This window comes from Phaethon aethereus, assembly GCF_964289735.1.
Source record: "Phaethon aethereus genome assembly, chromosome: 10".
In the NCBI taxonomy this organism is placed as follows: Eukaryota; Metazoa; Chordata; class Aves; order Phaethontiformes; family Phaethontidae; genus Phaethon; species Phaethon aethereus.
In genome coordinates, this window is record NC_138586.1 from 13,744,209 (window position 1) to 13,888,387 (window position 144,179).

General features: G+C 43.2%; 6 protein-coding genes across 11 annotated transcripts in view; all 6 read right to left on the reverse strand.

The window, feature by feature from the left end:
• Positions 1-22,405: 22,405 nt before the first annotated feature.
• On the reverse strand, positions 22,406-36,810 carry GCNA (germ cell nuclear acidic peptidase; the record flags this gene model as incomplete). Its single annotated transcript, XM_082003997.1, has 9 exons — positions 36,786-36,810; positions 34,840-34,891; positions 34,395-34,468; positions 33,146-33,592; positions 31,613-31,784; positions 30,616-30,760; positions 28,601-28,739; positions 24,712-24,916; positions 22,406-22,658 (listed from the first exon to the last, which is right to left on the reverse strand). Exons 1-9 carry the CDS (start codon positions 36,787-36,789, stop codon positions 22,406-22,408), a joined length of 1,491 nt encoding a protein of 496 aa, XP_081860123.1. The 5' UTR covers positions 36,790-36,810.
• A 2,949-nt stretch (positions 36,811-39,759) lies between these two features.
• Positions 39,760-69,477, reverse strand: OGT (O-linked N-acetylglucosamine (GlcNAc) transferase; the record flags this gene model as incomplete). Of its 2 annotated transcripts, none has more annotated exons than XM_082003954.1 (22): positions 69,172-69,477; positions 65,234-65,384; positions 64,022-64,265; positions 59,568-59,636; positions 56,475-56,591; positions 55,012-55,091; positions 53,380-53,582; positions 53,021-53,154; positions 52,708-52,808; positions 52,362-52,515; positions 52,159-52,260; positions 51,719-51,898; positions 49,365-49,523; positions 47,624-47,713; positions 45,518-45,643; positions 44,593-44,763; positions 44,357-44,473; positions 44,110-44,277; positions 41,845-41,997; positions 40,875-41,127; positions 40,573-40,696; positions 39,760-39,934 (listed from the first exon to the last, which is right to left on the reverse strand). In XM_082003954.1, the coding sequence occupies exons 1-22, from the start codon at positions 69,206-69,208 to the stop codon at positions 39,760-39,762; spliced, it is 3,108 nt and encodes a 1,035-aa protein (XP_081860080.1). In that variant the 5' UTR covers positions 69,209-69,477. The 2 variants fall into 2 exon arrangements, with proteins under 2 accessions (XP_081860080.1, XP_081860079.1); XM_082003953.1 differs by having other exon boundaries at positions 65,234-65,414.
• A 1,005-nt stretch (positions 69,478-70,482) lies between these two features.
• On the reverse strand, positions 70,483-104,267 carry TAF1 (TATA-box binding protein associated factor 1; the record flags this gene model as incomplete). Of its 2 annotated transcripts, none has more annotated exons than XM_082004247.1 (38): positions 103,073-104,267; positions 102,686-102,803; positions 101,950-102,084; positions 100,876-100,995; positions 100,189-100,430; positions 97,886-98,104; positions 97,228-97,449; positions 96,815-97,040; positions 95,119-95,286; positions 93,405-93,532; positions 93,193-93,300; positions 92,156-92,329; positions 91,878-92,051; positions 91,689-91,793; positions 90,082-90,282; positions 89,065-89,206; positions 88,173-88,303; positions 87,527-87,607; positions 86,963-87,112; positions 86,682-86,801; positions 86,328-86,503; positions 85,402-85,589; positions 83,863-84,076; positions 83,433-83,598; positions 83,064-83,275; positions 82,690-82,798; positions 82,388-82,486; positions 81,498-81,675; positions 80,047-80,114; positions 79,536-79,658; positions 78,348-78,440; positions 78,189-78,273; positions 77,597-77,664; positions 77,399-77,515; positions 74,435-74,560; positions 72,595-72,745; positions 71,745-71,922; positions 70,483-70,699 (listed from the first exon to the last, which is right to left on the reverse strand). In XM_082004247.1, exons 1-38 carry the CDS (start codon positions 103,196-103,198, stop codon positions 70,483-70,485), a joined length of 5,658 nt encoding a protein of 1,885 aa, XP_081860373.1. In that variant the 5' UTR covers positions 103,199-104,267. The 2 variants fall into 2 exon arrangements, with proteins under 2 accessions (XP_081860373.1, XP_081860374.1); XM_082004248.1 differs by having other exon boundaries at positions 100,189-100,366; positions 100,872-100,995.
• Positions 104,268-106,588: 2,321 nt separating this feature from the next.
• Positions 106,589-107,860, reverse strand: LOC309408319 (rho-related GTP-binding protein RhoG-like; the record flags this gene model as incomplete). Its single annotated transcript, XM_082004123.1, has 1 exon — positions 106,589-107,860. The coding sequence occupies one exon, from the start codon at positions 107,858-107,860 to the stop codon at positions 107,285-107,287; it is 576 nt and encodes a 191-aa protein (XP_081860249.1). The 3' UTR covers positions 106,589-107,284.
• A 9,829-nt stretch (positions 107,861-117,689) lies between these two features.
• Positions 117,690-123,859, reverse strand: ITGB1BP2 (integrin subunit beta 1 binding protein 2; the record flags this gene model as incomplete). The annotated part of the gene is made up of 11 exons (XM_082004188.1): positions 117,690-117,938; positions 119,283-119,345; positions 119,792-119,911; positions 121,097-121,199; positions 121,443-121,513; positions 122,097-122,155; positions 122,421-122,533; positions 122,676-122,824; positions 123,362-123,418; positions 123,517-123,566; positions 123,796-123,859. The coding sequence occupies 11 exons, from the start codon at positions 123,857-123,859 to the stop codon at positions 117,690-117,692; spliced, it is 1,098 nt and encodes a 365-aa protein (XP_081860314.1).
• A 6,307-nt stretch (positions 123,860-130,166) lies between these two features.
• NONO (non-POU domain containing octamer binding) overlaps positions 130,167-144,179 on the reverse strand; it is a gene marked incomplete at its 5' end in the record, with an annotated part of 15,302 nt that continues 1,289 nt past the window's right edge. For 2 of the 4 annotated variants that reach the window (XM_082004041.1, XM_082004044.1), the window contains 9 exons: positions 130,167-131,468; positions 133,783-133,892; positions 134,549-134,591; positions 135,977-136,079; positions 137,227-137,311; positions 137,586-137,782; positions 138,847-138,942; positions 141,089-141,390; positions 142,446-142,666. In XM_082004041.1, coding sequence (XP_081860167.1) covers positions 131,331-131,468; positions 133,783-133,892; positions 134,549-134,591; positions 135,977-136,079; positions 137,227-137,311; positions 137,586-137,782; positions 138,847-138,942; positions 141,089-141,390; positions 142,446-142,666 — 1,295 coding nt within the window. In that variant the 3' untranslated portion in view covers positions 130,167-131,330. The remainder of the gene's footprint in view (positions 131,469-133,782; positions 133,893-134,548; positions 134,592-135,976; positions 136,080-137,226; positions 137,312-137,585; positions 137,783-138,846; positions 138,943-141,088; positions 141,391-142,445; positions 142,667-144,179) is intronic. The other 2 variants (XM_082004043.1, XM_082004042.1) reach the window with 1 other exon arrangement.

The window sequence follows — 144,179 nt, forward strand, 5'->3', positions numbered from 1 at the left end:
GAATAGGCACCACGCTGCTGCAAATGCCTTCTCCACTAATTGGACATGCACAAACCTGCTTCACAGCCTGAATATGCAAAACCTTGCTGCACTGAGTGGATATGCTCAAACCTGCTGCAGAAACATGCTTTGTGACAGATGCACTTGACTCCTTAACCAAACTATCAGTAGTTTAGTACAGGCTCCAAAGGAGGTAAAGGCCAAGAACTTCTCTAGTTCCAATGTGTGTTCTGAAAACCCACAAATGAACAGAGTGACACACTGAGCATCGATGCATATGAGCCTGGAACACCAATCATGCGATTAACACATGAATAGCAGGTGGCTTTTCCAAGACTCATTTATCAAGGAACAAAGGTGTGGGTACAAGAAGTCCCATGTATACCTTTTCCATCGCGTGTAATTTGGCTAGAAGCCAACCACTTTATTCCATAAATATGACAGCCTAAGTGAGCCTTCTTTGAGCAGTCCCTGCTAAGCAGCTTGTCTGCATGGTGGTGGTCTCCCCTTGAGCTGGGACAACTCTCAAGGGTGCTCCTCAAGGCAGAGACCTTTCACCAATGGCAGATCTTTGGTAAGAGACTGATATCGCACATAAATTTGTGTCTTGGTAACTTTGATGTTTGTCTTGGTAGTTTTGAATCATTGTTATAACCTTTGTGCAGTACAGTAATAGAGTGAACCTTGCCATCAAACTTTGTTAAGTCACACTTTTACAACATCGTATTTCAATAAAACTACTTTTGCTGATACCTATGACAGTGGTCCTTTAAGTGATCTAAGTTGCCCATTCATGACAGTATCTCAGTGACCCTGATGCTCAACTCCCACTGCACAGCCAAAAATCCTGTATCAGTCTATGCCATGTCCTGTATCTCACCATCTCTGGCCTTGTTGCTCTTCAGGTCCCTTTGTATCTGGCATGCCTCCATGTCCTTTGACTTCTTTTTGATCTGTGACACTGATATGGAAACAATGGTTGCCTGAAGTGGCTTTCTGAAAAAAATATTGCCCAGCTCCAAAGGAGGTGAGCAGGAAAAGATTGACCACAGAAAGATGCCCAAAACACAACCCCCAACTTGAAAGAGCTGAAGTATAGCCTAACAGAACTGTTGGCTCTTCTGCTTTTGCCATTTCTGTTATCTGACAACAGAAAAGCCTCTGATGGGCAGAGCTATGTCCTGTGTAGCAGCCAGGGTAAGTGAAAAGCACTGCCGTGTTGGATTTTTTTCTTGGTCTCCCCAGGTGCTGCCGGTGCACGTGTTTGTTGACTCTAGAGAAATGCCTGAAGCAGGGGCACTGGAGATTCGCAGGAGGCTGGGGATAATGCATCACTAGGTAAGCTCTGTGTTGCTCAGATTTTGCAGAGGGTACTCAATTTGAAGGGACTCACCTCAGCTGGAGCTTTTTGTTCTGGACAAAGACTAAAACTCACCTCACTGAACTAGGAAACAGTCCAGGGAGCAGATGCATCAATGTCTTTCTGTGGAGACCTAAAAATTGTACAGAGATATTTTACTTGGCCTTTTGAACTCAGGAGTTAGTTATACTGTGCTGGTTTTCCTTAGGCTGAAAGCAGTCCCGTTTGCACGTTACGGTAAGCAGCTGTCACTTGTTCCATTGGCCAGCAAAATCCCCTCAGAGAATAACAAGACTTTGAGTCTTTGGTCTGATGCTGCATTTAGAAAATACCAGAATTTCTCTCCTTGGAACGTAAGCTTTCCATGAGGCTTTAGAAGTACAGGTAACAGTAATATAAATACTCTGAGCAACTTTGTAACTACTCTCTTTGCAGTTGTGCTGGCACCAATATTCAGCATGAAAACCCAAATGCAGCAGAGGAAACCAGAAACCAGTGCTGGTTAGCTGTGTTCAGCTCTGCCTCAAATGAGGGCAGAGTGTTACACTTAGATCAGCCCATTGCTGACACTCTCTGCCCATCTTTTATATAACAACTATTGCACAGAATGTAGTTGTACAGTTGTGGGTCAACCAAGGGAGTTACTCTGGATGGATAATGAATCAGCCTGGAAGAGCCTAAAAACAGGAAGGTGCCAACATCTGGAGCTGGTTTGCTACCTATCGCTTTACAAGGTATGTGAATTCTGGAAGTTACTTTTTTCCCTTCATGATGAGTCACTTGTGAACCGAAAGGTAGATCAAGATGGCAAAAAGGATGAGCAGCAAAATAATTGTCACTGCGAAGAGCATAGAGTTGTTCTGAAATCCAGGATTATCCTGTTCATAATTACTCAAGGACACCCCTGCAAAATACTGAATAGGTCTTAGTTTGCGTAAAAAGTGCATCATGTTCTAAAATGTAAGAGTAGCAGGACTGGATTATGGAGAACCCAAGCATAGTGGTGTGTGCATTTCTGACATGGGGAAATGGTGTTCCAGCCTCTCTGGGATGCCATTGAAAAGATACTTACATTGTTGTATTCTGTGCTCTAATGCTTTAGGAAGAGTCGCTCCTCCTCTCATCCCCGCATTTTCCTGCACCAGGAAGAAGTGGAACAGAAGTTTATTCTCAGCAGCAAAACTCAGAATTCCTGGGGCTATGCTTGGCACGTGATTTCCAGTCTGCCATGACAACAGGATTGGAGACTGAGCATACCACTTTCCAGACCCACATTTCTCCTGAAGATCTCCTTTTAATATATTCTTTGCTTTGAAATGGACTCATATAAATGGACTCACAGCATTTTTCTGCAAGGTGCTGCTTCCAGGCACCCATAGAAGCATGTTATCTCCTTGGAAAGTCATAATTAGAAAATATTAGTATGGGAGAAAATATTAATATGGGAGAGAAGTTTTTAAGCTACAGTATGTACCTACTCTTGCCTCAGGTGTGGCGAAACCATGCACAACAGAACTAAGCAAAAGAAATGTCAAGCCTCAGCTGGCAAGCCATGCTTCCCTGTATTCTTTCCCAAAGCCTGCCTGCACAAGTGATGCCCATCCAGCACCCACAGGACTCACATCAGTCTCATGGTGCTGGGACATCACTGGCACATGTAAATACCTTTGAGGATGTAATGAAATTCTCATAATGGGAACCTGGATGAGGGTGTGACCTGCTAGCTCACTCCAGCTCACACTTAACAGATCTTCCCTCCATGTTACCAACAGGTGTTTTTCTACTGTGCTTTGCCACATTTCATGGCGAGATCATTTTTCAAAGACTGTGTGGATGGACTTATGAAGAGAATTAAGAAAACCAGGGAGGATGTGCAGATTGAGGCTTGAAGAGTATTTGGCTCCACACATTTAATCACAGTAAAAAGGTTAAGTGTACCACCACGTAAGGGAGTGTTTACATTGGTGCATCTGCATTATTTTACCTTGTGCTAGCCAAACCCATTATTTTCACCCAAGAAATAGAGGCAGTTATCACCTTCGGTTACTTCTAGGGCTGACACGATGCCTTGGCAAGGCAGCAAAACCCCTGTCTCAGCAAGGATCCAGCTGTAAAAGAGGAATGAAAATAAACTTATCTGGAATTTCCTAAATTGTGAAAGAGCTTGTAGGCTTTGAGTTTGGATTCAGTAGTAGCTGAATTAGCTCATGCATCTTTTAGGAAGGAATCATCCTTCTTAAAGCACCTTGCCCTAAAAAAGAGCTTCTGACTTAGGGCTCTGATGTGGAACTTGTCTCTTGTAAGGACATCATCTGAAGCTGGTTTAGTGCGTCTGGAATCTCCTATCTGTGAGGTGAGAAGCCTTACACAGGCGATAAGCTGACTGAGGGGAAAAACACTTTCATTGCAGACTGTGAGCATAGGTCTTGGGTATTTAAAAGAAGCTCTTGGGTAGTGAGAAGAGAGACCGTTACAACTGCTCCATTTCAAAAGCGCCTTGTTTGAGGACCCACTGCTGAAAGAAAGAATGTGCAGAGATTCTGCAGCAGAACTACCTGCAGAGGCTGACCTGGAGCAGGTTGGTCCATGGAGTATTTAGGTTGGAAGGGATGTCTGGAGGTCACTTATCCAACAGCCTGCACAAAGCAGGTCTAGTTCTGGCAGGTGGCTCAAGACCTTGTGCCATTGAATTTACAGCTGCCTCATGTTTTGAAATGTTGGAGTTCTTTCTTCAGGCCTTTGTGGTCACTGGGCTGTGTGGAGACTAGTGGGTTTCTTGTGTGATGCTTGGGCTATGTGATGGCATGGAGACCTCCTGCATGGAGAAATGAAACCGTGACTTCCCTGTGGAGAAGCCACAGAGGAGCTGACGGGCAGCACAGTCCCCCCCCCCGCTTTCTCTCGACCGGGCTGGATTCCTGGGGGGGTCTGTGTTAGCCCATGTGAGAGGTGAGACCCTTTCCACCAGCAGATCCAGAGGCAGGCACCTTCCCTGTTTGCAGCAGGTATTTTGAAAGTCCTTTGCAATGATCTTTGGTTCTTCTGCCATCGTGTGGCTGACAGAAGGATGCAGGGCTGGTTATGCACTGTGGGTGGGAGCTTGTTTCCGTTAGTAGTGAATTAATGAATAAAAGGTCTTCTAATAAGGATTGGCTCTGTCCTTTCTCCCTTGCCTCAACCCTCTATCAGGAAAAGGGGGATTTACAACACTCAGGCAGCTCTCCACTCCCTGCCAGAGCACGAGAGTACAGGGAATGACGCAGAAGTCTCGGACACGACGCATACGACCAATATGATTAGGTCAATGCCGTTTATTGTCTTGTCTGACTCCAATATATATCATAATTTTCGCTTAGTCACTGTGCACACACTCATGATTGGTTACAGCTTGTTACACACATTATTGCAATTGGCTATATACAAAATATCACGCGCTGTCCATGCGCCTCTCACACAGTCAGGATTCGCTGCCTGCAGGTGTTGCTGTATTCCTTGCTTCTCTTAGTTGTTTACCATAGTTCCTTCTCCTCAAGGCCGAGCCATGCAGATCAATGCCACAGCTCCTTCTCCTTAAGGTCGAGCCATGCAGGGTGATCCCAACAAGGGAAAGGCTCCTCAGCTTGGGGTGGAGGAGTTTGGGATCCCTGTCCCAGCAGAGACTGGAGGGCAGGACATGGACAGCCTCTAGCTGCTGAGCTTTGCAGGGTGTTGTTGCGTGGGGCTGGTGGGGAAGAGCACATGCTTCCTTCAGCCACCCTGGAGACACAGCAGTATTCCAGCTGTGCCCTCCGTGGCTCCTGCAAAGGGGAGCCGAGTCCCGCCCCACTGGGTGTTGGAATGCCAGCTAGCGCAGCCCACTTGCCACTGGTCACCCACCAGTGGCAAGGGCTGGTGTGAGGTGTTTGGTGCTCAGTTTGTGGCATCTTGAAAAAGCAGGAGTTGTAAATAGATGGTAATGCTGAAGGATGGGGCTTTCTAAGGTACCAGTAAATACAGAGGAGGCAGCTGCTCCTCCCTGGTGCAGTGCTCTGCAGGGGGGCTCAAGCTCTCTTTCCAGTGCCTTAATGGGGAAACAAGCTCCAGGGATGTCTCTGTCCCAAATTACCTGTGTCTCTTCTGCACAAGGGCATGGAGAGGTGTATGCGCTCATCTGTCCAGGCACTGAAGGACTATCTTGGAGGGCTGTGCTGCTAGTGGCCCTAAAAGTAATCATAGAATGGTTTAGGTTGGAAGGGACCTTTAAAAGCCATCGAGTCCAACCCCCCTGCAGTGAGCAGGGACATCTTCAACTAGATCAGGTTGCTCAGAGCCCTGTCCAACCTGACCTGGAAAGTTGCCAGGGATGGGGCATCTACTACCTCTCTGGGCAACCTGTGCCAGTGTTTCACCACCCTCATTGTCAAAAAGTTCTTCTTTCTATCTAGTCTAAATCTACCCTCTTAGTTTAAAACCATTACCCCTTGTCCTATCACTCTAGGCCCTACTAAAAAGTTTGTCTCCATATTTCTTATAATTATAGAACCATAGAATCATTAAGGTTGTAAAAGACCTTTAAGATCATCAAGTCCAACCATCAACCCAACACCACCATGCCCACTAAACCATGTCCCGAAGTGCCACGTCTACACGTTTTTTGAACACCTCCAGTGATGGTGACTCCACCACCTCCCTGGGCAGCCTGTTCCAATGCTTGACTACTCTTTCAGGAATGAAATTTTTCCTAATATACAATCTAAACTTCCCCTGGCACAACTTGAGGCCATTTCCTCTCATCCTATAAGCACCATTTAAGTACTGAAAGGCCTCAGTAAGGTCTCCCCAGAATCTTCTCTTCTCCAGGCTGAACAACCCCAACTCTCTCAGCCTGTCCTCATAGGAGAGGTGTTCCATCCCTTTGATCATTTTTGTGGCCTCCTCTGGACCCACTCAAACAGTTCCATGTCTTTCTTCTACTGAGGACTCCAGAGCTGGACGCAGTACTCCAGGTGGGGTCTCACCAGAGCAGAGTAGAAGGACAGAACCTCCCTCAACCTGCTGGCACAGGCTTTCTGTAGACCTTGAGTAAACTACTTTATTACTTACTTGATGTGTCATTTGCCTCTATGTAAAGTGAAGGTTTTTATCTTGTATCCACTCTTTCCTTGTTGATAGACACTGTAAATCTGAGGAGATGGGCATGTGTCTGTGTGATTGTACAGGAGGACATTTCTGCCATGAAACACATTAGTGGTCATGGTAATGTAGACGATGAAGACAACTCACATGTTGTGCTATATCCTGCTAATGCACAGTGATAAAAGTGGCACTGGTTCATCTTGTGCTGCTTTCCATGTCTGAATTGTGAATGACTTCCCCACCCCGTTAAATCTGCATTATTGAGTCAGGTTTGGAGAATCCAGAGCACAGCCATGGAGCTTAATGTACCAGGGAACTCCACAAGGAAACTGGATGTGGAGAAGAGGGAGCTCATCCATGCACGTGCTCTTACAAGTGGTGTGTAACTTGCTATTAATTTTCGTTCTTTCCAACACTTACAGCACAGACCTTCTATTCTGATCTCTTTCAGTGGAAATACATCGTTTGCTGCTGAATAAACCAAGAAGCTTTGTAAGCCCAGAAGTCGCTCATAACCTTGCCTTTACTGAAGTTAAAATTTGCATGAAAAGAACTTCTTTCAGTTCCACTTTATTGATATCAAAAACAAACAAGCAAGCAAACAAAAAATAACAGCACAAGCTTGATTTCTTTAAGTTACTTTCCAGATCATTTTGTTCTAAAGCATCCCAGCAAGTCTCCCTTTCTCATCGCCAGTGACAGAGCTTCGTTATTTCAGAGCTGCACCCTCACCTGCAGGCTTTGCTGGGCGGTGGGGATCTCCCAGAGCTCAGTAGCATGGCTGCTATAGCAGCGTGGCTCCTGCAGCACTGAGTTCAGTGCAGGCTAATTGCTGAAGTATTTCCTTTGCTTTTGGTGAGGTTTTGCTTCAGTGATTGCAAATTAAAGTGACACTGCAATTCAAGTCAGCACAATGAAATGATGCTCTCGCTGCTTTGACCTTGGTCCTTAGATCAACTAACTCCTTAAAAATAAAACAACTGCTGACTAATTTGGTACCAAGCATCAGTCAGAGATCAAAACTGTCAGTGTAGAGGCTGCTTACATGTGTGATGATAACATGTGTTGGTAAAGGCAGGTAAAAATTGCCTGATTCTCCCACAGCAAAGTCTGTTCCACTTTGCAAGCTGAAGAGCTACGTTTCAACTTTCATTTCAGATGGTTGTTTTAGAAACACCAGCCAGAGCTGGGCCTGAGAGAAATAGCAGTGCAGCACAGTCCAAACCACCCACGTGAGCCTAGTGGCAGCAAAACAATTTTGAGATTATTTGAGGGGAAAAAATCACAGATGTAGGATGCCAGCTCTGTTGCAGCAAAGCAAGAAGCTGAGCATGTGAACAGCAACAGTTTCATTGGTGTTAACTTTCTCTCAGTTTGGACTGGCAGAGCACCTTCAGGCAGATTTTGAGCTTCCTACCAAAGTATGTGACAGAAGCAAATTCACACTGGCATTGGCTTGTCTCAGAAATTTCTTACAGTGTGTGATCAAATGATCATGTTGTCTGATACCTGAGGTTTTCTTAATTTGCTTTCAAGACTAGATGAGGGGATTATTCAGTATATCAGAACACAGAAAAGCTTAGCAGTTTCAAGTCAAGCTTAATCTACAACAGATTCCTACTAATGTCAATAGTAAAAATTCTCTAGCTTCAAGTGTAGGACCAAGTCATTAAATTGGAAGTTTGCAGCAATTCTCATGTTCGCTTCTGTGAATGTCGCTGTCAAGTAGCAGCTTTTGTTTCCTTCTCAAGGATGAGTCAGATCCAACATACCTTGAAGATTCAGTGTTTAATACAGTTCATTAAAGACAGGTGTGACCTTTGCTGGGACAGGGCAACAGTGCAAAATCAATAATTATCTGGGTAGCATCAGGCTTTGCTTTCCTTCTTGACCTCAATCTTAGCTTTTAAATTCTTGTGGCCATAAACGCCATGGATGAATCTTGTAGGCAAATATTTCCCTGAAGCCAGCACTTCACCAAAGCTTTTAGAGAGACACCCCTTTGCCTTGAGCAGGGGTTTAAATAGGCAATCTGCAAAAAACACTGATGTCCCTGACCTCTCTGTCTTGATTATCTGCACAAGAAGTCAGGTTCTGGCAGTCCTGGCTAAACAGTCCTCTGAATCAAGCTTTGTTGTCCTGAACTTAAACACCTTAGGAGAAGTTTAAATCTATGCTATGCTCAGGAAAAGGTGGTCTAGATATAACACATCTCACTGAAGGTATCTGCTATCACTGAATAATAAATAAAAAAAACATAGGCTACCTCTTCAAAAGACCTGTCTACTTGTTTCTTATATAAGCAACCTCCTGCACACGTGCAGGTGATTCAATAGAAATGCCAGTCCAGGTATCTGCAGGGTATTCAACCCCCTGTACTGGAAGATGGGGATGGAGAGCACAATAACCCGCCCATAATCCAGGAGGAAGCAGCTAAGGACATGTTAAACCACCTGGACACCCACAAGTCTATGGGGCCTGATGGGATCCACCCGAGAGTACTGAGAGAGCTGGTGAAGGAGCTTGCCAAGCCACTCTCCATCATTTATCAGCAGTCCTGGTTAACAGGGGAGGTCCCAGAAGACTGGAGGCTTGCCAATGTGACACCCATCTACAGGAAAGGCCGGAAGGAGGATCCTGGGAACTACAGGCCTGTCAGCCTGACCTTGGTACCAGGGAAGATCATGGAGCGGTTCATCTTGAGAGTGCTCACAGGGCCTGTGCAGGACAACCAAGGGATCAGGCCCAGCCAGCATGGGTTCATGAAAGGCAGGTCCTGCTTGACCAACCTGATCTCCTTCTATGACCAGGTGACCCGCCTAGTGGATGAGGGAAAGACTGTGGACGTTGTCTACCTGGACTTTAGTAAAGCCTTTGACAGCATCTCCCACAGCATTCTCCTGGCGGCTCGTGGCTTGGACGGGTTTACCCTTCTCTCAGTGAGGAACTGGCTGGATGGCCGAGCCCAGAGAGTCATGGTGAATGGCGTTAAATCCGGCTGGTGGCTGGTCACAAGCAATGTTCCTCAGGGCTTGGTTCTGGGGCCAGCCTTATTCAATATCTTTATTGATGATCTGGATGAGGGGATCGAGTGCTCCCTCAGTAAGTTTGCAGATGACACCAAGCTGGGAGGGAGTCTTGATCTGCTGGAGGGTAGGAGGGCTCTGCAGAGGGATCTGGACAGGCTGGATCGATGGGCAGAGGTCAACTGTATGAGGTTTAATAAGGCCAAGTGCAGGGTCCTGCACTTTGGCCACAACAAGCCCATGCAACACTACAGGCTTGGGGAGGAGTGGCTGGAGAGCTGCCCGGCAGAAAAGGACCTGAGGGTGCTGGTTGACAGCCGGCTGAACATGAGCCAGCAGTGTGCCCAGGTGGCCAAGAAGGCCAACAGTATCCTGGCTTGTATCAGAAATAGTGTGGCCAGCAGGAGTAGGGAAGTGATTGTACCCCTGTACTCAGCACTGGTGAGGCCGCACCTTGAATCCTGTGTTCAGTTTTGGGCCCCTCACTACAAGAAGGATGTTGAGGTGCTGGAGCATGTCCAAAGAAGGGCAACAAAGCTGATGAGGGGTCTGGAGCACAAGTCTTATGGGAAGCGGCTGAGGGAACTGGGGTTGTTCAGCCTGGAGAAGAGGAGGCTGAGGGGAGACCTTATTGCTCTCTACAACTACCTAAAAGGGGGTGATGGCGATGTGGGTGTTGGTCTCTTCTCCCAAGTAACCAGTGATAGGACGAGAGGAAATGGCCTCAAGTTACGCCGGGGGAGGTTTAGATTGGATATTAGGAAAAATTTCTTCACCGAGAGGGTGATCAAGCATTGGAACAGGCTGCCCAGGGAAGTGGTGGAGTTGCCATCTCTGGAAATGTTCAAAAAACGTGTGGATGTGGCGCTTCAGGACATGGTTTAGGGGACATGGTGGCGCTGGATTAATAGTTGGACTTGATGATCTTGAAGGTCCTTTCCAACCTTAGTGATTCTGTGATTCCGTGCTTGTGTTTAAAGGCAACACTAAGATGAGCTTAACGCATCTGAAGTCAATTTGCAGTAAGGAAACTGGAACTGAACGATGAAAGTGATTCATTAGCCATATATTCAGCTCCAGCACAGTGTTGCAGACATCATCATATGCTAGAGCTCATTAGTGATAAACGGTGTGTATTAATATAATTCAGACAAGAACTGAAGATTAAGGTGGAAATCAGTTTGCTGTGATGGTCATTAGTCAATTCAGAGCTGTTGAACGATGCTTGAGAATGTAATTTGAATTGGGAGGGTCAATATTTCATCAGGCAGATCCTCTTATCTTCCTGTGAAAAGTTCTTTATCTAAAAGAAGTTTCTTAATGAAAAGTGCATGCTTGAAAAGGACACATACCAACTACTGCCCTATTGGTCTCCTCAACAGTTTAAATTATAAAGAGTGGGTAAGGCCAATTTTGGGTCTGATAGAAGCATGCCCAGTTTAGGAGGATTGTGATGGCTGTCTCAGTGTTAAATTTGACCCAGTGTTGCTAACTTAAAATGTTTTCAGCTGTAGAGAGTTCTCAGCTTCAGTGCCATTTCTGGCTCCGGGCAGGTCACTTGTTTTTTTGTAAGCGACTATACACTGGGGTTTCTCCAGGCATGACTGACTGAGAGCACAATTTGTTATTCCATGTTCTTAGTTCATACTAGGGAGATCCCACAAATGGCTCAGCACCAGAGGTATGAACATGAAATGTGCCAGTGGCACAAGTAGTCTTCTTCACACTCAGAAGCAGCTGTAGATTTAAGTTCACCTGCTCTCTCCGCACACACCATTTCTTCTCCCCATCTCCCTGAGTGACAACAAATGTCCATTTCTCTTTATAACTTTGCTTTGAATGTCTTTTTCCTTAGGATATAAAGACACGCATTGCCGGCAGCCTGTGTGCTCTGAGGAACAAACATGGTGCGGGTGACACAAAGACACAAGCAGCAGCTTCAGTCCTGCAGTGGGGCTGCTGTCCCCAGGTCTGGAGAGGTAAGTCACATCGGTCCATCTGGTGTTTGTTCTCCCAAGTAAAGGGATGAAGTAAAGGGAGGGAGCATATCAAGTAAAGGGGAGGGATGGAGTCCTGAGTATTTGAAAAGGAGTCCAGTTCAGGTGTACAAATTTGTAGGAGGATCTGGAACATCTTGAGGGAGTTCAAAGGAACTTGAAAAAAGGAACTTAAAGTCTCTAAGGTTAAATTTGAGAAACTGCCTCTTTTTATTTTATTTAAAAAAATAGTAGAGAGGCAGTTTGACTACTGAGTTACATATGAAACAGGAGATCTGGAAAGGAGGCCTTTCTATGTGTGTCCATAAAAGGCCTAGCAAGGTTTAACAGCTAGAAGCAGAAATTTGCTACCTCCAGTGAAGGTTCTATTTCTTAACAATAAAGTACATTGAAAGGTCTTTCTTGGGTGAATTCATAAAGTGACATTGTTTGGAATACAGTTCCAAGACATACTTTATTCAACTTCTGGGAAAAATTTTGTAACTGGTATATGCAGGAGGTCAGATTGGATGACCCTAATGCTTCCCATCGTAGCTCTCAGAACCCAAACTTCTGTGATAGTTGGAAAAGTGTGAGAAAATGAGCTGGATGTATTTGTATGAAATTGCATGTGATTTCTCTTGACAAGTTTCACATATGAATTGCCTGTCCCTCACCGTATGAAGCCCAATTTCTCCTACATTTTTTTGATTGCTATCTGTGATGCGGTTCATCTAAAGAAATTACTCCAGCCCACACCCAAGGAAGTCAGCATAAAGGTTTCTGTTATCAGAGATCACCTATTCCTGATGCTGAATGTCTGCAGCAGTCTTTAGAGTGATAATTGCTAATGTCAGCACAACGATCCCATGTTTACACTTATTTCTTATTTATTCTCCAGTGCATTAATTTCTTTCCCTTTCCAGCAGAATTAAGAGGGCATTTCAGTTTACAGGAGGCAGTACAGCTGCTCCGTGTGGCTGCATTTGCCAAACCCCTGGACTTCTCCTATCACAAAACACCTGAAGTTATCCTTCTCACTTCTCACTTCATTCTCCAAATGCACAAACCAGCTCTTTGTCGCTGTTGTCTTCCCACTCATTCTCCTTGGCCAAGGCCCCTTGGCTCATCCAGTGGCACTTGCAGGACTGCAGACCCCATACTTGTGGGGAAAACCCTTTGTGTCCCATTGCCAACCCGCCAGTCCTCTTGCCCCTAGAGAAGGGCAGGCAGGCTCTCTTACATCCAGAGCTGCCTTTGCCAACCTACTCACCCCATTGCTCTCAGGCCACTTCATCTGCTCATCTGGCTTGATCTTTTGTTTGCAGCGAGTGATCACACACTCAGTTGCACACCTCCACTCACTCCTGTCACTGGCCCACAGACACACGGGCCGTGTCTGGCCTCCCCATTGGGAGGGCATGTGCTCTCAGCCAGGCCTCCCACAGAGTGTCTCCAGACATGGAAACTAGCACGGGGGTCCTGGAAGAGCTCCACGACCAAGGGTTTGACCCAGATGTTGAAGATGTTAAAGTCTTCTTCCTCTGGCAGCAGTTCATCGCTGTTGTCTTCCCACTTGTCCTCAGCCAACGTCTCTGACTCGTCCTCCGGCACTCACAGGACTGCCCCCTCTGCTGCCCACTCCCACTGCTTCCTGGGGGCATGGGCTCCAGCACGTCCTACTTGCTCCTGGAGTCCTTCAGGAGCTCCACACATGTCAGCATCGGCTGCCACAAGTTGAAAAATGAGTTCACTCTGCAGATCTGAAAGGAGAGAGGGGGATTTGTAAAGGCAGCCTGCCTCCCACCGCCAAATGTTTGCTGGGGCCTGCCAGCAACGACTGCTGAGACAGGGACGCAGGGTATGATCTGGCCTCAGTGGTGCTGCCCCAGGCAGAAGGCGTGCTCACCGCCCTGTCCTGTCCCATCCTTGGCACTCGCCTGCCTGGGTATGACACTGAGCTGCCCCAATTGCACAGCAGTGAAATGCTGCCCCTCACCCTCCTGCTGTTGGAGCTTGCTCTCCTCTGGGCCATCCTGCTGCCCCTGCAGAGTGGCTTGCCTGAGCTGGGCCAGGCTGCACCCAGTGTGGGCCAGGCAGCTCCTCCCCAGCTCCTCCAGAGGCTCTGTCTTGATGGGTAGGATGGCCAGATGCTCCGCAACACCTTCGTGGCACACCCGCAGTGACTTGCCATTGAGGTGACTGCCAGCGTTGCTGGGTCACGCTCTGCTGCTTGTCCCCAGGGCTCTGGCCTTGTGTCCCTGCCTGGGTAAGCAGATGCAGGTGCCCTGCTGGCAGCACCGGTGCCCCCACGTGCATGGGGATCGGGCGCGGGCTGAGCTGCAGGGGTCAGCCGCCGGGACCTCAGCTGTTCTTGCTGCCTTCAACGCACCTGTGCTGCGTGCCCGGTCCCGCCATGCCACCAGCTGCTGGCTGGGACCCCGGGTTGCACTTACAGCCTGGCCCAGGACCTCCCTCACAAGGCACCAGGTTGTGACCTGTAGAGCTGTGGCATGGGCCGCGAGGCCATGGGTGGCAGGCCTCTGGCTCTCCACCCTCGCAGCTGTACCACAGTCACCATGGATACCCTGAGCAGGTGGGACAAGCTGCCGGTGGCCGCTGGCTGTGGTGCCGATGGCTGTTTCCCTGCCCCTGGCAGAAGATGCAGAGGGTGGTACTGCCAGAGGAGGCAGCTCCCACACCTCCACATCCTGGGTGGAAGAGCTCCTGTGGCCAGGCTGCCCTGCCGGCCCCCAGGGCAGTGCTCAGCCACTCAGGTGGCTGCCGCCCTGCTCCCAGAGCCAGCTGGGGAGTGGCTTAGTTGCCCGGTGGCCCACAGTGACTCCCGGGAGCACCCCCAGCATACCTGGACAGCCTGCCAGGCACAGCACGTGGGGCTTAGCTTGCTATGGGGGCTGGGCCTGCCTGTCCCCTCGTGCACCTCCCGCCTGCCTGTCAGCATCTCCTGGGCTCAGAAAGATGTTCGGCCCTGTGTCCCTCGGGCTTCCTACCTGAGTGTGGTGGCTCCCAGCAGCCTGCAAGCACTCTGGGCAGGGGAGCTATGACAACCCTACCCCCATGGAGGGACGAGGCCTCGCTCTTACTGCCCTGCAGTGCTGCCTGCAGCTGCCTGTGGCCCACCTGTGGGCAGGAGGAGGAGGCATGGGATGTGCCTCCCATGAGTGGATGTAAGCACCTGCTGGTAACCATGGACCAACTCTCAGGATGGGTAGAAGCTTTTCCCACCAGGAAGGCTGATACTGCTGGAGCAGTCAAAGCACTTCTTGGGAAATCATTTCCAGATACGGAATACCTGAAACCACAGAATTGGACTGGGGTTCTCATTTTTCAGTGGGAGTACTAAACAACATTTATAAAAGTTTGGCAATACAGTGACAACTACATGTTCCATATCATCTGCAGTTGTCAGGACAGGTGGAAAGAATGAATAGGACTTAAAAACACAATTGCTCAAACTTGTAGTCAAGGGGGTTTGAAATCACCTGAAGTTTTAGGAATAGTGCTATGGAATAACAGAGATACCCCTCACCAACCTCTAGGGTTTGTCACCAGCTTTTGCTGGTGTTTGGCAGGCATTTAGCTGTACCTGTGACCTTTGTCCCCACTAGGAACAGCCTCTTAGATGGAGGTGAAAGAGCTACCAGGTTTGTATTGAGAATACAAAAACATCTACAAGAAAATAGGGTGCAATACTAATGATTTCAACCAGTATCAGCAGGAATGCAAGTACGTGATATCCGGTCTGGAGATACAGTAATGATAAAAGCCCACTCTCGCAAAACAAAGTTGGACCCTAACTGGGCGAGTCTGTATAGTATGTTATCAACTTCTTTCTTTACTGTGAAGGTTGCAGAAAAGGATAACTGGATTCACCACTCTCATGTTAAACAATGACTGCCAAAAGAACATCAGTTAGATGAACCACCATCAACCCTCCGGGACTCTGTCAATCCTACCTTGAAGATTTAAACCAGGACTGTTTGAGTTTACAAAGGCTGAAAATCCCAGAACCATGTCATTTTCATTATCTTTCTAGAGCCACCTGGACCAGAGGGTCACCCGTTGCTTGGCCAAGTGGACCATCAGAGACCATAAATCAAGGACAGTGTCCTGTTCAGTGTATTCACCATCCTTATAGAGTGGCAACCGCTCCAGGCTCAGTTCCAAGAGGGGAAGGTTTGAGATGGCATCAGCACAGCTGACTTTAGTGATCCTGCAATAATTGTGGCCCATGTCATCCCAGGTGGTGTATTAATAACTGTTATATATGTTGAGGCTGGGGAAATATAACCAGAAAAGGTGCAGCTAGATACATAAACTGGTGCTGTGCATGTAGGTGGCACCAACTGTGAAGGCAAGTTAGGCAACTCAGTGTTTTATTACTGGGTTAGGAGTGGTTACACTCATTCTGGTACTAATCCCCTTTTGTCTAGGTGTTTTGGTTCTTTTTCTTTTGTCCATTTGATTGAAAAGAATGGGCAAGCCATCGCCAAAATGGGCTCAACTATGCATTGACAAACCCATTATGTGAAAGCTATTCTTTACTGCTTTTACAAATACCCACCACTCTTAGTTATAAGGAACACAATTCCTTTGTGTTGTAGGCCCACTACATGGCCAACCTAATTAACCAAACAGATTGTTGGGTATGCGCCCATAGCCCGTTAACCCCCAGTGGTTATAAGATATAGATATACCCTTTATCATGATTCCTTTGACCTTATTTGAATTGAAAGTGACAGAGGACTATACTTACAACAGCCTCTCCAATTCACCTTTCTGGAATAAGACTCTCTTAACTCAGACCAAATATCTTATTATTAACTCCTGATGTTATGTTCTACTGTCTCATTTATTCTTTTTCTTATTTATTCTTATGTTGTCTTATTTATTCTTATGCTATGTTCTACTGTCTTATGTTGCTGTAAAAGTTACAGGGAAAGAGAATGGGATTCATCACTCACATGTTAAACGAATTCCTAAGGAACATCAGTTAAACGGACAACCGTCAGCCATGCAGAACCCTACCAACCCTGCCACAGAGATTAAAGCAGAGTCCTTCAAGTTCCCTAAGGAGGAAGAAATTCTGGAACCTTACAGCTTTTGTTTCCTTTCTAGAGCTACCTGTAACAGAGAGGCTCCTGCAGCATAGCGAAGAGGACCATTGGACACTGTTAAAAGAGGTCAGTGTCCTGTTTTGTGTATTCATCATCCACATAGAGATGTATACACCCAAGAAATACCCCAAGAGGAGCACTTGCGTTTGATCAGCACCGTTGGCTTTGGTTATCCTGTAACAATTGTGGTCCATGTCATCCTAGAAGGTGTACTAACGTTGTTTTAATGGTCATTGGGAATGTTGTTGACATGGTTGGAGTCAGGGAAGTATAAGTAGGGAAGGTGCCTCTGGACATATAAACTGGTGCTGTGCATGCAAGCTACACCAGCCACTAACAGAAGAGCTTTGCAACAATACAGGGTACTGATAATTTGGGAATAATATCCATATTAATTATACATATCCGTAGTGCTCAGGCCGTTTAGCTCCAATCATATAGCCTTTATATTGATTGTATGTGTGAATTTGTGATATTGATATTCTTGAAACTCCTTGGATTCTTTTTGTAATAATTTGTGTATATCTACATTCATCAACAATGAAAACAATCATTCCAAAATGAGTGCCGACCCTAGTAGGTCAACCCCAAGAACGATATATTCTCTGGGCTTCTTCTGTTATTTAATGCTTTTTATTAATAATATAGCAGCTAACACTAATCTAGCTATTGCTTCCATACAAGCAATAGCCAAGAAACTAAATTTTTCCTCCCCTAACGCCTCTGTTTGCTGGTTTTATCACCACATCCTCCACGCAATCGGGGCTGGAGCCCATGCATGGTGGAAGAGGTTATCAGTGCATACATCAGAAATTAATAACAATTTTTTCATTAGTCCTGGACTGATTTGTATGAACCCTCACACTTCTCCTGCATTCTGATCTGTTTTGCCCTTGTTAGAATCTGGTCAGCTTCTTGGTTTTGTGTCTGTTTACCAGATCATACTCTTCTGCCCCATAATTTAGACCCAACTCCAGTTGGGGTAATTATACAGGTTGTACTCCTAACAACACATAAATTATCCCTCTGGGAAAGTCAGACCACCGCTAACAACGAAAGTATAAATTGTGTGACTCAGTACTACTGGTTGGACCACTTTGCATTGGGTATTGTGTGATCTACGATTCCAGTTAATATGTACTACTAATCTCACAGCTCAAATCAGTCTGTAGGGTACCGGTCTGCCAGTAAAGGCATGTGGATGCATTCTCTTAAATAAATCCAGCTTTAATACTTATGGGGGTGGTTGGGATTGGTCCATGTTTCTCCAAAAACTTGGTTTATACTGGCTATGTGGTAATGGGGCCTGGAAATTTTACTGGGACATTGGACAAGTACCTGTATCATAGGTAGGGTGTTTCCAGCAGTATGTAGTTTTACAACTCTGTCTGGATTTGCAATGTGCAACCATTTTCCATAATAGCAAAAAAAAGACAAAGGGGCTTCTCTCCCCATCGATGGAATTGGTTTGGTCGTTTCGTGTTTCCTGGTTAGGCAGCTGTCCCAAAACTGTGACTCTGTGCTTGCTCTACCTCCTAATTCTCACGGTCATCCACTCCCTCATGCTTGAAAGAACCCAGCTCTAAAACAGGCACCCTATCGCTCTCACACAGAAGTGGCCAGAACTGAAAGCGATTGGTGGCTGTCTCCTTCCCTTCACAGCCCCTTCAACATGCATGCTCTTCACTTGCTCTAACACCTAATCCTCACCCTCGCCAGGACTCAGCTCCAAAATGGTCACTTACCACCTAAGGCTTGCACAAAGAAGTAACCAGGACTGAAAGGAGTTGTTGCCATCACCTTTCCTTGGCACCCCTTTCATAGTCCAACCAACACTGAGGCTTTTTGCTTGCAATACAACCTAAGGCTCACCCTCGCCAGAGCCAAGCTCCAAAATTGGCATCTACCGCCTAGGGCTCCCAGACACAAGTAGCCAGGACTGAGCGCTGTATGTGGCCCTCATCTTCCCTTTGCAGCCCCCTCACAGCCCAACGCACTGGTGATCTGCCCTTGCCCTCCCACTTAATTCTCATCCTCGATGGAACCCAGCTCCAAAACATACAGTGGTGGCCTCTGTTCGAGCTTGGTTGAGCATTACGTTGTATAGTAAGCAAAGAGCCTGACTGTTGGTGGGGCTCTGGAGGGCAAACAGCTTTCAGTCCTGGCCACCTTTGTGTTGAATTTCTAAGAGGTCAATGTCCATCTTGGAGATGGGCTCTGTTGAGCTTGAGGGGGTAGGTGAGAGTGAGGGTTAGGAGATAGAGCAAGAACAGAGCATCGGTGTTGGTAGGGCATTAATGGAGCTGCCAAAGGAAGGTGAGTGTCACCAACAGCTTTCAGACCTGGCCACTTCTCTGAGCGAGTCTTCTGGGGTGCTTGTCCATTTTGGAGATGGGTTCCATCAAGAGAGAGGTAAACATTACAGCAAGGGCAGATACCAGTGCTGGTGCAGGAGGGGAACAAGCAGGCCCAGCCTCTGTAGCAAGCTGTGCTGTGCCTGACAGGTTGTCCAGGTATGCTGGGGGTGCTCGAAGCAGTCGCCGTGGGCCACGGCGGAGCAGATCTCTCCTCAGCTGGCTCTGGGAGCAGGATGGCAGCCACCTGCAGGTCTGAGGGCTGCCCTGGGGCCTGGCAGGGGAACCTGCCTGCAGGAGCTCTTCCACCTGGGATGTGGAAGTGTGAGAGCAAGGACCAGTCACAGGGCCTGTCTCCTCGTTTGCTAAATGTTTATTCCAGTTTGAATGTCCCAGCACCCATTGGTCTCAGTGTAGTCTTCAACAGTCTATTGTATCGTTCAGTTTTCCGAGAGGTTGGTGCATGATAGGGGATGTGCTGTACCCGCTCACTGCCATGCTCTTTGGCCCAGGTGTCTATGAGGTTGGTTTGGAAATGAGTCCCATCGTCTGACTCAATTCTTTTGGGGGTACCATGTCACCATAAGATTTCCCTTTCAAGGCCCAGGATAGTGTTCCAGGTGGTGGCATGGGGCACAGGATATGTTTCCAGCCATCCAGTGGTTGCTTCCACCATTGCAAGCACATAGCGCTTGCCTTGGTGTGTTTGTGGGAGTGTGATACAGTCAATTTGCCAGGCCTCCCCGTATTTATATTTCAACCATCGTCCTCCATACCAAAGAGACTTTAACCACTTGGCTTGATTGCAGCGCACATTTCACATTCATGGATAACCTGTGCAATAGCATCCATGGTCACCCATTGACCACGAGCCCATCAATATGTTGCATCTCTTCCCTAATGGTCTGAGGTGTCATGGGCCCATTGAGCTATAAATAATTCATCCTTATGTTGCCAGTCCAGATCCACCTGAGCCACTTCAATCTTAGGAGCCTGATCCACCTGCTGGTCTTTTTGATGTTCTTCAGTGGCCCGACCCTTGGGAACATGAGCATCTACGTGGCGTACTTTTACAACCAAGTTCTCTAAGATATCTTGCCATAATTCACCAGCCCAGATAGGTTTACCCCTGTGCTACCAGTTGCTCTGCTTCCATTGCTGTAGCTACCCCATAGAGCATTTGCCACCATCCAAGAGTCAGTACAGAGATAAAATAGTGGCCATTTTTCTCATTCAGCAATATCTAAAGCCAGCTGGATGGTTTTCACCTCTGCAAACTGACTCGATTCACTTTGTCCTTCAGCAGCTTCTGCAACTCATCATATAGGGCTCCATATGGCTTTCACTTCTGCAAACTGACTCGATTCACCTTTTCCTTCAGCAGTTTCAGCGACTTGCATAGGACCCCACACAGAAGCTTTCCACCTCCAGAGTCTTTCCACAACAGGGCTAGCTGCTTTTCATTTACTGGTAATTTATTTTAGAGTGGGACCTCTTCAGCATAAGTCACCTTCCCTGGCTACACTCCAAAGTTTCAGCCCTCTGGCCAGTCCATGATCACTTCCAAGATTTATGGGCAGCCGGGGTTTCCCATTTGAACCCATTGCGTTATCAGTACAACCTGCTTACTCCACATAGCATCAGTTGCATGATGCGCAGAGAGGACCCTCCCTTTGAACATCCAGCTCAGCACAGGCAATTGAGGTGCCAAGAGGAGCTTCACTTCAGTACCAACTATTTCTGAACCGGCTCAAACTCCTTCATATGCTGCTATTATTTCTTTTTTCAGATGGAGTGTAATGGGATTGATAAAGGCAGGGCAGGAAGTGGGGAGCAGGGAGAGGTATTCTTGACAACAAGCAGGGTGACCTGCTGTACATGAAACTCAAAACTGCTGTCCCAAATATGGGTTCTTCTACCTAGTGTGCAGAGAGCCGAAAAACACACAGAGATAAGATATTTGCTTTTATTCCAAATCTGTGCAGAGTTGGGTGTTAGGTGGTAAGCCACAAAGCTAGCACGCCTCAGTTAACACACAGAAAATATTTATACACTTCGAGCAACAGTTATCAGTATTTTTTACAAGTTGGCTCCGTTACCCTTGTTCCCCTTGGTTCTCACAAGCCTCGTCTCCACTTAAAGTCACAGCGTCCTCCTTTTTTTCTAGACATGCTCCGCGAGGAAGGGGCTTTCCCCACCCAGGGACAGGCTTCTATTATGCATATTATATGTTAATCAGATGTTAATTAGGATAGGTCACTCAAGGTTGAGTAGCTGTGTCTCTTTTGTAATTATCTTGTTCCTTCCCTCAAGGATGCACCTTGTTAACTGCTCACAGAGACTAAACAATACCCCCAGCGCCATTCCTTGCATGCCTTCAACAAAACTAGCTAGGAGAAATCAGAAACTTTCATTTACTATACCTACACAGACACAGTTAAATTGAAACAAAGAAGCCTGGTTCATTGCCACGGTTGGTATAAAATTGGCATATATTAATTATTCAAAATTACTAATCCCCTTAGCAATTTGTTCACAGCAAACACAAACACTGTAACACACATTCAGTCATGTTCTAGATTAAAAATTTAAGTCATCTGACTAGACCTTCTCATTCTATGGTGGAAACTGAATGTGCTTTCGGCAACCTGATCTTTTGCATTTATTTTAGTTTCTATGAAACCTCAGTGACAGAAGCACAACTGCAATCAATATTTAATCAGAAAGAGCTCTGATCTCACCAAGGGCCAGAGAGTTTTGCAGAAATTCACGCTTTATCTAACAGGTTTGAGACATCATCTACCTACCACTTACTTTTAACAAAACCAGCCAAGAATTACTCAAGAAACTCTTCTGGGGAGAATGCCTGAACCCACGCTGAAGTCTTTCTCAGGTCTGCCCCTTTTTCTGCCTGTAAGTCATCCAGGCAGAATGAGAAGGCTTTGACTCATGGGCCTGGATTTTTCTTGCAATCTGGTAATCCCAGACAGATGTATACCTAGCAGCTCTTCAGCACACATACAGGGTCATGGCATATCAGCTACCCAGATGAAAAAGAATCCATTGCTCACTGGAGTCAGTGAAGACACGCTATGAAGCACCATGTATAAATATCGTTCAGAAAATTCCAGACAAACATAGTGAGTCAGTCCCATGAAGGGCCTAGAACTGCATCTTCCCAGGCACAGGTGTTTATCTGAAGTCTAAGAAGGATACCCTGACTGACTTGTGCATCACCATGGACTTTCTATCATCATTTCTTCTTGCTCACTCTTGTCCGTTTTAGAAATGGCCTTAAGGTCTTCTTTATTAGAAGTACTTAATGCTAAAATATTAGAATTTTCTGGAATCCTCTGAAATGCATTCTTAAACTCAGATTCATTTACTACTATGTAAAAAATTTAAGTGGAGTCAAGAAAGGAAGTGTATCGAGGTATTACAAGGAATCTTGAAGCCTAGTTTTTGAAGCAAAGTCAGCACTGAGTTTCCGCATGACTTCTGCATGGCTTAGACCATGCTGCTCTCTTTTAGTAAGTCCATAGTTTTCTTTCACATACTTTGCAAAGGGCGTTAGATGTGTCCTAGCAGGAGTGCCGTCCTTCCGAGTGGCCTGACTCAGGACCAGCTGCCCCCCGCAGAACGCACACATGAAGCGCTCTGTGTCCAGAGATTTGGAATGACGTCCAATTCTGAAATGGAAAAAAAGGACATTGATTTCACACTTGCGGTAGACAGTTCTTGTGGGAAAGGGCGCCCTTCTTCTGCCAGGCTACTTAGGTCAGATTTCTAAGCAAGCATTTTAGAACATTTAGAAGCAGACTACATACTTCACACAGTGGAACAATCAAATCTGTATTACACATTTCTCTACCCTAGAACATTTTGCACTGCCTTTTCAGCTTTGATCTTTCTCGTCTCTTTTACTCTCAGCCTACTAGTATGAAGTGCTACAACATCTTGAAACACCTCCACGACCCCTGTATCAACTACCCCTTGGACTTTCTCCTCAAAGCCATCACACCATCAAATCTTCTCAATGCTCTGTTGCATCTAAGCAACTAATGCATTACACAGTCATATTAAACACTTCAGGAAGATATTTTCATATGTGAAATACTGTTTCCTTCCAGTGCTTCTGGAAGCAGCACATATGATCCTAATAAAAAAAATCCCATGCATGCTTTCTGAGCATGTGTTTAGCCTGTAAAGTTGGTGGAGGGGATAATTTTTTTTTTTAATTAAAAAAAAAATAATTAAAAAAAATTTTAAAAATTACACCATTGTCAGCCACTTTCCTGAGCTATGCAGAACTGAAGTCACTAACCATCATGGTCTCCCACTGAGACTGAGGTCATTACATACAGAAGCCTGCAGTCAGCTATGATTTTCCAGAAAAGGCAACACCTTCTATACCCATGAAAGGTATGAAACCTGTGAATTTACTATAGCAACTATTTCTTCTGCTTGATCTCAGCAATACATATCGTTCTTATTTCACAAATACAGTAAGGAAGATAGAAGTCTGATGTTGCAACAATCAATGTTGCAATCTGTCAGTAGATCTGTGTCCTAGCTTCAATCCTTCACATCACAGTGCTGCTAACATCTGTGTGGTTACAGACATCTATTCTTCCTTTAATACATACACAAGCTGAAAGACTGCATGAGGTAAAAGATCAACTAGAAAACTGACTATAGCTTTTATAGAGTTTTAAACTAATAGAAATCATTATATAGTTGATCTCTACATTTTACTTAGCATTACCATAACATTAGATTAGTCAAAATGTTTAGTCTTAATTCAAAGTCATCAAGATACAAAACCGAGAAAGCTTCCTCTGATACTATGCTCTAATATCTAAATACTGTCACACATTTTGTGCCCGGTTTTTATGGGAACTTGTTCTGCTTTTGAATTCCAGTTACTACTGACTTCTTTCAGCATCAGATGGTCCTCAGTATCTTTACAAGGATGAGCATATAAAAAGTAACTCAGTCCACCATGCCAAGTCTAGCACTTCCTTGTGGACTGTTTTTCCTTAGATCAAATCTAGATTGTTGTCATGGCACAGAGATGTTACTTTGTAAAATGTGGATAGATTTCAAAAATTTGAAATGCTTTCTTTCTGCAACACATGCTAGCACTTTGCTTACATGCATTCTACAGGGATGTGCCAGATCCAGTCATTGCTCTCTCTGTCTAGGTTCACGGAAGTATTACTCCTGATGCAGGCAGTTAGTTAAGACCGGAAATACCACCCCCTACCAAAAAGCCTATCAAAGGATCAGTGTTGATCATGAAATCAGAGATAAGCAAAAACTTTTACAGGTTCACTCAATATTAACTACTGTAGAAGGTGAATCCAAATTTACATAATTTGAGCAATGTTTGAAAAGTAAGAGCACCCACGTGGGGTGTGACCTTCCCCTGCTACATCCTTCAAAGCTGAGGCATGTATTCTGATATCTTACTGCTTCCCAAAAGCCTTCCAACATCATCAGTGGTCCTCAGAAGACATTTCTGCCTGTCCTGACCTCTGAACTGGAACTGAAACTACCTGGAAACAAATATGTGGAATCATGTAGTGAGGTTCTGTGGACTCAGGAAACGTGAAGTGACAACTCGGAGAGTATCCCAATTGCTCCACAGTTTGAGACACCCGTGATTTCTAGACACAGGAGACTGCCAAGTTAGAGACAAAGTTAATACATAGTCATATGCAAAATCAAAACATTACTCACATAGCTTTGCACAGAACACACTCATAGATGAATTTGTAATTAATTTCATAGTTGTGGCATCGTGTTACTACTGGCAGTTCCGGATGAATCACAGCTGATTTATTGGCATAGAATCTCCAGAATCGTCCATGTCCATCGCGAACACCATTGATCAGCCAGGTGGCTGCATGGCAAACCTCATGAATTAGCGTGTCTCGAAGACGATCTTGGGGTAAGGCAAACAAAAAGCATTAAGATCAGTCAGATATGGGGAAGTACAAATTTCTATCCTTGGTCGCTGCTTCAAACCTTTGACGTTCTTTCTTTATTAAGATGCAAGAGTTATTTTGGATGCTGAAATTACCAATGTTTTGATAAGATAAAATGCCCCAAAACAAGGTTTTACTCAGTGCATTTTCAGTTTTGTGATTAGCCCTAATTCTACATTCTAGTTACTTCCCGGCACACCTAATCTGTTTGAGTTTTCTGTTTGGGTTTTTTTTGAGACCTGAAACACCTTTATTTAGATCAAGATTAATTGATTGGTTTTCTAACATTGATATTTTTCATCCTGAAACAACTAGAGCAGAGCACTGGATTTTCTCCACAATTAGAATAGAATATTTCAGTTGGAAGGACCTACAATGATCATCTAGTGCAACGGCCTGACAAAAAGTTAAAGCACATTATTAAGGGCATCGTCCAAATGCCTCATAAACACAGACAGGCATGGGGCATCAGCCACCTCTCTAGGAAACCTGTCCTGGTGTTTGACCACCCTCTCAGTAAAGAAATGCTTCCTAATGCCCAGTCTGAACCTCCCCTGGTGCAGCTTTGAACCATTCACAGAATCACTAGGTTGGAAAGGACCTTCAAGATCATCAAGTCCAACCATTAATCCAGCGCCACCATGTCCCCTAAACCATGTCCTGAAGTGCCACATCCACATGTTTTTTGAACACTTCCAGAGATGGCAACTCCACCACCTCCCTGGGCAGCCTGTTCCAATGCCTGACCACTCTCTCAGTGAAGAAATTTTTCCTAATATCCAATCTAAACCTCCCCCGGCGCAACTTGAGGCCATTTCCTCTTGTCCTATCACTAGTTACTTGGGAGAAGAGACCAACATCCTCGTCGCCACAACCCCCCTTCAGGTAGTTGTAGAGAGCGATAAGGTCTCCTCTCAGCCTCCTCTTCTCCAGACTAAACAACCCCAGTTCCCTCAGCCGCTCCTCATAAGACTTGTGCTCCAGACCCCTCACCAGCTTCGTTGCCCTTCTCTGGACACACTCCAGCACCTCAACATCCTTCTTGTAGTGAGGGGCCCAAAACTGAACACAGTATTCAAGGTGCGGCCTCGCCAGTGCTGAGTACAGGGGCACTATCACTTCCCTTCTCCTGCTGGCCACACTATTTCTGATACAGGCCAGGACGCTGTTGGCCTTCTTGGCCACCTGGGCACACTGCCGGCTCATGTTCAACCGGCTGTCAACCAGCACCCCCAGGTCCCTTTCCGCTGGGCTGCTCTCTAGCCACTCCTCCCATCACTGGATACCGGGGAGAAGAGATGAGCACCTCCCTCTCTACTTCATCTCCTCAGGAAGCTGCGGAGAGCAATGAGGTCACCCCTTCAGCCTCCTTTTCTCCAAACTAAACAAAAACCCAAAGTCCTTAGCCACTCCTCATAAGACATTCCTTCCAGCCCTTTCACCAGCTTGGTTGACCTCCTCTGGATGCTTTCAAGGACCTTCACATCCTCCTTAAATTGTGGGGCCTGGAACTGCACACAGTATTCAACTTGAGGCCACACCAATGATGAATACAGCAGGATAATCACCTCCTAACCAGTTGGTTAGGCTGTGTTTGATGCACCCCAGGATGCAGTTTGCCCTCTCGGCTGCCAGGGCACGTTGCTGACTGATATTGAGCCTGCTGCCAACCAGCACCCCCAGATCCCCTTCTGCACGGCTGCTCTGCAGCCACTTCTCTCCCAATTTATTCTTGTGTCTGGCATTACTCCACCCCAGGTGCAGAATTCTGGCATTCGGACTTGTTAAATTTCATCCCATTGATCATTGCCCAATGCTCCAATCTATCTAGATCCCTCTGCAAGGCATCTTGTCCCTCAAGAGTCAACAGCACCTTTCAATTTGGTATCATCAGCAAACTTGCTAATGGTGCATTCAACTCCTGTATACAGATTGTTGATAAATATATTGAATAGGACTGGCCCTAGAGTTGAACCCTGAGGAACACCACTGGTGACTGGTCACCAGCCAGATGTAGCCCTATTCACTGCAACACTCTAAGTTCTGCCATTCAGCCAGTTCTTCACCCAGCACACCATGAACTTGCTCGTCCCACAGTTGGACAACTTGTCCAGAAGGATGCTGTGAGGGTCAGTATCAAAAGCCTTACTAAAATCCAGAAAAACTACATCCAATGCCTTCCCTCCATCCACTAGGTGGGTGACCCTATCATAGAAGGATTATTAGCCTAGTTAAACAGGACTTTCCCTTTGTGAACCCATGTTAACTGTGCCTGATGATCGCATTATTCTTTAAATGCCTTTCAGTAGTACCCAGTACAATCTTCTCCATAATTTTTCCAGGACCTGAGGTGAGACTAACAGGTCTGTAGTTCTTGGGTCTTCCCTCACACCCTTCTTGTAAATTGGAATAACACTGGCTAGCTTCCAGTCAGCAGGGACCTCCCCAGACTCCCAAGACCTTTGGTAGATGATCGACAGGGGTCCTGCCATAACATTCACCAGCTCCTTCAGTACTCTGGGTTGAATCCCATCAGGTCCCAAGGACTTGTGAGCATTCAGCTGATACAGCTGGTCCCTTACAATTTCAGTGTCCACAAATGGAAAGTCACTGTTCCCACACTCGTAGTCCTCCAACTCAGGGGACTGGGCGGCTCAAGGTCTATCAGTATTATTAAAGACTGAGGCAAAAAAAAAGCACTGAATGTCTCTGCTTTTTCCTTATCCCTATTAGTCAAATGACCATCATCAACAAGCATTGGTCCAACGTTTTCTTTAGACCTCCTCTTGCTATTAATGTACTTAAAAAAGCCCTTCTTGCTGTCTGACACAACACTGGCCAGTTTCAAGTCTAATTGAGCTTTGACCTTTCATGTCTTCTCCCTGCATATACGAACTACAGCTCTGTAATCTTCCTGCAATGCCTGACCTCACTTACAGAGACCATACAATTTCTTTTTCCTCTTGAGCTCCATAAGGAGTTCCCTGTTCAGCCAAGCCGGTCTTCTGCCCTGCTTGCTTGACTTCTGACACAATGGGCTCCTGTGCTTCTAAAAAACGGACCAGCACTCATGGACTCTTAAGCCCTCAAAAGCAGATTCCCAGGGTACTCTGTTGTATGTCTCAAATCAAATTTATTAAGCTTATTTCAAAATATTCTATTCATTACAGAACTGGTTCTCCTACAGTAACTGCAACACTCATTTCCCCAGCTTGGGAGGGGAAAATGGAGAAAAGTTACAGTACTCACCACATAACAGAACTTAATTTGACACTGACCTGTCTTTATTCCAGCTTTAAATACTACCAACAAGGTGGCTAGCTATGATGGAAGAAGTCAGATTTTAGATTGCCATTACAGTGCATATAGAATTAGAGCATAGGTCTTCAAATCAATAAGAAATATAAACAAAACACTGCAGTTAGCATGAATACATCTCTGTTCTCACATTTTGTAAATTTGCACAGCCTCTTAGAAGGGCTGTGAGGACAAGTACTACCATTAATGGATTTCTTTATTCAAGGTAATATGAAATTTCAAAACAGGGTCCAGTTCCAGATCTCTTAGGCCTCAGATTCACATTTTTATCTCTAGAACTCGCTTTCTCAAAGAACAATCAACATATCGTTTCTTTTACCTACCTGCAGAGTCGCAGACTTTCTCTGAAAGTTCTATGCGAGCGTAACGCTTTGCTTCAGGACCTTCTGTCTGTCCAGTTACACAATATCCAGCTGTTTTTCTCATTTTCTTATTCCAGATTATTACCATTTTCTCTGGTAACTGAAAAACAGAACAGTACACATAATCTGCCCTCTCCTACCTCTCTTCTCCTGGCCCTCTGGCCTCCCCTTATATTTACTGCAAAGCCAGTACAGAATGTCTCTGTTAGTGCCCTTAACAGTGTAGTCACTTAAGATGCAAACCTAACCTCCATGGCTTCTTATTCCCATCATCAGTTTTTCTGTAACCAACACTGGGAGTTACACAATGCAGGATGAGACAAAAAGTCCCTTAGTTCCCTCTATTCTGCCTCCAACAGTGGCTAACACATGCTGCTTAAGAGGAAATACAAGGCCAGGCCAGGCGTAAAACAGAACTTCCTCTTCAAAAAAAAGTACTCTTTCCAACTACTAGTCATTTGCAAGACAACACCTCACTGAGCCACAGGTGGTTCCTTTGTCTTAAATAGTCCTCAGAGTTGTTTTCTGGTGTTTTGGGGAGAGAGTGTGTGAATGTGTTTAGGGGAGAGAGCGTGTACGCGAGTTCAAGAATACATATGCATCGTTAGCATCCCCAATAGTCTATGATCAGAAGTTCTACAGCTTAATAATTTACAGGTCAAGTACCATCTGTTTTGGTTGTTCTGAACTTGCAACTTGCCATTTTAATTTGATGCACCTTCACACTGTGAGAGGGTGAATAATCACCCCTTGCTTATCCTTTGTGCCGCTCCTGATTTTATAAGCCCTCATCATATCTATCTTGGTTAGCCCTGTTCTTTTTCTTTTACTAACAGTTTTCTGTCATCTAAATGAGTTAATGAGCTTAAGTAAATGGTCCAACAGTAGTAAGTGCCAGCATAGGTACAGGGCTGAAGCACTGGGGAGTGAGATATTTTGCCTTCAGCAACAGTGAGCCTGTTCAGCTCAGCTTCATGTGAAATCATGACCTCAGCCTGTCCTTGGTTAGTTCAACAGTATTTTCTCAGCTGCACAGAAACTTTTCCTTCCTGAAGGAAATTCCATTGTAATTACTGAGGGCAGTGTCCTTCCTTTCTCACCAGAGGAGGGTCTCCAATATCCCAGAAGATGTAAAGGTCAAGACAGTGGTTCCCTGAAATTGAATCTTCAATTTGAAACACAACTTATAGCTTTAGGTTCACCCAAAACTGTTATTCAAAGGATAAGCAGCTTTTTAATCTATTCCAGCATGGCAGACATGAACATGTAATAGGAATGAATAAAGACTGCGTGTAGCATGACTAAGCATGAAACAACAGGCCCTAACAACAAAGGGAAGTGTTTTTATCCACCAGCTCCCTGCTCCCCAGCATACGTTCCTGCCACTTGGCTTTTGTCAGCTGCAGGCAAGAAAAGTTGTGCTACAACTAGCTATTAGGCTGTGGTAATGCTTCACAGTTCACTAGTACATGTTACTTCAGTAAAAGCTGAATAAGCAATGGTGGTAGGCAACCTTGAGCTTCTTTCAGCAGCAGAAAGCCATAGCTGCTTTTGCTGGGGTCTACTACCACAGAGGCAGCAACAGAAACATTCCCGGGCTGCTGAGTTGATGACCATGCAGGTACTAGAAAATACACGAAGATGAATATCAGTCACCTCTTCAAAGACAAAACTGATCCAAGGCCCCTCATGTAGCAGTTTCTCTCATCAAGGACTCTTGGAGACCATCCATCCAGACTGCTCACTTAAGGATGGTACACCATTACAGCTGGGAAAGCAAGCCAAGCTGAAAGCCACTGCATCACAGTGGCGATAAACCCCTTCCAAAGAAATTGCTTGAACTAATTCAAGCATAAGCCATTGCTATAAAGCTTCACTTCTACTTACTGAAGAGGATAAAGACCATCACATCAAGAAGTGAGGCACAACATATTAATCAGCATTTCAGAATTGTAGCTTTTTGTTTTGAAGCTAACCTTCTGCTCAAAGATGGTGCTATTGTACAGACAGTAGAGCTTCTGTGCCAGATCCTCTTTATTTTTCTTGAAATACTTCACATAGTGGGAAGCTGGATTTGAGAGATCTTGCAAGAAACAGCCAGGCACTGAGCACACCCTGAGCCTGCAAAAAAAGCCATAAAGCAGTTTACTGAAGTACAGAGATATCACATTGAAAAATAACATCCACTTTATAGCCAATAAAGATCCCTGGGATGCCGCCTCTCCCAACTTTTCACCAGCTTGCCCTCACAAGGCCAGTGGGGCACACATGCTTATACTGTCTTCTTCACCCTTCAGGGGCATGAAGAGGCAGAGCTGTTGCAGTAGTTCTGCAGTTATTTCATTAAATCACAAAACTAGATTGAGGACTCCTAAGTAGGAAAAGAGGGTGGCTCAGATCTTTGTGAAACAGCGAACCACAATTATACCAAAACTTGATCAATATATGAACAGCCCTAACATGATCAACAACAATAAAGGTATATTTTTAGAAACATAGCCAAAGATGTTCTGGGAAACCTCAGGAATCCATACAGAGGAAGTAGATACTCCACTAGGATGACTAGCTCAAATACGGCAGCAAAGACATCATTTAATGGTTTTGTAGTGGTATACACAATTATAAAATGACTAAAAGAAACATAACATGGCTAAAAGACAGAATAAAGGCAGCTATTGGAAATGGAAAAGACATTCTTCTGAAAAGCTTAAGGTGTATCCACGTATAGAAAAAGAAACATGAATTCTGCAAGTTATAAGGATACAGGTCAAAAATATCAAGATAAGCTTGTTAAAAGGCATGAATTACTGAACACTTTGATTTCCAGCTACTTAACCATTAACAACTGCTGAACTGGTAGCAGAAGTTTCTAGGTATCAGAAAAATCAGAATGTCATACTAGGCAAAATGCTCAGCATCTCTTTGTCCATCTGTAATGGTCCTAGAACGTAGTAAAGATGGAGAAACACTTACCTTTTCTCTGTCTTTGCTGATTGTGAGCAACTGACCAATTCATTCCTAGGAGTTCTTGCAGAAGCAGTTGTCCTGGAAGGTGTTTCTTGAAGTGAAATGGAGTTTGGCCTTGGCATTTTGACTCCCTCCCCTCTCAAGGGCTGGGCATCTTCACAGGGTGTCTTTATGTTTTCTAGTTCAACAGAAAGAGTCACAGGATTACATGATGCCATCAAAGATTTGGGAGCACAGGCATCAGCAACCAGGTAACAGATAACGGTGAAAAAAGTGCAATATTCTACCTCAGCATACACACGCTTACTGTGCATACTTAAAGCAAAGGCTTTTACAATTGATGGAAAAGTAATTTACTGTTATATACTACAATAATTATCATTCAATGAAGGAGTGGCAGACTCCAAATTTTCAAACATTTCAATGGAGGGAAAAGCATCTGTGACATCACTCAAGCATTTCTGTGACATTTCACCAATTCAAAATACATCACCAGCACACTGGGAGCAGTAATGCAGGGACACCATTTGAACAAAAAAATCATTCTAACCTTCTGTTATGTACCATAAGTCACGTCATTTGTTTCACAGGCAAGTACTGATCAGATAGCTGCCTATTTCCCCAGTCCACAACTGGACAAACACATAAAATGACTGACCCTCACACCAGAAATCAAGGACTGCTTCCAGTTTTGCAGTTTCAGTAGACGTTCTCTCTGCTGGCTTTTCTATAATTCTTCCCCTACTTGGGCCACTTGTCTCCTTTTCACTATTCAATCATATACAGAGAAGCCAATGCAGCTGCCAGCTCACTTCTAGAATATGTTTTCTACACCATGTTGACATATTGCAATTAAAAAAAAAAAGTGCTCTTTCCCAGGGCATATTTCTATGCTGTCAGCCATCCTCTTTCATAGGTCTCCTTTGCCCTGAATGAGTCCCTGTTAGTGAGGAAGGCACCTTGCGTTAACTCTTCTAGAAAGATCTGTTTTCGCCTGCTTTTACTCAGCAATAGCCCTTTTCCCCCTTTATAATCTTTCAGCTGGAGCTCACTTCAGTTAGTCAAAGGAGAGAAGCAGCCACTGATTTAAGGAAATTCTCATTATAAACTGTATTTTAAATAAAATCAATTATAAATCCAAATACTAAATTAATAGCATCTAAACTGCTCAAAATTTCAGTCTTACCAAAATGATAACTTCACACTAATTAATTTTCTTTAAGTAGCATAGCAGTTAACATAATTCAAACCCACCAGTTAGATTTGTTTTCAGAACAACTTTAAAAACTAAAAATGCCTACAATTATAGGAATTATAAAAACAAGCAATAGTGAAAAACTTAAACCTTGATACCACAAGACTAGTAGAATCACTTTTCAGAATGCTCAAAGGAATAATTCCTGATTCCATCAAATTCAGTTGCAAGATGGTGGGTTGCACTTCTAAAACATATGCCACGCAAATGAAAAGAATAAGGCAATTAGCACTAACATTGCTGCCAGCAGGGAGCTAGCAAGTTAGCTAAGAACATTTGCTTACCTACTGTGCTTGGCTGGTAAACAGTTTTACTTGTGCTTAAGATTGTTTTTTGGGGTATACTTCGTTTCCTTATGCGGTCTATTAATGATTCAAATTCGTCATCTGAGCTATCTGATTCTACCTCTGTCCTTTGTCGCAGTGCCACAGTTGGCACTTTACTTTCTGTACTCTTTTCACAGCTTCTTTCTTTCCTTCTAGCAAGCAAGTCTGGACTGCCTCTGGAGATTGACTCTCTCAGATTCTGTGGAGGTGGGAGTTTTATGCACTTCCAACTCTCTTTCAAGTCTTTCACTCCCTCTTTTTGGTAGTCATGCCATGAACTTTCTACAAAGACAGAATCTTCAGTGTCTTCTTCACTTGAAGCCTCTGGATGCTGCCAAGAACTGCAGTAAGCGTTTTTCTTTCCAGAAGTCATCAACTTCTTCGGGGTCTGATGATCCTTCTGTGCTGCAATTCAAGAGAAACAGATTAAAGTTTTGGTAATTTCATTTAGGAGACTTGCCTTTGTCTTAATACAAAACAATCCCTTGAAAGATAGGAAAACACAAAGAACAGAAATACATCTTTGCATTTTCTTTATTACACCCTGCTCATTTACCGTCATACTAAATGGAAAGTCACTGAAAGATGTATAAAAAAAATAGCTTAAACCCCATGTACATATACATCAGCCATCAGGTCTAACAATCCTGAAAATGTAGCTAGCACTGGCATAATCTTCATTCCCAGTAATAAAAGTTATGTCAATGTAACAGTGAGGCTGAACATTTAATATTAAAGTTTTATAAAACCACAAGGTGAAGGGTGACTTAAAAAATGCTCAGCCTTAGCTGACTAGACCATAGCCTACAGCACAAAGCACACACTTGCCAACAAACAAGGCTTCTGACATCTCAGATTTGACTTATCAAGACCAAGGGATCATCATGTCAGATCTATTAGTGACTTTTTTTTAATCATGCTTCTGGTCCACCTTGCTTCCCCCATTGCCGTTCCCTCCTTGCTTTTCCCCAAAACCATTCCATTAGCTTTTTACAGTCTGCAGCTGGCATACATGTTTCAGGGTTGACATTCACCTCAGCTGCAAGGGATCCCACCCTTCTTGATCAGAGATCATTTCGTAGAATCATAGAATCATTAATGTTTATGTTTAACAAGCTCTCTCAGAAATTTATGAGGTCAGCAATGAAAGCTATCTTTCCATCCATTAAAATTCCTGCTTCATATTTGCTGTTGGACAATTACTTGCCATTCTTTGTTGCGCTCTTTCTCACTTTAAAGTCCAAGAAGAAATCATCTGAGTCATCAATTAAGTCCTTCAAACTGTAAAACAAGCAAATAATGTGGGAAAAGGTAGGCATAAGCAGGAAGATAAAGTGAGTTTGCCTTACTAAAAAAGCAAACTAAAAAAGCCACCCAATATAACATTATCAGTTGCTCACAGCAAATGTTACCAACTATATCCATTAATAGCAATGGCAATAGAGCATGTACACCTCCAAACATCTCAGTTCACATTTGTCCTGAACATACAGATTGAACACATAACAGTTCTTCTGTCTGCAGTCACGCCTATACACGTATCCACCCATGAATCACTAAAGCTTTTGAACATTTTTCTGTATTCTGAATAGTAGATATGATACAGAAAACTAATATATAAACACTGAAAAATCATTAATTACAGCACCCACCTTGCATCTGCCTTTTTAGAAACAGATTTGGGAGTTTTCATCCTAGCTAAAACTGAAACAGTAAGACATTAATTATGAACAAGGTTCTGGTTTTGTTATGCTTTTCTTTAAGAGAAAAGTTTGCAACTAGTAAAAATCCAGTCTAAAGTCTTAAAAAAACCCAAACAACATAAGAATCCTTTACATGTAATTCCAACTCTTAATTCCTCAAAGCTGACAGCAGCTGTCTAGCATTTACTTCAATATTCAATCGTCGCCCAGCACCAGACTCTGGTACCAAGAAGAGCAGCTGAGCTTGCTACCCTGAAAGCACACTGTAAGTTAAAAAAGCATGGAATGGTACTGAATGTTGTCCTCTTTGAAGAGGTGCACAAGGTGGGGGGAAAAAAAGAATTCAAGACCTTGAAGCTCAAAAAGTATTTGGAGAAATAAGTTATTTTCAGTTTTAGCACCCAGTAGTCTTCACCACTACTTTCATTACAAAAGAAGTAAACAGAGCATCTGCTGCCTTCCAAGCTGCCACATCAGGGTGGCTCATTGAAGCACAAATGGCCAGCAGCTTTCCTAGATGATCATAACCGCAGTATTCCTAGACCATGAAGCAGCGTCAAACTAAGACGGCTGGTAGCTGGTCACAGGAAACCAAAAGCTTACAGAAAAATATGACTTGCTACTTAATAAATCAATTCTCTTCAGTTCCCTGTCTCTTGACACATATTTTCATTTCACTCTCTCCTACAACTGTCATTGTAGTGATAGTACGACAATAGAATAGCTCTGAAAATATTCTGCTCCAAGACCCAACTGGTTATTCTCAGCTGCCTTCCATACCAGAACTGACACATGACTTTGGACTAAGCAGCCTCACGGATGGAGGAGGCAAAAAGAAAGCAGCAAAAAAAAAAAAAGCAGACTGAAAAATATTTAAGTTTCAAAAATTACAGGAACGTGAACAATGACCTAATCAATGAACAGTATTGGAGTAGTTATCAGATTTAAAAGCCCAGAGGTAGAGCAGGAACTATACACAGCACATTTGAATTCAACTGGACATAAGTAGTAAGGCTCGACAATGCTTAAGATCATTCACATGGCACTGAGCTGGAGTGCAGCATAAACTCTAAAATAACGAGAAATCTGCTTTAAAAGCTGCTGGACTAACACAACAGTGATATGCAAAAGGCAAAGTAAACAGATATGACTTGTTGCCTTACCATTTCTACGATCTCTGTTCAAATGTTGAATACGTAAAAAGGAACACATTGCAAGATTTACTTACCAGTCTGAAACCCACTTGAGATGTGGTAGAGCCATGATTAGTCCATCTAAGGAATGAGCTAAATAGAACTCTTGCAACAGGAAAAAAACAGTGCATACTCAACTACCTTAGCACAAAATGATAGTCATAATGGCTATTATCAAAAAGAAAAATACAAATATCAGGTTTTGTACCTATAGGCTAAACATAGGAAGTTATGCACAGCAGAAGCCATCATGTAAAATTTACTATTTGATTCCATCTTACCAAGGCCTTGAGCCACTATGAAAAGCCAAAAACATCCCTCCGACTGGCTAAGACTCATGCAGCAAAAGCCGTGACACAAGAGGGAATTCTGAGTGTTTAGAACAGTAACTGCTTAGAGAAAGCGTTTGTTCAAAGATGCTCCATAGACTAAGAAGGAAGTGAGTGAGTGACAGGGAACAGACAAAGCTGAGGCAACAAGAAAAAATAACGCAAGGCAAAAAGCATCCAAGATTGAGACACAAGCTTCAAGAACATTCACTGTGGCATATAGCTAGCAACACTGCACTGCAAGGAGAAAATGTACTTTGCAGCAGGAGCAACAAAAGAAAATAATGCATAAAAACTATTTTGCTATAACGAGACAGAAATGTGTCCTTTTCATACTCCTTCAGACAACAAACTAACATGTGCTACTACTTACACATTTCAAATTCATCATCACTGCTGGAAGAGAAGTACAGGGCATGGCTGCAAAAAATAAAATGCAGACTAGTATCAAGAATATTAGGTCAACAGCAAGTAGATCTGCATCTCTACTGGTCTGAAATAGCTGTGAACACTGAGAACGAAATATACACTGAAAAGACACTGAACATCTCAGATAGGCTCAACTGTTTTAAATTACTTATAATAGAAATATTAGAACTTGTATACTATAAATTTATAGCAACCATATACATGCAATATTCAAGCAGTATCAGTTGCTGTCAAAATTTGAAAGAGTGAACCGTTCGGAGACACAGGCTTAGGACATTACATTGGTTTAAGTTCAAATCAGGTATCAGAAGTCAGAAGGGATAGAAAGCTTGTTTCTCATCTTACATGTGGTATATAATCAGGAAGACAATGCTGTGTTGTATTAAGTCTGAAACCTCAAAACATAAAACATTGAGAAACAAGCTGCTTTTGTACAAAGTGCATTTCAATAGGATTGCTGCGAATATTTAGCAAACTGCAGTAGCTTTCATAAAGATATTTTAAGGTGCAGAATGCATGCGTTACCACTCGGACTGCAACTCTCATGCAAATATAGAGGTAAGCCATAATACTCTTACCAAATTATTTCTTTCACTTTTTGACAAAAAACAGACATTTACAACTTGAAAAATACACTATGTAATTGCATAAAAATATGAATACCGCTTCTTTCAATTACATTGAAGTCACCCAAACCTCAAAGACTGTAATTCCGAAACATGCTAACACCTACCAATTATCATAAAACAATTGAGTGCGTGATCTAAAATTGTATTTAGATATGATCAATAAAAGTTGAGGACGCATGGGATGGGGCTGTCGCCCCACCGAGCGCCACCTCACCTGCCGCCCCGCCGGCCCCGGCTCCCTGCGGCCACTCTCCCTGGGCTGCGCCCACCTGAAGCCAAACCGCGGTGAGAGCCGCCATCGCACGAGTCTGAGGGCCCGTCGCTGGAACGTCCTCCAGCCCCGCTCGCTGCCCGCCCCCGGCACTGACCGCGTCTGGGGGTGGCGGCGGCCGGACGCTCCCCGCGGCCCTCACCACCCCGGGGGGCTTGCGGGCGCCTCTGCTGCGGCGGGGCCCCGTCCCGTGCCTCCTCGAGCTGCGAACGAAAGACAGCGTGAGCGGCCCGCCGGGCCCCGGCGCGGGACGGGGAGAGAAGGGGCCGGCGGCCCCCGACGCACCGCTGCGCGCTCCATCCCGCTTCAAACGGCCCGCGCCCCGCGGCAGCGCTTCCGGGGCACTGGGCCAGGCCGCATGCGCGCTGTGCCGCGCCTGCGCACGAACGGCGGGTTCGCCGCTCTTGGCGACGGGGCAACGGGCCGCGGCCCCCGGCCGGACGGCGGCTTCAGCCCTCGGCAAACACGGACGTAGGTCGTAGAAAGGCTGTTGTTAACCCCCTTCGCGGCAGCATAACAAGAGAGAGTGTAACTACAGCAAGGCTTCCGCCCCCTCCCCGGGGTGTGCAGGCAGGACGGGGGCGCTCATCTGACGGGTCGCTCCCGGCCGCAGCAGGGGCCGGGGGCCCTGCTGCACCAAGCAGCGGCGCCGGGCAGAAACCAGGGGCTCAAGTTAAGCACAACCTGGAAACAAACGCGCCTGCTGCACATCAGCAACAGCCCTAGCACCATCAGCAAGGTTGACACTCACTTGAAATTGCAGCCCTTGACCCACCACAGAGATTTAGGGGGTGGGAAATGCTGCTGTTGCTTATTCAAAAGAAAAATATTAATTTACACATAGGCCATAGCCTTCAAAGTACAACAGAGTGTGCCTTGAGGTGACAGCACTACAAAGGCCAGAGGAAACAAGCTGCTGTGAGGCCCTAAAAAGCTTCTGAATTAAGCATGCCTGCCCACCCACCAGAGCTTTCACGTTTAGGTGAGCGTAGTCTAACCTAGTGGATATGGAAACACCTATGTGTAAGATCTACACTTACCTGGGATTATTTCTGCTGAAATAAATAGTGTTATTTAAAACAAAATTACAGAAAGGAAGATGAAAAGCCAGCAGTTCAGAATACTTTTCTGAGCGCAGCAGAAAACACGAAACGCTGGTCAAGTCAGTCAAACTGGCAAACCAAAGCTTTATTTTTTGTTTAAAGTCTTTGCTACAGTACCTAGGACTACGCCTCTATACATAATTAACAATCATTCCTGAAAGATCTGTATTTGGCACCAGTTTGTGTTTACCTCAAACACTTGTGGGGAGCATTAATTTCAAATCAAATTTGGTTTTTCAACAGAAAAGCCAATTAGCCGAGTTATTGGAGAAGCTTAAAAACAAAACAAAAAAAACCCCGAAGTCCTTATCTAAACCAACACATTACAGAGAGCTCCAAAACAGGTCAAACATTAAAAGGCTGATATAGGCTCAAGTGGTTTATAAAACCTATAAAAAAAGACTACACCAGCAAATACACCCTTTCAGTCCACACAGTTTAGAAATTAATGCAGGGAGCAACGCTCACTAGCTGGAAATCTTGTCATGGGAGAACCACACATATACCAACAGGAGTACCCAAAATCAAATGTTAAAATGCTCCAATTCCCAATCCACATAAAAGGAGAGAGATTCATAGCAAGATTAAATCAATTCATGAAATCATAATTGGTTGGGCAGTTGAAACTTCCCCCAGCAACCACTACATCACTCATACACACAGGCTCACATGTACATGGCTCAATCCCATTCAAATTCCTCATGGAATAAAAGGATCCCAGGCTCTACTGAGTCTTTCCCTATCATGCAAGAAATAAGTCTGGCTGTGCTTTAATCACCATCATGTATTACTTCAGCCACAGAGTACCAGGCAGATTAAGTAGAAATGCACAGTTTTTAGCTCATCATCTCTGCAGAAGTGTTTGAGAGGCTCAGTTCCTGGAGAGTTCTGTGGGGGCACACAGACAGTCTCTCTTCATGCAGACTCACTGGCCTCTACTGGCTTAATCATGTGGTCCGGTTTGTTGCCAGCAGCATAGTGATCCCACATCTGAAGATAAAGCCGCTCCAGGTCCATTGTGTACTGTTTCGTGTTGAACAAAGGACTGGATATTCTCTGCTTCCAGACTTTGCCACGTATTTTTTTCAGGCTACAAAAAGAGTTAATTTGAAGCAGTCATGAGAGGTTCCAAACACTTCATAATACTGTTTACTTTTGATATCCACTATTTTCAGCTAACCCAGAACTGCCAGCACAACTGTTTCAAAAGTATCTGTTCCCTCACTGCCACCAAATTCATATTACTGTTTCACCCCCTCATCATTTCTGATAAAGACCAGCATGACCACTTCAACTCTGAAGAGCTGCGACACTAGCACATTAACTTGCTGCATTATCTGTACTGCAGTAACTTTTTACAGCACGATTTTAAAGTGCAGGAAGTGACAAACTGCTTAATCTTAAACTTAAAAACAAACTGTTTAACCCTCAATTTAAAAAGAACAAAAGGTGAACTATATTGCACTTTTTACCAGGTAAGAGCCTGCACATGAGCAATTTCTTCAGAACAGGCAGCACTGTTATTCAGTTGGGTGCACTGTTAAGTTTACTGTAAAAGCAGAAGCTGAGTTAACTGCAAGACGAAAGACCTCTAGAAGAGGCTTGTCTAGCTATTTTAAATATTACAATATCTGCAAGATTAAAACTACTGATAAGTCTCAGCACTGTGCCCAATACAGCACTTTACATTCTTGATGTTACCGCATGACACAATACAAGTTTGCTTACTATTCCAGATCAGTTCCCAGTTTCACAGCAATATCCTCATATTCCTGTCTACTTTTTGCAATGAGTTCAAGACAACCCAGACAAGTAAGCTGGGAGGCAGCAACTCGTGATGCCAGAGTCTCGCCTGTAAGAAAAAAAACAACAACAACAAAATTTGGTAACAGGAGTAAGCTTATCAAGTAACATACTGCAGAGTATGAGTTACCTTCCCTCTGCCTCTACAAGAGGCAGCTAAGGCTGTTGGGCTTGCTGTTTGTAATATCCAAACCCATCTCTTCTAGGTAGGTTCCCCGCTGTATTACCTGGCATAGTGACCATTGGAGTCCCAGCCCAGAGTACATCCATCCCAGTTGTGTGCCCATTGCAAAGCGGAGTGTCTAGACAAACATCAGCCAATTGCCCTCTCCTCACATGTTCTTCTTTGGGGGCAACAGGAGAAAAGATGATTCGGTTTTGGGAAAGACCCAAGTTTTGTGCATATTGCTGAATATTGGGTTCTCCTACAGCTGGGAAACGTAGCAGCCACAGCACGCTGTTCGGAACTCTTTTTAGGATCTGTAACACAAATAAAGAAGCAAACACAGAAAGTTCAGTCACAAACATTTCCTTTTCTGAACAAATTACCACATACCAAAATGAAGCAAAAGGCATAACCATTCAATACTTTAATCTTCTGACGTATAAAGCGGGGGGGGGGGCGGGGGGGGGGGAATCACCATTCCAGGTGGAATTTCTAATCCCACTGAAAGAGACAGCAACTCTGAGCAATAGTTCATACAGCAGTACTTAGACACTAAGTCTTGAAATTTATGATCTCATTTATTTATAGGCCCATGCTATGGAATATAAAAAAAAATTACCCTTCAAGTAACTCTCAGCAATACACTATAAACTAGACCTCGATACAGATGCTCAGTACTCAGATCTATCAATCAACCAACTGCCAAGGACAGTTATGACTTAATTGTGCAGACTAGGGAAGACCAAACTTACTTCATAATGCAGTACCAGCATACTTAAGCTAAGATGTAATTTTTCACTTTTTCACTGTCTAGAAGCACAGATGTGATTTGAAATCAATCTAAAAGATTCTGTATTCTATTAACACTAAGTCCTTCAACACGAGCATTGTAAAGATTCAAATAGCTCAAGGTCAACGTTTTCCACAGAACAGTTACAGTTATAACTCGCATGAAGTTTCTGCTAACTTGAATAGAACAGGTATTTTCCAGAATTCTGACCTTAGATTTCATATCAGATACAGATACTCACATTAGCCCACATCTGTAAAGTGGAAGGATCAATCTTATACAGCTGATTAAAGTTACAGTATACAACAGCATCCTCTGGTAAGCCATACTGAGAACGGGTAGTAACAATTATAGTTCGTGGAACTTCTTCACCAGTTGCTGCTTTGTTGTTAATCTAAAGAAAAAAAAAAAACTATTGCAGCACTGAAATTCCAGGAAACAAGACTGTGCCCTGTGGAATTGTCCTTAGACACACTGCAACATTTGTTAGCATCCTAAGTTACTGTAACCATATCTGGGGGGCGGGGGGGTAGGAGGGGGAGGCTGGGGGTGGTTATTATAGGAAACCCTAACAATGTAACCAGTATGCATACAAGGCTTGTGGATGCCACAATGTTGCAACCATCAAGGTACAAAGCACTGGGCATTTTCATGCCCTTGCTGTATCTCCTTGAAATTCCAGGTAACTGGAATGACTGCAAAGATTTATCGTATGAACAGGCATTACACATGGACTCCTCCCCTCCTTAAGGTCACTTCATTTCCTTGAGACCAAAAATGAAATTAAGACTTCAAGGAAGACTAAAAAAGCATTTAGGAAGCAACAGGGTTTTTATGTTTGGTTGTTTTTTTGGGGTTTTACTTTTAAGATAAAAGACAACAGGCACAGAACACATAGTCCAGACTGAAGACGCAAACTGATAGACTGTAAGGAACTAGCAGACAATGAAATAATGGGAAGAGCTCAAAATTAGACTAGAGGACTTTGAAGAAAGAATGGATCTTACAGCCTTCACAAAGAATAGGAATATGGTAATAAAAAACAGCAGAGGATGAAGTTGGGATACTCAGAATACCATGCAAGAGTCTTGAGGCGGAAGCATGATTTTTAATTTTTTTTTAAATAATGCCAGAAGTACGATTTTTTTTTTTTTTTTAATAATGCCAAGCAATGGTGGGATCAAAAACAGATAAAAACATAAGTACAGATAGGGCAAAACAGGTACTTTGAGCCTTTTTATTTATATATGTTTTATCTAAATATATATACACATTATAAATATTATATAATAAATATTAGAATATTAATATCTGATTATACTTGTTAAATGCACTCTGTATTTTTATATTTTACATACATATATATTTAAAATTTATCTCAGTGCCAGTGCAGCCAGCCAAAATAAGCACACTGTTGACAAACATGACATGAATGACAATGGATCACTGTCACTGACTCCGTTAGAAGATGCACAAGATAGTTTAGTTCAACAAAAGTTGGTAGAAGTGCTACTTATCCAGGTCACCGAGACCTCAAAAAATACCATGCACAGTTCTCATTGACCTATGCCCAAAAGTAGCCAATATCAAATTAGAACAAGCACAGAGAAGGGTTATATTAGTGCGATCAGAAGTTAGAAATCCTGTTTAAAAGTGCACCAACAGAACTTAAATTGTTTCATCTTGGTGGTGGAGTACTAAGACAAGAATTCTCTATTACTCCCAGGGGCCAACAGTTCAGAAAAAAAAGCTAGTAAGTTTACTGATCTAAGACATAAGCTATTACCAACTTAAAGTCTCATTTGTGAACAAAAGAACATTTTCATAAAAAGAAACAAAGACATGAGATTATGGATAGAGCAGTGATAATAAAAGGTCTCAAAATGATGCAAAAGTCTCCTGAAGGACTGTAAACTGAATAAAATTCACAAGTTAAAGAGTTATGCCAATGTCAAAACATGGTATTTTTAAAAAAGAACTGTTCTGCAAAGGAAGAAGTATTAAACAAAACCAGGAACAATCACTATCACTAAAAATCCCATGAACTGTTAAGCACTGAGAGATGGTGGTATAGTGCATAGTTCATAAAGAAGTAAGGAGATGAATAAACATTGTTGAGATACAGAGGAATGACTTCGCCTGTATCACCCAGCAATTTTTTTGTAAAGGAGAACCACAACTGAAACTGGGTAGCAGCTCACAAATCCTCTGTAGGCTGGAGGCAATGAGCAAATCTTGCCTTCAAATTCTGAACAAAGTGTATTCTTTATGCAACAATATTAAATTTGTTTGGACTTTATGATACCTCTTGATATATTCCCTCTATCGGGGGGGGGGGGGGGGGTGGGAAATCATCTTTCCAGTACATCTGTGGCTCATAACCCATTTGTGAGTCTCCTTCAGTATATCAACATGAGACAGAAGACATTTGCCTGGAGGTCTTTCTTCCTTAAAACATACAGATATAACATAAAACTCAAGAGAACAGTATCTTGAAGTGCCTCACCTGAGTAGTTGCTAACCCATTACTGATATTGAATCCATTGATAGTTATCTGAATTTGCCCACGATTAATCATCTCAATCACAGCTTCTGCAATTGTGTTCATAGGAATGACTGGCATACTGAGGGCGGCATTGCCATCTGCGTTGTCACAACTGTCAGGACACTTCATCTAAGATAAATCACATAAGCATCAGAGAAGTACTAGCTTCAGTCCCTAAGACTGAACATACAAAGTAAGTAGCTCTCACCTTAACAATCTTGACATCAGGGAGGCTGTCAAGGAAAGCCTTCAAGTCAATGCCATTCAAAACAATTCTGTTATCATAAATATGACCATTGGACTTGAAATCAATGACTGCTTTTTTCTGTTAAAAAAAAGTTTTAAAAAAGTTACAAGATCCCTCACAAAGTACGGTACTAAATGCCATTTTATGAAAACAGCTATGGAAAACACCTACTTTTGTTGCCCTGTCTTCCTACGTACCTTCAGATGGGGGAACATGTTGGCATGGTCTCCAATGAAGAAAGTGTTTGGCATGTAAGCTAATTTCTCTGAATACTGCTCAGCCACTTCAACTGGGGAAGTTTCTTTATCTGTGATGATATAATCCATGAACAATGCCCCACTGGTTCCAGGATACCCTAGCCACATTGCCTAAAAAAAAAAAAGAAAGCAAGGCTCCAGTCCCAGGTGCATTGCAAAAATAAAGGAAGTTAAAAATCAATGCATCTTAAGTTAAATTTTCCACCTACAGGTTCAAGTTCCTTCTTGTCCTTTATCAACTGAAGAGTAACCAGTAACCCCCAATTTTCATTACTAAGACAGTGAACAGTTAAAGGATGTTCTAAAATTGATACCTCAGCAAAAGGCCAAAGTATCCAACTACGTGCAGCTACAGCCTGAATACTAATCATCAGTGATTACAGCTTCTCTTAGCTGAGACTAGAGTGACTCTGATTCAGGTTTTTCCCATTCTCTTTCCATAGGCATTTTAGAAAATCCTTAGTCAGAAAGTAACTCTTGACATTGATTCTGACTTACTCTAATTAGAATTTCACTAAGCCTAAAGAGATTAAAATGCAACATCTCATTTCTACAATTGCTTTAAATGCCCTTTCTTTGTTCTTACTAATGCAAGAAAGCCAGTGGTGTACAGGAACCTCATAAAATTAAGTAGTTCTCTTTCAGGACAGAGGTCAACTGCCCATAAAGCACACAAAAAACCCAAACTACTACTCTTCAACAGAATGATCCCAATTGCCTCACATATGCCAAAACCTAAAAAGTCTCTCTCACTTACTGATCAACATGAGCCTTCAATGTTTTTTCATTCTGACAGAAGAAAGAGAGAAACTCTTCCTACTCACAAGTGTTTTTTTGGAGATGTCGAGCCCTCTAACTTAGTTACCTGAATAGGTGCTGGTCTCAGGGCAAATAATTCATTTCGAGCTCCTTTGGTGTAACCATTCATATTAATAAGAATGTGTATCCCATCCTGATGGATGCGGTCTGCTGCTTTTCCATTACATGGTATCTGAAGAATAAATAAGGTTATTTTTGTTTTCAGTCTTTCAGTAATAGATGTGATTAGTCATCAGTGTACCAATGGATAAATGTCAGCTGCATAATTTAATTTAGGCGAGACTTAAATCTCATTACTGCTGGTTTTGCAGAGGTGTAAGTCCTCAAATCGATGAAAAACAACCCTTGTTGAAGCCAAGAAAAATATGTTTGCTAGACACAGCTGAAGCAGTTGATGACAGAAACTGTAACTGTGGTAGCTGACGATTGCATCTGCACATTCAAATCAAAGGAGTGATACCTAGCGTTGCCAAGCTCAGCAAGTCATGCAGAAAGATATTACAAACAGGCCACAGAAGAAACCTCAAGCAACACTGACACTGCTTCTGTTTTTCATTTAGCCAAGAACTAAGAAGAGCGGAACTTCACACAAGGTATTACCAATGACTTTCAAGAAGAACAGCAAAGCCTTGGAAATTACAATGTATCTCTTCCTGTCTAATACTGAAAGGTAAACAGTTTTAAATCCCTACAAGAATTAATTATATAATCGGTCATTACCTACAAGCAGATAAAAGAAAGTATTTGATAGATGCATCTAGTTCAGCAGCAGTAAAATAAAAGCCAAAGGCTAGAAACTGAGGCTATACAAACCAGAACAGCCCCGTCACCATTGCTCCTGTAAGGCTAATTAGTGATCAAAGCTCATGTATGGCAAATGGTAGATTTCCAAACTAAGAATACAGAGAAATTATTTTAAACTGAATATCAAAAGTAAGCCAATTAACTACTCTGCAGCTACTGCTAATGCTGACTCACTCTGCAATTAATATGCACCATGAAAGTACTTCATTTTTGTAAAAAGGGGAAAGCTACTTCGCATTTTATAGCAGGGTAAATGCATGCACACAGGTGGTTATATCTCTACAAGGACAACAATCTGAGTTCCCATCTTAGTTTAACTTTCAGTAAGCTACACCGCTAATGCAATAGATCAGAGCAAACCGTTTCTACCTGTTTGACCCTCCTGCACAAATCTCTAAGAGTTGCATTGTAATTTAAAAATACAAGTTTGATGCCTCAAGAATTTTAAGTACGAAAACTCAATGTACCACTCCAGACAAAGGGAAGAATTTTTCTTAAATAGCTGTTAAGTGCAATAACAAATATGAAATTTCTACCCTGTTTTCTATGAATCAGGAGTTTCAACATGCACAGCTGCAAAAGCAGGAGGAGACACAGACAGCTTTCCACAAGCATAACTGAAGCTCATTATTCTAAAAGAACATTTTTGAAAATCAGCTTTGCAAAACCCATCCCAAAGAGCAATTCTGCTGACATCAATTTAGCTTTTTTACTTATGTGAGCAGGTTCTGAACAACACCATGAATTTAAAAAATATATGCAAATTTTATCTGTCACCTAATCTGGGACTGTCCAGGTGCCAATCCAGTTCCATTATTAGTGTACACTGATTATCCCATGTTGCTTTAGGATTTTGCCAGTTATCTTGAGATAGTTTAATAACCCCTTGGCTTCTGTGTATACTGAAATCCTCATCAGTTTTCACATGGAACTTAAAAAAAACCAAAGCTACCTGTAAATGTTATCAAAACAGCCTTCTGATAGAGGGGCAAAATCCCCCCATTAATCATTAAGCCTCTGTCCTGCTTCACTGGAGTAAAGCAAGCTTAGATATATTTACAGTTGTGGCATCTTGACTTATCCATGACATTTAGATCTATTATCTCACAACTTAATGGAACAGTTATTCAATATTGCTATACATTACCTTTTAATAGTCATAGTGAGGTCACACAGTAACCACTACATGCCAGGTAAGGCATAACACCAATACATCTACAAACTCCAAAATTCTCAAGGCTAACATTAGCCTAATTCAAGAAATTATTGCAACTAAAAAACCAAACTACAGGCTGATCTCTTTCTTCATTTAGGTTTGCTAAAAGGTCAATGCATCAAAAAAGCTCACCTGAGATAAGTCAATGAAATGATTTGCTTCAGCCATTACTTTTACACGGAAGTTTGTACCATCATCAGGACTCAGGGCATAACAGAATACCTAGAATATGAGGCACCAAAAATTGAGTATCTGCAACAGCTTGCCAACAAAACAACTTTGCTGTAAAACATACGGTATCGCAATTTTAAATTACATTAGCAAAATTACATCTAATTTCATACAAATTATATTATATTTATTTGTGTGGCATTTACCAGTTGAGAAAGAAGTCCAAAGGAAAAAAGGGGCATAGGGCATTTAACACATTTGCACCAGGCCCCAGTTCTGGTGCTAGAGTATGGCACAGCATCTTGCCTAGATATACATATACAATGTTCTCATCAGTGCAAGGTAAAGTAACTTTAACAAATGGATTTGCATAAGCATTAAATTCTCTAAGAACACCTTTTACAGACACCTTTGGATTTGTAATTAGTGAGAATCATAATTATGACTGAGGTTGAACAGACAAGCTAAACCTTGGGGAAGCTTTTTAACAAATTCTTTAAACAGTGACTAGTTCTCTCTAATTAAGAAACTGCAAATGTATCTGAGAAACTCAAGGTTGACAGGTTATGTAAACAGGCATCTTTAGCTAACCTAGCACATATAGATATGTATGAACAAATAGAACCAATATGCAGAGAATTTATTATCTCGCAGGACAAAAGCACGATTTTAGTAAAACAACAGATAACTTCTATTTAGTATTTAAATTAAGCTCTGTAGAGCTTTATAAACCCAGAACAAGAAAGACTGCACTTTGTCCTGAACTGATTCAAGGTTAAATGATATATTCTCCCCACACCCCATGTACCAATTTAACTGTGCCATGAAAAAACCTGCCTCATAGTCACACTTGGGATAAGAATTCAAGGATGCAGCTTTGACACAAGGATTTCAGACTACAAAGACTTCACGACCAAGAAAAAAGCAAGAAGGTAGGGGAAAAAAGCTCAAAAACAAACCAAACAAACCAAAACAAAGAAAGATTAATAAAAAACACTTTTGCAAGAAGGAAAAACTTACAACCCTTTACAAAGATAAGCAAGTTCTAATGTCTTGGAAAACAGGAGCTCAAAACCCAGACAATTTAAACAGTCATGGAGCAAACAACGTAACTGGGAATTAGTTCTATTTACAGCCTCAACCCCTTAACATGACACCAAATAAATACAGACCTGACTGTCTTTAGCACTGCTAAATTGTATACGCTCCTTCTGGAGTACATGTAGTATCATTTCCTTTTGAAAAAGCAGTAGCCAGACCAATCTGAGGTTTATGTTTCTGCTTGAGGTACCCCAGAGAAAAATAAATGTAAAAAAACAGCAGCAGAGAGTGAGCAAAAAACTGTAAATCAGAAGTAACCAGGCAGTAGTAGCTTGATGATGAAACAAATCTACTCAAAGAACAGCAGCTGAAGCTTAAAAGAAGTCTTCCATGGGCCACAAATCCCACCTACAGTAATTCTAAGGACGGGTATCTAATTCTTCTGCCTTCTAAATAACACTTCACATTGGTAAAGGAGGATGTCTCAGGCTGAAGAACTCTTCAACTCATAAAAAACGCCCACTAACAAAAAACAAACCCCAAAACACACAAAACCTCAAAACAAGAACTTCCCTTTCCCTATTTTACCTGCCTGCACCAAGAAAAAGTGACACTTAAAACCATATTTAAAGCTTTATAAGCACACCATTTATATTTTTACCTCAAATTTGTCTGGGTTATGCATGCCTGGGATTGACTGCATTAGGTGTGAGGTCGGATGGTTTCCAAAATCAGAGCTCACATAGCCAATACGAAGTCGACCTTCACTGGCCTTCAAATCCTTGGGATGCTCATATGGTGGCTTATGAAGAACATTAATCTGACAAGAAAACATACACAACTGTTTATAAACTCAGGAAAAAAAAACAAATGCTAAACAGAAGGACAACCCCCCCCCCGCCCAATGAGTTTGTAGAATTAGCCTTATCCCACATTCAAGTAAGCAGTCTCTGGGTATGTGTCATTTCAAACATGCATTATATGTATTCCATTGGAGCCAAGTGTAATGTCCACAAACTGTGCTACAAGATGTCACATACCCACACTCAGCCAAATACAGACATCGCTACTGCAAGCTGACATTTCTGCTTTTCTAACAGTTTAAGTATTACACCCCTGATTATTAAATATACTGATACCACACCACTACAACCAGGAAGTTCTGAAACTACAAGCCACTTGTGACCAGAACAGTGTTCCTGTGAAGCACCACAGCATGCTTTCTTATGCTCACCATCTTTCCCAGACATCAGCTGAAAGGATTATTTATTATTATTAAAACAAGCCAGTTCGAAAGCTAAGTGTTCCCTTCTGAAGTTTGAGGTCTTTACATTAGCTAACCAGACCCTTCCACTGGCTGACAACCTATTTTCAATTATGTTGGCAACCTGCTCAAGTAGTCTGTCTCAACATTCACAGACGCCAACAGCTATGACTCTAGTTGAAGAGAACTAAAATTTGATGCAACTTCTTTTTAAATAATTTGCCATCGACTGCAACTGCACTCTTGAGGTCATAGAATCATAGAATAGTTTGGGTTGGAAGGGACCTCTAAAGGTCATCAAGTCCAACCCCTCTGCAGTGAGCAGGGACATCTTCAACTAGATCAGGTTGCTCACAGCCACATCCAACCTGACCTGGAATGTTGCCAAAGATGGGGCATCTACCACCTCTCTGGCAACATGTGCCAGTGTTTCACCACCCTCACTGTCAAAAATTTCCTCTTTCTATCTAGTCTAAATCTACCCTTCTAGTTTAAAAACATTACACCTCGTCCTATCACAAGAGGCCCTACTAAAAAGTCTGTCCCCATCTCTCCTATAAGCCCCTTCTAAGCACTGGCAGGCTGCAATAAGGTCTCCCCAGAGCCTCCTTTCTTCCAGGCTGAACAACCGCAACTCTCTCAGCCTGTCCTCACAGGAGAGGCGTTCCGGTCCTCTGATCCTTTCTTTGGCCTCCTCTGGACCCTCTCCAACAGATCTATGTCTGTCTTCTACTGAGGACTCCAGAACTGGATGCTGTACTCCAGGTGGGATCTCACCAGAGCAGAGCAGAGGGACAGAATCGTCTCCCTCGACCTGCTGCGCATGCTTCTCTTGATGCAGCCCAGGATACGGGTGGCCTTCTGGGCTGCAAGTGCACATTGCCAGCTCATGTCCAGTTTTTCATCCACCAATACCCCCAAGTCCTTCTCAGCAGGGCTGCTCTCAATCCCTTTAGCCCCCAGCCTGTCTTGATACCAGAGGTTGTCCCAACCTAGGTGCAGGACCCTGTACTTGGCCTTGAACCTCAAGAAGTTCACACTGGCTCATTCCTCGAGTTTGTCCAGGTCCCTCTGGATGGTATTCCATCCCTCAGGCATGTGAACCACCCCACTCAGCTTGGTGTCATCCGCAAACTTGCTGAGGGTGCACTCGATCCCACTATGTCACTGATGAAGATATTAAAGATATGCACAGAGGTTCTGTGCAGTCTCATGGAAATGGCATACAGTTAAGTAATTACAGCAAGAGAAGATATGTTTTTGGAAGAATCTGTTCTACTGCACACAAAGTACTCCAAAGCAGAATCATAATGAATACTGAAGTACTTCCTACTGTGATGCATTCCCCCAGTAACATTGCTGCCATCACCACTAAAGCAAGTGCATTTGGAAATCCCAGAGCCAATCAAATACAAAGAGACTCACACATTCCAGCAAGGATTCACTAAAGGCAGTGTCAGGTTCCAAGCGCTACGGATGCTGGAAAGGACCAGATTTTGATAAATCTGCCTGGATCTGTTCGCACAGCTGCCTGGATTTACTGTCAGGAAAGAATAATGTACTCACTCTGCTTTTCCAAAACACACTTGTACTTTGCAAAACTATGAGTAACCCCATGTCCCATCTCTCTACAGGTCAGCGACCCAGAAACCTTACAAAAGGTAGTACTGACTATGTGAGTATTAGTTTTTCCAGTAGGAACAGGCAAAACCACAGAGTACTTCACAACTGGCCTATATAAAACTTCGTACCTTATCCAAACACAGATTTCCATGTCTCTCAGCAATAGCCTTTCTAAAACTGTGAGAAAGGGGATACAGCATGCTATGATGTGGGTGAACAGAAGGCAGTCTGTTTTTCTCCAGCTGATCAGCTACAATGCTAACCAGCTTCTTCATTCTTTCATCATACTCTGTCCAATCACAGACGATCTAGGAAAAGGAAAAATTAAAAGACTATTAGGACAAGAGTTTCCTTTGATCTACATCAGATATTTTACAAGTTGAGACTAATGTTTCTTCCAAAAAAGGAAGCAAGAACTTCAGTATTTACTGTTGATGACTGCATAATCTTACCTTCTGATTTAAGACTACTCTTTTACATTTAAATTAGTGATTGGTTGAGGTGATCAAACTTAGCATTTGCTACAGAGGAATCTTAAGAATTACAATCAAAGCCTTGTCTTCCTCACCTGCAAACAGTGAGCCAGGTTGCAGTAGGCATCTGGGAAATCAGGTTTCAGTTTTAGAGCAGTGCGGTAAGAGGCAATGGCTTCTGGTATATTCCCTGAATCCTATAAAGACACAGAAATGAGTCAGCAGATAAAAATACACTAAGGGTAAGTACTCACAGTGCCCCACCATACTCTAGGAGTGAATCATTCGCATGTGCTACCTTGTGAATAGAGGCCAGGTTGCTATGGGCATCAGCAAAAGCTGGGTTTATCTGAATGGCACGGGTGTAGCACTGTAGAGCTCCTTGAACATCCTGCATCTCCTTCAAAGTATTTCCCATATTAGAATAAGCATCTGCAAATGTGGGGCTGATTCTGAGAATAAAGATAATATATATATATATGTCATGAACAATACAAGCTCCTCCTTCAATGAGAAATCATACCCATACCCAGACTTTTTTGTTTGCAAAGCAAATATCTGAATTAAAATACACTACTGTGTACAGATCTATGGCACTTTGCTCTTATGAAAGGCTGGGACTATTACAGATAGTATCCATTTACCTAATAGCCTCTTTGTAATGCATCAGAGCTTCCTGTAACTTTCCCTGCTGTTGCAGAACACTTGCTAAATTTGAATGCGCAGCAGCAAACTCTGGAAACACCTTGAAGAAAAAAAAAAAGTAGAATCTGTCTCTCACATGGCCCAAGTAGATCATATTAAAAAAAAATACTTGTGCACTTCTTAATCTTCTTTTTATATGACTCTCAGTTCTTCCAATTACAACGAAAGAGGGGAAAAAAAAAAAAAATCTGTGTTATATTACACATTCCCAACTTTAACTCTCCACCTCTCCCTCACCACATTCAACTGTACCTCAAGAGCCTTCCTATAAAGACGAACCGCTTCCTCAATATTCCCCTGTTCCCGTTTGATGTTTGCTAGATTGTTGAGAGAATCTGCATGAGTGGGACAAAGTCGAAGAGCTGTATTGTAGCATTCTTCTGCTTCTACCACCTTCAAAGAAAGGGATACTGTTAACATGGTAATATTTGTTGTAACAACACTGTTTATGAGAAGTCATTATACAATCATTTTTAATAGGTTCAAGGTGGAGATATCCTGAATTATTCTTCCTTATGACTAACTAAATCTTAATAAAGTTGGTTACACCTAGTGTCTAAAATAAACATTCACTGTACTTTTAAAAATTTAAAAAGGAAAAAAAAGAGTACTCCTTACACTGCCTTTCTCCTTCAAGGCGTTGGCCAAGTTACAATAGGCATCAGGGAAGTGGGGTTGTAGTTCTATAGCCCTCCTGTAGGTGTCTATTGCTAGGTCTATTAGTCCTTGCTCATAATACACACAGGCAAGGTTGCCATGCACAACTGCATGATTTGGACTCAAACTCAAGGCTCGTAGATAAGCTGCTACAGCTCTGTAACAAGAAAAAGAAGGTAAACAATCATCCACAGAACAGCCATTTACCTTGGTCATAAAAACAACCTACATAAGAAAATCCCCAAACTTCAAGGGATATGTATTATTAACACACATAAATCTGTCCTGCAAGATGTTACTGAAAACACAGAAGAGTACTACCTGAATTAAAAGCTAAATCAAGGGATGAATTATTATTATTATTCAAGTAATTTTAAAGCTATGCTCCATTCTGTAATAACTAGCAGACTAAAAGAATTATTTCTTAAAACAGGAATGTCTTCCTCCCACCTGATACTGTATAGTGATCAACATAAATCGTCTGGAAAAAAAGTAAAGCTTTCATCTACTTTTTTAAAAACACTCCTCATTACTAGGATAAGCATGAGACCTTTGCTACACTTTTTTCCCCGGTTTACTATTAAATTGTATATTATTACATGGCTTTATTCTCTCTGCTAACCTAACACATGTATCACGCTTTACTTATACTTCAAACCTCACTTCGTTCGAAAGTGAAATCTTTAATTATATGCTCCTATAGCACTATATATATGACTGATGTATTCAAATGCGATTTCTAGAAAAATCCCAACAATATACGTTCTGTTGTAAATTCTCAAAAAGGTGATGTAAAGTCTAAAATGATGACGAAACATGCCCATGTTTGTCCCATTAATTTGTGGTTAAAACAGTGTAAATCATTCAGTGATTTCTGTGTGCAACGCAACTAGTTAGAATAATTAACCTATTCCTTGCAAACTTTTATTAAATTTGGAGCCACAAACCACAGCTACCAGAAATCATAATCCAATTAACAGATGCAGTATGGTACACTGCATATAAATAACGCATCCTGGATCTTCTTCCAGAAACAAATGTAAGATTCAGGTTATCAGATCAGATGTCTCAAAACAAGTTAGTTCAAAAAGAGCGCAACAGTACTGCAACCCCATGCAGTAAGATGATGCTGACACACAACAAATACAAAATATTCAATCAGATGCTTAGCTGAATTTCAGCATTTCAGCTTGTCCTACATAGAAGGAAAATTCTAAGAAGAGACATGCTTGTAGATCATGTCCTGAATCACATAACAAAAACAGAGAACTTGAAGGTTCATGCCTTTTCAGACATCTTATCCTACCTGTCCCCAATCTTAACTTCAAATCTGTTTTCATCAATACCTTCACCAACTCTTATTTTTAACATTTTATTAAGTACAGGAAAGTAACATAGAGGAATATATTCCACAGAATTTTTTTTTTTATTCCAGTAACCTGCTCTGTACGCATTTCCAAGACATGTGTTTGCTTAGTGTACAAGTCTTTGCTATACTGTCCAAAGATATTTTACATCAGGAACCTAATTTGTATCTTGATACATCTGACAGGCCACTGACAGAGCGACAGTAGTTATCTGCTTACCTGTCAAATATCCTTGCCTCCTTCAGGACATTTCCCAGATTGATGTAAGCATCCAAGAAATTTGGGTCAAGTGTTACAGCCTGAAAATATTTTTGAAGTAACAGTTTTGAGCATTAACACAAAAACATTCTCTATGAAACCTAGTTGGGGGTTTTTGTTCATTTGGTGTATTTTTTTTTTTTTTAATTTGGCAAACCCACTCTGTAAACATCTAAGATTTTATCAATAACTTAGTGAGGAAGGAAAACTTAAGTTATACAAATCAATCACAGAGCATTAAAGTTATTTATCTGTAGAAACTACAGCATACACTACCTTCAAATTTATTCTTTGTTTACCTAGTCAGTTGCAACTACTGCAGAATAAAGTGTTAAACATTTATTTCATGTTAGGCTGATCATACTTAACACTCCTGCCTACCCATGCTATGCTGCCTTGTATTTGTTTTTAGCGGAGAAAATCCTAAAAATCTGATCCATATCCTTTACCTACTGCAAAATAAGACAGCATTTTAAAACTTGAGCAGCCCAGGAAAAGAGAGACAATTTCACAAAAGCAAAAAAAGAGCAAATGCATCATGTGTGTAGGGAGGGAAAATTCAGTAGCCATGTAACTAAAACAAAACACTTCCACTTGTTCCTTCAGAACTAGTAAAATGCCAAAAGCTTAAGAACCAATGAAGTTACAGAAGATGCAGGAATAAGCTATATGTCAGTATTTGACAGGCCACACTCCTAGAGTCATGGGAACTATTACTTCCAAATTAAAATACTTTATAGTCTACCACTAACTGGACACAGATCCAAAAAAAAATCCTGAGCAGTTAAAATTATTTTTGTAGCTCTTAAGCCATAAATATCAGGAAGAAACTGTTCACATTTTCAATTTTAGGTCACCTTAGAAACGTAAAAGATGAGTACAAACTGAATTAAGATGCTAACTAGATACTAGCTAGAAGGTATCAGACAACTAGTTAATGATACCAGTCTAGAGCAGTCTGAAACAACAGTGGTGAAAAATAATCCTGGAGAAGAGTGTGTCACTTAAAATTGTTCTACTCAGTTACTCAAAGGATAGTAATACCTGAAAAAAAAATCAGTGAAAAATAATTTTAAGCAGAAAGTTGTTTCTCCCTCTCATACACAAAACACACAAAGCATTATTCCCATCAAATTAGATTTTTAAAAAGTTTATTCTGGAAAAGGACTGTAAAACAACTTAATGAATCTTCTTATATTTGACATGTGTGTAGAGTCCTTCGGGCAATGCTAAACATATCTCTCTAGTAGCATACAGGCAGTCTGAAACATCAGGAAGTAAAAAAAAATCCAATTAATATAGGATGTTAACTAACAACATCATAAGAAGTTCTACTGCTGATCAAAATATTTCTATCATCTATAAGCAGACAACTGCACGTACATTAAAATCTAGCAGTGAAGCTGACTGGCTTAGACAGTTACCTTTTCAAAGTGATGAATTGCAAGCCAAATTTCTCCTTGGGCATTGAAAACACAGCCAAGATTACTCCAAGCCACTGCAAAGTTTGGTTGAGTCTCAATTGCTTTTAAGTAACAGGCCTTGGAACAGTTAAAGAAGAGAGATACAAGGGAAGGGGAATATTTGTAAAAAGAAAAAAATGAGAAAAAATAATTGTTAGTATGCCTTCTCTAACCAGCCAAAAGTGACCCTGCAGTATAGGCTAGCTTGCGCCAAAACTAATGCGCTGCAAACTGTTGTTGATCCTGCGCCAGCGCAAACCAAAACCCAGGTGCAAGCCCACCATTTTTCAGTTATGCTGATAACAAATTAACACGCCTTTAGACACCAGGTCACCACAGAAATCATCTTAGAAATAATTCAAGTAGTTCAGCGGAAATATCTGCCACCCTGAAGTGCATTAAAAAAAAATTTACTGCATAAAAACAACTTTGCTGTGAAATAAAATGAAATTGTGAAATATTCTAAAACAGATAGAAATTACTTTAAAAAATTAGAAAAACTACTGAAAAAGATAAAGCTATTATTCAGTTTTAATTCTCCTTGTCAAGTGAGCCGACACACCCAATCTGTATCTCGTTTCCCCATTTCTTCAAATACATTCAATCATCTGCAGCTTCAAAACCTCAAATGACAGGATTGCATGAAGGTTTAGGTCCCTGTAATGCAAGCGCAAGAAATCGCTGCGCATCCTAAACAGCACGGCGCCACGCTATCGCTGCGAACTGCTTTGCTATATTGATTGCCCCTAGGTCCAGTGAACGGCCAACCAGAATCATTAATCTACCAGACAGGCCCATACAGAAACTCACATATTAAATTTGATGTCTGGACTCTAAATGCGTTACAACCCAATTTCATCCAAAAGGCTACAGCCTGGAGCTTGGGCAGTCACCCAATCAGAGATTAATCATCTAGTCAACCGTTCACGAGGGCTTAATCGCACGCAATGCGCGTTACCGCTGCGCAGCCTTTGCGCTACTGCAGGATCACAGCGCATCATCAGAAGAGCAGAACGCTGCAATCCAAACAAAGAAGAAAAAAGGAAAAAAATGAACAACCAGAAGAGTTAGAAGCTTTTACTATTAACTATCTCCAATTATTTCTTAAAAAAAATATTTTAATTTACTTTTACTTTATTTCTTTGAAAGAATTTGTGGCTACTAGTATAAAATATTCTTACATTACTTGCTTGTAATTAAATATTTTAAGCTGTTTCTGAAGCCACAAGACAGAAGATTCAGGCATGGAGGCAAATGGTTTTGCTGTGGCAGTTACAAACCCGTTACCATATTTCTCATCATGTGACTTTTCGGTGCGTTCCTTGCTGGAAGAGGAGGAGGTGTGTGTCTGCCCTAGATCCAGGCCTCGAGCTCCCTTCAGCGAGGCACCTTACGCATGGAATAGGAGGTTTCACCCACCTGAAACCTTCTAAATACAATATCAGTGGTGAAAAACCAAAAACAAGAGAGAAAATAAAACAAGATCATTAGTAAGAGTTCAACAAAGCAATTGCATTTTTTTGGATATGTCTTAACACATGGGAATAAGGACAATCTGTAACAAGGGAGACATGCAGAAGGGAGAGGGTTAATCAGGGCAATTGCATACAGCAGGGACTTTTTTTTTTTTTGGAAGAAAGGCTCTGAAATATCTACAAAGAAATTAAATTTTAGTTCAAACTGCAAGGAATCTGCTGGCTTGATCTTTCAAATGGACTGATAACCAAAGAAACACATTGCAATTTACTCAAGATGTTTTTCCTCGTTTATTAAGTTCTCACAAAACGGAATAACACTTTCAAACTAGGTGTCTCCAGAGCTCTGAAACAAAGAAGTCAGCAACCTAAGGCAGGCGCAGTGTCTTGGCCTATACCAGTCACACTAAAGCTGCAGTGAAGTGCAATTCATGTTAGCTGTCCGCTTGGTGGGCTGAGAACCAAGTGTCTCAAAGACTGCTCAAACTCTAAATGCTGCTACAAAATATTTTCAACCTGGATCTGACCAAATCAATTAGGCTGCCCTAGGACGGTACACACATCCAAGTTGTTAAGAGAAATCAAAAAAAAAATAATGAACTTTGAACCTGCACTCCCATTACCCCATAAAGATCATAACCCTCCCCAAATGGTGCTGCAGCCAAACAGACAGCTACGCTGTTCATACACTCCACTTTTTAGCATGCGCGTGGGGCTTGGAGTGACAGACGTGGAGTCCAGAGTGTTTCCGATTTCTCCACACTCCTCACCCCTGCAGCGCGGACGCGTAAGGTGGCTTGTAACAAGACAATTTCTTTGTGCAATCCAAGTTTTAACATGCCAAGAATTTTAAACTCATCTTGGTGCTCGAATTCTCAGTTTAGGAAACACAAGACTGCTAGAAGCCACCTTTCCACTACAGCAAGTTTTCTTTCGATCAGTTCATTTCCCAAACAAACCAGCTTTGTCCTTCTGATTTCTTTATTTTGGGGGAGGGGAGAGGGAAGACATGAAGAAAAGATATTTGGGGCAGGGGTCGCATACTGCAGCTATTGATCATTTACTAGCCTTTCTTCCACTATCAAGGGAAGGGAAAAGTTAAAAGAATAAAAATCTTTAAAAGCCAATATTACAAGGTAACATTTGGATAAGTTTCTTCTCCACTTACAAGCCACAAAGGACTTTAGAAGAGCAGCATTTTCAATAGCACCTGCATCGTACAGGGATCTCGAGCTAACCACAGGCTCTCTGCTTGGCACCAGCAGGCAAGCCTCAGATTTGAAGGACTGTTACTTATTTCCAGGTAAGAGCATGATGGAGCCCCTGCCCAACACTTCAGAATGGTATCAGATAGTCTAGTTCAGCAGAAAGGCTTGGTAATGTTCCATTTCTTGACTTAAACCAACTTTTAAACATGGACATGCCATATCTTGCCCTGCAACTACTCTGGGGTGTTTCAGTGCCTTCAGTTTTCAGCAGTTTCTCAGACTGTCTGTAGATCAACGTAGATTTGAAGACTTGGTGCAAAGTTCAAGTTTTCAAAACACTGACGTTTACATTTATTCTACCCAACACCTACCTTGGCTTCTTCCAAGCGACCCAGGGCTTTGAGCAGGTTCCCCAGGTCACTACGAACACAGTACAAGTCCTGAAAAATCAAAGTCACACTATCAGCTTCAAGACTTCAAACACCCCAGAAGTCTTCACACAGAACTTGCAAAGGAACACCCCAGTCCTCTACAGCTTATTTTAAATTCTTAATAAATACATCACAAATGTAAATTATTTTTCTTGAGCTAAAATTATAGCCAACAATCTTAGTGATTTTAGTAATGTAAAAATACAACTGTAAAGAAGTAGAAAGAAGAAAGTAGTATTTCATGCAATTCTTCTTTATACAGAAATATAAAAGAAAACTAAAACCAAACGCCTCCCCCAGCAGCTTAATTTTTTTTGGCATACATAAATATTTGAAGGCACTCCCCTCCTTTTTTAAAGCATGACTGCAAACCTGTATTCTTAAGTTACACCACTGCCATTAAGGCTCTTAAGTAGATTATATAAAGTGATTTTGCTTCCTGTATCCCCAAACCAGTTTTTCCTCCCTGTTCTTCCCACTAATGCATTCATTTTCAACAGCCTTGCCACATGTTCTTGTTCTTTCATTTGTAACTACTGCATAGGCTGCACCTGCATTATCTAGCGGTAAAGATTACAAAGAATGGGGACATTTTTGTCAACACTAGCCAACAAAGTTTCTAACCTAAACAAAACTCAACTCCTGTAAGGAAAGACCATCTTCCAGTATTTCTAAACAATGTATAAACTCCACTAGCACAGTAAGTTAGACAAGTACACCTAGGCTGAAAAACACAGCAAAACAAGATCCTGAGCTCTTCATGGACTGGGTTTACCTTTCCTTTTCAAAGGGAAAAAGGATATATGCACACCAGACCAATGCTGCATTAAGCATTTTTTGACAAAATGTATGAACAAATAGCAAGCAGATCCCTTCTGAGTAGTACTATAGAAATTATTTGAGTACAATGCAAAATAAACAGAAGATAGTAAACAGTGTATGAGACTGCTAAAAATGTCAATTCAAAACAGTTACAACCAAAAATCCAAACAGAAGACCTATTTTACAGACCTGTCACTTATAGTCAGATACTCAGTTTCAGCCTATACAGCATAAAAATGATGCTTCTGTAGACCAGTCCAGAGTGGAAATATAACCAAGGCAACTCTCATCACCATGAAATTTATGACTTCATGATCACACAATACTTTGGGTTAAAAGGGACCTTTAAAGGTCATCAAGTCCAACCCCTCTGCAGTCAGCAGGGACATCTTCAACTAGATCAGGTTGCTCACAGCCACATCCAACCTGACCTGGAATGTTGCCAAAGATGGGGCATCTACCACCTCTCTGGCAACATGTGCCAGTGTTTCACCACCCTCACTGTCAAAAATTTCCTCTTTCTATCTAGTCTAAATCTACCCTTCTAGTTTAAAAACATTACACCTCGTCCTATCACAAGAGGCCCTACTAAAAAGTCTGTCCCCATCTCTCCTATAAGCCCCTTCTAAGCACTGGCAGGCTGCAATAAGGTCTCCCCAGAGCCTCCTTTCTTCCAGGCTGAACAACCGCAACTCTCTCAGCCTGTCCTCACAGGAGAGGCGTTCCGGTCCTCTGATCCTTTCTTTGGCCTCCTCTGGACCCTCTCCAACAGATCTATGTCTGTCTTCTACTGAGGACTCCAGAACTGGATGCTGTACTCCAGGTGGGATCTCACCAGAGCAGAGCAGAGGGACAGAATCGTCTCCCTCGACCTGCTGCGCATGCTTCTCTTGATGCAGCCCAGGATACGGGTGGCCTTCTGGGCTGCAAGTGCACATTGCCAGCTCATGTCCAGTTTTTCATCCACCAATACCCCCAAGTCCTTCTCAGCAGGGCTGCTCTCAATCCCTTTAGCCCCCAGCCTGTCTTGATACCAGAGGTTGCCCCAACCTAGGTGCAGGACCCTGCACTTGGCCTTGAACCTCAAGAAGTTCACACTGGCTCATTCCTCGAGTTTGTCCAGGTCCCTCTGGATGGCATCCCATCCCTCAGGCATGTCAACCATCCCACTCAGCTTGGTGTCATCCGCAAACTTGCTGAGGGTGCACTCAATCCCACTGTCTATGTCAGTGATGAAGATATTAAACAATGTTGGTACCCCTGAAGGACACCGCTCGTTATCAATCTCCATCTGGACATTCAGCCATTGACCACTACCCTCTGGATGCGACCATCCAACCAATTCCTCATCCACTGAACAGTCCATCCACCAAATCCATACCTCTCCAATTTAGAGAGAAGGATGTTACGGGGGGACCGTGTCAAAGGCCTTACAGAAGCCCAGATAGACAACACTGGTAGCTCTCCCCTTGTCCACTGATGTAGTCACTCCATCACAGAAGGCCACTAGGTTGTTCAGGCAGGACTTGCCCTTGGTGAAGCTATGCTGGCTGTCTCGAATCACCTTCCTGTCCTCCATGTGCCTTAGCATATCTTCCAGGAGGTTCTGTTCCACGATCTTCCCAGGTACAGAGATTATGCTGACAGGTCAGTAGTTCACATGGTCCTCCTTCTTGCTACCTTTTTTAAAAATGTATGCAATGTTTCCCTTTTTCCAGTCACCAGGGACTTCACCTGACTGCCAGGACTTTTCAAATATCATGGAGAATGGCTTAGCAACTACATCAGCCAGTTCCCTCAGGACTCTGGGATGCATCTCGTCAGGTACCAAAGACTTGTGTATATGGTCAGGTTCCTCAGGTGGTCTTGAACTTCCATCTACTCCTACAGTGGAAGGGACTTTGCTCCTCCAGTCCCCGTCTTGCAGTCCATCCAGTCGAGAGGTGTGGGAAGAGAGACCGCCAGTGAAGGCACACAAAGAAGTTGTTGAGTACCTCAGCATTCTCCTAATCTGTTGTTAACAGTCTGCCAGTCTTGGTCATCAATTCAGGGTATGCTTTCTTTGACCTTCCTTTTCTGGGTGACATATCTATAGAATCCCTTCTTACTATTCTTTGCATCCCATGCCAAGTTCAGCTCTAGCTGCACCTTGGCCTTCCTGACCCCATCCCTACACAGGCAGTGTCCCTGTACTCTCCCTAGGATACCTGTCCCTGCTTCCACTGCCTATGCATTTCCTTCTTGCCCTTTATTTTGCCCAGTGGGTCCCAACTCAGCTATGCTGGTCTCTTGCCTTCCTTTCCTGATTTCTTACACCTGGGGATCAAGAGATCTTGCACTTTGTGGAAAGTGTCCTTAAAGATCTGGTAGCTCCACTGCACTCCCTTGTCCCCAAAGGCAGTTCCCCAGGGGGTCCTATTGACTAACTCTTTGAAGAGCTGGAAGTTTGCTTTCCTGTAACTCAGGAATTCACTTTACTCTTTGCCTGCCCCTTACCCCTGCGAACTCTACCAGTGCACAATCACTGCAGCCGAGGCTGCCTCCCATCTTGACACCATCAATTAGTTTTTGGTGACCAACAGGTCCGGTATAGCATCCCCTCTGGTAGGCCTATTACCTGACTTAAGAAGTTATCCTCCATGCACTCCAGGAGTCTCCTGGATTGCCTACAGCTCACCATTGTACTTTTCCAGCATATGTCAGGGTGGTCAAAGTACCCCAGCAGAGTAAGAGCCTGCAAGCACGACAACTCCTGTAGCTGGAGTAGGAAGGCTTCATCAATAGACTCCCCTTGACTGGGCAGCCTGTAGTGGACACCAACCGTGAGGTTCCCTTTGTTGCCTCAATCTCTGATTCTTACCCATAAGCTTTCAACCTGCTCATGGCTATTCTTCAGAGACAGCTCTTCCCACTCCATCCATTTCTTGATGTAGAGGGCAACGCCTCCACCCCTCTTTCCTTGCCTCATTTCAGTAAGGGCAACCAGGTCATAGCTTTCTAACAGCACAGTGGCTTCTAACTCCTCATGTTTGCTGCCCATGCTGCGTGCACGGGTGCAGAGACACTTCAGCTGGGCTGTCAGCCATGTTACCCCCTTAGAGGAACACCCCTTAGTTCCTTTGAGGTCTTTTGCTGGTGCAACAGGCTGAGGGGCCTCACTAGCGCCTTGTGATAAAGTAATACCTGATGATTTTTCAAGATCTCACATTCATATCTGAGCAGTGATACTCTCACCATAATAATACTGCCTTAAAGCACACAAAGCTAAATGAGATTATTCACTGAAACATCTAAATTCAGGAAAAAAAAAAATTCCTTGCTTTTTTGTTATCTCAACAACACAGATAAATAAATAACCTTACAATAAATAAGCCCTTACTGTATTGCAATATAAAACTTTTTGTGACCGAAGTCTTTCAAAGATCCTTAAGAAAAGTATTAAGTAGATCATTAATTTTACAGTGTACGTTTTAGAGGGAAGGGTTATCGTTTGTTCTTTGAAACCTGCTACTTGTGTGTCCTGGGACAGTAGTAAAGTATGGAGTTCTCCTATAAAATAAAGTGTTACTTACAGGGTTGTACTGAAGGGCAGACACATATGCCTGTACTGCTCCTTCCATATCACCTGCAGCTACCAGCGCAGCAGCCAAATTAATATATCCATCAATGAAGTCTGGTTTGAGGCGTAGTGCATGTCTATAATGTTCAATTGCTTCTTGTAGCTGTCCACGTTCCTTGTACACATTGCCTAGATTAGAGTAGGCTTCGGCCAACAGTGGATTCTGTTTAATAGCCAAAGTGCTGAAGTGAGCGGACCTGGAGAAAATTAGACAAGTTAGCAAAAAAAAAACAAACACAAAACCAAAAACCACCACCCTTGACTTTCACTGTTTGCCTGTTTACCTAGTTACTTAATGAACACTCACGTTTAAGTGAGCCAAACATATAGCAAACAAATCTGGACTTACAGAACTGTCTTGTATATTTAGCTTCTCCCAGCTGAAACTATCATCTCCCCTGTTCCTATCTTAGATTCTACTGAACAGACAACTCTCATTTACAATCAGTAGGGTTCAAGTCACCTCAAACAACCTGAACTCAACTAACTTGGAGAAAACACTACAGAAAACCTGTGAAGCCTCTTCCAATATTTGCATGCTTTAAGCAATGTTCTACTCCATACTCTTTTCAAGAAGCAAGGACATAGCTGACAGATAGAGATGTAAAGTTCAGCACACACAGATTTATAGCCAGAACAAGTGAAGTTCAAAATGCTTGACGCACAGAAAGAAAGATCAGGAACAGGCAAGCAGAAAGAATAGAGAGACAACCTTCAGATTACAAAAATCCTTAACTAATCATGCCATTTCACAGCAAACAATCAGTCTTGCAATGTAAAAAAATAAAAGAAAACAAAGCCACAAACCTCGACACTCCAGGTGGAATAAATAAACAAAAGCCTTTGCTTACACATGTAAATACCTTCAGTACACACGAGTGTGGCTGACATGCCAATCTTAAAATAACATGAGAATAATAGCAAGATCTGTTGTTTGTTGTAAAGCTGGCGATTCCTATTTGTATTTCTGTTACCCTAACAAAATTCAAAAAGGAAGAACATTATTTTTGACCAGTCCTTACTGCTGCCATGAAGTTAGTCAGTATTTGCATTCAGCAACAAAAAAAGAAATCAATGTTAGAATAGAACTTTTGTTAGCTATGCTCTGTACTACTAGAGGTGCAAACTATAGAGAAAACATGACAGAATACATCAAGTCTCCTACCTGTCCAACCTGCGACACTGGAAGTGAATGGACGATAGTAATAAAAGCACACCCGTATTATCAGGCTCTTGTCTCCAAAGCTGCATGCAGTGTCTCTCTGCTGCTTCAAAGTCTCCTGCCTGATACTCACGATGAGCCAACTCCGCTAACCCTTGGAAGGAAAGCATACGTTTCGTTGGTTCTGGAGAATCACCAAAACATTTAAGGGGGAAAACAAAAAGTTAGATAATGGGAACAAAACAAAAAACAAACCAAATTAATGTGAAAAAAAGTGTACACAACTGAAAGATGAAAATGTTTGAAATTACATAAAACACTATAGCACATGGCATTTTGAACTCTTAGATCTTCATGCCCCAACCTATTACTATGGTATTTGTAACATTATGTGTGCAAGTCCATGACTTCATCAGCTAGTAACAAATATTCACAGTCATTACAGTCTATGTGTTTCCTGTAAGTCAATCATTTTCCATTAACCCGAAATATAGTTACTTTGGTTCATTACAGTAGAAGTGCTGCTAACAGAACAATGACTCTCCTCACTCTCCCCCAAGACTGTAAATTTTATGCTTTGTAGTAATAAAACAAGTTCTAAAAACTTAATAGGGAAATGAAGGACAGCAGACAAAGACTTCAAAGGACTTCAACAAAACAAAGTTTTGCTGTGCCAGTAGTGAAAGCTCTTTTAAAAGGAGGGGGGGGGGGGAAGCAATGCATAACATTCCTTGAATCCTCTGTACTCCTACATTCTCTCTGACTAAAAATTCCTTCATAGAAAAAAAAAATTGCCTTAGAACAATATCTGATGAGACACAAACACACACTTCAATGATATGCAGCTGGCCTACAGAAGGAACCATTAAACAGACAGGGTAGAGGAAAGGAGTTACTGCTTCTGGAGGCTTAGCTGGAATGGGAGTGACAAAATGGTTTTATTATTTAAGATACAAAATTTGGAGAACAAAATACTTGAATAAAACACACACTGCCTGTTCTAGACAAAACAACCTTAAGTGTGAAAAGTAAATCACATTTCTTATAAAGCATGGTTCTGTATTAAAATATAGACAAGTGCAGCTTGGAAAAACAACCGTTCACCCTAGAAAGAAGTGCTGGCCTTCAAATTCTGCCTTTATACCGATGACTCTTATTAGTAAAAGGTTTGATTACTGCAAGTACCTCTTACTACTACTCCTGAAGTCCAGCATTTCAAGTACTCTACAGTCACTTAATTCCATTCATGAAAACCCTTCCCACCTGGACCTACAGAGTTTTAAAATTTTGAATTTAAATGGAACAGAGAAATCCTTCCTCATACAAAGAAGCATCTCAATATCTGAGTACATGTATTTTTGCAGTTAGGTACTACAAAAATCCTCTGAGACTCTTTAATACTTTTGTGAGAACTTTAAAGATAGCAAAATAATCACAAAGAGATTAGGTACAGAGTTACTATCTAGTGTTTATTTTATGAAATTGGGATTGATATAAATTATTTTTTTCAAAATTGCTTTTTTAACACTAGTAAGTTTTAAAGATAAGATTGAAAACATTACATGATGTAACTGAAGTTGTTTTTCCAGACAGTATATTGTCTCTGTCAGTGCTAAAAACCTTAACTGTTTCACAGCAAGTTGGAACTAGCAAAGCTACCTGCTGTCAGATACTTCACAAATTACTAACCAAGTATCTGCATCCAGATTAGATTCCTGTTTTCTAGCAGCCAAGCTTAATAGTTTTCCAAACCCTGACTAAAGGAAAAGTGGACTTCAGTATCTGGTTAAACCTACTGGCAATAAACAGATACAACTGTTATTCAACATGAGAATGACAGCACCATTTATGAAAGTCCAAGGTGCTGACAGTAATAATGATACTGGAGTACCAACATGCTGTTCCTCACTCCCTCGTTCTAACAGCCACATCAGGTTAGCCCCTCTGGCAGCCAGCATATTTTCCAAGTTTTGCTGATGGCGCAAACACAGGGAAGCTGAATAAAGGAAGAGTATGTCCCATGGACCTAACTGAATAATTTCTTCTTCAAATAAATTTCAGTGGTGTTATCAAAGCTAAAGCAAAAAAAAAAACCACCAATCCCAAAAGTTTAAACTGAAAATTCTTATGACCACTTGGAAAGAAGCTTCCAACCATTATCTAAATGCTACATTTTGTCTACTTAAGCAAGAAGTGAAACTGAAATTGGCGCTCCCATGGCAAGAGAGAAGGCAGTGCAGAAATACTGTATTTGACACCTGGGAATAAAAATTGTGAACAAAAGCAACAAAATAAGTGAAACACTAACATTTTCTTTCGTTTATCAAGTCTCTTCACAGAACAACCCCCCCCCCCCCCCAAAGAGATAAAGCAAACCAATCACTCGGAGTAAAATAGCCAGTCATCTACCTCCAAACAAGTATTTTGGCAACGATCCTTGAGAAGTTCACTGAAAAGTAGGAAGTAGACGGCTATATCACAAAGTTGAAAGTGAGCTAAACTTTTAAAAGAAAGCTGGCTAGAAGAAAAGTTCTACAACCCAAAGAATCCTTAACACAGCCATCAGCGGTTACTCACTGAACCCATCGCTAAAGAAAACAACTGCAGTGAAGAGCCACAGCTCTAAGAATCCCTTATCAAGTCTTGCCTATATGAATTTCTGTACCCAGGCTAACTTGTGCTACATGCTTTGACTATGACCTTGCAAAAGTCTAGTACATGCTATGACAACAACCCTTCCTGAGACTTCTATAGAATACAAGCGTAATAAAAAGCCCCACAGAACTATCACAAATGCACCCAAGGCCTCTCCCCCCCCGAAATAACATCCTAAGCACTTACCAACCACTCATGCTCAGCCTCAAATTTAGAAAAAATCTAGGCCCAGACAGGAGCAATTGCCACCTCCATCGGGGAGGTGGTGGTGATGAGGAGCACAAGACTCTCCCCAAGCGTGCACATGTTCTTTTCACCTCCACAGATTAAGGCTGCAAGAGGATGCCGCAGCGTCACCGATTAGACATGCGATTCTAGCTGAGGAACAAAATACCGTATTGCAGCACTTAGCCTCTCCATCTCCACTTCTGTATCACTACCATTTCCCTTTACCTCCCTACCTCTGCACTGCCATCCCATCTCTTTCTCCACAGATCCTATTTTTTGTCCCTATTTTTCCCAGACATAATTTCAGTTTTTCATATTTTTCCTTCCCTCTGGTTACAAAAAAACCCCAAAAAATCTGGGGGATAAAGCTGTGTTGTCCTTTCATCCTTTCTGCAAGCAGAATATTTCTTTTTCTTGCTCTACAGGGAAAGTGAGATTTCTCCTCTTCTCTCCCCCGTCCCTCAACTTCTGGATCTGTAAACTAAATACAGGACAGGATCGTTCTTAGCTAGAGCACGCTATCTTACTGTCCAGAAAAGCGCTGTACTTCTCGGCTGACCTGTTCCTTAAGTGTAGCGAGAGATTTTGGACCAGTCAACATACATTTTGGGTTAAGTTTTTACCCTCCTTTGTCCTCTACAAAAAACGCAGTCACCTGACAGTCGGATAAATATAGCGAGAGGAGAGCACCGCATTAAGAACTAACCACGCCGTGCTGCTCCAGGAGCGGCTCGCAGGCTGCGGCCGGGCAGCGCCGACAGGAGCCCACCGCGGAACGAGGCCGGGCCCGTCGTCAGCCCCGAGCCAAGGGGAGAGAAGCATAAAGGCGGCGCGGACCACGCCGGTAGCTACCGCCTCGCCCAGTCCGCCGCTTCTGGAAAGTTCTGCCGGGAGCAGGCCCAGCGAAGCAGGGAGCGCCGCGCTCGCGCGGAGCCAGGCACGGCCCCGGGGGACGCAGGCCGCCGTGCGGCCCCGGGCGAAGGCAGGGCCCAGCCTCCGCAGGGCTGTGGCGCTGCTGGCCCCCGGCGCTCCCGTCCCCATGCGGCAGGCAATGGTACCTGTGCTGTCAGCCACGTTCCCCACGGAGGTCGCCATCGGGAAAGGGGGCCGGTGAGGCTCTAGTGGAGGCAGCAGAAGGGCCGTGGGTGCGGAGAGGCCAACTCGGCTGAAGGGGGCGGCGCTGGACCGAGGTGCCCACGGTCCCGGCGCGTTGAAGCGGCAGCTCCCGAAATGGCGGTAGCGGAGGCAGCAAATTGCCGAATGGCTGCTGCCGGAACTAACTCCCCTCGGCAAGTAGTTCGGGCGGAGCCAGCCAGCGGGCCCATATGGAGCCCCTGTGCAGCGGATGGACACCTACCGGAATTTCCTCTGCCTCCTTCCGCCAAGCCCGCCCTCTGGCACCCAATCGCTCCACCGAGCGGAGACCGCCTGTCAGTTCGGTATCCTTCCGCGCGAAGCCGTTGCGACAAACGCAGCTGAACTGCGCGTGCGCAATCGCCCTCCGTCGTGCGGATCCCCCACACATGGCTCCCGTGGTACATCCGGGTGCCGGCGGCGCGGCACCTGCTGGGAAGGCAAGGCCGGGGGCGAGGTCCGGTCCCGGCGCACGGCGCCTGTGGTTACACCGGAGCGCGGAATAAACGGCGATAAAATCAGCGCGTCTTTAAACCTTCTCGAGTTTTATTTATACGAAGTCAGTCGGTGGTACAGGAGAATGTCATACAGAACCCTGGGGTCTGTGCACGCTTTTCGGCTGACTGAAAATGAGGAATCTCCTATGAAAAATGGGCCTTCCTGAAGACACAAATTACCAAATTCTGATTTCTGGGACTAATTGCAACTTTAAAAAAAAACAGGGCAGCTGTTTACTGAAGTATTCAAAGTAGTTAAGCAATTATCAAAACCAGCCCAGTGTAAGACTTCAGACACTGCATTCATGCTGTGGTCCAGAGAAAAACCTTTGCTTTATGAAATTAAAATTGTTTTGTAGTTGTTTATGCAGGTATTTTATTCTGAGCAAGCACTGTTTTTCTCACAGACAGATATGTATCCAACAGGCCAGTATTTATGAGAAATTATTTTACATCTATAAAGACTGAAGAACAAACCATACAAATCTTAATCTGGATTCTGGAACTAGTACAGGCCGTAACAACCCAAAACTTCAGCAAGTCATGCTTGTCTAAAGCTTATTTTTCACAGTTTACTCAATCACATAACATATTTTATAACCAATTAAAATATTATACAAAAAAATCGACTTCTTGTTAACACAGTCCACACTATATTGTTCCTTATACCAAACTGGGACAAGAGAAATTGAGGAGCCAAGAGTAGCCCAGTATGACCATCATCTCAGGAAAGGGGGTTTATTCATCTGAGTCCAGGTCACTGTCTCCTGCAATGGAATGAAAGTCCTCACTGTCTTCCTCATCCTCAGACAGATGGACCTGACTTAATACACTTGGCCCACAGCGCTGCTGTTCCTCCTCCTCCTCCTCTTCTGAGATCTCATACCCTCCAATACTGCTGAAACTAGTATCTCTTGTATTGGATTTTGGGTCTGGTTCTTCATAGCTGCCGTAACTAGAAGAAAGAAGATACTTTACCATCATTTCAAATCAGTTGCTGATACCAACAATTCTGTATTTAACTCCTGTAAAAGGTCCCTGGCTTGAAGTGCTTGTCGAACTTTTGGAACCACTGTGCGCTTCAATTCTGTCAATGGCCAGCTTTTTAAAATAAAAATAGTTCTCCTGATGAAACAATTGTCTACTAGCATCCTTATCCCACTCTGAGGTACTCAGGGCAGGAAAAACAAATCACTCCGACACCTTCCATCTGTCACCTTTACTGCAGACAGAAAGGCAAACAGCCCATTCTCATTATCATCTCTAGCATTTTCTGATGGCTATTGTCAAGATACTGGGCTGGACTGACCATTTGACTGACCCAGCATAGCTACCTGTATGATAATTTATTAGGCAAATATCAGTAATTGCATTAAGGGGCTGAATTCCAAGAGTAGCAAAAGAAGAGAGAACCGAATGCTAACAGTCTACAGGACAGCCAGGGAAGGAAGAGTAGGTCAGTATTCTCTCAAGTGAATGTAAAAAAATAAATCTGATATTGCTGTACTTATCATTTTCTAATAATGGAACACCTTCCAAAATACAGAATATGCATATTCCTGTTCTTTTGGACTTGAACTAAGCAGTTTCTTTGCTTATTCTTAGAGGAAAAATAACAAAATCATGAAGCTAATCAGCTAAATCATCTTTTAACTTCAAAGGCATCTTGTAGTTTCTGAGACAACCTATAAAAACCTTTATTTGTCCTGCCTTCAAAAAACATTACATACAGGAAATCATCTAACTTACAAGAAAGAATGTTTGTTTTTAATTTAACTAACATTTTTATTAGTGAAAAAAATCTAACAGAAAAAACAAATTTCTGTTGATAGTAAATTGCAATTATGGTGATTATGGTTGCAACACTAAAAACAGTGACAAAGTAATTTAAGCGGAAACAACATGAGGTATTCTTTAGCTTTTTATGATAAAAACCTCAGAAATCTTTAAAAGGGATTTTTTTGAATAATTATTTTAGCAAGATGCTCAGCTCTAATTACCTGATATTACTGTCCTCCATAACGTGAGATGTCTCCCCACCATCTCCTTCATAAGACATCATGCTTTCTTCATTGTCCATGCCCATTCGTGTGTTCTCTTGAAGAACATGAGGTTGTTTAGGTCTCACTGCATTGGGCTCCACATCTGAGTCACTGCCACTCTCACTCAGCTGGATAGCTGTGTAATAAACCAACCTTTTAGTCACAAATCGACAGTTTTGTTCTGCCAGTTACATACCCATACTCAAAAACAATCTCATTATCAGCATTACTCAAAAAGTCTTTATTTGCTTGTCTGCTCTGAATAATTCCCCCTTGTTTCTCCCCCTAATAATTTTCAGAAGCCATCACTACGTACCACTGTAAGGTTTTCTGCATGGCAAAATTTTTAGTAAAACAGGGAAACTACCTGAAGAACCTCTAGACATCTCTTCCAGTTCTTGATAACATTGACCGCACTGTTTCATATTAAAATAAATGTTGTGCTTGTACTAAACTGCCCATTCCTGGCTCTGCACACCAAGTCAGTGTCACAGTCTTTTCAGAACCGTTTGCAGTTTCACTTTATGAAATACAATCAACCAGACCTTGTCTTAACTCTGCGTTCTTTTGTGTCCATACTCACAGCACTCCTATTCCACTTTGTTTTCAGTTCTATTTATGTTCATCCAGTTTTCTCATCTTACCCGTTGGTCTCTCTTCCTTTTTGACTACTAGACCGCCCAGCCTACATATCCCAATTATGCTGTACGCTCTCTACTGCATGTTTTTGTGATGGAAGCATGAGAAGATTAGCTGGGTTTGTGAACAACCAGCTCCTATTCAACCTTTTATAAAAAAGGACACCTACATGAGAAAGGATTATCTCCCTCTTCATCGCTCCCATCATCATCATCCTCTCCATCGGACATGAGCAGATCTTCATAGAGGACACTGGCCTGGGGCTGCTGGGCTGATCCTTCTTCTTCATCAGCAAGGTCACCATCTGCATCTTCAACTTCCTAGGTCATACAGAACAGGGATAGTGAACATCAAACAACATATAAACCACTGCTGCCACTTCCAGCATATGGCTATTATTTATCACACTGTTCATTCTGAAGTATTGACTCATTTCGTAATGCTAACATTTTAAAACTACATTTAAGAGTCTAACTGTTGCTACGAATACTGCTGTCTTTCAGGGTGGCAGACACAGCAGACAACCCTTATACTATGGAGACTTCTACCACAAGTATGCAAGTCAACATGTAGACTGTGGCTGGGATTTCTGTAAATATACTCACTGGGGCTGGAGTCTTAGGTTTCCCATCATCATCCTCATCAAACCCTTCAATATCTACGTCAGAGTCTTCCTCGCCCAGCCTACCTCGCCCCTGGCGCATCTGAATGGGGAAACAAATAGCAATACTGTTGAGGAAGGCGCTACTGGACATAAACCAAAGGGCATGACTGACGTCTGGGCCACAATGATGGGTGCAGGCGTACAAGAGGGGGAAGACAAAAAGATAAATATAGGTACATCACTCGCAGAGAAAGGATCCTTTCTCTCTTTATTCCAAGATCAGAGAGCACACAGCCTCCACACACTTTTGTCCTGATGTGCTCATCCTGGAAAAGGGAATCTCCACCCATACAGCACCAAAGTTCTTTGTTTACCTAGCTATTTCTGGAAAATACCACTAGATTTTAAGAAGTGCTTATTTTCACAAAATATTTTAAAATCAGACAGCAGTTTCCAACAACTTCTGTCCTGCCCTTCCCTCTCCTGTTCTTCCCTCAGTCACTATGAGTCCAAGGTAGAGATGACATACAGATTCTGTCTCAAAGACTATAAATTCAAAGTCTACAGAAAGCTTGAAGACTTCCAAACCTAGAAAGTGTTCTCAAAGCTACAGACAGCCACAATACTAGATGGAACTATTCATATTCAATCTCTGTTTGTCTGGATTTCTCAGAATAGCTCTCACTAGTCTTTCTGGTACCACCATCAGTCTCATGGCCCTCCTCACCTTCTTCCTCCTCATGGTCATTTATTTTCATGGTCATATTACTGCATTTCCTTCTGCTATTCCCTCTCCTCTAATTTTTTGTTTGTTTAATGCAGAATAAAGACTGAGAAAAAATATTCTGCAGTTACTATAACAAGTTCATTTATCGTGATTTAATACCTTTAACCTGTCTGCTTTTTCTTTCCTTTTACAACTTTAACATATCTACAGTGGCAACCATCTCTTCCTAGGTGTTCATACAGCTTCTAATTGTCACTGGATGCAGCCATAATACTCTAATTATCATCTTCCAACTCTACAGAATATAACTTCACTATTTCCCTATTCAGAATCAACAAGGGATTGCATATTAGCCCTTTGTAGCATGAGTCACCAGGTTTCTACTCCCAGAAGTAGTGAAGCAAACAAATAACTGGCCTTAGGCAGTTCTTTTGCAGCTTTTGATTCTCTATTCTTTGTTTTGCAGCGTCTCAATTCCCAGTGCTCTTTGAATTTTTCCTTTTCCCTCAGAGCAGTCAAAATGAAGGAAATTACATAACTTTTGAAATTAATTCCCTTCGCTGATTGGGAAACCTGCTGATCTTTGTCACCTATTTCCTACAAAGTAATTCCGTCCTTTCCGTAATTTGCTTATACAACCCAACTCTCCAACCACATGAAAAAATGGAGGATTCTGACCTGAGTTCCTCGCTTCTCTGGGGTAGTGATGGGAGTGTCCATAGCAGACAAACTGCTCTCATCTTGACAGACTGAAGCATCATGTGACATACTGAGGGAAGTGTTGGTATCATACAAATCAGGTGGCTAAAGTATATGTGGAAACAGGAGACATAACATTCTCAGGCACTGAACTGAGACTAGAACAGCATCTTGAGAGGCAAGACTGGGATTTCAGGACTAAATGCAAAATGCATTTTTTGGCACAGTGTTTATGTTACTAAACACTGTTTAATCAAAATAAGTTATTTACTCTTAAAGAACAACCATGGTAAAATGCAATGGCTCACAACCTCAGGTTTGAAGTTTGCCAGATAGCAGATTTTAAAACAGAAGTCAGTACTTCTATGCAGTGCAATCGTACAGAGGCCAAAATCTTAAATGGTCTCCAAAAGGATTAGATAGATTTGTAGAGAATAGGTCTCTCTGCAGCTCATAAATACAATGGTCCAGATGCAACACCAGTTTAAGGTGCCTGAACAGCCAATTGCCAGAAGCAGAGAAGCTTCACTGTAAGAAGGATCACTGTATGTTTGCATCCACTTACTTCTGGTCCCTGTCAAAGACAGAATACTTGATTACATCAACCTTGGGTTTGACTCAGCATGGCTCTCAATTTCCATTCCTACAATGGAAATGGTGTTGCAACCACAAATGCTGCTATCAGAACTGGAAAAAGTCTATCACACATGAAATAGCAAAACTTCAACTTTCATTCAATTTTATGTAAATCACTGTCTCAAGAGTCCCTAAAGCTGACAAAAGCAAGAAAAAAGGGGGGTTTGGATAGAGTGTTCTAAAGCCAAACTGTAGTTTGCATGCCATTTGGCCTCTGAAGAGTTAATGAGGAACTACAGATTAGGATTTTGATAAAATGCCCGTATAATACACAGTTTATATATCATGACAATCCTGAAAGTATTAAAAGCAGCAGCAATACCATTTAAATTAGGCAAAACAGGCTTCCTAAGAATTTAAACAGACATATAAACCACAGACAGCTCTCTGCTTGCTGTATTTGCTTATTATATCCTGCAGTCCAACTCCTGGAGACACATATGGGGAGATAAATATTAATCATCACAACTACATTTGAAATAAAAGTATTTAAAGCCAAGTAATCATCACCAGACCTGCCACCTGTGACAAGTTTGGGAGTGTGGGAAGCAGGAGTGTACCTCCAGCCAAAAAGCAGAGGAAAAGGGTGGCCTTCAGATGGCAAGTTCAAGGGAGAAGCTCAGGAAGCTCTCTCCTTTAGCAAGCACAGAGAACAAGCAGACAACTAATAGGCAGTTCACTCCTCAAGCCTCTTTTTCTCTCTCCTGATCACCAACTTGGAAAAAAAAATAAAAGAACAGGTAATACTGCTCTTGGAAAGGAAACCATCAGATAGAAAGAATGACATTTTTGTCCCTCATTCTTTGAGGTATTGGGATCATCCTTAATTCCATCTATTCTTCCTTGAAATGTGTCAATAGGTAGTTTCAACAACTAATCTCCGAAGACTCCCTTTCAGCCTAACACTTCCCATTGCCAGGAAGGTCTTTTTTCTGTGATACTCAGTTTCGGTATTCCCACCCCATTGAATTCAATCATCATTCCTAGAAAGTTCTTTCTAGCTTCCCAAAATTCTACATTTTGGGGTTTTTTTTGGTGGGAGAGATGGATGGAGGGTGTTAACTATTGCCTCAAAATTGTTTGTGGCCTGCTATCCTGGCTCCAGCCATATAATCTTTCTATACTTACTGCCTGAACAAATTTTTCTCTTAAAAATAATCTTTGTAAGATATTAAATTGCTCCTGAACTTCAAGCCCCTCTTTTCTGCTCTGACTTTACTAAAATTAAATCTAGAAAGTTGCATGTAATCACACTAGACTTGCACAAAATAGAAAAATTATTGGTTTACAATTGGGATGAACAATTGCAAAGCTTTGCTCTGTCTTCCTACACTGGGTATACATTTGAATTTTGATCATTCAGTTATTAGCAGAGGTATCTTTCCCAAGGCTTAAGAACTTCATGTTTTTCCATATAAACAAAAGGGACATCTTAGACACTAGGATGACATTCCCTGAACTGTTACCTAATTTATCAGGCAAATTCCAAAAGCAATTTTATTTTTCAGGAATGAGCTTGTCATTCCTGGTGAAAGTTTTTTACTGATGTTTTTAAAAACAACTAAAGAGCCCAAGGCAAGAAGAAGCATTAAAAAAAAAAAAAATCTAAATAGCTTATAAAACTTTGCCAAACTGTAAACGCTGAAAAAGCAGTCTGTCATATAAACTCCAGTATAAATTATGCTTCCATCTTGGTCTAAATACATACAAAATAACCGACAGACACAATTGTCTGCTATAAAATAATAATGAAGAGTAAAAAAAAAGTCAATTCCATTAGAACCAAAATAAGGAAATGCAAAGAATCCCACCAAAGAATGCAGAGGAGTCATACTTCACAGACCATATTAGGCAGTTTCTTTGCTCATAGCAATAGGCCTCTTCAGCATACCCCCACCAAACAGCTCTCTGGCTTCTTCTCAGCACTACAGTATTGATGTTTTTTCCTCATGCTCTCCTTACCTTTTCACTGCTTGCCTTCTGAGGGTTTCTGTTACACTTGCAGTCTGAATTTCCAACCAACATTTAGTTGTACCTGACTGTACACAGTTCATCTTGAGACCAGTTTTGCAAGTTGCTTGGGAAGTTACCTTCTTTGTCTTAGGTATCTCACACTCTAAAGCATCATAACCACTGCTCGTATTTATCCTTTAAAAATAGCTGTTAGCTCACCATGTAGCAAGATACTCTAGTAAACGACAAACTGCAGACAGATGCAGAACAGTAAACAAAGAGGCACCTCTAGATCAAAAATCCAGGAGACTGAAACTAAAAGAAAAGCAGTGAAAACTTTGCTTGGTCACTTGCCTGTGGAGTGTAGGGACCAGGGGTCATAGGATCAAGACTTTCCAGATCTGCCTCCTCTAGTGCTGCTTCCTTAGCAGTAGAGATGTCTCTCTCAAGTTGAGTCAGGTGCTCATCATACTAAGAACAAAGAAGCTTGCTAGTGTTGCAGAACAGAGAATTCAAATATACAAAAATATTACAGTAGAGTTGTCCACATACCTCAGCTAAAGTTTGGTAACAGATGTTTACAATCTCCTGGGCTGTTTTTGTGTACTGACTGTCTGGCCCTGTAGCAAGAAACAAATCTCTTTATGTATTCTGACATTTGCTCAGTTCCAGCTGATCAGACAGAAAGACTTGTTTTGGTGACACAGCTCTCATGACACAGGTCCCTATATCCAAACACCTTCTGATCTAAGGAGAAATATAAAGCAGGGTTCACATTCAGCTAACAAAGAGGAACCAGTTTGTTCCAGCATTAGAAATATGATTTAGGAGATAGGAAAGTTGCACCCTGTCAATCTCAAAGAAATTCCCAGAAACAAATCATTGAAGCAGGGATGTGTACTGAACAAGTAGAAAAGCCTCCCCAAACACAACTGCCCCATTCTGCACAAGATGACAGAATAAATAAAGCACCAAGTGACAGTGAAAACATCACTGTTTAAGCATCTCTTTTCTGAGCAGGAAAGGAAAGCAACAATCAAGCTCACAATTCACAGCTTCAAGCTTTTACAGAACTACAGAACAGGTGCCCAGACGTATTCATTTAAGTACAGAAGGCAGCTGAAACCTTATTTTTGCCACCTACCATTGTACTTAATGCTGTTGGCAAGGATGAGGTTAACATCATCCAGGAAAGTCTCTCTGTTCTGGTATTTGTGTTTGGAGATATTCTGGAAGAGATTGTGACCAATAAGTAATCAAGTCTAAACATCTCTCAAGTGGCTGCTCAGTTCAAGCTACATACCTTGCGGATAGTCTCTAGATCCATTGGATTAGCAATCACCTTGTAATAATCAGGAACAAACTTTTTGTTAACTGGATGATGAAATGGCCAAGACTGAAGGAAAGAACATAGACAAATTTAGAAGCTTCTGTGTAGAATTTTTTACAGTTTGAGTTACAAATTTCATAAACTGCTTAACACTCAAAATGTATGGGAAGTATTTATCACAAGGCATCTTTAATCCAATCATTTAGCTTCAGGAGAGATACAGAAAAGAAGATCTACCAGTTGGATTTTTAACTAGGCCTGTTGATACCTGTTTGACAGTAGGAACATGTAATACAAAATAATAATCATACAAAGGACTTTTCTATTTAGTATCACCATTTCCTCCACAACATAACTGCAGTGTCCAGCAAGAACACTCATTGCTCATATAATAAACAAAGAATATAAGTATAGGTCTGATCTCACAACAGGGGCTATATATACTCATTCAACAGCTGGTTAAATCATGGTATAATGGCACTAAACAAATTTCAAAATCTGTTTCTAAAGATCAGAAATAAGAACTTGGTGACAACAGAGAATGGAACCAACAGAGTTTTAAAGAGGACAGGCATTAAGTGCTCTCTCACTCAGTCTAATCACTACAGACTCTTGTTCCTTACTCCATTCAGCCACAATGCACATTATAGATGAGTGACACTGAAGTCCATTGTGCAGTTTTATTTGGTAAGCTTAGGGGTTTGGGTTTTTTTTAATACTAATGAACTAGTACAACACTGAGTAAGCTGATCAATTAGAAAGCAGCTTGTGTTTCATTTAGACCTGAAAACTGTACCTTTGCAGAGTGCTTCGAGATCTACCAAAGCAAGCGCTACAAGTAGCAGAAGAGTATGTTATATAGTGACCATGCTTAATGAAATTCAGTGACTTCATACTAATGGGAGGCTGACAAAAGCACTATCCAGGAGTGAGAGCAGCAGCAAAAAAACCCTGGAACTCAGCCTTCACTTCTGGACCTTTGCTCCAGTGAAAGGGGTGAGTACCGGTGTGTGTGTATACCAGTCAGAGAATCACAGGCCAACTCCCTGACAGAGCACTCTTTTTTTTCCAGTGCACTAACCACCACAATGTAAGTATACAGCCACAGGACTACAATCAGCACATTTTGCACATCACACACACTCTATTCAAGCTACATACATCTGGAACTGCCATCATCTTTTGAGTGACAATGTTATCCAAAATGAAGGAAAAGGCCACTTGATCATCATCATCCAGGAGAGGATTAATTGCTTTTTCTAACCGAGCCAGTTTATCTTCCTTCTGCAATAAAAGCAAGGAACATCAGTGGCTGACCCTAAATTAATAACTGTTAATATCAGGATACTCTGTCCCAAAGAGACTCCCATTCACCTTTTTATGAAGACACTTGTAAATAAGGGGGGATAATAGCCTATATATAAGCCTACATACAGGATAAAGTAACTCAGTAACAAATGAGCATCTGTTTTCTGATAAGACTCCGATGTGAACTGTTTAAAATTGTAAAAACTCAAATATACCCCAGACTGGGGGAAGCAGTTCCCTTATTCTTCTACTTTCCTTAAAGCCCTGTGTTTTGCCTACTCACATCCTCTATCCTCAAACTCCCCAACCACCTCTGACCACCCCTCCCTCTCCACTCTGATCACAACTCATTCACAAGACTTGCCTCTTTTAGCTTTTCATCACACAGGTCCAGCATGGACTGAGATATCTGTGTCAGTGAGTGCTTTGGCCCTGCAAACACACAGCAAGTACAGTGAGATACTGCAGCCCAGTGAAAAAGACCAATTATGTCACAATATAAATTAACCTTTATTCCTAAAGCATCGCTGATTACGTTTCTAGCACAGCTGGGAGTATATCCTCAAGTATATTCTCAATACACACAACTACTAAAGTTTAGTATGGATTTTGTATGAGAAAAGGTTATTTGTAGCAAATATTCACACTTCTGGTATACATTCTGTTAAGGTTTGGAAACCCTATTGGAAAGCAGCTGTGGCTGTGGAAGAATGGCCTCTAAGCTCTCCACCTTTGCCAAACTTTCAGAGTGTAAGTCATGAAATTTCTGTTTCCTTCACTAAATCCAGTCAGTGAAGCAGAATTGCTAAGGAAGGAAAGATGGACAGTTAAGGAATATTCAGAAAACACAGCTTTAAATAATTTAATGATTCTTCAGACATAGAGACAAGTATTTGCAACAGAACTATGAAAAAAGTCACATTAAAACAGGGGCTTAGCTGTCAAAATAATAAAGGAAGCACTAAAGGCACAAAACCAGCACTGTCAGTGTCATGCTGAATGCTGCACAGCCCAGAGAGACTCAATGCAGCTGGGAGGTTTTTTTATCTGTCGAATGAATACTGTTTGGACAAAGACCTTTCTATAAGCGGTCAGAATACAGCTGACCTATAGTTACTCAATGAATCAGCACTTTTCCCAAACAGATGCACACCCTACTGCAGAATCTATGCTTTTGAGATTTTTAAACTAGCTTTCTGACCTTCCCAAATGGGGAAAAAAAAAGTATTGCAACTAAGAACCAAAACATGCAAAATCATTACAGTAAACTCTACACAAAGGCATGCTCCAAGGCAATGGGTTCAAAAGGTGTGAATGATTCTTATCTGTACCGAAAGATTCACTCACTAAAGCATAATATTGAGAAAATAAGTATCTCCCCACTGATCCATGCCTGAAAGCAAAAAAGGAAGAACACTCATAATGTAGTCTACTCAAAACAATGTTTTGCTTAGGCTCACCCTGTATGAACGGGATATGCAGGAGTTTGCTTCAGTGCAGTCTGACTTAATATATGCACCACCGTCTTCAGTCATTGATAGGTCCATAATTGAACTTCAGTTACTACATCACAGTCATCATTTAGTTATTGTTAAATGCTAGGGTCCACTTCTTTCTTATTTATGAATTACCTCATTAACATTAATATAGTCTTTTAGGTGTATCAGGAAAAACGTATGTTTATTGTTCACATCTGACAGTGAATTTATTCTGCTTTTCTGTTGCTTTCATTATTTCTAAAGTAAAAGATCCACACCTCATACATGTGCAAGGTTTTAGCAGAAACACCATTTCCATGTGTTGTTAATAGCCTACCATTGTATGTTGCACTGTTCTTAACAATCAGTTCCAGATGTTCTCTGAACTCTTCTCGGGATGGGTACTGCCGCTTACGAACATTTTCACGCAGGGTCTGTAAATCCATGGGCCGAGTAATAATCTTATAATAATCTTTGACAACTTTTGGATTTACAGGTGTATGAAATGGGTATGTCTGAGGATGAAAAGAAAAAAAATGAATGCTGATTAACACAGTACTAGCATAGTTAATCTCAGTTTAACCTCCACAGTTGAATAGGCACTAACGTATAAAACCTTTACACAATCAGTTCCTTAACTGCACCAGGGAAAATACGATAAGCTCAGCCCCATGGTGGCTATCACTTTCTTCCACAAAATGTTCTTTAATACCACTATAAAAAGAAAAATATCACAAAGAACCCTCAGATGGAGTTTTTAGTTACGCAGCACAGAAGTCAAGAAACAACTTTGAGTTCTCATTTCAACTCAAACCTTCTATTTAATCTTTTGATTTTGCCAGTTTCTGGTAAAATCTGGTCAGAAACAAAGCACACAATTTTCTCCAGTGCCAGATATATAAAAGTATTCCACATTGCTACATCAAACATTATGCCTCTTTTTCTTGTCTGGGGCAGGGGGGACAATCACATCTCAGACTTTGAATATGTATCCATAGAGAACTACTTAACATTATGTTCTGATATGGACATTTTCATCTCAAAAAGATTCTAAGCTGAGATAATTTATGAAAAAATGCACACCGACTATGTGCAGGGCAGGGGGGAAAGGGGTGTCACACCACTCATCTGAGAAAAGCCTAGCCTAATTTTGGTGTCTACAACACATAACCTACTTCAACTATATTGCTTAAGACAGAGGTTTTTGGTCTCATAGCTTAAACTTACATTAGGAAGATCCCTAATGTCATTGATGATGCCCTCCAAGATGGATGACAGTGTCACCATGGGATCTGTTCGCCGTCGGTGGATAGATTTATGAGGACGCTAAAGAAATCGGAGACAGAAAACTAAGGCAATTCCAAGATGCAAAAAATTTCCCCACAGAAATCCTACACAATTTAGTTTATTAATTTACTGGGCAGGTATCTGTGTTGCATGCAGAGGATGCACAGGAGTGGTAAAGAAACTGGCCAGTTGGTACAAAGAAATAGAGATGTTGCAATCAGCTCAGTAACACCTTCACTCACATTCAGATAATCACAGTGAACGGTTGTCCCTACTCGCCGCTTCTTCTTTGGTGGAAGCTGCTGCTTAGGAAACTTCAGGACCAGTGATTTCCTGCGAACCTCATCAGCACTAGGTAAAAAAAAAAAAAAAAAAAAAAGTAGTGTAATACTTTCTCCAGCCCTCCTGTGAATCAAGACCATTTGTTTCCCAGTATTGACTCTGGTCTCTGGTCCCATCTGCCATAATACCAAATACACAATCAAAATATTGTAGTAATCATCTATGTAAAGCCTTGTCACTTTATTCCTGTGATTAACATACATATGAGTATTCTGCACTAAGGTCTAAATTGTTTTTTCTTACTGCCCATTGATATCTCTGCTCCTTCCCTTACCTCTCAATCAGTTGTTTTCCCAGGACAATTTTTGTTCCTTCTACTTTAATGAGTTCTTCATTATCATTGTGAATGACTGTTTTTTCCAGCTCTTCCTCCTGCTCCTCTGTCATTGCAACAGGATTAGAAGGTGGGGCATTTGTTTGGTAGTAAAGAGGACAGAATTTATTAGTCCTCATATGGCCAATTGCACCACATGCTCCACATTTTAGCTGCAAAAATATAAGATGACCCATCAGAATTCATACATAGGCTCCTAGCTTAAAGGCAAAGCATCCTTCAAATCCCCTAGTCAGACCTTTACTACATCACTAGAACAGAAAACTCCTCCAATACCTGTTAGCATGCTTTACATATAGATATGCTTACTTTCAAGTCTGGACGCTCTTTCATTTTCTTGGGCTTCTTTTCTGGAGGGCCCTTGAGTTTCTCTTTTTCTTGGTTCCGTTTTAACCGCCGTAATTGTTCCTGGATCCTGCGCCGCTCCTTCCGCATTTCCTCACGGTGCTGTTCATCAAATAGAGCAAACTTTCGTCTGGGGGGGGGAAAAAAACCAAGGAAAACAAAACACACAAGTTTTTTATCTGAGTCGATGATTTACCAGCTACTCTTCTGCCAGGTCAATCACTGCACAAAATTTGTAATACAATTGGACAGACAATCAATATCTCTCTCTCTCTCTCTACACTATTACAGTGCTGGGCTTCTACACTCAATTCTACATTTCTTCATACTGCCAATAGAATGAAATAATCTACAGGCAAAGTTAAAAAGAAAAAAAAAATCATATAGGACTTACATGAACTCTTCATCCTTGGTAGTCCGTATTCGGCAATAGGCATCAATAACAGCGGGCTTTCGAACTGTCTCGCATCTCACATATTCTTTCCCATCCTCATCTCTAAATGTGCGATAGATTTTGAGGCGGCGACCAGTAGCAGAGGAATTAAGGCTGGTTACAGAGGCAGTGTCATCATCTTTGTGAGAGTTTGCTGAGGCTCCTGAAGCTGATGCTACAAGACAGTGTTTTATTTATTTTTCTTTTTTTTCACACTGTAGAAACATAATTATTTAAATACAGCAGATAGTTAAGGCTTAAAAACTTCTAAGACACAAATTCAGGAAAATCTAAGCAATAGAAGTCTTTCCCTTGCTTGTTCATGTTCTCTGATCATGACATATCTCAATCTGAAACAAAGGTAAACTACTGAATTATCCACATGATTATAAAGCCAGAAGGAACAGCTACAGTCAGCAAGGACCCACAAGTGCCTAAGTGCAACCTGTAAGGCAACTGCAACATGGCCCTGCAGACAACTTGCAGTTACAGTGGGTTTGATCACCAGTATGGAGATCTGGCAGAAACTGAAGGTCAACAATTACCCAGTTCTCCAACTAGTGTTATAACTAGTGAGCTAGCCTTGCCTCATGTGATCACAGAATCTTGCCAGCAACATCCATAATTTTGGTTGAGAGATTTTGTTCAAAATACACTGGCTACCTTTTCATAAGGCAACAATCATCAGCAAATCTTCCACATATCACTTACTAAATTATTCCAGTAATTATTTAATTAGTGATGTATTCCCAAACTGGGTTTCCAACAGCAACAATAACGTTGACCGAGATGCAGCAGAGCTCAACTTTGCTAACACATATGCAACAAGTAACAGTGATGATGCGCATGGTCATACAGACGGAAGTTCATTCACAGGTCAAAATTCTACCTCCCCGTTAGGGACATGTCAAGTTCTCTGTTGGAATGCACTTAAAATAAACACATCCCCAGGAGATCCAAATCTGGCAGCTGCCCAATTACCTCCCAAACACACTGCTACAGCACACAGTATAACAGACACTATCAGCCTACATATTGTGCCTATCTGTTTCACACACATAGCTGTGTTTATGCGCAAGATCCAATTACAGCACCATAAGCTGGTTGCAGGAACTATCTGTGAACACATCTTGAGAAAACTACTCAAAAACACCACCACCACCCCAAAAAAGGGAAACTTAAGCAGCAAGCAGCAGTGAATATCTAAAGAAATACCAGAATAAGTTTATAGTTCAAAATAAGCAAAGCTATGGGGCAAAGAAAACACTTTAAATGCATTTTCAGCCAATAATTGCTCAGAAGGAAGAAGCCCCAGGTAAGTATGTCTATACATTCTCCCTGTAAGGAATCCACACTCTCCTCTAAGAGGTCAGATCAGCACACTGCAGCCTGACACAAAGTTCTCCATCCCTTCCTGGGCACATTCTGGCAGTTGCAGTTACTTACACAGGCCTTTTTTGTCTCTCCTGTCCTTTTTGCCCCTCTCTTTGTCATTGCCACTGTCTTCTCCCAGAAGCATCCTTTGCAATTCCTTTCGTTCCTGCTCTTCTCTTTCCCGAGAGAGCTGAGAACTAGTTTTCTTGTTCTGTAACATATTCTCAATATTCTTTCCCATCTCTTCAAAGTCACTGTCTTCAGCTGAGCTGCTATCTGTGTCTGTTGACAGGATCTCAGTGGATTCCAGAACCCTGAAACAGGAAGCACCTTGAAAGTCAGTTAGTCCCCCCTCAAAAAAAAAAAAAAAAAAAAAAAAATTCAGCCTGTTACCTTCCCAGAAATACAAAGGTAAAGATGACACAAAGGTTTGAAAATTAATATTGCAAGTCACTACTACAAGCATAGGCATGATATATTCCTTTATCAGTCCCTCCTGTAATTCCCATGTCCAAAAGATCAATCGTTCCAAGCCAGTCTGCTCCAATAAGTTGATCTCTTAATCATCAACAGTACTATATTCCCTCCCCACTCTCAGGTCTTGGGCCAGAACAAGGAAGGATGCATGAATTCTTCTGGCAGTTCTAAAGAACAGGACACAGAATTGGTAGCTGCTACCCAAGAGAGGGATGGCAAACTGCTCTTAACAAAACAAAAAAAAAAGGAGGCAGAAGAGGGAGGCAGGAAGAAAGGAAATACGGTGGTGAACTACTGATCTGTGGAACAGTGGAACATCTCATGCCATTATACATGGCAGACTATGCAACTCATTCTACCTTTCCAAAAGGTCTATGACAGCAAGACACTAAGGCTAACCCTTAAGTTTCTATTAACAGCCAAAGCCCTCTTTCTCAGCTGTATTTTGTGGGCCCAGCCAGTTGAATCAACATCTATACTGCTACATATCAGTGAGCCTCAGGCATACATAGTTCTGACTTTTAAGGTGGAGACAGGGTGGGGTTCAAGGCTGTAAACATTAGATACGAACTTACTTATTTTGTAAATCAAAGATGCGCTGACACTCTTCTTTGTATCTCTCCTGATGTTCTGCTACAGAAAACCGAGACCCACGTGCAAATTTGCTCATAGGACCTTCCCCTGAACGAGCTTGTTCTGTAGACATTGTACGTACCACGTCAATCACTTCCCACCGGGACAGCTTCTTTATCTGAAAAGAGGAAGACAGACTAGAAATGGCTTTAGAGACATTCAACTGAGGCAGCTGCTGTGGATTTCAACTGCTTTACACACAAGGTCAGAGTAGAAACGTATACAACTCTTCCACCATCAGCTGCTGAATCCGTTAGTGAAAAGAATTCTGTAACCTGCTCCATGTTCATGCTCACCTCCTCCTCAGGCACTCCAAATTTACGCAGAAGCTGTTTGGCATTTTTGAGAGAAAGTCGGCGCAGATCAGCATCTGTCCCAGTCACTGTCTTTTTCACTGGCTGAGGTTCTTTATCATCCTGTTCAGAAGAAGATGCAGTGTATTAATGTCATCACATAATAGTCTTTCCTAGGCTTATCTTCTGGTATTTTCTCTTCCTGATACCCCATATTTATTCCATTTCTCCCACATGACTTTCCAGTTATTGCTCCTTGTCCAACCCAACTATGGGAACTATACCTTCTGCTGAGTTGGTTTGTTTGGAATCTTCACATAAGAAAATCCTTCACCACAACCAGTAGGATCTGCTACACCAGTCACTTCTAGGAGGCACTTGCCCTTCATAGCAGCAATGAAGGCTCGTGTGGTATTCCATGGAGCTGTGCGCACCTGCCAGCAAGAAGACAAACATGCCCTCACAATCCTGCTACCATCGAGAAGAATTCCAAGCTTTTTATTTTGGATTCTTCCAATCATACTGAGAACTTTTCAATTAACATAATGGAGGTTTATTCCACTTTTTGATCCTTCAGCTGCCCTGATAAAACTTCTATGAAGAACCAAAGTGGGAGATAACTCACAAAAGGCACTTAAGGCAAAAAGCCTAGTCCTGAAATGACCTGGCAAGAAGGAACACCAAACACAGGTATAAGCTTGGCAGCAGAGTTCCCAGGAAAGTTGCAAGAACGTTTGACCTACTGAATCCTACTTTAAATATGTCCTTTATACTTTAAGACCTCATTTCTCTCCTGCCATGCAGATTTATATACTGGCATGCATGCTCATGCATCGCTCTGGCAGTACCTCATCATCAATCTTCATTTGGAAATCCTCTTCATTCTCCTCTTCTGGTGCAAAGAAGGATTTCTCCCCATAACCTGCATCCTGTGGAGAAATATTAGGAAAAAATGTGAACCCGAAGTCTTAAAAAGGTTATTGAAGAGAGAACTAGAAGCATATTATCAATCTCCTGTGGAGACTTGTCATGCTGAACAAGCACACTTCCGCAGACGGTTGTTTGCAAGCTTCACTGTGACCCACAGTATTACAGATGTCGAACTGCCCAATATTTTGACAAATTCCATAACTAAATACTGCACTCTACTTCAAAAAAATAACCAGTCTCTCTCACAGCCACATACTAGTTACATTCTGCTGTAGAGCTCCAGGTAGAAACATAAGCCCTTTCTCGTACCTTCCCTTTGCTACCTTTGAGCATAGCTAACTCAAATAATAGGTCCTAAGAATGTAACGTGTCTTAAGAACTTAAGAACGTGTCTAAGAACTTAACTCCCTTTTCATGCAGCACAAAGCAAGTTGCACAGTGGTCAGAGGCCTAAATTGCCTACTTTATAGCGAAATCAGCTTTAGGCAGAAGGTGTTACCTAGCCTCACCCCTCACAGACCTACCTGTCAGTAACTTGCTTTATAGCCTACAAGAAGAGCTTACCTTCAGTCGCTGCTCAGCCGCAATCATGCTGTAATAAGCACAGCACTGTTCTGGGGATACCATTGCTCTGATCTCTTCCTCTGTCGGCAATCTGAAATCTGGCTTTAAAACCCACCAATTTGAGTCCATCCCTGAAAAACGCACAGATCAAATACAGAGTAGTTTCCCACAAACGCTGGATGCCATCATAACCTAATCGTATTTCAAGACTTGGTACTTTGCTGCAATGCTGGCAAAAGGAGCAAGTATGACAAATCCGCGACACTTAGACTACTAAAAGTGACAGGTTTTGTTCTGCATTTGTCTAAATCAATGCCCCCTAACTCAGCACCTGTTACATGAGCAAACTCTCATACATTCATGCTCATTCAATGTATAAACGACATTACAAAAGCATTTAATCCACCTTTCACTTCCTCACCACGAACTACTTCTCCCTGTGGCTAGCCTAAAAACCTTTGTATGACCACCTGTTTATCATTATGCTTATACAAAAATCAGAACAGAGGCTCTCAGAGCACCAATAGACTCATGAAGATGGGACAAGGTTCTGCCGGCATGTATTTGCTTGCAAAACACAACACAGCCATACACAGAGGGAAGGGAATGTGTATGTGTTGGTGTTACTTTATGAGTAAATCATTGCCCAAAGTGTTATAAAAAAAAAAAATGTCCAAACTGTAGTCATTTCTCACCATCAAGCACATCTGTGCCAAAAGAAAGCGCACATTTATAAAAATTGGAAGAAAAAACCTATCAGATTACATTTCAGTTCTTCAAACAGATGTTTTCAAAAACGGTTTATCAGGAGGAGATGTTGCCTCCTCCTGCTCTGTTTGGAACTCCAAGAGCAGCAAGGAATTGCTAACTACCACATAAAATCTTTAAATACCTGTGCGTTTGAAATCAGCACAAAGCTTTAGCCGCTTTCGGATGCTACTCTCCGAGTGTGAGGGAAAGGCCTTCTTGATATCCTCCATGCGAATTCTCCGAGGACGGTCTCTGCTTTTCCAGAAGAGGCGATAAATAAAAACCTACAAAACAAGACTCATTTGTGATGTCTGAAGAAAGAACACAACAAACTTGCAAAGACAGCATAGATAATGCTGTTTCTACTGACTACTTCAGACTTCCTACTTAAAATCTATTGTTTCTTATAAATTTACCTAATAAAGTTTTCCAAGCAACATGTCTGCTTCAGGTTCAGCTATTTCTGAGAACGAGATGTGGAAAAAATACTTGTCTTGAAATTTTGTATTATCTCATTAGAAATGTTCATGCTTTGGCACAGAAACTTGAACTTTGGGAACAGCAGGGATGTTCCTGCTCTGCAAATAACTCTTGAGTCAAAATTTTTAATTAGACAGTAAATTACTAGCAATTTTCTCCAAAATCTGACAGTCACAAAGCTTAACTGCCTCAAGATCTAGGAAATCAGCACAGACCTATGACACAACTCTAATTCTGTACTATATAAATAGGACTGTGATAAGACCCATTAATTGCTTCTTAGCAAAACCCATAGAACTGTCATTTCATACAGCATAACCACTTCAAAGTTCATTCTGATTACATCAGCTTCCCACACTTTCAAATACACTAATAAAAAGTCTGTATCATATGCTTATCAGATAGGATGCAAGTAAACAGAAGCAGCATGTTATAAATCATTGGTTAAACGACAATCAAAATGGTCTGTATGGTTAACATCTAACTTTTGTAGTGCTCTCACCTCACACCACCACCACCTCCCCCCCCAACCAACAATCCAAAAGAAAAAGGGGAGGGGAGGGAGCCATAGCAGGGCAATGAGTTTCTCAAATCAAGGCTGTCCACAGGAGGCCTGTGCCTATGCTGTGGGCTTTCTCCAAAGATCCCTCAGATTCCCGAACTGTCTCTTACCACATACCTGCAGAAAATCTCTGATATGGGTATTAGCTCGTTTCGAGTTGGGACCAGGTACTTCATAAAGTGGACACTCCTGACCAACTACGAAAATATCCACTAATTCTCGAACATAATAGCCTTGTCGTGTCCGGATAATCAGGAAATCCGTTTCAGGCATCTTATGTAAATAGATAGGGGCCCGGAAAAGGTTGTTTTCAAAAGCCTAATAAGAGAAACAAATCAAAGACTGAAAGTCATGTTTTAATCAAATTTTCTGTAATTCAATCTACAGAAAAGATCTTAAAAAAAAACCAAACCAAAACCCCAGTCTTTCCAATGGTACACCATCATTTATATCACAATATATGTAGATGTGCAGTCAGAACACTCCTTGCTTATGCAGAAAGCAACCAAGGATAAAGCACAAAAGAATAAGAAAACCTAGAACAAATGCAGAAAGAGTTTGAAGGGCTCTTTGGACTGACCTTTAAGGAGGTACTTTAAAAAGAGACAGAAAGAACACATACGCAAAACAGTATAACCACAGAAACCACCCCAGGACACATGCACAGTCTGGTAATGGGAGAAGCCAACAGAAGCAAGGACTGAAGTCTTTGCTCAGGAAAAAAGGTTATAAGAACCTAACCAGAAAAAGCAGGGAGCAGCAGAGTTCAGCATTTAAAGCTAAGAAAATTTAAACTAGCACCAAGGAGGCATTAGACTGACTGGAACTGGAAAGACCATCCTCTTCTATAAAGGGTTTTCTCCACCTGTAGGACTTTCACAAGCCTTACCCACTGCTACTCTCCCACACTACCCTGATCCATATTGTAAAGTTTTATTTAGATGGTCCTGTCCTCATTTCAAGCTTTTCAGGAGTCCTGTTTTATCCATGATGAATCTTCTTAGGCTTGAAAAATTACCATTGTCAGTTCTGTGAAGAATCTCTAATATCAGCCTTCACCTTATTTTTTTCCTGTGGTACAGCATGGACAGAATTATTGCTGCATCAAGAGTAGGTAGCATTAACTGAAATAGATTTATTTTTACATTCATCATGAATTTTGTAATGAGGTAATGGTCCTGACAACATTCTTAATTCCTCTCCCCATCTCACTGTATGTATTTCAACAACAGAGAAAGGCTCCTAAAAGCATAAGTCTACACACCTGACTACTAACTGACATCCAGCAGACAATTAACAGTCCAATTCTCAGAAGTACATATAAGGTTTTGCTCACACTTGCTGGACCATGATAAATCCATGTTTTCTATCCCCTCCAACATCTATTTACTGAGCTCCCCAACATTCAAACAGCTTTGGCCTTCCGCTCAGTCCTCTCTAACAGTATTTCTAATGCCATTACAAACCAAAGCAGCAAAGATTCACTTCCTGCAATTCCTATCATTACTACAACAATTTTAAAAAACACAGAAAAGATTTTTTTTTTTTTTTAAAGCCAAGAACTGAATTATTATCAGTAAACAAAGAGGCTAAAAATGGAAATTGAACTGAACCTGTTTTTTTGGAAGTTGAGCATTATTTGTGATTCAATAGACAGAGCATGAAACATTCTGCCTATTATTCCACATTCAACTTTTCTGTCATCTTATGCTTGCTTTTCTCACCTGCAGTAACTGGCCTGGATGCAGAGAACCCAGGAACGGAGAAGTGTGACAATAAACAGTCTCTCCATATTTACAGTCTGGAGCTCCCGGATCTTTGCCAGGTTTCTGCAGCGTGCAATGAAGATGCAGTTAGCACTCAGTGAGAGCCAGAAGAAAATCACTGTCCAACAGCAAAACCTGTATACGCACCCTTTTGTAGTAATTTTTAATCTTTGTTGCCATGCCAACCTGCATCATTAAAGGGGCATTTTCCTCACTGTATTCAGCAAGGATGAGATCTCCATCCTTGCCAGTTAGGTCCTGTGGCGTGCGCATGAAGAACATTTCACCCCCACCAGAAGCCTGACGCTCCTGCTCTCTCATCTGTGCCAAGTGAAAAAACAGTGTTAGGAGAACAGCGCATCAAACGGATCTGCTGTGCAAATGAAGGCACAGCAGACATCATATACAGAGAAAAATAACTGTACTTTGGCTTTCTTTTTTATGTGCTTCAGCAGAGGTTGCACAGCGTGGGGCCCTGGTTGGGACAAGGCACCAAAAGAGTATTTCTTCAGAGGAGGCCGATGAAATTGTCGGAGCTTCATAGGACCCATATGGGTGGGAAAGAATGGCTGGCGAAGTTCCACTGCTGGGATAGAGTGCTGACACAGGAACAAAATGTGTGTTAAGAATGACACGTATCATCTCAAAACCAAGATCATCCTCCTATCCTGCTAACCCTTACGTAACAGAACCTAGTAATATTTTTAGGTCTGCTAGCAGTCATACTAGTGCACTGAAATTCACTTGTTATCATACCTGTTGCCTTTTGACAGAAAGTGCTTGGGTCCATATATGGATCTTTCCTTTCTGTACAGAGATGATTTTAATTTTACTATTTCAAATGGTACCCAATGAGAGGATTTTTTTTATTAACTAGGAGCATGAAAAGCTATCATCTCTATCAGTGGGAAAGAAGTGCATTTGGAATTACATACATTTTTCCCATTACAGAAGAGGGTAGAATCAGATGAGGTTTTAGAAGAGGTCACTGAATACCACAATAAAGGAGGAAAAAAAAAAATCATCTCTTCACCTGGGGCTAGTGAGAAGTTCAAATTCATCCCTACCTAAATTATTTTCATAATATCCAGATTAAAATACATACTAGTAGCAGAAGTACAGCCTCACCTCTTAACCATCTGCACCACTTTCTCCCCTCCCACTACTGCTTCAGAAAGTACTACAGAAAGAGACACCAAGTAAAAGCATGGCAAGGGCAAGTATGATACAGCAATACCTAGCATCTAAACCTCAGTTTGATGGGGCAATCAAGAAAAGTTAGTTCAAACTTCTTCCTAATCATTTTAACTAAACAAAATTAAAAATCTTGCTCATGATCTCTTAACTTACCTACTGTAATCTAAAGTCTGTTTTTCTACAAATCCTAAATCATATTCTTAGCTAGAAACCTCCTACCAAGACACTCACTCTCTCACTCTATAGCCAACACTACTGTGACTACCTGAATAATGTTGCCTCCAAAGGTTCCTCGAAGTCCCTGCTGTTTGGGATAGTAAAACTCATCATTGGAGAGGTTCCAGGGATCCTTCACCTCTGGCTGAGACATGTTCTAATTAAATTTTAAACAGAGAGAGGGGTGTTAAAAAAAAAAAAAAAAAAAATCACTCCTTCCACATGATTCCCAACCTGCAAGGTGCTCAAGCTTATGCTGACCTGCTGTGGTTCTTCCTTGATGACACCTGTTTTTCCCAACAGGATTCGACTCTTCTTTAGAGAAGATTCTTTCTTGTTCTCCTTGGATGGAGAGTTCAAAGTCATTTCTTCCTTTTCATCAGGAATTTCTAAAAACACAAGCAATCACACTGTAGGGCACTTGTCCTAGGGTTCTCTTTTCAGCAGCGCAACCTCCTACTGAGCTGCAGCTTGGTCCAGACATCTTAGCCTTTTTGTTCAATTTCTGGAGTGACTGTCCTCCTTCTACACTCCTCCCCCTTTTCCTCCATACAGGTTAACATGAAACAAGCTCAAACACAGAAAAGCTCCATGCTTAAATATCCACCTTGCCTTCTTCAGCGGTGAGTAGGTTTGAGAGGAAGGAGGGTGATTGTAGGGGTTGCTTGGGGTATCCACTGCTCCACACAAAACTTACTAATAATCTAACTGATATAAGTACAAGAAATAGTATCTGTTCTGCCAAAGCTGTTCTAGAGTTGAGAGTCCAGGCAACAGGAGTGCCAATACTGTTTCCTAGCTACAAATAGCAATAATCCTTTTCTTCCCCACACACATACAACATGAAAGTGAGTCTGAATCCAAAGATAATATGGACCTGAACCCAAAAGGTATTCCTGAAAAATTCCAGGAAAGTAGTATGAATTTTAAAAGTTAGCAATTTGTGAAGCATGGATTCTCCAAGTACTATTGTCACATGAGAAGCAGGGCCTAGTGACATGAGCTTGGTGAACGCTAAATCAACATCATGCACAGATCTCATGTCACTCTATATAAAATAAGAATGGGTTCACCTTTGTCACTATTTATACAAACATCTGCAATTTTGTGGTGCATTTCAGACTTGGAAAGAAAATACTGCGAGTCCGTTTGTCTTGTCTTTAACCAAGTTCAAATTAAGAGTGATTTTCAAGGTTGCTGGCTAATACCAAAACCGATCAATACATGTAAGTTCTTAGAACTGACCCATTTTCCTGCGGAAGGAAATGCAAGCCAAGCCATATAAAAATGTAGCAAGATACACCTATCCTTAAATTACACAAGGCTGCTTGAAGATTACCAACACACAGATCTAAGAGAGAGTAGTGATTTAGTGGTCCAAATAAGACAAACATCTCTCCAGCTTGTAGCATTATAAGCAGGGAGTACATTCAAATCAAACTCCAGGAATACCAAGTATGTAGCAACAACAAAAATGCTGACAGGTATTATGCAAAGCCATTGCTCCCATGTGCCATTACCATAGCCTGAAAGAGGGTTAAGGAATCTGCTTCTTCAGGCTTTGAATACAAGCCATGTGGAGAATGGCATGGGCTAGTTTGTGGTTTACTTCTCTACCTTCCCACTTCAAACCAACATGCATGCAAATAAAATTAAGACAGTTGCGTCTAAAACACACCAAGAGTAAGATGCATTATGTTAAATTTAAGTTTCAGGGCATTAATTTTTACTCTCCTGTTACTGCTTTTAACTTGGGAGCTGAAAGTATATACCACACCACTAAAGTTATTAGTGTCGCCGCCTTCTGCTTAGGCCTTTCATTACTCACAAATTATCTTCAAAAGCCAGAACAAAGTAAGGCCCTAAGTATTGCCCCAGTCCATTTCTTTCCATTACAGTGTGACTATAAATCCTTGCTTCCATTTCCACTTGTCTTTTCCCGTTTGAGTCAAATTTCTGGATGCCATGAACATACCTAGAATTATGTTTTCATCATTTGGATCAAGTGTTAAGACAGGGGGATCCAAGTAGGTCTCCATTGCTTGATCATCCCAGATGATATTGTCTTCCCAACGACCATATACTAACTCTTCATTATCAATCGGGAAAATAGAGTACCAGGGCTTGTCTTCATCCAGGGAAACTGCAGCAACCATAAGGTAGAATCCTTAAGAGTTTTATACACTACCTTGGCAGAAAACCATTTCAGAGCTCATACCCACATCTTATTCCCTCAACCCTCCCCATCCTTCAGGGCCTTCTGAGGCAGGACCTCTAAAAGGCAAATGAAAATTCAACTTGGAAGCAAAGAGGAATCAGAGCCCCAATTCTCAGCTTTACCAAGGTTTAGAGATTTTGCTCCATTGGAATGCAGAGAACCTCCAAGAATGAAATAGGGCTTCTAACAGGTTTTAGAGCAAACAAGTACCCCTTTTATCTACACCTGGCTGCCAAAAAAGGAACCCGCTATTATATAGAACAGAAGTCTATAGAGAAGCATGTGTCACATGCACCTATTCATAGGCCAAAGATTGACATCCTCATTACCTTGCTGTTCAGGGGCCTGCTTTTCTTTGCCCTTTGCTATACCTAGGACTCCTGCTACATTTGGTTTCTGTGCTAGTGGAATTGGTGGATTGAGCAAAGAGCCACTGCGGTTCAAACCTAGAGAAAAGGAAAACAAAAGTAAGATTAGCTTGAGTGGGAGGGTGGGGGGCATTGCACTGTCTTAAGTCAGAACTTGGGGGTTGCATGGAGAGTGCTTTCCAGCCTGAATCAGGATGCACCTACTGCTCATATCACAGTGTCATGTGTCATTAGTACAGGTAAGACTTACAAAAACACGTTCAGCCATAGCTTACTGGTGAAGTCTGCAGCCTCTTTAAAATCATGTTTGGCTTGCTTTGCATATGCTGCATGACAACACATAGGGTGCATTTCTACATGGTCCCTATAAAAGCGAGAGGCTTTGAGCAGACAGTTGCCATGGACAGAACAGTTGGTCTGGCCTCCAGCAGCTTCCTGTCTCATGTCAAACTGTCATAGAAAAAAGGATGGCCAAGGAGACCTCAAGGAATTATTCTGTGGACACAGCTTCTCCCAGGGCAGACTAACTCACCTATGCTCACATGTCACTTATGTCACACTAGTACCCCATAAAGCCCTGACATTTCCATTAGTCTTTCCTTGTAGAAGCAGGATGAGATATAACAAACAGATAATAAAAGTTCATTCTACACAAGCAATTTAAATTTAAAATGCATCTGTGTTGAAGAGAAGTCTGAGACTTTTAAGAATTGCTACATTCTGTCTAGAATAAACAGAAAACCATTGTTAGTTCAGGAGAAATTTCAGAACTTTTTTTTTTTTAATTGGAAGAATTCTGTAAAAGTATGAAGAAAACTCCATTACCCTATAAACAGCAGACATCCTAAGTGCAGCATTGTGTGATACTAATGTACTTGGATCTAGCATCTGGTATTCCACATGGAGAGAAGAAAGCCAGAGTTGGTATGTTCTTTAACAGAAGGGACCTACGCTGTTTTGGAAAGAAAGTCTCAGAATTCTAAGCAAAAGCTGTGATTTTGCCAAAAAACATTCCCTGAGAGGAAGAATTATGTTCTGTATTGAGACAAAATCATGCAATGAGTCAGCTCAACTACAGCAAGTACAATTCATATCAGACAATTGATTACCTTGTTGGGCATTGTATGCAGTGGCATTTCTAGTCATGCTGGATGGCAGCCAGCCTGCCAAACTTGCCCGCTGTGTCTTAGTCCCTTTGTGCTTGACGTCTTCTCCATTCCAGATAACATCATCCTCCCATTGGAGCTGTGTCACCATAAGGAAGTGCTCATCAGCTAGCAGATCATCCTTCTCATCCATCAACCCTGCATCCTAGAAGGAAAGAACAGTTGCCTGAAGACCAGCATTGACTTCATAGTTTCAAACTAAACGAGGAAAATTAAGCATCTCATTTGGCATGTTGCACAACCATCTACCAGCCCATCACCAAGCTCTCACTGTGCAGCAATCCCCCGTGCCACACACATCTCCACACCTTCCCCCACAGTTCCCCTCTCACCCTTTCATCTGTGTGTCCTTTAACCTCCTGCTCTTCCTTCTTCTCCTTCAGCTTGAAACCATAATCAAATCCACTGCCATCTTCAGGGATCCCCAGCATATCATACCAGAGCTGTGCTGGGCCATAGCGCCATTCTGCCACTTTAGGCTTTGTATCTGTCACTTTGTCTATATCACCAGTTGACTGGGAAAATTTCGATTCCACGGGTGCCATCATGGTAATCTGAAGCACAGCAAAGGAGGAAATGGTTACACTGATGGTCTATCTAAATGTCAGTAAGAGGTTTCTTCCTTCCAAGTTTCCCAGCTTATGCTCGGAGGAGAAAAGTATTTCTAAGAAGTGCATTTCCATACTTACTAGCTGCCTTAAGAATGTTCTGCAATTAGACTTCCAAGAACACAGAGATTTCTTCTTCATACAAAGAGGATAAGCTCTCCTATTGATCCTATACCATGGATGCAGCCTTCTCAGTAAGAAGCAATCACCTGATGTCACTGACTAGTATCTGGAGAAGAGCTCCTGCACAGCTGGAATACAAGCCAACCCTGTCCTCCAGTTTTATTTTGGAGGAAAAGCTCTTTACTCTGAGAGTTGCTGTCCAATCCACTACTACCCCTAGTGCTAGCTGGCGACCCTCTCTAAGTCTCAGATATCCCACCTCATCATCTGAAAGGCACTGCTCAGGAGGGGGAGGAGCAGCAAACTCATATTCCCAAGGAGATTTTCCTTCCACTCCACTCTCAACTACAACTTCACCCTCCTGTATCTGCACTTCTTGTGCCAACTCCCGATGTTTCTTCTTGCGTTTCCTTCGGGCACTACGCCAAACCGATGGAACATTCTTTCCCGGACCAAAGAGACGCAGGAAACGCAGAACCTAGAATAGGAAAAAACAAGAAGGTCAGAGAAAAAAAAAAACACTGTGGAATGCTTGTCTGTCCTTCCCTCGCCAGAAAAGCAGTAATGAAAGAAAGCATTCTGAAATTTAGAAGCTTGGCCTGTACTATAATCCCAGCCCCTGATGTAATCAACAATCTCTTGGTTATACTTGAAAAAGAAGCTTCTGATGCACCTGTTTGATGGATCCTTCCTTTTCAAAAGGATTTATACTTGATTTTGGACACTAAGAAAGATTGCTTTTGCGTATTGGGCATGTGGTAAGAGACCACCTGGAAAAAGTTATTTTCATTTTGAAGAATCCACAACCTTCCAAAAGACTCATGGAGATTGAAGAAGAGTTGATAAAATTATTAGCAAAAGAGGCAAAGCCAGAAGACAGTTATATAAAGCAGAGATTTCCTAAGCAACCAGATAAAAACAAATATCACGTTCCAGAAATAATACTCTCAATATTTCCATCATAATGCAGTTCCCCTATATGCATACTGCATACCTCCAAAACCTGCACTAATGACAATGAAAAACTTTCTCTTCTGTTTTTTCTTTGATTATGAATGCTGGTTTTTAAGCACTGATAATTCTTTCTTCAGAGCATTCTTGTAAAGAGGGAAAGAGTTATTCTGAAATTAACTGACAGGACAGGAGTTCAAACCAAAGACTTGTAAATGTTCTATTTAATTGAGGAATGATTAATGTTCCTTGTTAATTCGCTACACTGATCTCCAAAGGAAATAATGTTTGTATGACCACTCTGTCCATCTCTGCCCACATCCATGTTATCCTTCTTCCCAAAACTCCCCCAGATAACTTCCTAACCCTTTGGCCAGTTTCAATGAACTTTCACTAAGGGCAAAGGTATCAGACATAGTTAAACTGCTAACAGCTTAATGAAACACAAAGTCTGCTTCTCCACATGTTATTTTAATCGGTTTCATCAAGAAAAACAGTGCTACATTAACACGCACATTCTCAGACATCAACCATTCCTCATAGCCGAATCTACAGGATTTCAGGCTTTGCCAGCTCTAGGTCTCATTAATTAATTATGAAAAATGCTCAGCATTAACAGCTTGCACTGATTTATGCACCCACCGGTCATGTTCAACACTGAAACAGTCCCTGACATTACATGTTGATCACCAAAGAAATGAATACAACAACTGGCAGAAAATACAGTAACACAGGAAACAACAAATTTGCAAAAGCCAAGAGAACATCCCGAAGGCTAACTTCTGTGCTAGAGCCTCACCTAGATTTCTAATAGACAGAGGTTAGCTAAATCCTTAAAACATTAAATTATGAAATTGCTCAGCACCTTACACAAAGCCTGTGATGAAAGCACACATAAAACCAGGCTATCCTGGCTCACAACCATCTGTTTGGCAACTATAAGCTCATCTGTATTCTCCTCCCCCTCCCACATTTCCTCTCCTCTTGACAGCTTTAAGACTTCCAAAATAATTACTCAAATACATCGACTACATTTGCTATTTGGGAGCATTTAGGAAAGTATTGTAATGAATTCACTTTGTGCAAAAATGATCATTCTTTCAACCAACTTGTTATTGAGCTAACTTCTGATCCACACTCAGAGCAGTTTTGAAGGAGGATTAAGTAAATGATAAAGATCACACACTGTTTCAGGAAGAGCACACCACATTCAGGACAGCACGAAAGGAGGAGCAAACATCTGCCAGAAAAGCCAGAAAGCAGACAGATTTGCATTATATTTTTAATATTTTCTGGCAAAAGTATTCTCTACTACCTCAGGAAAACAATTTTCACAAATCAACAGGCCTGTACTATGGTCTTACAGAACAGCAAAACGTTATTTCACACCCTGATTTGTATGATACCTTTTAAGAGGCTCCTGCAAATGGCAGGAAAAGCATTACATGTTAAGCAGTATGGGAACCACAGCACATAGAAACTAAAGAAAATATTGAGGTGAGCAAGAACATCTATGTGATTACTTACTACATACCTTTAGTACTACACGATTCATATTTAAAGGGCTTACATGATACAGTTTCTGTCACTTCCACATATCTCTTACAATACCTTGCCTGGTCGAAATTCCGGGAAGAGCTCTGTAACACTTGGCAACTGTTTGGTAGCATCTCGCTGCATGATTCCTGCAAGAGGAAGTGTGAGTTTGCCTTCCTTGGATTCTGCCTGCCTGGCTTCTTGAGGTCCCATCTCTGACTCAGAATCAGAGCTGCTGCTGAAATCCACCTTGTCGGAGGCAGCAGAGGAAGGAGCAATGATGGAGGGCAAAATGATACCGTCTCCATCTTCAGATACTACAATAGAACAAGCACCTTATAAACAAACAGGTTTCCTCCCTGTCCCCTAGTACAACCCCATAATGCCACATCTACTGTTTATACCAAGTTATGCAAAAGTTAAGCCTCTGCAGGTGTTATGAATACCATTCTGGTTTAACCTTTCATTTTATCCTAAGCGTTCCAGGTGAATTTCCCAGCCACAACTGAGAGGATGAGATAAAAAAGCAGTTTCATTGTCAATATCAGTATTTTAACAATCACTGGAAATATAGTATTTCACCCTACATTTCAGACAATCCTATAAGATTGCACATCAGGACAAAGACCCACCTTTAGATGCAGTCTGCAGACCGAATTTTGACGACACGTGGTGCTTGCTGCAGAACGAACTGCTACGCAGCAGTGTTTGCTTCCTTCAGACAGTCATATTGCCAGAGAGAAGAAGAAAGTCTTCACTCACCAGTGGCAGCTGCATCCTTTTCATCATCTTTCTTTCCAGGTACTGGAGGTGGTGGTGGCGGCGGCATCAACTTGGAATCAATATCTTCACAGTCAGCATCGTAATCATCCTCGTCTTCATCTAATCAGTCAGGAGACAAGACTGCATATTAAGCAGACAATAAAAGGGAACCAGGCACCTTTCCCATTTATGCTATCTCACAACTGTCCCAACCTGATGAGAAGCCCATTCTCATTTTGTAACTAGATGCAAAACTCTTACAAGTTCAGCTTCCTGCACAAACTCATTTGCAAAACTGAAATTTAAGAAAGAGTGGGAAGGTGGGAAAAAGGCAAACTGACAGAAAGATGACTGAAGCACTTTATGTGTGTATATATATACACATACATTCTGCTATCACCTCCCCTTATTCAGGCTTTGCAGAGCCAATAAAGGTGCTAAAGAAGTAAGAAAAATGTGGATAAAAAATCCAAATCACCTTTACATCCCACTAACCACACTATGTCAACAGAAAGGTTAAATGTAAGTCAGCTTTGAGGAATATGCAAAGATTTAGCATTTGCACTAGCAGCTACTGAAAGGGAAAAGCTGCATGTTTTTGAAAATCTGTTCTAGGCCAGAGATCCCTGGGACTGACAAAAGAACCAAAGTGCCTTCTGCAGAAAGTCATTTCAGAAAAAGAATTCAAGGCTAAAACAAGAAACAGATATTAAGATTGAATTGACTCTCTAAGGGATCAGGACCTTATCTCTGAGTATCTCCAAGAAGCACCTGGCCTCCAGCATAACCCTCTTCCTAAGAACACAGGTTAAAGAAACATGAGCAGGTATTGGTTATTCTCTGCAGGGGATCCCAGAGCAAAAGGAGGATCCTGGTTTCTCTTCTGAGTATAGTTTAACTCTAACGAGGAACTAATTCCTTAAAAAAGGAGGATATCAAGCAGTGGCTTCATCCACTGAACATAGTTTCACAAAAGCTTATATTGTGTTCTTGAAGCAAGAAGTAAAAAGGCACAATGTCATCCATAGAAGACACTGGCCAGGCCCATTGCCGCAAAATACCTTCTACAGCTACAACTGTAACACTGATTACCTGGTCTTCGAACTGGCTGCAGGCTGCCCATTGCCTGCTTATACCTACGACTCTCATCTTCTGCCACTTCATTAATATCTGAATAATCAACAGCATCTTCCGTGCTCTTAACCCAGCCTAGGAAGAAAAGAAATATAGTCACAAAAACTTTATCATAATATATATTACTAACTTCAGACTTCACTATGTAAGTATGAATCCTTTTCTATGCTTCCTTTCTCTTAGAGGAACAAAAACATCTGATTAAGGTCTCCCATCAATGTATTTTCCCCTCATTCCAACCAAAAGCTCCAAGAGCTCTAAATGTTCCCTAAAGATAGGTAAATAACCAACTTTAGCGCAAGGAACACCTTTCACTCACTCAGTGAAACTGTTCAACAAGCTCAGAAATAAAAACAGACATAATAATACTGTGCACTAAACAGGTTTGTTTAACACAGAGAAAAACACTGAATAAACTTCTTTATGAGGGAGGAGAGACAAGTAAAAAAAAAAAAAAGTTATAAAAATTAAAGTAAGAAAATGCAAAAGTGACCAGAAGATAACATGGGATTCACTCTGGCAAGGCAGCGGCAAGGCCTTTGCCAGAGGACCTCTGACCAGATAACATCATGATATTCCTTGCAGCTCCAAATGACCTGAGTGCATTTCTTCTCCAGTAAGAGCTCTGACCCTGCACCCCCTCTATTATTTAACTGCAGGTACCCCAGTGCCTAACCTTCCTCGTCCAGGTGTGCTCCATCGGCCTCCGGGCTGTCCTCCTCGCTGGCTGTGATCTCAGTGATCAGGTTGCCCAGTCCCAGCACACCCAACCCAGCCAGGTGCTTCTTGGATTCCTGGAGAGACCAGAGCCACGTCCCAGCTGGGGAGCTCTGCCGGCTCGGCCAGGGAGCCCCCCGACCGCCTGCTCGGTCCCATCCTGAAGCCTGCCCCACCGACACTTCCCTGGGCCTGCCCCAAACCCTGGCCCACCGAAACCTCCTCCCTCGCCCGCCCCAGAGCCGCACCGCTAGGACCTCGGGCTCCTCTCCCGTCTCTCAGCCCGTGCGGCCGGCCGGTCCTGGCCGGACCGAAGCGGCGTCTCCCCGGACCGATACAGCCCTACCTTGTCGAGGACGCTGTCCCCCTCCAGCTGCCCCGCCTCATTGATGTTGCCGAAGAGGAACCCGGCCAGCGAGAAGGGCTCAGCGCGGCCGCCATCCGCCTCCTCCTCGCTCTCCGAGTCTGACATGGCAGCGGCGCCGACCCGGAACCGGAAGCGCCGACCCGGAACCGGAAGCGCCGACCAGCCGCCACAAGCCGGAGCCCCCGCCGCCACCCCGGGCCGGCACACAGCGCCCCCGCGCGGCCCCGCCCCGCAGCGTCCCAAGGAAGCGCAGAGGCTCCGGCGTTCACCGAAAAATCGTTTATTGCATTTAAGAAACGGGGTCTGGCTTTCCACAGGAAAGAACTACGTTTAGAACAGGTGCGTTACAAACAGCAGGGTGAGTTAATACGAGAGCCAGAGAGATGAGGAAAGGTTTATTACAACTTAATTCTGCATAATTTAAAAACAAAAATCCTTTAAAACTGTTAGCTGTAATACAAATTCTTTTATAGTAAAAAAAAAAAAAAAAAATCAAGTTGCCAGTGTATGCATCAGTACCACACTTCAGAGTCTAGGGCTCCCACTGCTGATGGGCACCCCCCGCAGCCCAGCCAGGGGGTCAGGACCCCCTTGAGATCCATCAGCCCAAGCAGCACCCAGGTTTCTACAGAGCGAGGTCTAGCACTCGGAGACAAAGCATGATGAAGCTCTTCTAGTTTAAATCTCATAGAAATAGCTACAGCTCTAAATTGGAGAAAGCACTTCTACATCTAAGCACGCCTCGTAACATCCTTTGGACACAGAATTCCTGAACTGCTCAGCTCCCTGTGGATGGCTTCAGCTCTATTTAAAAACAACCAACACAAGTATTTCAGAAATCATTCACAAACTGAAATATTAATATCAGTCTCTTCATAGATAGTCTATTCTGTGAATTAAGACATACATGCTGCATTTCTATTCAGTAACAATCTGAGGAATCTTGAACAGTTCAGGAAACCCACACAGCTTAACCTGGGTTTTCCAATCTCCTGAAAACAGACAAAATCCAGCCAACGGATTGTGTGAAGTCTGTATTTGTTACCTGCCAAAGAAAAAAAAAACAAACCACAAAAAACAAAAACAAACAAACAAAACCCAAAAAGTGGGAGGAATGGAATAGATTGCAGGCCAAAGCACTGGATTACTTACAATAAAATGCACCAAGAATTTGGCGGGGGGGGGGGGGGGTGTATGTGTGTGTGTGCAGCACCAAGACCACAAACTAAGAATACCCACTGAATGGAAAAGCTTGTTGGATCAGTGCGCTCCTGAAGCTCATTCTCATGAAAAGCAGAGGCCGGAGGAAACCAGCTGTCAGCCAGCAGGACATTAGCTCCTGGCAGAAAGCGACAGAAATATGAGGCATCTAAATGACTATCCATGAGGTACTCCAAAGTCAGTAAAAAGTTTTTGACAGTGTTCAAAGTTCACTTTCTGCTCATTTTCACCGCTATCAAGTTATTCTCCTCAGTACTGTTGTGCAATCCATTTATTAAGTAATCTAGATAGGGATAAAGTTTTCTAGCATAATGTAATCCATAATGTAATCAACTAAAATAAATTGTTTAAGTAGTTCAATTTTATCTCACCATACTCTCTTCCAGTTAACACCAGGATGGCTGCTCTGCATGCCTACAGAAACAGCGTGGATGCACAATAATGTTTGCTCACAGGATTTCTTCTCCACAAAATTACTGTAATCCAGTTAGGAATAACCACAAAAGATACAGAACTAAAAGATTTCAGTATGTAAAAAAGTAAAAACTTTTTAAAGCAGTAGTAGCTTCAGTACAAAATTGCAAATATATGTAGCAAAAGAAAAAAAAAAAGAGGTGCCTGTTGTTGAAATTAAAAGTCTATTTAAGAGCAGTTTAAACATGTCACAAACTTTTTAAAATACATCTCTGAATGAAGCAAAGGTTATGGGCTTGCACCAGGGGAACTAGACAGTTGATTTAGGCCTGACCAACATTTAAAAAAAAAAAAAACAAACATGTACACTGGCTTAATAAATACAATTTTCAACATGATAAAACCCTATTCACTTGGTTACCAAAATTTACCTACAGAAAGTGATCTTGAATTACAAGGCACAGAGTTAATTGCAGCCTGCAAGTCAAGCCCACACCAAAGGCCTACTACTAAGGTAAAGGCAGAATGTGGTGAATAGAGGTTACCTCACTGAAATACTCCTACACCCTCACAGCCTGCAGGGCACTGCGGTAGGAGCCACATCTGCAACAGCACTTCTACAAGTGCAAAAGATGCAAAGACACTCGAGGTAATGGCACTTGGTGAAGAAAAATATGCAGAGTCTCTAGACTTCTGCAAACATCATGCACAATGTGTGTTTGGTGTTGCCTGTGATCAGGCAATATTTGGAACTCTGTGTTGGTTCACTAGCCACATATATCAGTATTTAGATTAACTGCAGTTAATAATCTATGGGTTGCAGTTTGCTAAAGCAGTACCAGTACGAGCATATGTCAGATATACAAAAGTTGCCATTAGTGTCAGCATCAGTTACACCAGATGAAGAAAGGCACATCCTCTTTAAAGAGGGGAATTAGGGCACAAATCGTATGTTTCTAACCACCTAGTATTTTTGTCCATATCATATAAAGCAAGGTCAAATTAACACAACCTTGTTGATATATTTTCTGTTATCTTGCTAAAATGAGTCTTCTTTCTGCCCAAGGAATACACCAGTGCAGTTCTGCATGTGTGGGAATCACAAGAAAGCAAGTTCTGAATTACCAATTGAGGCTGCATCCAGACAAAGACAGCACTGTCAACTTCAGACAACAAAGCCCAGTCCAGCACCATTGGTTTCACACAAAGTATCTTTGAAATATGCTGCTTTCATACCACCAAGCTGTAAGGTTAAGTCTAAGGAAGGTTTCATGCGCTTACTCCTCAGCTGGTCCTGGAATCACACAAAGAACAGCGCACATCCTGAAAATAAAAGCCAGCTGCCACTCACAAGAGTCGCTAAAGAAAGTTAAAAAGTACGTAAATAGAATAACTGATTACCTAGTAGAGAAAACTGTCCAGGTAAACCTATCCACAGACTGGCTAACCATTACAAATTTAACTGAAACCATCAGTGAGTTGCCAGGATGAAACAAGGTTTCCTGGTTCCTGTAAACAGAACTTCCAAACTTTCTGTCAGTGTTCTCCCAGAAAAACAACAAAGGAATTTGCCGCAAAAATCTCAGGTGGTGGCCTCAAGAACATTAAGAAGTGAAGCAATGAATTCCTCAAGAGGGCTGCTATCAAGTCTCTGGGATTCATCAAAGGGATCACACTGAAAAATCTCATTTTGAGAAGTGTCATCCCAACTACCTCAGTCAGTCCAAGAAGGTAACGTTAACTTTATTCTCCAGGTGAAAAGTGTCTTTGGAGAGTGAAATAAAAATTCAGTTTAGAAGATTATGGAAGACTTGCATCTAAACCACTCTTCCATTTCTCCAATTCAAAAGTATGAAAATTACTCATTTGAGTGATTCATCATTATCCTAAGTTCCTTACATGAGGAGAAATCAGCTCCTGCTTCTATTAATAAAATCATTGCAGGTGGTCCCTGGGTCTTGCTCATTGCATTAAACATGCCTTATGCTAACTCTTCATATAAACAATCACAGTTCACTATAAGGTGAATGTCAGTAATATTTCAGGCATTTTTGCATGTAAACAAATTGTTTTCAAGCTTTAAATTGACAAATGAAAACAACTGGACAGCCAGACCTATGTTCATAAAACAAATGCAATCAGTAAATAAGGGATGGGAAAAGCAGCAGGTACACTTAAAGCAAAGTGATCAGAACTTGTGCTTTTCAGCAAATGTAGTAACTGATGGCTACCTAGTAAAGAAGTCTGGCTTCAAAGAAGTCCCTTCTTTATTTTCCTCCACTAAATAAGGACAGAAGCTAAGTGATCCCTGGAGAAGCTGGAGACTGGAACTTTAGAAATAAAGTAGGTATTTGACCTCTCAGTTGGAAAAAAAAAAAACAAACAACCACAACTGTTCTGTTTCAGTTTCCCTGAAGCAGTAAGACTGCAAGAATATTTGTGGCATAAACCATTTCTGTTTAGAGCTGTTAGTGCAAGATGCAAATCTTCAATTTATCTCATTAAAGAGCCCTCCAAGATTCTAGTCAATATTCGAACATCCATCACCCGAGGTAACTACAATAAGACACATTTTCTTGTATTCTTCTTTGTCACAGGATACAGAACTGCACGCACAGCTTCAGCAAACACTTCCCGAACACCCTCCTGATTCAATGCCGAGCACTCCAAATATTTGACTGCTCCAATTTGTTTAGCCAGCGAAGTCCCCTGCTGCAGGGTAGTGGGAGCCAAGCTTTGCTCTTTCAACTTTTTAACTGTTTCCAGGTCATTTCTTAAGTCTCTCTTAGTGCCCACTAAAAGAATGGGAACATTTGGACAGTGGTGAGAAACTTCAGGATGCCATTTGTGCCTCACATTTGCATAGGAAGAGGGGCTACCGATGGAGAAACAGATGACAAATACATTGGTTTGAGGATACGAGAGCGTGCGCAGGCGGTCGTATTCCTCCTGGCCTGCAGTGTCCCAGAGATTCAGGCTAACTGTCCGGCCATCAACAGTCATTTGGGCACTGTAGTTGTCAAACACAGTAGGGATGTACTCTTCTGGGAAGGCATTGGTGGTATAGCTGATGAGAAGACAAGTTTTTCCCACAGCGCCATCTCCGACAACCACGCACTTTATAGTCTGCATTCTTTACCCAGAAACAAAGTCCTGCACAAAGCAAGGAAAAAAGTTAGGAAAAGCACACTCAATTACAGTCATTTCACAGATAAGCTTTAGCAACTGTTTTTAATATTGCTAACAATTTGTTATCACAGCTAAATACATTCTGTGTCTCAGAAGCCATTATATGAAGAACTCACAGGCTAGAAAGACAATAGTGAAATGAAGATGCAATGAGTTGAGAGCTCAGTGACAACTGGCTGCATTCCAACCATGTAAGTACAAATTAGCCAAATTCCCACAGTCTTGCCTTACTGACAGACAGTTTCCCACAGGCAAAGGGACAAGTCCTTAGAGGTACCTGCAAGTAGAAAGGAATTGTTACCTCAGACCTGGAAATAAGATGACCTCTGTCATTTGTAGGTTCACACACACACCTCTGTACATACACACCCTCCAAGATTCACACTTCTTGTCTACATGGCCTACTGCCTAAACAGTTTACCACAAAGAAAGGTCCAAAAATTATATAATAAACTAAGATACCCATTGCTGGGCTGCACTGCTACTGTTTACTATAACAACTCACTCAACTCAGGATCAATCAGACCTCAAGAAACTGCGTTATTTAGAGGACACCAGATAAAAGGTTCAGAAAGCAGCATGTACAAGAAAAGCTGTTCTTTGAAATATAACTAGCCATAGTACCCAGATTAGAATACATAAAGAATTTTTCTAAAGAAGCCAAGAACAGATTATTCTCACTAATCACTGACAGAACAAGCAGAACTTAATAGGCTTGAGCTACAATAAAGAAAGCTTATACTGAGTGCTAGAAAAATATGTGCTGTAAAAGATCAGCAAACGGCCTTCCTAGGCAGACTGGCAAATTGTTACAGCAGATATTTGACACTTAAAGGCTTCCCTATCCCCTTCCTGCTATGTGAAGAGTAGGTTTGATAATCAAATGGATATAGCCTAAAACTCAAATCATTCTAAACTTTCAACACATGAACAGCAGAAACTCTGAAAATAGCATGGAACAACTACAAGCAGTCATTTGCTATACATTTGTTGTATGCTGGAGTTTCCACTGCTAGCCTGAACAAGCAGGAACTTGCATCTGCCTTCTCACCCAAATGCCTTTGAGGTACTATCAGTAATCCTCAACTTGCAACCAGCAGCAAATACACTGCTTCAAACAGAAGAAACAAATAGTGGGATGAATTATATTGCATACTCCAGAAAGATCACAGCTCCAATACCATCAAAATAGCAAAGGGAACATAAAAAAAATGAGCCACAGTGAAGTACTTCAGTTATAGAAGTCATCCCATTCCAAAGCTCCAGTCAAATGTAAAGAGAGATGTGTATCCAACTGCATATTGTAAAGGTAATCAGTAAAATGAAGAACAGCACTGACCAGCAAAAGCTGACAGCAGGACTGCATATGTTATTCCAGAACAGTTGCACCAAGATTTTCATTGGCTTCTTTAGAAAAATTCTTTATGTATTCTAATCTGGGTACTATGGCTAGTTATATTTCAAAGAACAGCTTTTCTTGTACAGGGCTAGAGGGGGGGGGAGGGGGGAAAGTAAGAAAAAATACAGGTAAGTTCTGTCAAATTAGAGGCTTCGAAACATTCATTGCATTTTGCAAACCCCAAAGTTGAAACCTCTTTTAACATAAAATGACTTAACACATTACAAATTAAAACATTTTTAGCATTATACTATTAATAGAGGTTGAACACTGTTACTGGCAGAATACAATGCAACATAATATTTCTGAACATAAAGGGTCTAAGTGCTACAAGCAAATAGTGACAAAAAAGTGTATGTATTTTAATACCATAATACTGTTCTACCTGAAGATGCAACCTGCAGATGACCATCTGCTTTGAGACACTGCCACGCTCTCTCCAGTGGCAAGGCTGCCTTCACGTATTTCCAAACCCTGTTTCCCCTTCCCACCCAGGTAGCATGCCACCTCCTCAGCTGTGACCATAAACTGAAAAAGGGTGAGGAGTTGTTTCATCCAGTTTACCAAGTAGGACCACAATCCACTGTGTTGGTACAACCAAGCTAGCGGTAGCATACGGTGGGAATGAATCATGAGGGAGGAACACCATGCGCTGCTATTGCTGCCAAAGTATCACTGGACTGCAGTATAGAGAGCAGGTTTTAAAGCTTATTCTTGCTTTTACTTCAAACGACTTAAGTACTAGAAGACGCTGTGCCAAAAAGCGTAGTGGTGACCAACAATTCCAAAGCAAAAGTTTTCTTCCAAATGAACTCCCTAGGCAACAGACCACTATTTTGATCAGCCAATAGCAAGTGACATCATGGAGTAGGTAGAACTAAGTCAGCCTACATGCAATAAAGACTCAACTACAGCAACAAAAGTCTCATGGAGTATGAGATACACAAAGCTTTTTATATGCCCAGGTCCTAAAATAAACAAATTACAAATACTTGGAAACCAATCTCTCCTTAAAACAAAACCACGAGCTCCTCCAAGGGCTTACACCTCTATGCATTTCTGTCCAGAGCTTTTCACAGAAAGACAGAGTATCCCAGAATTGCATCCCTACCTGCACACAGCAGGCACTCATACCTGGAGGGCTGTCACACCAATACTGTAAGACAACACAGTCAGTTTCATATATTGGTAAACTACAAAGACACTTGTATCCCATACCATCAGCAGCTAGAACAGTTTGATTCAACCTGAACATTTGTAATGAAAGTGTGTTACCCAAAGATTATTTTGTTGGGGCTTTATTTAAGAGGTCATTAGAGCTTTCAATTCAGAGAACAGTTGTGAGGTAACAAAAAAGCCTGGAACACAAATGCTCTTTCACAGCATTAATATTTTGAATAACCTGACTAAGGCTTGGATTTCAGAAGAGCGACATTTGCAGTAGGAAATAACTCCATGCAAACATGCCAAAGCATCAGACTAAGTACGAACTACACAAATATAATTAAAAAGTTTGTAGGCTTTTAAGCATGCTTCTCTGCAGGGCTCCTTTAAAGTAGGTTGTCTTAGCTGAAAGGCATCATGTGTGGCATATGCAATACAGAAAAATAAACACACCAGGATACACACGATTTAGTACTGAAACATGAAATTTAGAGAAATTTAAAAAAAAAAAAGAGAGCAAGCAGAAAGAAGCTCCTACACTCCAGAAACCTGTATGTTGTGAGCAGGTGTAGTCTGGCTAAAGATTTACATGTGGAAGACAAGGGTTTTTTTAATTTAAGCCATAACCAAGCAAACAATACTACCTCCATCAGGCCTTTTCTATTAAATCCACATATCGCTTTGTTCAAAATGTATAGTCTCTATTTTTTTCTTGTAAAAAATTTGCCTAGTGATAAAACTCTCATAAGATATCAAGAAGCTGGGGTTCAAATTTGCATGGAAAATTCTTTTTATTTCTCAAGCACCCTTGAACTTGGCACTGCATGCTATCTGAATATAAATATGTGCTGAAAAAACCCATACTCTGAAAACAAAATTACCAACAAACATTACTAAGAGCAGGAAAATGGTTTAGGGTTTGTTCGGGGGTTTTTTTGGTGAGCTTCAAAGGCATTTTTTGGGAAAAGACTTTAGAGAGAAAAACTCCACATACAACAGGTAACAAGAACTGAAAAAGAGAAAAATACAGATTAACGCCTCAACACATCCAAAAAAAGACTGAGAATTTAGAAACAGAAAGCCTCAGAACCAAGTTTAAATGTTACTCAGCAAGAGAAAGGAGTGAACAGAAAGTCCAAAGTAGTAATTTGAGTTGGTTAGTCCTGCCAGAGAAAGGACTTTTGTTACAGTTAAGGTGGAAGATCATCAGAACATGAAGAATTCCAGCAGTTACAGCAGAATGGGAACAATTTTCAAACAATAAAAAAAAACCCAAACCCAACCACCCCAAAAAGTATTGTGCAAAAATACGTAGATGAGGGTTATTTCTATCTTGTCCATCAGTGCCTTTGAATTATAAAACTGGCATTCCTGTTTGGGTTAGTTTCCTTTTCAGAAGATGCTGCAAATTCTGCCTTTGCTGCCTGCACACCTGGCACTTCCTTTGGAATGTGCAAGATTTCAATCGACATGTCGAGACATCATCTGGAGAGCTGCTCTCATTCTGACCTAATTACATATTTTCTGGTATCATTAACATGGACAGCTTGCTCTCCTGTAACCCAGCGGACATTTGCTGGGGAAATTCACTACTTGGATTCCACTCTGCCTCCCCACAAAGCTATCATAAATTAAATCATAGAGTAACTTCATGTTGCAGCAAAATTTTTTGTGGGAGAGAATAAAACTTTTAGATCTTCCCTTTAATACTTTTGAAGGCAAGGTCCCTGTCTGCTGAGAGAAGGGAGAAAACAGTGACAGAAAACGGAGAAGAAACATGAACTTGAACTCTTCTGGGGCTTTCTAGATTTACGCTTTTTATACTTCCTGCACTTTGAAAAATTCTTGGCATATTCTTAGCAGGGTATGTCTCTGCCCTTATTATCTTAACACCAGATGCCTCTTTGCTAGGTGGATTTTAACTTTGACATTGCTCTTTGATAACTTCATTTTCACAGAGTTTGTCGGGTGTTCTGTATCTCTTTCCAGTCTGGATAGGGTCCCGCTTTGGCCAAAAATGAGCAGAAAACACACAAGGAGTTCAGCTAAAATCCCCTGTAACTGAGCTGTGTCGTTCTGTTCAGCCACCACCTTTGACCAATCCCTCCTTGTTTTTGCAGGCTTAGAAGCTTGGTACTGCTTTATCAGGAACAAGCAGAAGCAGAAGCTAAGAAATCTAAACAACTTAATTGCTCATCTTTCAGTAACAAAAAGCAGATCAGAGATGATTCACTTTGTCTGCATGATACATGAAGTCGGGCAGAAACTTTCAACAATGAATTGGGTGGATGAGGCAGTTCTAAGTGTATCCTACTACCCTCACTCATGCAAAGGAGTTGGAAGATTTTTCATGTGTGCAGCTTAGCCACCAGATCTGACAGGGAAGAGAAAGGGTCTCTCAGCAATTTAATCAAAACTATGTTTCTATTCCACAACAGCTCAGCTCACTCACCATTGTTTTAGGCAAGCGTCAAACGAACGGACAAGTGCCAGACTTTTAGAATGCATGCCAAGAAAGAGTAAAGAAGTTAAATAGGAGACCTCATCCCTAATACCCTTCAGGAAAGAATGACCTACTTGGACTTCTCAGTGCCTTTCAAAGTTTTCACAGCGCTTTCTGTCCTGCCATTTACCTGCAAAAGAAACAAAACACATGGCAACAGCCTAAGTGGCAGCAGGAGAAAAAAAGTCAAGAAGCCAAGACAGATTTCAGCAGCAGAGCAGGAACTGTGCAATCCACAACCCAGAGCTCCATATGAACAGCAGAATCGAGGAACCTTGCTTTTTGCAGAACTGTGCCTGGAGGTTCAGCTCCCATGCACGTATTACTGATGCCTAACAAGAGTGCAATTCTCACCACTTGTTCCCTCAGTATGAATGCTAGAAAGGCCTTACTCCTTTTGCCACAAAAAGTTGTTTCAAAGAAATAAAAGAAACCACCCAAAACTTTTCATATGATGTTTTTAAAACCTCAAATTAGGTTAAAATTGGTTTATCAATTTAAAGATTTTTTTTTTCAGGAATGAAACACATATAAGTTTTACCATGTAAGCAGTATTTCTTAGGCAACCACAGTGAAAACAAAGTGGCCTGCGTGAGGTATTTGGGCGCCTCAACCACACAAATCTCAGTACATTAACATTCTTACTACAGGCACTCAATACTCCAGATTTATAGGAAAGCAACAATACTAGTGACCAAATATCAGTGACCTTAAATTCCATGAATCCAAGATCACATTTATTGGATAAAGTATCTCCAAAGGCCATTAGAGCAAGCTTGTGAAACAGCTGCACAGCTGTGAAATAACACCAAGGTGCAGCTGCACAGTCATACAGGAACTAAAAACTAGGACTTCCGTAGATATTCGAATGCCCAGTATATGAATGTGGCATGTATCCTGCCATAATCAAAAGCTGTAGAGTATTAAACTTGATTTTCCTCCTGCAACCACATGCAGAAGCATGGATTCATCAAGACAAGTACCCTTCAAAATTTATTTAAACACAAGCAACCCTGACACACTTCGAGGGTAAGCGCAGTAAAGGTGTAAGACTAGGAGCCAGGTCTGCAGGGTTCTATGCCCAGATCCACCACACAACTCCTGAATGACACCCAGGGCCTCCGCAAGATGCTTGTATCACAGTCAGTTCATAAAAAGAGTGTAACATATGTCCTTCCTACCTTTTATAGATTCTGGCGAGGCCTTATTCATTACTGTTAGCTAAAAGAAAAGAAGACAGTACCTCAGACATGAGGTTCTGTGAATAGGCACAGTAAGCATACTACAGAGTGAATGACAAATCCATCCAAAGCATCCCTAACTCCTATTTGAGGTGGAAAAAAACCCTATTATTCTATCTTCCTATCATGTTTTGTCACCTGGCATTTATTGGCACTCTAAACGCTTTTTAAGAAAAGCTGTAACAAAGCCACTTTTGTATTTGAAGGGCAATGTGTATACCAGGAAAAATCTAAGCATTTTCCTTGAGAAAAAAAGCCTACACACGCTTTTTATTCTCTTAGATTTCTGCTCCTCTGCCCCCAAATCTCACTGAGGGGTTAAAAAAAAAAAGGCAAACCACCAACCAAAAAAATGCACTTGATCCATCAATAACAGTTTTCAAAAGTGTCTTTAGATAGTTTTGATACAATTAAAACACAAGTTCAACCGTGCACACTGTGTATTGTATCATGGCTTGTGCAGTACAATATTGCAATATTTGCCAGTCTCATTTGCATCAAATATTGCAGTTCTAAAAAGTGAGCAGAAGTTACCAGTGGCAAGGAGTCTCTCAGCAGTCTATCAGATTTACACATACAGGCATAGGAAAGTAAAAAAAAAAAAAAACAAAAAAACCAAACACCACACACCTCCTTTTAAAAGTATAGATCTTTACATGATACCAAATTGAGTGAAAACACTCTGGACTCAAAAAGAATCACAGCCTCATCAGTTAAGCAAATCAAACTGCATATTCAGTTTCCTCCTCCTAATTGCAAACCACATCTTTCATTGTTTTTTCAAGATCTCTGTAAGGTTCTTTCTAAGAAGAGGATTTAAAAGTGTCTTTTTTTAATGGAATTATTAAGCTAAAATGCTAAATATGTCTCATAAACTTACGTTCCCTATAAAAAAACTTGCATGCAGCTGAACAGTGGCAAACTGGCCAAACAGAGCCTTCATGCTATGTATTTTACATTTGACACAGAGGAGAATGTAAGCTTTTTTAAAAAATCAAAAAATAAGCTTGGGATAAAGAGCACACAGCTAATGATGCTGGCACAAGGAGCACCACACTCCAGCACGGGACACATGTTGCAAGAGTAGGGTACACAAAAAGAACAAAAGCATTTAAAGCTTTTTTATAACTCAGAGTAAACATGATGGGAACCACAAGTGTTTATAAAGAGTAAACAGATACTGACTATTCATTGGTTCTTTGAAAACAAAAAAAAATAAAGAACAAAGGGACACAAAATCCCCAGAAAGAGGGAGGTTCAGAAGAAATAAAAAGTAGCATTGCTTCTCAGGGTTTGAGGTTAAGCTATGAATTTCTCAGTACAGGATGTTACAAATACTGAAAGTTTACAGGACTCAAGAAGAGAACCATTAAACTTATGAAAGATAGTTCTGTAGCGGCTGCTGAATGCGACAGTACCTGTGACTCCTGAAAGCCCTATGCACTCAGAATATTTTAGGTTACTACCTGGCTCTACTTCTCCTGAGGCAACAATTTATCAGTTTTTAGAGAGCAGATCAAATACGACTATTCTCACATATCCCTGTAAAGGAAAATCCACTCTCAGCGCTGAAACAAGAGACCTTAGAAAAATCTAACTCATTATATGCCAACCTTTCATTATGTCCGCTGGGAGCAGAGGTCGCCTTAAATGTGTCACGGTACTCCTAATGCGGATTAGCATCGGCCTGACTTTAGAACAGCCCAGCCCAACCTCCGGACACCGCGGAAGAGGGAAGAGCAGGACCTGCCCACGGGCCCATTCCCGCTTCCCGCACATCCCTGAGCGAGAAACGGGACCAGAGAAAAGCTGGTCCCAAAACATCCCCCTTCCCTTGAGCCTCCAGCACCTCCGGGCCCGCTGATGAGCGCATTCACCTCCACGAACACCGCCGAGCGCAGAAGCCGGGACGTGCATCCCGTTCCCCACTGCCTCTGGAAACTCGGAAAACACTCGCCCCGCGGCCGGGCGGCCGATTACGCCGCTGCTCCAGGGCTCGCCCTTCCCTCTCCCGGCGCCGGCCGCCTCCCAGCGGGACAGGTGCCGAGGAGCCGCGGGCCGCGCGCGAGCAGCCTCCCCCGGGAAGAAAACCGCGATCGCCGCAGGTCCCAGACCGGGAGAGGCCAGCGCCGGCCCCGGGCCACCGCCCCGCTGACAGCGCGGCTAGCGGCGGCCGGACGCGGAGGATCTTCCCAGCGTGCCGCCGGCCCCAGCCTCCGCCCGGCGGCAATGCTGAGGAGGCACACCCGTAGGCGCGCGGGGAGCTCGGGGCCTGCGGAGGCCGTTCCGCTGCCGGCGGGCCCGCCACCACCGCACCTCAGTTCACCTCAGGGCCCGCCGCGGCCCGCGCCGCCGCACGCGGGCAGCCCGGGGCGCCGCCCGCCCCCGCGCACGGGCACCGCGCCCCCGCCCACCCTCCATCCCCGCGCTCACCTCCCGCGCCGCCGGCGGCCGCTGCTCCCGGGGCGGCGGCGGCAGACCCTCGACCCGACCGCACCCCGGCGCCCGCCCCTGCCCCTGCCCCTACCCCCGCCGCCGCGCGCACGCGCCCCGCGCCCGCCGCGCGCAGGCGCCCTCTGCCCCGCCGCCGCTCCCGGATGGCCCGCCAGGGGGCGCCGCGGCGGGAGCGCGCCGTCGCGGGACGGTGCAGCGCTTCCGGGCGCAGGGGGCGGCGGGGTCGCGCGGGACGGGGACGGACCACGGCCGCGCGCGGGCCCTGCCCGCTTCCGCCGCCGGGTTTTAGCACCTGAATATTTTAGTACAGTCGGTAAATGGCGTGCGCCGCCCTCCGCCCTCTTCCCAGCCTTGGGAGGTGTTACACAGCAAAACCCCGCAGGGATACCCCGTCTCCGCGGCCTCCTTATCGCCTGTCACTTGGTCAGTATCGACCTCTCGCACCCGCGCAATTTCACACCTATAAAGGTCTTTGCAAGAGGAGGACTTCAAATCCGTGCTGGAGCCGCAGGCAGTGATGAGATTTCCCTCATGCCCATAGTCGCCATCTCGCTCCTAACACTTCCCAGGCCCAGCTCCCCTTCCCTGCCGCAGAGGGAACGAGGTGGCGTGGGGGGTTAAGCTCAGCTCACCCTGCTGCCCCGGGGCGATGCAGCCCCCGGAAATGCCAGGGTCAGGCAGAACACTGGGCACCCTAACCCCAAGGAGAGCTGGCACAGGCTGCCTGGGGTGCAGACAAGGCAGCTCCTCCCTTTGTCCTGCCCCAGCTGAGCACAGGGGAGGGAGAGACAGATGGCATGGTTCAGCCCGCTGACATGTCTTAAGCGCCTGTTAGGAATTTCAGAGTATAACCTTTGCTCTTGGTTTTTATTATTTGCCCCTTCTGACTGGGGGAGAGGGCGTGCCGCAGCCTGCACGTGGCTCTGGGCTGGGTCTGCTCCTCTAGAGCTGATGCCAAGGTCCCCAACAACACAGGAGCCGGCACTGCTCAGCTGCTGAAGCACTTGACTGTCAGTTGTTCGGTGTTCCCATCTCCAGTTCCTCATCTTCCTCCTCCGACCAGCTCAAGCTGTCATCCGAGTCCTCCCCCTGTACTGCCCTGGGCTCCTCTGCATTGGCAGCCTCCTCCTGCTCACCACGGGAGTGTGATCTGCTTTGGGGGAGCTCCAGCCTGGCCCAGGAGCCAGGGCTGGCTTTGCAAAGCGTGATCTCCACCTTGGTAGGGACCATGCTCACAAAGCTCTTCTCTATTTCAATGACCTAGAGAGAGGGAAAGGTGCAGTGAGCTAGGCAGGAGGGAGCAGGCAGCACACGCTCATCCTTCCCCGTACGGGCAGAGCCCTACCAGAGGAGAAGAGAGGAGATATCACCCCTCCTCACGTGCCAGAAGAGAGAGCAGGATGAAAGCTGGGCTCCAGATGAGCTTCACGGTGTTACATCTAAGCAGCACCACAGTACCGGTACAGAGCCCAGGAGAGCTAAGCTAGCCACAGCCACGTGCACAGCTGCGGCCCAGCCCTCTCCCCGCGGCAGTAAGCTGCGCTGAGACGCAGGCATACCCACACCCGGCAGCACGCTCTGCTGCCTGCAGGCGCAGGCAGCACACACCAGAAATAAAGGCAAGAAACGCACATGCAAATTCCTGAGTCTCGCTGCTTCTCCCCAGCCAGCAAGCAGCTGAGAAATCAGAGAGCAAGTCTCTCCCCTTACACCGCTGCCTGCCCACAGGCGCAGCAGGATTGCAGGAGGGGTCAGGGACCTGCTGGGCCCAAGACCCTTCGGGGCAGTCTGGGACCAAACCCAGGACACCTACAGAGCCAGCAGTGACATCCAGCTCTGCTATTAGTCCAGGATCGATTGGTACAGCCACCAGCAGCCTCCGAAACAGTCCTCCTCACAGCCCCCAAGGCATTTCCTAGCAGAGATGGCTATAAATGCCGGTTTATTTAGGTATAAAGGCTATACAACCTGACTCCCAGGTGATCCCAACAAGAGCAAGCCAGCACTGTGGCAGCATTTAAAAGAGAGTAGCCAGGGTGCCTCAGGTAGTGGAGAGCAGTCAGATGGGCATTGAGCCCAGACACAGTCCTGGCGTGGCTCCCAGGGGATGCTACCACTGTGGGATCAATAGAGAAAAACCTAATTTCCCCATGAACCTTTGCTGCTATAGAAAACTGGAGCTCTGGGGATAAACGGGTCCTCTCTGCTGCAACAGCCGTGGTGGACCCGTGTTCTTCGCCAGGCTTCGAGAGCTGGCAATGAATCACACCCAGGGAGGGAGTATGAAATGGCTGTTTGTTCCACAGATGTGCCAGCCAGGGAAGAGACAGCATCCCAGGGGCCACAGCATTTCTATGCAATACTAAAGTCAAAGTCTGCTTCATGCTCCATGCACAGGAAGGACTGTGCAGAAATTGCAGTAACAACCATTTTTCTGCTTTTTCAAAAGTCTGAGAATCCTGACTACGCAGAGTAATTCTCCTTACATGGGAACCTGTGTTTGGGGCTGCAAATTCTTCTCCCAGAGCACAGGCTGCCTCGCAGCGTTGCAGCCCAGCCCCACGTAGACCACTGGAATAAGGAAATCAAAAAACAGGATCTTACCCCCCAGAGATCCAGTTCTGCCTGGAAAATCTTATTCCCTTCAAAGATGACATGAACCTCAAGCTGAAAGATCAACAGAAAATTATCTGAGTGGGTAGCACAGCACTGCCAGAGCTCTTCCCCCGGACAACGCAGCTGCTTCCCAGCACTGTAACGCATCCCACATCCTGGCTCCGATGCAACAGTCTGGCGATCCCCCTCAGCACCTGGGAGCATTTCACCTCCTTCAGAGCATGCCAGGTTCACCTCCGCCACCAGTCAAGGGATTCAATGCCAGCAAAGCCACCCACTGAGACCAGAGCAGCTGGGCAGATGCTGCTGCAGCAGCGAAGCCACCGGGCTCTCAGCTCAGGGATGGCAGGCTGGCAGTGCCAACCCTGGCTGCAGCAACAGACCAAACAGGCCATCAAAGAGCACCAGGCACCCAGCTGGCTCCTGGCTGTTGGCCCATCAAAATCAGGTGCCCTGAAAGTGTGCGTCTGCAGCCCAGCTCTGCCAGGCCCACTCACCACGGTGCGGTTGGCTTTCACACTGCTGAGGGCAGGCAGAGGGTTCTTGGCATAGACCGTCACCACCACCTGGCTGCTGGTTTGGTGCCAGTCCTGCCGGCACGACACCGCCTTGTTGTCCTGCTGGGGAGAAGAACCCATCACAGCCTGGTGTCTAGCCCAAACACACCCAAAAAAAGGGGATGCCTGTGCTGGAGGATGCTCCTTTGCATGTCTCCTTGGCAGAGTGCTGGCTGAGCTAAGCAAGATCAAACCCTGCCTTTTGTGCAGGTTTTGAGGGGAGGTCGTTCATGCAAAGGTGGGCAGCCCCTGCCATGGGGCATCTGTGCTGTGCTTGGGGTTGCTCCAGAAAGACGTGTTAAGAACAGAGACATCCTCTTCTTATTCCAGAGTCACTCTACTGTGCCCAAGCACATAAGTGCTGTGCACAGTCAGGAAACTCGGTATGGAGGGCCAGTTTCTGAGCATTACCAGCCATTTCTGAGCATCACCAAGAGACAGACCCCCTGCAGCCCTCAGCATTGCCAGTCAAAGAAATGGCCCAGGAGGAATCCCAGCCCCAAACTCAGGTGTCAATTAGCACAAAGCATCTGCATGACAACATCATGATTCATTCACTGCAGTCTCCTTTACATCCACTATATGTTTTCTGCTCCAGGACAAAGAACAGACTAGGCTCGGAGGGGGTTGCTCAGAGCAGTGCTGGCTCAGAGGAACACCATGCATTTTCAGGGATATCTTGGGCTGCTTTGGTGCAACTTTCCCAGCTCAAGCCTGATTCCAGCCAAGAGCTTTCCTGGGGAAACTTACACACACACAATATTGGGAATTGGGATCTTCTCCCCATTGCCCTGCCATGTCACTATGTATATGAGGTCCCTCTTTGGGAAGCAGTTGCAGAGAGAAAGCTTCATTAAAACCAAATTCAGTCATCTGCAGTCATCTGTCAAAACTTTTGGGGCTTTTGCAGGGCTTTTCCCATGCTCAGCTGCCTGTCCCTGTAGCGTGCAGCACCGGCTATGCTGTGCCTGGGGCCAGCTCCTGCCTCATTCAGCTTCCTGTTGCACATCTGCCTGTCGGGTGTGAGAGCTGACACGTTTTGTGAATGCAGGAGCAGCATTTTAAGCAGCAGATGGGTGAAGATTAGGCATTCAAAACCTGCACAGTCATCTGTTGGCAATTATGAAAATTAAGATGATTAAATGCAGTAACCCGTGTGAATGCAGAGCAAGAGAAGTAGCACTCCTCAGGTGCCAGTAATGGCACTTTGCTCACACGAGCCGCCCGTGCCGAGAGCCCCCTTACCGCCTTCCCAGCCCAGCAGTGCCGCCCGCTGCTGCAGCCCGGCTGCTCCAGGAAGGAGCTGAAGTCCGTCGTTTTGACTCTGCAGCAGCTCCAGTATTTCATCCTGGGGAGAGCGGGGTGACCTGAGCGGGGAGCGCCCGTGGGAGCAGGAGAGGGAACGCAGGGGGCTTCAGGGTGTTGGGGGACAGGGGCTCAGAACCAGCAGCTCCCCCTGCCCACTTGTCACCCGGGGGAGTGTCACCCGCAACTGCACCAGCTGTGCTGCTGAGGCCACACAACCTTGTGATACAGCACTTTCAGCCCTCAGCCAGGTCAGTTTTCTCCCCAGTAAAGGGTTATTTCTTACCCTTCATGGAAGACAGGAACGCCAGGATGGAAAGTACAAACCTCTGTGTTGCTCTCCGGCCCCTGGTAGATCTGTGGAGCAAGTAATAGAGGAAAGTTTCAGCTGTGCCTCTGGCATGGCACGGCATGGCACAGCCAGGCATCTGCCCATCAGTGCAGATCCTTGTATGGGGCACGGCATGACGGCCAACATCATCCTTTTGCCAGGTCCAGCATCTGTGAGGACTTACTCCCTGCGAGCAGGGCAGCTACCCCGGCCTTGCTGGGACCCCAGTGTCATCCCCACGACCCTGGCAGCAGCCCTTCTGTATGCCCATATCCTGAATATGCGCTGTATTTCATTGCAAGAAATTATCCTGAATATGTGCTGTATTTCATTGCAAGCAATTAGCAGAAGTGAAATGCAAACGTACCACCAATCCAGGAATCTGGAAGCCTCTTGCAGGAATGTGGCTGGGAGGCCACAGAGGCAGCCGCTCCAGGGACGGGATGAGCAGGAGCATACGGAGCCGATGGGTGCTGCCACCTCCCACCCGCCCGGCACCCTTGCCCCGCACCTGGTGGCAGCTGGGAGACAAGCCCCTGCGCCGGACCTGCGATGCTCCCGACCGTGCGGTGCAGACCATGCAAAGATGGGACCCTGCTGGGTACTCACCGCCTTGCAGGCTGCGTTCCTGCAGGTGGTGCCAGCTCTCATCTGGGCAGCCGCCACCCCTGCGAGAGCAACACAGCTTCACCCCGAGGCGTGCGCTGCCCACGCCTGCCCCCAAACCCTCCCCAGCCCCACTGCCAGCTCCCCAGCTTAGCAGGCACAGCCCCTGAGCACAGCCCATTGCAACACGCCTCTGAGATGCAGCTCTGTGGGTTTGCAGGTGGCTGAGCATGCAGCACCCGCCATCCTGCGCTGAACCTGCCATGCAAAACCCCACACTGAACTTGCCACGTGCAACCGCACTGCTGTCCATCAGCTCGTCACTACCTGTGCAACTGCCCTCAGGTGCCTCGTCCTTGGAGGACAGGTTCAGTTTCTCCAGTGCCTGCTCCAGAGACCTGGATACTTTAATTGGCAGCGGTTGTCTTGGCTCATCAGAGCTGGGAAACAGCAGCAGCAAAGGCCAAGTGAGGTTTTTTTGCAATTTAAGTGTCATTGCTTCTCCTGAGGAAGCAGCAAGGGCAGGACACGTGCAGAAGAAGGGGCACAACAGGGCAACACTGTTAGCTGAGCCCATCTCACCTTGGTCTTTCCTGCTGCATCTTCTCAGCTGATTTTGGTCCTTGGATGATGAGCTCCTCCACTGGTTTGGCCTTTGGCTTGTCTGAGGTCTCCTCTTGGTGTAAAGGCTCAGGGGGCTTCTCCTTGCTGTGAAACCCCTTTGTGCATCCCTGAGCAGCAGAGACAACCTTGATGCCTGCGTTGCCCTCCCTAACCTGGCAGCTGCTCTGGTGGCTCTGTGTCCTGCAGCACCAGGACAGGAGCTGTGTCCATAGGGATTCCCAGGGACAAGATGGTGTGGCAGCCTCACTGGGGCCATGGCAGGCAGGTCTCAGCTCTGCTGCATCCCAGCCTGGCAGGTGAAGGGCAGCAAGAGCCCCCCACATCCCCGAGCCTCTGCTGCCTCCTCTCCCCCTCCCAGGACCACTCAGACATTCATAGCTGTGCTGGCTCTTGGGGCATTTGTGTTCATCCCGCAGTATCCTGGTGGGGGATCCCAGCCCATTCCAGCACCAGCACCTGCCCCACACTTTGGAAGGAGGACCTTTGCTTGCAGACTCCTTGGAAGCAGATAGGAAATCCGCGACCGGCAGGGCGAAGGGAGCAGCCTTGGCATGGGATAGGGATGGGACAGGACAGGACAGGGCTGGGACAAGGAAGAGAGGACAGATGAGCAGCAGATGCATTTGGGCTGGCACGTCACTCACCTTTATGGAGAGGAACTCGGAGAAGTCTGTTGTGCGTTTCTTGCAACAAGACCAGCCCTAGGCACCGGGACATGACAAACTGGTCAGGTGTGGGCAATCCCGCCAGGCACAAGGTCCCTCCCTGCAGCTGCAGCCCCTGCTCCTGCCCCACTCACCTTCAGGGCATCGTGGAAGATGGGGACACCCGGGTGATACAGGCAGGAATCTGAAAAGGAAAAGTGAGGCAGAACCTTTCAGGAGGAGCAATCCTGCCCACAAGCCACCCGTGAAGCCCAGCAGCTCCTGAGCCAGCTCCTGCCACGCGGACTGCCTGCGCTGGGCTCGGCTCAGCCCTGCTCGGCAGCTCACGCTGCAGCGTGGTGGCCGAGGCTACAGACCGGAAAAGCAGCACACGTTCCCGCTCACCCCGGTGCAAGGCAGACGAGCCCACTTACCCTTGGCATTGTGCTCAGGATCAAACCTCTGCCCGCACCCCTTGTTGTAGCACAGCGATGCCATAGCTCAGGCGTACTTGTGGCGTCCTTCACTCCTTCCACAAAAATCCTATCAATCTTATCCCTGCTCTGCGTCCCCGCAGTTTCCAGCCCAGGCACCGGGAGGTGGCTTTGCCTATCTTTGGAGGCAGCTGGAGGAGGTGGCTGGTAACTGGAGAGCAGGCTAAAGATGGACATAGCAGCTTGGCAGCTGACAGGACCCGGCGCCCACGTTATCTCGAGAGGCATTTCTGTCCCGCCCCTGCACGCGGCAGAGGGAATGGGTGCTGCGGGGTGGCTACGGACCTGGGGTGGGCAAAGGATGTCGCAGCGCCTGCTGTCCCACCAGCGTCTGGCATGGAGGCATCAGTGCCACCCTAGCGCTCACGCTCGGCTTGGGGCAAGCTGCGACTCCTCTTCACCAACTGCTGTCTGTTTATTTAGCATATACAGAAGCAGCTGAAAGTTTCCTGCAAAAAAAGGGAAGAGACTTCCCAGAGTCCCAGGGCAAAAAATGTGCTGATCTCCCCCAGTCCCAAAAGGCACGACCGTCTACTAGACAGAGGCACCAGCAGACCAAAGCAGTGTGTGTGGCCAAGTCATCCTTTGATGCAGGGTCTTGTGCAACCCAGGGATGAAGTCTGATCCCTGGAAGATCATTGTTGTCACACAAGAAGAGCACAAAATATCATATGGGCCACCTGTACCCAGGTGGACTCCCTGCTCCCATTCTGGGACCCAAGGGTTTTCCTCTACAAACAGGAAACCCCTTTGAGATCAAAGGTTTTACTTAGTTCCTACAAGCATCTAAACCAAATATTATTTTCTTTTTTTGCAGACCCCTGTTTCCTGGGCACTGCCCTGACCTGTGGGAACGCATAGCACCTGGAAAGCATTTCTGCTCAGGAACGGGGTTCGACGTAAGCCCTTGGCACTATCAGGCAGTGCAAAGGGCGAGTCCTGCAGGCAGCAGCTGCCCAGGGATTCTGCTCAGGAGGGGACCCCACAGCGTCTGCCATGGCTGATGTAACTCCATGCCTGTCCCATGATGTTTGTTTAACCTAGTTAATCCCCCTACGACAGCCTGTGGGATCTGCTGCCACCCCAAGGAGATCTCCGAAGTCCAGAGTTAGGATGAACCCTTGCTAAAATCTGGACCTCGCCATGGAGATGACTCCAGACTCATTTCACACTGCCTTGCTGCTCCACCCCCAGGTCAGTTCTGCCATCCCCACCTTGAGACATCGCAGCCAGCAGCAGCATCGGGCTTTTCCTTGTCATCTCATTAGCAAGGAAGATGGCCCCACTGGAGGGCAGGACACGTATCACAGTCACCATCAGGCTTCCCTATACCTGGGTAGCCTGTGTATAAACCCACATCCAACCCAAAAGCTAGCAGGGAAACGTGAGGGCACTGGGGAACTGTCACACCAGCATGAGCCACGTGGCTTCAAGCACCTTCCTCGAAGGACTGCAGTGCTTCAAGACACAATAAATGACCCAATCGTCCCAAAGGTGGGTAAAAAAATGCTGCCAGCATCCAGAGCCTCTGCTCAGGCGGGAGGGATCACTTCGGACCCAGTGAGGGAATTTGTGGTCCTGGGGGCTGAGCAGATCTACAGGGTTTCAGATTTCCTTGTCCTTTCCACGAGCTGTCAGCAAGGCTGCAGCTGTCGCCATCCCCGTGCCAGCGAGAATCTGGAGCTCGGGTGACCTTGCACACCTCAGAGGAAACGCCACGAGAATGCTGCGGCTGATCCACACACAGAGGCTCCTCACAGAGAGACCAGCAGGTAGCTGTGGGGGCTGCGGCCGAGCAGAGACCCCTCGGCACCCGAGGAGCGGCAGCAGGCAGCCGAGAGTGTGCGGCGGCGCTGCTCTGCCCTTGCTCCTCTGCTACACCACTGCAAATATCTGCAGGGAACAAGGTGGCTTGAAAGACAGAACCTACTGGGAACATAGAACAGTGACACAGGGTAAACTGGGGTGTCTGGTCTCCCAGCCCAAGGGGAGGCTCCCCAGAGAGGACAAGGTGAGAGGGTGCAGGCTGGGAGACAGACCTGAGACATCCACCATGAAACAGAGATGAGCTCCAGGGGAACCGCTTGGTTGGCCACCAGCAGACTCAAGGTCCTGCTAGAGCTGGTGCTTTAAAAATTAGGAAAAAGAGTAGATAGGGTTCAGGTGATGGCAAAGAGCATGCTGGACTGCACATCCATCATGCAGCATCTAGTTTGAAGTTGTGGCTTCTGGTAGTTGCATTTGGGCCACAGGGCTGAGTTGCTGAGTCTGTCCCTCTTCTGGGGCAGAGCTCCAAGTAAAGCAGACGTTACTGTGCGAGCTGGCCAAGCAGCGAAAGTCATGACCAACACCTTTGAAACATCTTGCAAGAAATAGGCCAGCTGAGAATTAAAAATAAAGCCTGTTTGTTTTATGTGCACTTAATTTGATATATAACAGAACAAAAAAGAGGTAAAAGGGAAAAAGGACCAAATGATTCTCAAACCCAGCGTAATGTGTTTCCCTTTGAACTATCAGGCCCAGTGTAAAACAGCCCTCCAGAGTCCTGGGGAGAACATGCTGGGTGCCTCCAGGGAGAGAAACCCAGCTCATCCCTGACCCTTCGGTTGTTCGGGATGCTCTGTGGAGCCTGCGGTAGTTGGAAAGGGGTGCATTTCTAAAGCATAGAGTAGTTCCTGCATACAAAAGGCTGGTCTGAAGAAGGAAAATCCCTGACATACACATTACTGCTATGTATGCTACACAAAGCTAGTAGGCAGGATTCATGTTTTAGTTATTTGGGAAATAAAATCTTCCCCATAAGAATATGCATGAGCAATTGTACAGCAGTTCTGCTTGACCACTCTTCTTCTGGCAGCATTGCTCAAGGGTTACATACTGGCTGTTGTCCAGGAGGTCTGCACTGATTATACTCAACAGATCAAAGCAGAGGTTTGAAAAAGGCCAGAAAACCAGCAGAAATGGGCAACCTTCACGTCTCCGTTCAAGAACACTGCCCTTACGCAGCTCGGGTTATTACAGGGCTATTGCCCAACACTCTGGTCTCACTGAACAACTACACCTTCAAACTGGAATCAGCTGCCCAGCTGATGGGGATTTTCTCCCTGTAGTTCAGGCAGTGTCTTGCTCCCTGTTGTGGTTTAACCCCAGTCAGCAATTAAGCCCCACGCAGCCGCTCGCTCACTCCCCCACGGTGGGATGGGGGAGAGAATCAAAAGAGTAAAAGTGAGGAAACTCATGGTTTGAGATAAAAACAGTTTAATAAGTAAAGCAAAAGCCACACATGCAAGCAGAGCAAACCAAGGAATTCATTCACTACTCCCCATGGGCAGGCAGGTGTTCAGCCATCTCCAGGGAAGCAGGACTCCATCATGCGGAATGGTTTCTTGGGAAGACAGATGCCATAAGTGTAAACGTCCCTCCACCCCTTCCTTTTTCTTCGTCCCAACTTCATATACCAAGCATGATGTCATATGGTATGGAATATCCCTTCGGCCAGCCTGGGTCAGCTGTCCTGGCTGTGTCCCCTCCCAGCTCCCCGTGCACCCCCAGCCTTCTTGCTAGCAGGCCAGCACAAGGAGCTGGACTGTCCTTGACTACTTAGCAGCAACTCAAAACATCAGCATATTATCAACACTTTCTCATCCCAAATCCAAAACATAGCCTCACACTAGCTTCTGTGAAGAAAATTAACTCTAGTCCAGCTGAAACCAGGACACTCCCAGAGATAATTTTGTCTCCTCAGAGCTGAGCTGCTAAAGGAGCCCGTTTACTCCGGTGCTCAGTCTGAAAATGCATGCAATATTCCTCATCAAAGTGCATTTTGGTCCTCAATAGGAACCAGTCCAAAAAGAAGAGAGTTCAGTCTACTCCTAAGACTCAGTTTTCTTGTCATTAGCTGGCATCCATAATGAAAACCTACTGCCCAAAACAGCCTGAACCGATGGGCAGTGTGCGGTTTTACAGGTTTTCCTTTGGAGGTTCCTGTTGCCTTAAACCATGGTCGCTATGAGCTCAGGTAGAGCAGAGTGGCCACGCTGTGGTGAGGGAAGGTGTCCCAAAGGCAGTGTTGTGCCTCGCTGAGCTCCCTGCTTGCTCCTCTCCTTTTGGCTACCTCTGGCACTCGAGTGACTCACCACGTAGATAGGCAGGTACCCGAGCCATGACCAAGACAGAAGAGGGAATGATGGCTCCTTTCAGCAACACCACAGGAAATCACATCTTCCTTTTTTCAGCTCCCAGAGGCTGCTCACTGGCAAAGTAGTTTAGCATATTCCACCACTGGTAGCTTTCCATGATAAATGACAGCTTCTAGTGAGATGCACTGTGCCAGAGAAAAAGGAAATGTTTGTCTACTGCTTTAATGTGACAAAATTATCCTCCAGGTACCAGTTGGATTTTTCAGATTTGTCTTTGATTCTTGCAAATGCAGTCACTGTTGTTTAAGGGGAAGCTGCATAAAGCACAAATTGTAGCTTCTGAAGCCCACAAACGACAGGGGTTTAAAGCTAAGAACAAAGTGATAAGAACCAGACTACTCATCAGTCCTTGGTCTGATAGGAACTGATACTGCATAAGTGCATTTTAAACAAGCTGATCAGATATGACAGCAAAAGGCAAGGGTGTCTCTTCATGATAGTCAAAATACTTCGTCTGCAACCACGTAATAGCCAGCAATCTGGAAAAGCATGCAGAGGAAAGCGTTCCCTTCTGCACACTGGCTGAACTTCAGCACATCACAACAGTGCTTGTCCAGCCTCTGGAGCTGCACTCACTACCTTATCCAAGCAGTGCAAGCACCAACAGCAAAACCCAAAGCGCAGACTCCAAAGTGCTCTGGAGTGAGGCAGCCTTGCTTGCTCCTGTGCCCAGCCTTAAATACTTCTGCACTACAAGCAGTGCCTGGTACCATTTCCTCTTGCTGCATGCCTCTGAAAACCTTACTAATGGTCTGCTTTACAATTTCCTTACTAGAACCTCAGCCACAGGTTTTCAGTCTCCTCCTTTAAAGCAAGCATTCACACCAGTGTAATTTTAGTTTTCTTCCTTTGCTGTCACTGGATCTTCAGTTTTCACCTCGTACCAGTCTTGTTAGAAGGACTTTGAAGTGTGCTAAATCCCTCCTTCCCTGCCATTTTACACAACCTGTTACTGTATCCCTTTGCTCCTACAGAAAGGCAGTAATCGGACCCATCCTTATTTTACACTTGAACAGGATCAAGGCAGCAGCAGAGTACTGCCAAATATTTGAGCTCTGTCCTTTCCATAATGCAGCAACTTCTCTTTTGGCTGCTCACTAACAAGCCAGCCCCTGAGCAATGGGCAGGAGAATGAGAGAATACAGACATCTGGTGCAACTTCACAGTTTCTTCTGCTAATATTTCACAGTTTGGACTAAACACCCATGGCATTAGTGAATGTCTGCCAGCCATGTTCCAGACACAAATTGCAATAGGTGCATCCTCTCCACATGGCAACAGAAAAGATAATGAGCGTTCTCACCAACACATTTGAGATTTTGCAGTATTTAGCTATCCTAGCAAATGTGCCAGGTGAAAAACATCACTAGTCTTCATACTGTACTTACAGGTAAGTCACAAGCGCCCTGATAATCACCATTAAATACCATATCACATCAGCAAGCCATCCACCATGCTGATGCTTTCCAATGTGGAAAACAAAACAAGCAAAAGAAACAAGAGCATCAGCTGCAGCCTCTCTTCAATACAGTTTATCAATCATCCCATTCCAGGCTAATTACAAGCCTGAAATGACAGGGGTAAACCAATAAAACCTCCAGAGTGATTATTTCCTCTTTCCCTACTTACACAGTACCTACAGGACCAAACCCTAATTTTCAAGGTTATTGCCTTGGTAACATTAGGCATGTGAAAATGGTTTCATCTTCCCTATTATTTACCAAGCCTGTTAAGGCAGCTCTTTGTGCTCTTAAGCTGTAACTCTTTCTCCCTCCCTTTCCCACGTAAATTTCTTTCTAAGCTTCCCATCTGCTCCCCCCTCCCCAGTCTCAACTCAAGAGCTTCAGTGTGAGAACCCACCTCACAGGCTCCTGTCCCTACAGATTCCCTCAGGCACTACACAAGATGAAGCATTATTGTTGCCACTGCACTGCTTCCTGCCCCAGCACAGGAGCTCAGAGCCCGGCAGGAAAGTCTGCATCCCAGCCAGAGGCAACTGCACCCAGACAAGACAACTTTGTCCTATGCAAGTGAGATACAAACTGATCTTCATGCTCTCAGTGACACATGAACAAGTCTTGCATCTTGCTTCTCTGTGACCACAACATAGACACATCCTAGGTGCATCAGGAGCTCCTTCACTGCATTCCGAAATGAAGTTGAAGGTCTCATTCCAGCACACAAGTAAAATTTGTTCTGTGACAAGGAGAACTGTTAGAAAATTCTCAGGGGTTTAACACCCTCTTTATAGAGCTGTGCAAGAACAACTTTTGTGCCATAATCTGAAGCTTGATTTACTTTAATCCATATGTACACATTTTTATTCAAAAAACAGAAGAGACAACACACCAGATAAAAAAGGCTTAAAATCCACTTTAATAATGCATTCCTGTAACATTCCTCAGACAAACTCAAACTTGTTAGTGGGACAATTACAGCTCATGTTCAAACAGTTTACACTAAATGAAAAATCTTGTAGTACTTCTACACAAAAGACAGGCAAGGTTAAGATTATACAAACATGTTTCAGTTAAATCTTCAGCATGAGATACAGTATCTTTGTCCAATAGATTGTACTTTACTACCAGTAAAAATAAACAGTGATACAACACGTTATCAAAAAAGCCCATCCAAACAAGAGCCTCCCAGCCATTCAGGCTGCACATGACGGTCAACTACTTTAAAGAAACAGATGGTCCAGATAAAAAGAATAACTACAAGTTAGGAGGAAAAAAAAAAGAAAAAAAGAAATAAATGAACATAAAATCTCCCCCAATTCACTACATGACAGATTATTTGGAGCTATATAAATTTACAGAATCATGGGAGCTGCAAAGTACCCAGATGCTGCCCTGGTTCTCCAGAGACTTCCCTGTGCTCTTAAGCAAGGTACACTACACTAAAAAAATGCCAAGACATACTGCAATTTTATCTTGTTTAGTCTCAGGTCTTCGGCTGCAAATAGGAAACCTGGCATGGTCAAGGCATTAGGGTCCTTGCCAGATTTTACCGTTACTGAACAACCATGGCAGCCTCCCAGAATCCATTTTTTCACATTGAAATTATAGGAATGCACCACATGAAATTTTCTAAAACCTTTACCAGTCAGACTGCACTCCCCTTGTCCTAGAGTGGCTTTACCAAAACAGGCCCTAATTAACTATTTTTAATATCTTCCCTCTCGCCCCTTCCCCCCCCACCCCGACTTGAACCCTGTACAGCCTGCCAAGATTCCGTTCGTCTTTGGGGCATGTGCAGGGGGTAGCTTTAATCCTGTTAGTATCTGCGACGCTTGTTAGGGCCAAAATCACCCCCCGGGTTTCCTCTGTTGAAGGCAGGAGGGTTCCCTCCCATCGCTCCGAGGCCTTCCATTGCGCCGCCCTGGCCAAAACGATCTGCAGGCGGTGGTGGAGTCTTGTAATGAGGACAAATGCAGAAGAGTCAGGAAGAAAAACAAGGAACAACAAAGGGCAGTTAAAAGCCATTTGAGTTGATTCAAATTCTACCAGGATTCCACAATTCCAGCTGACTGTGCTACAAACCTTCAACCCACCAGAAAGAGCCCCAAAGCCCCCAAACTGGACTGTCAGGGCCACTGCAGGACCAAGTCTCTTTCCCCACATTGACTTGCTGTCAAGCATACTGGAACACAGTTTGCACCATCTCACAGACTAGTGCCCTGTTGTGGAGCATGTGAGTAATGCAGTCTGGGAAAGGAGAACTTCACATTTCCACCATATTCCTTCACCCAAACTGAATGCAAATGAGGAGCAGTATACTGATACTACAGCACGATCACAATCCAGGTGTACACAATACTCCAATTCCAAAATAAGTCTTCAATACTAGTCTTGTGCCCTGATTGTATACTGTTATTTCCATTCCTTTGGCTCTCCCCTCTCCCAGCTGGGTTAGTGCTATTGCACAGCCTCTTCCTTCCAGCAGGCAGAAGATGATCAAAGGATAATTCAGGTTGGAAGGCACCTCAGGTGGTCTCTAGTCCAACCTCCTGCTCAAAGCAGAGTCAGCTATGAGGTCAGACTAGGTTAGTCACAGCTTTATCCAGTCAGGTCTTGTAAACATCCAAGGATGAAGACCGCACAACCTCTTTGGGCAACCTGCTCCACTGCTTGAATGTCCTCATGGTGGACGTGGTACTCCCTTTGGGGAAGTTACTGGAGGCAACCACTGCCTCTTCCTTCTCCCTGGACTGGTGCTAAGTGACTACATAGAGCAGAGCTGCTTTACACCAGGCTCCTGGGTTCCATTTATTCTTTGTCCACGGGTTTACAGCAGGGATACATATATACACAATGCAATGTGATACATATATGCACATTGTAATCGGTATTAGTACTGTAGATGACTCCACGGTATTGCCTGGTTCTACAGAACACAGACCCAAACTTCAGTAAAAATGCCCACGGGGAGGTCCCAGGGACTCTCAATGCTCACTTTGCTGGCAGTGCAGGGGAGGCACTAGCAGTAACACAGCGCTCCTTCTACCTTTTTTCCTTCCGTACAGACAAAAAGTTCTGAGTAATCATTTCTTGTAGGGCACATCACAGGGAAGGACACTGCAATCACTCCAAGCAGCTGGAGCAAACATGAAAAGTAACTGCTCCCTACATGAACCGAAAGCTGGAATACATGGGCCCAGTAACTCCTAAAACCAAGCACATGGCCAGGATAAATAGTTTTCAAAAAGACCATATATATTTCTGGCCATTAGGGAAACAGCTTATTGCTTTTTGGTATAAATGGTATTATTTATCATATTGATCTGAACTCACCTCCCCTTTCCATTCCTGTCTTCATCTCCCCCCTTAATTTCCTTGTGTAGTACACATTCCCTTAAACTCAGCCGCTCTACTGTCCCTACCACTTAGGTACAAAAGCTTATAGCCAAATAAAACTGTTCTTTATGACAAAAAAATTTCTGTGATGTAGCAGTCATGATAGATCAAGAAGTCTAAGTAGGAAGGTTTGCAGGAAAATTTTTTATTAGACCAATTGATATAAACTGGTAAAGGAAGATGAACTTTCAGGACAAACTTGACTGCTGCTGTTTCTGCTGCTGACTGAAAGTGCTGATGCTGTGAGAGGATCGATCCTCTGTATGACAAAGAGGAATGACAGATGCCACAGAAGCCATGGTCTATTGTAAAGTTCTGCAGTAAAGTTTAAAATTTAATTAAATATAAAAATTAAAAGGCAAACAAGTAAGCATAACCTCCACCTCCACTGATTCTTGCTCTTTACCTCCTAAGCAAATTAGCTTAACTCATTTTAGCATATTCACTATTACCATACTCATTTTAGCCTATTAGCATAGGAGATAATTGTTTTTAATACTGGTGATGGACAGAACATTCCTGAAAGCTTGGCTTTATGCCTGCAAGAATCCAATCTCAAAACACTCTCATTCAACAAAGTGCTTCCCATTATGCCATTTAAAAAATAATATAGATTATTGCTAAGAACTAACAAACATTTTAGCACTAACTATCCTGGAAGTAAAGTAAGCAGTTATTAGACTTGGCTCAATCTCCTGAAAATTACCAACCAGTATCAAGGCAAGATTAACTTCTAAAGATTTCAGCAAGAGTTAAGCAACAGGTCTAGGTAGACAAACAAGCTTCAACTTTACCAGCACAGTGCTTAACAATGGAAGCAACATAATCTGCATTTTAAAGGTGTGCACAAAAAGCAGATGGCGATACATTACCATTCCCATGGCTCCATCAGGTATCATAGCTCCAGGACCAGTTGCAGGAGGTGCAGCAGCTGGGACATTGGTACCACCCATAGCTCCTCTATTGTTCATGCCAATGGTACCTGGAAAAGAAAACCGAAGAATAGTCTTGGCAGACACAGTGACTGGGATATACTCATCACTCCAGAGCCACAAAACACCATGTAAGCTCCCCGCAGTGTTACACTCAGGGACAGAGTCCTAGGCTATTAACTAGGTTTGCACTATTAGGTCAAGACAAACTAATCTTGCATTCCAGTATTATCTGAAATAATACTACAGCAGGCTCTAACACTCACCACCTTCATTAAACACTAAGCCCTCATCGCCTTTTCACTGGCTCTTGTACGTGTGGCTTGAAACTCTAAATCATGTAGTCAAAATATGGAAATACAGTAACCAAGATCATTCCCTGGCTCAAGGTCTAGCACTACATGTCATACCAGTTTCTGTATCAGTCCAGGCTTCTGAAGCACACTGTCGGTTTGATAGCAACTTCAACCAAGTCTTTTGCTTGCTGAACTGAGTCTCTCACAAACGTACAGCACTGTCTCATACCCAAATTTTGTTATGTTTCCTGTCACATGAACGCTTCCTGTCACTGACCTGGGAGAAGATTACTATGACTGAGTTCCTAAATAAGAAGTCAATAAAACAAGACTACTCAAAAAATGTACGTATTTTGTAAAGGAGGAAAGGAACATGCATAGGAACAAAGATGGCCGCAGAATACTCTTACCTCCCATACCCATCTGTCCCATTCGCATGTCTGGTGGCTCCCTCTGGAAAAAGAGACACTCATTTCAAATTATAAAAATTCAGGCTTTTAAACAACATAATTATACTAATTCAGTGAGTTCTGGGGGTTTACTACTGGAAACTGTGTAGAAAAGTCATTCTCAGGGTAAATTTCAAGAGAAGGTCTGAACTACCTTCACATGATTAACTACTGAACAAACAGGTCTTATTTAAAATCTCTCATTCTGAAAGACTGTTTTTCACAATCATAGTAAAACATCCAGCAGCAAAGCTACATCTACAGGTTTTACCAAACAGCAGCATAGAGATATCTGATAACTGGAAAGATCTACTGAGCAGCAGTAACACATTAGATAGAATTAGTTTTGCTACCTCCTCAGTGTAGCTAAGCAGCTTTTTCTGTTGAAAGGAATGCAAGCTTACATAAAGACGCAGCAGTGGGTCACTTCCATTAAAGTACCAGCTAGAGAGTCCAATTTCTCTTTTATTAACTAAGCATAGAGGACATACCACAAATCTCCCTCACTGAAAAGTTAGGAGCACCTCCTCACTTCAGTGAGGGTACTTTTTCCACAGTGGGAACTGAAGAACAGATTTCACTTCATCTGTCGTCTCAGCGCCACTATTTATCATATGAAGGCACTAATATTTAAGATAAATCAGGAGTTCTGCTATGCAGGACTTATAAATTCACACATTTAGATCAGTCACATGGTTTTGGCCCTTTTGGTTTGACATACATTTAGCTATCTTGCTTAGGGGCCAGTTTTTCGCTAGCATACATAAACACTTGTCACCCAGCTGCATCAATGCCATTATACCACCTCATAGCACTACAGCTGCCTACACAACAGAAAGTTGCTGGGACTGGAAATTAATTGTAAGGCAATTCTTTATAGAACTGGAGATACTGCTATTAAAAGGCAGGTTACCACACATTTTACATTACAAGAAAATACTTGACCAACTGACTTTAAAGCACAAGAAATTATCATGCCTGCAGCAGTGTCTCAAGTTGGGATCATTTCATCTAACCATGACTAAGACAGACTGCAGGCTAGGGATATAGCTGGGCATACGACCATAAGAGGGTCCTGCAGCAGTACTTCAGGACTGTACGTCTTTGTTACTGTTAGAACAAAATTACTTAGCATATATTCTTCTGAACAGCAAGACAGCTAGTGAGGGTTGTACATGAACAGCAGTGGGACAGCAGCTGGGGTATTTGTATTTTCCAGACTAAACTGTATTAAGATTGAACGGAGTCAATAATTTAGGGCAGAATGCACTAAAGGTGCAGAGTCCCTCAACCAGGAAGTTAAGCATTTACAGAAAGCCCCATGCTGTGGAAGGCAAAAAAACTAATGTCAGTTTCCAGATGTAATGGGAAGGTAGAAGGCACTCATACCGCATCAGCAAAATTCCCTTTAAATCCTTCCTGCTGGCGTCTCATCATCTCTTCTTGCTGCCTTCTCATTTCCTCCTCACGGCGCCTGCGTTCTTCCTCTTGCCTGCAAAAAAGGTACAAAGATGCTCAGCACAACATACACCAACCATTTGCACTGCAGCATTGCGGCGCTGCCTAATGGGTCTTGTTTGGAAACCTACAACTTTGAGAACACTATTTTGCTGAGCCTGTAAAATACTAGGTACCTCATGATGAAAACAGAAACCTGTATGTGCACCAAGATATTTCCCACACTTTCAATTTTAAGGAGTTCATTATAAAGCTCAACATGAGCACACCCATGTGTGTGTCTCATGAGGAGTGGCTGAGGGAACTGGGGTTGTTTAACCTGGAGAAAAGAAGGCTGAGGGGGAGACCTTTATCACTCTCTACAACTACCTGAAAGGAGGTTGTAGCTAGGTGGGTGTCAGTCTCTTTTCCCAAGTAACAAGTGCTAGGATGAGAGGAAAGGGCCTCAAGTTGCACCTGGGGAGGTTTAGATTGGATATTATGAAAAATATCTTCAATGAAAGTCTTATCAATCATTGGAACAGGCTGCCCAGAGAAGTGGTTGAGTCACCATCCCTGGAGGTGTTTAAAAGTGTAGATGTGGTGCTTAGGTTTAGTGGTGGACTTGGCAGTGTTAGGTTTACAGTTGGACTTGATCTTAAAGGTCTTTTCCAACTATATAGACAGCAGCTCCCAAATAAATGCGGACTACATGCAAGATAACACATACAAGCCAGACAGTTCTCAAGCCCTTTCTATTACAGAAGTAGTCTGGAGATCTTCCTGGAGCTTCTCAAAATGACCCTGAGACAAGGAAGAGCTGGAATGGAGAGGGAAATCTCTGAAACTAAGTTATCCCTCAAACAAAAAGCTAGAATGGGGTTTCCCAACCTGCAGCACTGAAGCCACTGATAGATTCTGATTTTTCTATCTGCCTCTGTCAAGGAGCTAAACTGAGACACAGAACTGTAAAAAAAAAAAAACCACACACACACACAACAACAACTACTAATTGGTGGAAGAAACTCCTAACTCTTCATCTTAAACCAACTGCACATGCTCCCTAAGAACAAAAAGCCCCAAAATAACAGCCACACTTTAGGTAGTAATTAAATTGTCACACTGAACAATTAGGTGCACTGAAGAAATGTTTCATTCCATAATATTATGGATTCACAGCATTTCATAACCTGCCCCTTTACCTGAGTTCCAACTGTTTACGTTTTTGTACTTCTTGGTTATGCAATTCCTCCATTCTCCTCAGCTCTTCCTGGCGTCTCATTAAATCTGTGAGAGATAACAGTAAAAAACCCAAACTCATCTCCCACGTCACCTCTTATTAATTCCTGAACTAGGACCATAACATACAAAAGAATAAGGTAACAGAGCCTCCAGCAATACAGTAACATCTCTCCATTCATTTGCTGCTACCATGCTTGGTTACAAGTCAAGCAGCTACACCACGGCTCACCTTCAGTGGATTTTAGCCAGTCTACTGAGCTACCAACCCCTGGATATTGCAGGGTCATGTTCCCATACCGTATTTATCTTTAACTGGTACCTTGCCGCATGAGCATAACTTGGTGCTCATGGCGAGCTGCCTCCATTTCCATTTCCAGCTTCTCTCGAGCTTCCTTGATGTTGCGGTCTACTTGCTCTTGCTGCTGCTTCTCCATTTCTATTAGAGCCTTCCAACGCATGGCATATTCATACTCAAAGCTGCCAGGCTGTGCAAATCGAGGAGGCTGCTCACGCTCCCTGTCAAACAAGGAAGAACTAGCGAGTGCTTCAACAAAGCAAGGAGGAACCAAGAAAAATTCATTTGTGTGTTTAAATGCAATGGCCGATCCTTTTAACAGTTAGAAATGCACTTTTTAGTGCAACAAATAAGGAATCATTTTGTCTTCTACTTTCTCACAAATAGCTATGCCTGAAATACCAGTTTGTCTGCTCCTCAGGAATCATCTGACTGAAAGGGGAAACTTAGGCAGAACCCTCCTGCAGGATTAATTATACATGGAAACTGTGTCCCATCCTCCTCCATAACAAGCAATGACATTGCTCTCCTAGGACACCAAAAGATTCTGGGTAAAGGCATTTAGAAAGACTCTTGAAAGAAACAGCCTTTGCTCCTGCTGCACATCTTATGGACAGAACCACTCCAGAAACAAACACTGCCCAAACATTTGTATTTCTCAATCTCTGCAGCCCCTGCACCTGGAGCACATGACTACTCCTAATGCAGCCTCCCAGCTCCTGAAGCTCTCATCTTCCTTACTTGAAAGATTCATGAGCTCACATGGTTTACTAATTTCCACTGCTTAGATCATGTGATACCTACTTACACTGGGAAGCCTTCAAAGACCATGGCCTTATACCTGGATAGCTCTACAATCTCCTAATGCTATTCACGTAATTCCTTAAATTTTCACTGTGGGTTCAAACCTCTTTCCTCTACAGACTTTCCATAACACTTAGAGCAAATAACATAAGTCTTTGCTTCAGCTTCTCATCTGAGCAAGGGGATCTCACGTTATCTCAAACTGACACAATTTTTTATTCCAACAACTGAAATAGACTTATGAAAAATATGTGGAGGCTGCCAGTCTTATCTAGCAGTGTGGATCCAAAACCACTGCTTGCTTTCAGCTAACCATAGCAAGAGAATAGTGTATGCAATTCTCTTTCCGGAGTCAGGTCACATTTACAGAAAAAAGGAGGACCTTCGGTAGCACTGATGAGCCACTCTCCTAAGACTGAGGCACTAGTCAATGTTCTAGGCCACAGGTAGTCTCATGCCCTGTCACATGGCAGGCACATACTTGTGATATTGCTGGTTTTTGATGACTAGTTTCTCTGGTAGTCCCTCTTCATCATCATACTGATCCATGGGCTCCACAGTGACAGGCCGAGGGAATCTGCAAAGAAAAGATGAGGTACTTTCAAGAAAATTCAAGAGTGAGCTTGCAGTGTAGGAAAGCATGTGTACGGTGTCTGAATTTACAAAATACTGCTTTTAGCACTGCTCAAAGAAATTCAGAGCAGTTGGGGATCTCAACCAAAGCAAACCCAGAATACACTTTGAGCACTTCTTTTGTTTCTTTCTAGAATAGGAGCTGAACTGTTAATCAAAATCCTTGTTCAATCCAAACCAAAATTGTACTGGAAGAAGAATACTTGCAGTTACTGGTTCAAATTAACAGCTTAACTGGAACCTAACATTCTCCAGTAGGATCTACTCAGCATGAAGTCTTGTAGTCCCTAGAGTCTGGTTTTTCTCCCTTTCCTCCCTTGCTACACGGCCAACCATGGGCTGCACAAGTCCTTGTGTGCCTTCTATAGGTGCCTAAAGCAAAGAGTAACTATATAGCTCTTCACTGGAGGCTGCTGGCTGTACCATTCATACTCCCCTGGTGAGACCACCATGTGCCATTATTGCCAAGCAGCAGTGCTCTGTAAGTGTCTGTGGGGCCCTGTCTGAATTTCCCTCCCAAGAAATCCACTTCATAACACAGACACTGCACAAGTGTGCTTCTGTCCTCCTGGTTTCTGTGTGCATAAGAAAGTATTTAACAGAAGCGTCCCCAGCCTCTGAACTAGCTCCCCACCACAACACTGCCACTGCTCATCCTCAGCACAAAGCAGCACTGCAGCTTCTCCTTAGCTCCTCAACCCCATTTGCCAGGGCCGGGGAATGGAAGAGAAATGATCACACTGTGCCAAGTGGTGCCCAGACTCCAACAGGAAGATAGGATATCAGAGGCCAAAATCTCTCTCCTCAGCCGAAGATCCACAATGTAGCTTTTCTCTTCAATGTGACATAGTCCATTATTAATAGTCTTATTTTACAATATGAACCAATTCCAACCAGTTAATCTAGCTGCTCTGTCACGAATCAGGACACACTCGAACAAATTTAATCAAAACCAAACCACAACTAGAAATAAGCAACATACTGGTTTGCTGTCCTAGATACCAGAATCTAATACAGATAGCTACAAAAAGATTGAACATTGCCCTCAGGTGCTCTCAATTATACACTGGTAGTGATTAGTTTTGCATGATCACTTTAAAAAATTTGTTTTCATGGTTCTTTCATGATATGGACTCCTGAATCAGGAAAAGCTCCCCAACAGCAATCTTCCTGCAGAGCACTACACAAATATGCTGGTTACCCCCAAAGAGTCTCAGGGAGAAAAAACAGGTCTTAAAAAAACACCCGCTTTTTGAAATTGAACATGCTTGTGTACAGCTGTGCCACATGCAGGCCTCCAAGAAAAAGAAGAGAAGTGAGAAGCACAAAAGCTTTTACAATTACTTAATAAATTAGCAATATAGCCCAAATTTCAGGAAGTATTCTATTCACAAATTCTAGGTGCATACATGCAAAATATACAGTAATTTTTATTTCCAAGAGATCAAAACGGCTCCCTCTTAACAGTTAAAGCAACAAGCCATGCTCTGTGGAACACATCTAGAATTAGTCATTTACTTGAGCAAGTTCACACAATTATGCAAGCGCATGCTTTGTTGCCTTATGATATTCAAGCATGAGGAGAACAGTCTATTATGGCAAAAACTCCAAACAAACCATTCTGTCTGACCAGCTTCTCTGACAGATCCTGTGCCCACAGTGGTGGACTAGCATTCCACCCCAGCAGTGCATGCTGCTGAGTGGAGCCCCATCCCAAGACTTGCCTCTGAAGCGACTGAGAACACAATTAACATGCTTGAGATTTGTTTCCCACAAATTATATGGATGGTCTCTGAAATAATTTCTGCTTCTTAAAGACTGTTTTAATTTCCCCAAGAAGGCTTTATCAGGAAGTTTTATGCACTTACCCCACTAGCAGCTTCCCAGAAGAAAGTTTTCAGACCTGAGTTTCAGCACTCACACTTGTTGGAACAAAGCTAAGTAAAGTTCTCCCTGAGTAAATCACCTACCACCTCCTGCCCCATATCTCATCTGTCCCACTCTGGTGTTAAGAAACATTGCTCACAAGCCAATGCCATCCATCAACCTGCACACATGTCAGTATAGCACTTCTCACCCTCCACACTTACGTAGTTAGCAGGAAAGACCCATCACTACATCTATCCAGGGCTTTCCTAGCAGCAGGCTTCCCTGAGAACTCCACAATGCCTTTCCCAGAGGATCGTCCTCTGTCATCCACAATAACCACAGCCCTTTCCACCTGGCCAAACACTGAGAAGGCTTCCTCCAGGAGCTCATTGGACACAAACTGAGGCAGGTTCCTGACTGTCAGCGATGCGCTGTGGCATGCAAAACGCACTCTTAGCTGCTTCCCACGTAGAGGCATGTTGTCTAGTTCCACCTTTGCGATCTCTGCCAGAGTGCGAGTTTCCTGAAGATAAAAAAAAAGTTATCATTAAAACTCTCAATGCAGTACAGAATCAGCCAGTCACAGTCACAACAGTGTCACAAGCCTATTTCCCCTGAACAAGTACTTCACAGAGAGGAACAAATAATGCTCCCATAGCATGGTAAAAGGTTTCCTAGCAAACCGTAGCTATTCTCTATTATCAATGACTCTAGCTGAATAGGCATGTACAGAGTCGGGGGGAGGGGGGGGGGGGGGGGAAATGTATCAGACATAAGCTTAATCCAACAGCCGGTACAAACTAAGCAAATAATTAAATGATCATTATCTATCAGACATATTATATTAAGGATGGAAACCATGCCTCTTTTTTTAATACATGAAAAAAATAAAAATCAAGATTCAACTATTAGCCAAGTTTGCTAACTGTAAAAGGAAATGCTGATTGTATAACAATCCAAAAAAGACATCCTACGCCAGTTTCACACGTTTCCACTCATTTAAGTCGCTACCAAGCAGCTACAGTACAGCAAAATGCCCCAGATTTTGGTGTGGGAACCTCATGCTCCACCCCCTCACCTTGCAGCTTTCAGAAAGCTAGTACCTGTAGTACCTGAAGTCTGAGAACCGTTACTCTATGTTGGTAGCTACCTGCCCCTAGCCACGCTTCAATGTGATCATCTAGAGATCCCCTACCTCAAAGGCATTAATCACTCCAGTGATACTGCAGTGACAACCTCTGTTCATAGAAATACCATGTTCACACCCTTCCAGAAAATGGAAGTCCACCTCGCCTATAATAGCATCATGTTCATGTTTTTTTCCTGTCTTCTACCAGCTGACTTGAGTAACTTTCAGATATCTCATAAATCCTGCCACGAGGTGCCCGAATTCACATTCCTTCTCGTAACATGCTGTAGACAAACCACTTGTAGAAGCTGATCCCATATTCCAAGTTACTAAAATCGACAGCAGGCTTAATTAGCAAGATATCTGAATATCTCCTACTTCCAATTAGCAATACTCCTCCAGTGTGAGTCATTGCCACAAAAACATCCCAAAGGTACCAAGTCACTCACCAGCCTGATAAAGCCAAAGCCTTTGTCCTTGTGTATGAAAACTTCACCTGCTTTGCCATACTTCTCAAATAACTTTCTCATCTCTTCCTCTGTAATATCTGGGGGCAGATTCCCCACAAACAGGCGGCTTCTTTGGGTGAAGGTCTTTTCACCAGGTTTCCGGAAATTCTTCAGGTCAATAGTCAGGCCTTCATCTGAGGGGAATAAGGTACACAGCTGCTCTACAGTTGGGGGGATAAATTCTATTAGGTTTCATCACAGTGAACACAGAGACATAGGACAATATAGGTAACACCACCCATTCACTTCGGTCTCAAACCTCTCCAGCCATCTCTACAGCAACAATGGTATTTTATTTCAAAATGGGCCCATATTCTTTAAACAAAACAAAAAAACCCCACATGCTTGGACCTCAGTGCTCATTAAGACAGTCTAGAACTAGAGAAAGATAGACTATCTAGAAAGATAGTCTAGAACTAGGGAAAAGAAGAACACTGTCACTTGAAATAACATGAGAGATTTCACTCAACTTTTGGACATCTGGTCAAGATGACTGGCCTGCCATAAAATCAACTGTAGTCACAATACAGGATTTTGCTATTAAAACCTGAATAATTATACAAAAGCCAAAGTTTTGCCAGCAACCAAATTTTTACTAAAAAAACCAAAACCACCAAAACCAAAACAAACAACCCCAGATGTCTAGAAAAATATGCAAACGAGAGGAAATTTTGCCCAGACAGATAACATTTGAGATAGCTATCATTTTATGAGATGGGACTTGGGCTCTAGAGTCTTGAGTTCCAAACTGAAGAGACGGCTGGAATGCTGGAAACAGCAAAAAACCCCCACCCCAAAAAGCAATCATATAGGTGAGACCTCAGAAAAATTACAAAGTTCATCACAAAAAAAATCTATATGCAGTAAGTAATGCTATATCTAACACTAACCAACAGGACAGATTGTAGAACATTCTCAAATCCCAACATGCATATGCAATTTTTAACCCTTAATTCAGCAAGAGTCCAGCACGATCCTGAGAGCTCTGCTATATGCCAGACACAGAGGTGGCTTTATCATCACTTTACCTTCCTGTGTCCCATTCTCTTAAATGTGCATGGAACTTCCCCACACAGGACAGCAAGCCATGGAAAGCAATTCCTTTGCTTTGCAGATGCACACCTCATGGCCACACATATGAAATAAAACAATGAACATGAGTGGCTTGATTCAGGCTACAAAGCATGGCACTAACCAGGAAAGGCTATTCATGCAAAGACAATGCATGCAAGACATGCAAAGACAACTCTTTGGTGGGAATAACCACAACTCCATGGCTAACACTAAAAAGAAAAAAAAGAAAAAGACTGACAGTACAGCTATAGAAGAGTAGTGAGAGTAAGTAATCTACTTCACACAGCAAGGGTGCATAAGTGAAGTGTTCTGTCTTGTGAACTTCCTCACACCATTATCTGAAGTATTTGGGGATCAATTGCAAAGCCTGTGAATACACTAGGAGGGACTGAGGGCAGAGTTATATCACTATCACTGTTCTGCCTTAAGTAGATCCACTCAAAGGAACCTAAGATACAGTCACTCCCTATTAGATGATCCCTGTGAGAATACCACAATATAGTTGTTGTGCTGTATTGTTTCCAACCTGACTGGAAAAGGACTGGTCTGCCACGCTTGTCTATTATCTGCTATGAACTGATAAGGAGCCTGTTTAACAGG